General features: G+C 43.1%; 1 protein-coding gene across 6 annotated transcripts; it reads right to left on the bottom strand.

The window, feature by feature from the left end:
- Nucleotides 1-46,090: 46,090 nt before the first annotated feature.
- On the bottom strand, nt 46,091-124,106 carry RHOT1 (ras homolog family member T1; the record flags this gene model as incomplete). Of its 6 annotated transcripts, XM_080713601.1 has the most annotated exons (22): nt 46,091-46,208; nt 47,790-47,933; nt 64,777-64,899; nt 66,517-66,612; nt 68,014-68,216; nt 69,391-69,510; nt 72,022-72,105; nt 73,950-74,080; nt 75,263-75,363; nt 76,566-76,711; nt 77,360-77,444; nt 82,030-82,150; nt 83,710-83,818; nt 84,337-84,435; nt 92,115-92,216; nt 93,012-93,120; nt 96,100-96,152; nt 96,592-96,645; nt 97,160-97,203; nt 100,680-100,761; nt 104,955-105,013; nt 124,031-124,106. In XM_080713601.1, the coding sequence occupies 22 exons, from the start codon at nt 124,104-124,106 to the stop codon at nt 46,091-46,093; spliced, it is 2,259 nt and encodes a 752-aa protein (XP_080569727.1). The 6 variants fall into 6 exon arrangements, with proteins under 6 accessions (XP_080569727.1, XP_080569729.1, XP_080569728.1 ...); XM_080713603.1 differs by lacking the exon at nt 47,790-47,933; XM_080713602.1 differs by lacking the exon at nt 66,517-66,612.
- Between the last annotated feature and the right edge of the window lie 20,073 nt (nt 124,107-144,179).

Raw genomic sequence — 144,179 nt, 5'->3', positions numbered from 1 at the left:
GTTTGAGGCCAGCTTGGGCAATACAGCAAGACTCTATTTGAAAACAAAACAAAACTAAAAACTAAAAGAGCCTCCAAGTGTGCTTCTACGAACAGATCAGAGGGAGGCTGATCTGAGTACAGACAGGAAGGGGCCGCGCAGGCAGCGGCAGGGAGGCTCCTTAGGTGCCCAGAGGTGTTCTTGCCCCCTCTGCCCCTGGGGACAGTTGCCCCACCTTGGCAGAGGTATTTCCAAGTCTTCTAGAAAAAAATTCTGGCCTCTCCGTGGAACTATTTCTTCTCCCTGCTAGAAGGGAAATAGCCATCTAGACTTAGAGACTATTAGAGTGAGTCCTGATGCCCAAGACCTCTGTGACCCGAGGCCAATCTCTCACCTGTTGTCCTCAGCCCCAGGACTGCCTGAGATCCGACCCACTCCTCGCAGGCAGTGGCACAGGGCACCTGGGGCCCAAGGCCTAGAAACCCTTAAGCTTTTGTCCTGCCCCAACCCAAGACAGCCCAAGGACTGACATGTTCTGTGCCATGACAGGACAGAGGAGGGAAGAGGCGTGGTGTCTACTCACTCTCACCCAACAGATGCCATGGGCAGGCACTCATGGGCGCCAGGGTGTGCTGCACCCAGGCCAGCCTACGAGAGCTCTTGGGGTCTCAGGAGAGATGACGGAAGGCCAGGCGATTGGCATTTATATCCTGCTCTTCATTTTGTCAGCAGTGGCGCACACCCCGACCACGTGTGTGTGTGTTACTAGGGATTAAACCAAGGGGCATTCTCTCTCCAAGCTACACCTCCAGTCCTTTTTTTTTTTTTTTTTTTAATTTTGAAACAGCGTCTCGTGAGGTTGATGAGAGTCCTACTAATTGCTGAGTTTGTCCTTGAATATACGATCCTCCTGTCTCAGCCTCCCAAGTACAGAATTACAGGTGTGTGCCACCACATCCAGCTCACCTGTGCCCTCTAATGTATGTATGTATGTATGTGTGTATGTATGTATTTACTTACTTACTTACGGTACTGGGGTTGGAACCCGGGGGCATTCTACCTTTGAGCTACACCCCCAGCCCTATTTTTGTATTCTTTATTTTATTTTATTTTATTTGCAGGTCTGGGGGTGGAACCCAGGAGCATTCTACCTCTGAGCTACACCCCCTGACCTATTTTTTAATCTTTATTTTGAAACCGGGTCTCACTAAGTTGCAAATGACCTCACTAAGTAGCTGAGGCTGTCCTTGAACCATGCTCCTCCTGTCTCAGTCTCCTGAATGCTGGGATTACAAGCGTGCGCCACCATGCCTGGTTTTTTATTCTTTATTTTGAAACAGGTTCTTACTGAGTTGCAGAGGGCCTCACTAAGTAGCTGAGGCTGTCTGCAAACCGCGATCCTCTGGTCTCAGCCTCCCAATTGCTGGGATTACAAGCATTTTTCACCATACCCTACTTGTGCCCTCTTTTAAAGTCCCCAATAAGTGGTGCACGGTTGTAATCCCAGCACTTGGGAGGCTGAGACAGGAGGATCACACAGGTTCGAAGCCAGCCTCAGCTACTGAGTGAGGCTCTCAGCAACTTAGTGAGACCCTGTTTCAAAATAAAGTATAAAGCTGGGTGTGGTAGTGCACACTTGTAATCCCCGCGCTGGGGAGGCTGAGACAGGAGGATCACACAGGTTCGAAGCCAGCCTCAGCTACTGAGTGAGGCTCTCAGCAACTTAGTGAGACTCTGTTTCCAAATAAAATATAAAAAAAATAGGTCTGGGAGTATAGCCCAGAGGTTGAAAACCTGTGGGTTCTACCGCTAGTACCACAAAAAAAAAAAAAAAAAAAGAAGTATAAAATAGGTCTGGGGGAAAAAAAAAAAAGCCCCTGGGTTCTACCCCCAGTACCACAAAAATAAAATAAAATAAAATTAAATTAAATTAAAAAGTTCCCAACTAATGCATGCCACTACGCCAGGCTGGCCCATTGCTTTGAGCCTGTTTGAGGCAGTAAGACATGGTGGGAGCAGGCAGCAGAGCAAAACTGCCTTACCTCATGGCCAGGAAACAAAAGAGAGGAAGGGGAAGAGACCAGGGCCCCTCAGTCCTTCCTAGGGAACACTCCCAGTGAGCCAACAGCCTCTTAAAAGTCCTACACCCTCCCACCAGCACTACCCTGAAAACAGAGCTATCTATTTATTTTTTGTGGTACTGGGGGTGGAACAGAGGGGCTTTTCTACCTCCAGGCTGTACTCCCAAACCTATTTTATATTTTATTTTTATATTTTATCCCAAGCACTGGGATTACAAATGTATGCCACTACGCCCGGCTGAAACAGAGCTTTTTATACACGGGCTTTTGGGGACATTCAACGCCCAAACTATAGGGAAAAGAAGGTCAGACTCCAAGGGGTCACACTCCAGAGAGGCAGTAGCAGGTCTCAAAAGATGGGGCCAAGCCGGGCATGGTGGCACACGCTTGAAATCCCAGTACTTAGGAGTCAGACAGGAAGATCACAGGTTCAAGAACAGCCTCCACAAGTAGTGAGACTCTCATCAACTTAGTGAGATCCTGTTTCAAACTAAACATAAAATAGAGCTGAGGTGTATGTAGCTCAGAGGTAGCATGCCCCGGGCTCAATCCTCAGTAACACACACACAACACACACACACACACACACACACACACACACACACAAATATATATATGGGGCAAGCCAGGTATGGTGTCACACGTCTCTAATCCTGGTACTTAGGAGGATGAGACAGGAGGATCACAGGTTTGAGGCCAGCCTCAGCAATTTAGCAAGACACCCAGCAACCTAATGAGACCCTGTTTCAAAAGCAAAAACAAAAATTTTTAAAGGGGTTGAAGATGTAACTCAAAGGTAAAATGTTCCTGGGTTCAATCCTCAGTACGAAAGAAAGAAAGAAAGAAAGAAAGAAAGAAAGAAAGAAAGAAAGAAAGAAAGAAAGAAAGGGAGAGAAAGAAAGGGAGAGAGAATGAGAGAGAGAGAATGAGAGAGAGAGAGGAGAGAGAGAGAGAGAGAGAGAGAGAGAGAGAGAGAGGATGAGAATCGATGGCGCGGCTGCAGGTAGGGAGCCTGGCAGGCTTTCTGAGCAGAGGGAACCGCTCTGGCAGAGGCGCAGATGGAAAGGCTTTGACGGTGTCAGGAACACCAAGGGGCTGCGTGGGGACGGCTGGAGGAAGTCCTTGGTGTAGTCTGAGGACACTGGAGGAGCGTGCTGGCTCCTCACCGGAGCGGCATTTTAGGAAGATTAAGTCGGCAGCCATGCCGCTGACATACCGCGAGCATCCCTTATTTGCAGCCCCTGGCTGAGGCGCTGAGACTACGAAGGGGAAAAGACCCAAGCCCTGGCCTCCTGGGAGAAAATTAGATAATCTAATTATAGCCCAGTGGGCTAACGGGGAGAGGGCAGAGGGAAGGGAGGCCATAGGGGCCATCTGGCAAGTGCACCCCGAGGCAGGGCCCATCTCATGCTCTGAACCTGGGAACCAGAACAAGGGAGCGGCCATGGTGATGCCAGGAGGAGCCTGGAGGAGAGGGAAGAGGGGCCGGGAGCCGGCGGGTTTGTTTGTGGATACCTTAAGCCACTGAGAAGCCAGGGAAGAAACACCGAAGGGCAGTGGCTATTGCTCAGAGCTAATGGCTGCACCAGAAGCAGGGTGGGCAAACGGTGGCTGCTCGTCAGGACCTCCTCCACTCTTCTTCCTCAGCCAGGCCCGCACCCTCCAAGGCTCCTTCTCTCTCCAAAGCAAACCTACGCTCACCCTCTCCCACCTGTAGCTCCAGGCTTCTGAGGATCCAGCGACGCGGCCCCAGCTGCTGCCGCGAGCCAGCCCGCAATGAAGACATAAGTTATTTTTGACTGAGATCCAAGCCCCGGCCCTGAATTCTTTTGTCTTCCAGGAATCCCCCAGTCATGTTTGAAGTCTGCAAGTCCAAACAGCGGACGGACGGACGCAGCTCGGGGAGGAGACCGCCACTTGGAAGCCAGCCTCCCTCTGTCCCGGCTCCGGCCTCCTTCTTTATTGCCTGCTGCCTGCGAGATCAAACGAAACAAGCTCGCTAAACGGGCCTTATTCTTCCCGTTCCTTTCGTCTCTTCCCTTCACTCCAGGGCCCCGAATGTTCTGAGTAACTTCAATCGTTCTGAAAGATGTCTAGGTTCACAGACACCAAACCCTTTCAAAGAGAGGCGTGGGCACCAGAAAGCTAAGCTAAGAGCACAGAGGAAACTTGCCCAGGCCCAGGGTTTGGCCAACCCCACATTCAGGAAACTTCGCACGGCTTTGCCGGCTCTCGCCTTCCTTCTCTGCCCTCTTCTCAGGGTTTGGCTGGTCCCCGGGGTCCCCTTTTCAGATTCTCTTTGGGTCTGCAGCACTGCCATGTGACCTTCAGTTTTTCTGCCTTTTTTTTTTTTTTTTTTTTTTGGTACTAGGAATTGAACCCAGGGGAATTCTGCCTCCAAGCTATACCCCTAGCCCCCCCCCCCCTTTTTTTTTTTGGATACTGGGGATGGGACCCAGGGGCATTCTACCTTCAAGCTACACTCCCAGTCCCATTTTTTATTCTTTCTTTCTTTATTTATTTATTTATTTTTGTGGGTCTGGGAGTGGAACCCAAGGGGATTCGACCTCCGAGCTATACCTTCTGCCCTATTTTTTATTCTTTATTTTGAAACCGGGTCTCACTGAGTTGCAGAGGCCCTCACTAAGTAGCTGAGGCTGTCCGCGAACCGCGATCCTCCGGTCTCAGCCTCCCAAATGCTGGGATTACAAGCGTGCGGTGCGCCACCAAGCCCGGCTTTTATTCCTTATTTTGAAACAGGGTCTTGCTAAGTTGCTGAGGGTCTTACTATGTCGCTGAGGCTGGCCTCGAACCTGTGATCCTCCTGTCTCAGCCTCCCAAGTACTGGGGTTACAGGCTCAAGACACCATGCCCAGCTCTGGCCTTTAGTTTTGCTATAGGTCGTTCCTGTCTGCTCCAGCAAACATCCAGCATGATCATAACGCATCTCTCTGGTGAATCCTCTCTCCCACCAGGCCTTTCCTCAATTCTCCGCCCCAGATGGACCCCTCCTTCCATGGAACCATTTTTTTCTTTTGACTTTGCATTATATTATCTGAGTTTAACCTCCCTGATACTAAAATATACATCTTTGAAGGGGAGGATTATGGCTCATTCAATTTCACATCCATCGCAAAACAACACTGCACACCAGAGAAGCCAAACAAAATGTCTATTAAATGAAAAATAGAGCATGCCTCTCTGGATATGACACAAAGTCTAATTACATAGTTATTACTCTCAGCCCACAACAAAAGGTAAGTCTGAAGTTATGGAGAAAAGATTGTTCTGCATAAAATCACTACGGTCCTCTTGTGCGCCTGCTGCCTTCATTTCTGAACGCTTCCACATTTGTTGTCCTCAGATCCTCAGAAAGGCCCACAGGAAGCCGGGCGTGGTGGCCACGCTTGTAATCCCGCATTCGGGAGGCTGAGACCGGAGGAGCGCGGTTCGCGGACAGCCTCAGCTACTTAGTGAGGCCCTCTGCAACTCAGTGAGACTTGGTTTCAAAATAAAGAATAAAAAATAGGGCAGGGGGTGTAGCTCAGAGGTCAAATACCCCTGGGTTCCATCCCCAGACCCGCAAAAAAAAAAAAAAAGGGCCCACAGGATGGACACAACTGCCTCTATTTTACACATGGGGACACCAAAACTCTGTGCCCACAGGAGGTGTGAACTCCCATTCCTGTTTGTTTTGGGGTTTTTTTGGTAGTACTAGGGATTGATCCCAGGGGCATTCTACCGCTGAGCTACTCTCCCAGCCCTTTTTTATTTTATATTTTAAAACAGAGTCTCAGGAATTTGCTGAGGGCCTCACTGAATTGCTGAGGCTGGCCTCGAACCTGTAGTCATCCTGTCTCAGCCTCCCCAGTACTAGGATTACAAGCGTGTGACACCACACCCAGCCTCAGCCTTTCAATTATCTAGAACTACAGGTGTGTGCCACTATACCCAGCTTTTTTCTTTCTCTTAAGTGACGTATGCAAGCCGGGCATGGTGGCATGTGCCTATAATCCTAGTATTTGGGAGGCTGAAACAGGAGGATAGCAGGTTTGATGCCAGCCCCATGCAACTTAGTGAGACCCTGTTTCAAATTAAGAAAGTAAAATTGGGCTGGGGATGTAGCTCAGAGGTAGAACACCCCTGGGCTAAATAACAACAACAACAACAACAATAATAATAATAATAACAATAATAATAGTGATGTGATGGCACACACTTGTAATCTCAGTATTTGGTAGGCTGAGACAGGAGGATCACAGGTTCAAGGACAGCCTCAACAATGTACCAATACTCTTAGCAACCTAGTGAGACCTTTCAAACTAAAAAATAAAATAGGGCTGGGGATATGGCTCAGAGGTAGAACTCCTCTGGGTTCAATCTCCAGTACCACACACACACACACACACACACACACGTGATGTATGCAGTGACCCCAGAAGAAGGAATGGCATTTAATTAATTAATTAATTTATTTATTTATTTATTTATGTTTGCAGTACTGGAGATAGAACCCAGGGGCATTCTACCTCCAAGCTACACCCCCAGACCTATTTTTTATTTTTTATTTTTTTTTTTGAAACAGGGCTTTACTGAATTGTGGAGGGCCTCACTAAGTGGTAGCTGAGGCTGGCAGCGAACTGGGATCCTCCCGTCTCAGCCTCCCAAATGCTGGGATTACAAGTGTGCGCCACCGCGCCTGGCAGATGGCTTGCTTTTATTCACCACAGCACAGAGCCGGGCGCTAGCATGTCCAACAGGCTCTGTGGAGGTAAAGAAGCAGGCTGGAGGGAGCGATGAGGGGCAACCTGTGGCAAATCTTTATATTAATGATCTGTGAGTGGGGCAATAGGGATTGAACGCAGAGAAGCTGTACCACTAAGCTACATCCCAAGCTGTTTGTTTGTTTGTTTGTTTGTTTGTTTGTTTGTTTGATGGGGGTCATGCTAAGTTGCTCAGGCTGGCCTTGAACTTGCAATCCTCCTGCTCTAGCTTCCTGAGTATTTGAGATTACAGTTGTGAACCACCACACACAGCTAATCTTTACATTGGAATATACAATCTAAGCCAGGCGCGGTGGTGCACACTTGGAGTCCCAGTACTTGGGAGGCTGCGACAGGAAGATCACAGGTTCACAAACAGCCTTAGCTACTTAGTGAGGTCCTCCACAACTTAGACTCTTTTTCAAAATAATAAAATAGGGCCGGAAGTATAACTCGAAGGTAGAATATCCCTGAGTTCAATCCCCAGTACCACAAAAAAGAAGAAAGAAAAAAAGAAAGAAGGAAGGAAGGAAAGAAAGAAAGAATAAAAAATAGGGCTGGGGTGTAGCTCAGAGATAGAATGCCCCTAGGTTCAATCAATAGTACCAGGGGGGGAAAGAGAGAGAGAGAGAGAGAGAGAGAGAGAGAGAGAGAGAGAGAGAGAGAGAGAAAGAGAAATATACAATCTAAGCCAGGCATGGTGGCACGTGTCTGTAATCTCAGCAGTTGGGAGGGTGAAACAGGAATATTGCAAATTTGAGGACAGCCTCAGTAACTTAGAGAGACCCTCAGAAGTTTAGCAAGACCTTGTTTCAAAATTTAAAAAATCAAATAGAACTGGGAATATAGCTCAGAGGTAGAATGCCCCTGGGTTCAATCCCCAGTACCTAAATAAGTAAGTAAGTAAGTAAATAAATGTGCTGTCTACAAGGGAAAGGACTTGGCTTTGCGTCTTCACAGTACTATCCTTCACTCCTAAAACACTTCCTGGCCCATAAAAACTCCCCTCACAATATTTGTTCAACAAGCAAGCTGTCCTATTAACACTTCTCCTCGCCTAGCGAAGGCCTCCTGGGGCTCAGAGTCCCTGAGAAGTTTCCCCAGGGTCTGGCCTCATAGAAATCCCCTGGCCTCTTTTGGGAGTGAATGTCAGCTCAAGCGGGCGCCTGCTCTGTCCAGGGCTATGGGGAAAATGGCTTGGGGTCGGGCAGGCAGGCTTTCTGGCCTTGCAGAATCAGCAGCAGGACATCTGGAGCACCCCAGGGACAAGACATCTTGGAGCACCATGTTCAGCCTTAGCAAGAGGCGACCAGCGCCGGGGAAAGGGCCCTGGACAGAAAAGCTGCAGCAGCGAAGCAGCAGCCGCCACTGCCCGGGAGTGCTGCACAGAGGAGTGAGACGGTGGGCATGTTTCTCCCTCTCTCAGCCACGCAGCCCAGCGAGGCCGTGGGAGAACTTCTCCGAGCACATTGTAAATACCATCTGTCACACTGCCTGCCCAGACGCGCGGCCTTCCTCCGGGAAGGGAGGAATTCATTATTATCTATGCAGAACGCACCCTGCTTAAGTGTCGTGCCACCAGGAGAAGGCAAGAAGGGCCCGGAGGAGCCGACACTCCAGGGACCTGCACTCGGATAGCAGCTAGTGGCGGCTTAATAGGGTGCGAGGTAACTCCTATTCTCCCAAGCAGACCTATGGCCAAGAGCACGGCTTAGAAATTAGGAGGCCATGAGCTGGGCTTGGTGGCCGCACGCTTGTAATCCCAGCGCTTGGGAGGCTGAGACAGGAGGATCGCGCAGGTTCAAAGCCAGCCTCAGCTACTTAGTGAGGTTCTCAGCAACTTAGTGAGACCCTGTTACCAAATAAAATATTAAATAGGTCTGGAAGTATAGCCCAGAGGTAGAAAAGCCCCTGGGTTCCAACCCCAGTATCACAAAAAAAAAAAAAAAAGAGACCTGTGTTTCTCAGCAGCTTGCTGTGTGACCCTGGGCAGTCACCTTACTCCCTCAGGTTTCTATTTTCTCTCTCTCTCTCTCTTTGGTGTTAGAGATTGAATCCAGGGGCATTCTACCTCTGAGCTATACCTCCAACCCTTTTTTATTTTTTATTTTATTTTGAAACAGTCTCACCCATTTTCTGAGTCTTGCAATGTTGCCAACGTTGGCCTTGAGCCTGCGATCCTCCTGTCTCAGACTCCCAAGTACTGGAATTCCAGGTGTGCATTATTACCACGCCCAACTTATTTTCTTGTCTGTAAATGTGGGGGTTGAAATAAGATGCATACCCCCAGCTCTGAAACTCGCTCGCCGTCCCTCTGACCCTCATCCCTCTGGTGCTGGCCCAGAAGCCTGTTCCCTCCCCATCCACCCCGCTGCCCTGGCAGGACAGGGTGACACAGCTCAGGACGTGGTGCTTCTGTCCCTAGCAGAGGGCAAGGGGCCAGTAGACCCGAGGTCCAGCCCAAGCTCCATCATTATAGCCTTGTGCCCATGGGGAAGGCATGGCTTCCTAACCTGTTTAAGGGGAAGGCATAGTCTCCTAATCTATTTTGTCTCTTATTAAACAAGTAAGGAGGGTTCTGTAGAAAAATCCATCTCTAAACCCCATAATCTGCAAATTTCTCTTCCAAAACACTGCTGATCAACGTGTGTGTGTGTGTGTGTGTGTGTTTCTGGAGATTGAACCCAGGGGCAGTCTACCTCTGATCTACACCCCTAGGCCTATTTATTTATTTATTTATTTTGGTTTGAATCAGGGTCTCAGTAGGTTGATGAGTCTCTCACATGACTGAGGCTGCCCTCAAACTTGCGATCCTCCTGTCTCAGCCTTCCAAGTACTGGGATTACAGGTGTGTGCTACCAAGCCCTGCTCACTGAATAACATCGTTACAGATGGAGGCTCCGGGACACAGAGATTGTGAATCATAGCTCTGCCTCAGGGAGCTCAAAGTCTAGTGAAAAGATGTGCTGGGGAGCTGGGCGTGGTGGCGCACACTTGTAATCCCAGCATTCGGGAGGCTGAGACAGGCGGGTCATGGTTCGCAGGCAGCCTCAGCTACTACTTAGTGAGGCCCTTTGCAACTCAGTGAGACCCTATTCAAAATAAAGAATAAAAAAAGGGCTGGGGGTGTATCTCAGAGGTAGAATGCCCCTGGGTTCCATCCCCCTACCAAAAAAAAAAAAAAAAAAGGATGTGCTGGGATCATTGCAGGTACAGGGTAGAGATGGAGACAAAGTTCATGGCAGCAGAAAAGGGGTCCAAGGAGGTGCAGCTGGAGCTGAATCTTAAAAGATCCACTTATCTTTTACATAGATAAAACGTTTGCCAAGTGGATGAGGCTTGGTGTATTCAAAACAGAAAGAACTTGATGTACTAAGGCAGGAAAGGATGACTGTGGAGGAGCCGCCTGCTCGTCGTTAGAGTGCCAGTGACATTCTGGGAGTCCTTGTGTTGACTGCCTCCTCTCCTTTATACCCCCTTGGAACAAATCCAGTACTTGCTGGGCTGCGGGTGAGGGGGATTATGGCTGATGTCTCAGTGCGGCCTCTTTGTCCACAAAGCGCACCCTTGGGTGAGTGACTCCCAGAACGAGCCTCTCTTTCTATCTCCTGCCTCGATCTGTTCTGAATTAGAAGCAGTGGGACAGGCTGGCCCCAAGGTGACTTGCCATTCTCCAGCCTTGCAAGTCATCACCCGCATCAGAGGAGGGACGTGGCTCTGTGCAAAATGGGACCCAGAGGCTGCCTTGGACAGTTCTGGTTTGCTCGGCATCCTCCCCTGTGCAGCCGAAGCACTGATCTGTCTACAGCTGTGGCAGCCTGTTGTGGCTCCTCGGGGAGCTGTCCAAGTCCTCTGCAGAGACAGAGTTGTTAACCTGTCCCTTCTCCGTGAAGGACGTCCTTCGGCAGAAATGTGCTTTCCCCCGCTTCTCCACCTGCGGCTCTGGTCCGCAGCTCTTATGCCGGGCTCTGCAGACCTTCAAATACACCAGAACAGCAGAGAGGGGAGACGTGCACCCACAGCATGTGAGTTGTGAGCGCCCATGGGCGGGGAGCCGCAGGTTAGCCTGGCTTGGGAAAGCTGGGGAAGCCCCCTAAGCGAGCTGCGGGCTTGGCTTGTGCTGCGAAAATTCATCTCCAAGAAGAAAGGGGGCCTCGAGTTCGGGAAATACCAGAAACACTGAAGGGACGGGCACGTTTGCCAGATGGTTCCCGGGGCACAATTGTGTTTGCAGAGGGACGGTCTGCAGGGGGAGGTCCTTTCATCCGGGAGCAAAGGCGCTGGCTGGAGGCTCATTCATTATCCTGGGCTCATTTAGGAGGAGGCTTGTGGCTCTGAGCACACCCACGCCTGTCCTCCAGGCTCCCAGAACCTTGCTGCTGCTGAGATTGCCCGGAGCTGAAGAGGCAGCGGGATGGAGCCTCTCCACACTCCGGGCGCTGCTTCCGCAGGCACCGGCCACCTGTATCTTCTTTCCCAACTTAAACCAGCCAGCCCCGTCCTCTCCACCGCCAGCTGTCACTCTCTCCTTTGTGTAACGAGATTTAGCAAATCACGCTGTGTTGGCTCCGATGCTACGGATTCAGTTGCGCACCCAGGGTGACCGGAAGCAGTGGGGATGAGGCTGGGGATGGGTTGGTGGGTCTGAAATAATTGGAGAGGCATTGAAATTGACATGGTGCATCCGCCCAGAAATGACAGGCACTTACTGCCTTTGTCCTCATTGAACTACAGAGGTTGGGCCACAGGGATCATGTGTGAGTTTGGCTGCCTGTTCCAGGTGGAATGGTGGCCACCGCCTGAATCGTCCCAGTGTCCCCCAAAGCCTTTTTCCATGAGGGAGGTGGGGTGAGGGCGAGCAGCGTCACCATAAGCGGAGCCCAGCGATGCCCTGTTACTCTGGGCCGGGCTACCTCTGCAGCAGAGGAGCCATGTAGTGTCAGTTTACTGTCACTCTTGCTTATCGTGACCTCATTCGGGCCAGGTGTGGGTAACACTTCTCTTTCTCTAATGTTCTAGTCCTGAGCCATCTGTGCGGCAGCAAAGGGTGAGTGGAAACCACGCACGTGATTTCATTCAGGTTCCCACTTACACCTGGCCGGACAACCTCCAGCAGGGTAGTTAACCTCCGTGAGCCTGTTTCCTGGCATATGATTTTATTATTGCAGTGCTGGGGGTCAAACCCAAGGCCATGCACAAGCTAGGCAAGCATACGCCCACTGAGCTGAACCCCAACTCCATGTTTCCTAGGTATTTATTTTTGTGGTATTAAGGATTGAACCCAGAGGCATTCTACCTCCCAGCTACACTGCCCTTTTTATTTTTTGTTTAGAAAGAGTCTTAGGTTGCTGAGAGCCTTGCTACTTGCTGAGGCTGTCCTTGAACCCTATTTTTCTCCAGTCTCAGTCTCCCAAGTACTGGGATTATAGGTGTGCGCCACCAGGCCTGGACTTTCCTAGGGTTTCAATGTAGCCAGTATTACCCATCCTGCTAAGATGCAGGTAAGAAGGATGGGACAGTACCTGGCCTAGAGTAGCTCTCAATAAGCACCAGCCTCCCTTCCTCTCCCCCCCTGGATACTGGATACATGGTGGTGAATAAATGAATACATTATTTCTGAGATGAACACATTTTGGCATCTTTCTTGGATACATTTGCATTTCAAAAAGACCATATATGGCAGTTAAAAAAATACCAACCCAACCAGGTAACCAAATTTGCAGTTCATAGCAGGAGGCAGCCACCCTGTGAAGGACTAAAATAGTTTCCAGCAGATGACATACCTCTGTGTGGGTTTATTTTTTATTTTTTATTTATTTATTTTTTGCAGTGCTGGGAGTCAAACCCAAGCCCGCGTGCATGCCGAGCAGGCCTAGGCCTGCTACCACTGAGATGCATCCCCAGCCCTGCTGTTTATGTTAAAGAGAAACACAAAGAAATGGTCTTGGATAAACAATGTCCCAAAGCCTGTGCTTGCACTCTTTTATCTCTCTCCTTCACAGAAGCACACCATTGGTGCCTATTAAATGCACACCCAAAGCTTTGTCACCTGAGGAGCCCAGGAGTAGCCAGTGGTGGCGTCAAGCCGCATGAAGTCCTGGAGCCACAGTGCCCTCTCGTGGGGAAGAACAGTCACAGCACCCCAGAGTCAAGACGTGGCCCCACTGTGCCCAGGGCTGGGAGGTTTCCTAACATTAACTAAAACCCTTCCCAGGAAGTGCTTTATTGCATGTATCACTCAGAGACGGCCCTTACAGTCACATCTGTCCCTTAAAATTCATTAGGTATCACAGGCTTGCAGCCAGCCTCAGCAGTTCAGTGAGGCCCTCAAACATAGTGAGACCCTGTTTCAAAATAAAAAATAAAATAAATCAGCCGGGCGTGGTGGCACACGCTTGTAATCCCGGTACTTGGGAGGCTGAGACAGGAAGATCACAGGTTTTTGGCCAGCCTCAGCTACTTAGAGAGGCCCTCTGCAACTTAGACCCTGTTTCAACGTAAAGAATAAAAACAAAACAAAACAAAAAACAGGGCTGGGGGTGTAGCTTGGAGGTAGAAGGGCCCTGAGTTAAACCCCCAGTACTGCAAAACAAACAAACAAACAAACAAAAAAACAAATAAATAAATAAAATAGAACTGGGAGTATAGCTCAGAGGTAGAATGCCCTGGGTTCAATCCCTGGTACCACTGGGGGGAAAAAAAAGGGAAAAAAATTCTACTTAAAGTTTCTCCCTGGGAGTGCCCATAGAAGGCTCCTTTATTTATTTTTGTGATCCTGGGAATTGAACGCAGGGCTGTTCTACCTTTAAACTACACCTGCAGCCAGGTGTGGTAGTGCATGCTTGTAATCCCAGCCTTTGGGAGGCTGAGACAGGAGGATCCGGGTTCCCAAACAGCCTCTGCTACCACTTAATGAGGCCCTTTGCAACTCAGTGAGACCCTGTTTCAAAGTAAAGACTAAAACAGGGCTGAGGATGTAGCTCGGAGGTAGAATGCTTCTGTTTCCATCCCCACTACCAAAAAAAAAAAAAAAAAGGAAGAAAGAAAAAGAAAAAAACTACACTGCAGCCTGCAGCCCTAGTTTGTTTGTTTTTGACACTGGAGATTGAACTCAGGGATATTCTACCTCCAAGCTACATGCCTAGCTCTTTTTTATTTTATATTTTGAAATAGTCTCAGTAGGTTGCTAAGGACCTCACTTAATTGCTGTGGCTAGCCTCAAGCCTGCAATTCTCCTGTCTCACCCTCCAAGTATTGGGATTACAGGCATGCATCACCAGGTCCAGCTTGGATGGCTCCTTTAAAAGCCTTCTGCTCCTTCTGAGGTTAAACTAGATATCTGACAGTGTCTGTAGGATCGGGTGTTGCAGATAGCTTTCATCTGGCACACCTGAGGAGTGTAGTCAGATCAGGTGAACTGCTCTACTTTACAAGTGCACCATTCGAAAGAATTCATGGGCCTGTGTGTGTGTTGCTAGGGATTGAACCCAGGGGCATTCTACCTCCGAGTTACACCCTTATCCCTATTTTTATGTTTTTAAACAAGGTCTCTCAATGTTGATGACACTCTCACTACTTGTTGAGGCTGTCCTCAAACCTGCAATCCTGTCTCAGCCTCTCAAGCACTAGGATTACAAGCCTGTGCCACCATACCCAGATTTATGTTCTTTTATTTACTCCTGGGTAATAGGGTGGGAGGAGACCTGATAGGTTGGGTCCCTCCCTTCTCTCATGGGACCCCGCAGCGGGGACAGGAAGTGGAACCCCGGAAGCAAGAGCAGAGATGCTGTGAGACTCTGAACGTCGCGAGACTCTGGACATCTGGGACGGACTCCAGATGCTGGGAGACTCCAGATGTCCTAAGAGGTCTGGCCGCAAGCCCCACCCCAGGACCCAGCTACATAAATACACTCTCTTCCTCTTTGCACTGTGACTGCTGACCGTGACTGTACTGTTTGGTCATCGGTCCCTTCCCTCACGGCCGGCAGACTTCGCCTGAAGGTGCCAGTGTTAATTAAAGAGGCCTTTACTAACTTGGCTGGTTCTTGCCTCCTGTGCAACCCCCAACTCAATTTCAATGTTACATCTGGTGCTGAAACCCTCTGAATCCAACAGGACTTTTTTTTTTCTTTTTTTTTTTTTGCCCCTCCCTGAGCCCCTGTGACTCCCCTCAGGAGCCCTCTTCTTTACTCACAGGAACCTGGACTCTCTTACTCTTAATTGGACTGACCGCTTCTGCTTTCAAACAGGGTAAGTTCCTTCCCTTCCTCTGGTCGGCAGGTCCCGGCTTCTTGCCTTTTGGCTTCTTGCCTTCCGCTTCTCTGTTATCGAAACGCGCGGCTGTGTCAGAGTTGCCTTTGGACGACCAGGTCGTTCTCTGGTCTTGAAAAGGGAGAAGAAACATTTCTCTTATCCATGACCCCCATTCCCAGAGGTTGATCAGGATAATCAGGGATGCCTGTTTCCTGTTCTTCCTTCTCACCTGCAAACCAGATATGGGAAGCCAGAATTCCAAAATAATAGGTCACTGTGGCCCAAAAACAGAACTCTGGATTTTAATACCCTTACCAAGATCAGCAACTTTTGTAAGCAGTCTGGTAAGTGGTCAGAAGTCTTTTATGTCCAGGCCTTCTTTTCCCTGTGGTCCCGCCCCTCTGACCGCTCTCCTTCATCAGCTGCCATTTTGTGACGGCGCGGTTGCGACCTGGTAATGTTACTAGGTCGCCATCTTGGTCACCTCATTGTGGCGGCGTGTGGTTGCCAGCTTGTGACCTTGCTGGGTTACAGGCACTGCTTTCTGAGGACCCTGTACCCCAGGGTCTTTCCTCACCGTTCCGACCACCAACCTACCCTAGGATAGCCTCTCACTCTAACCCACCCCTTCCCCCAGCTCCATCCTCCCTTAAGGGACAAACTCTGACCTCCCCCTTGTCTTCCCCCATATGTTACCATGCCTGCTCCAAGGACACCCCACTCTCTCTTGGCCCCGCTCTGTGAGGTGGCCGGTGCAGAAGGTGTAGTCTGCGTCCATGTCCCTTTCTCCCTCCTTGACCTTACTCAAATTGAAAGAAAACTGGGTTCTTTTTCTGCCAACCCATCTGGTTTTATTAAAGAATTCTAATACCTTGTGCAAGTGTACAATCTCACGTGGCGGGATCTTCATGTTATTTTAACCTCTGTCTTAACTCTGGATGAATGGGATCATATTATAAAGGCTGCCCGAGAACGGGCCGACCAGGCTCATTTAACCAACCCAGCGCTCCCTATGGGAACAGCTACAGTACCTTCTAAAGATCCCCACTGGGAGTATCAGCCAGCCCCACTGGGGTGAGGGATTAAAAATAAGAGACCATATGATACTATGCCTTCTTGATGGCATGTGGGCTGCTTCCTATAAAACAGTTAATTACGATAAACTTAAGGAAATTACCCAAGGTCCAGATGAAAACCCAGCCATTTTTCTTAATCAACTTAAAGAGGCTTTTACCCTCTATGCCCACTTAGATCTATCTACTGAGGCAGGATATGTGGTGTTGGCAACCTATTCATTGTTCAATCGGCCACTGATATTCGAAAAATTAAAAAAGGCTGAGGATGGCCCTCAGACTCCTATCCAAGATTTGGTGAACATGGCATTTAAAGTCTATAATTACTAAGAGGAACAGGCTGAAATGGAGTGTACACTCCAACTTCGCCAAAAAGCAGATCCCTGGTAGCTGCCCTGCGGCCTGTGGTGGCGGCTTAGCCCTCTGGAGTGCAACCTAGAGGTGGAGAACAGCAATGACAACTACCTCCAAGACCCGGCTTCAAGTGTGGCAAGGGCCACACCCACCAACCAGAGCATGCCTGGTGTGCAGCCAGGAGGGTCACTGGAATAGTGTCCTTGGAAAAGCAGTGAGCCCCAGGTGGCTCAACACAGGGGGACCACCCTTCCAGACCAGGCCCGCCACTGGCCCTACTTGGCCTGGCCGAAGACTGACAGCTTCCAGAGTCCTTAACTACAATCACCCTTGCCAAGCCCAGGGTAATTTCAAAGTAGTACATAAGCTAGTCATGCCCTCTCACAAAACGCTAAAATATTTTCTTAGCATAGTTGACACCCTAACAGGTTGGGTAGAGGCTTTCCCCTCAAAGGACGAGACAGCCAGCATGGCGGCCAATGCTCTATGCTCGGACGTCATCCCTCAGTTTGGATTCCCTAATTCCTTACAGTCTGATAATGGACCAGCTTTTATTTCTAAGGTCACTCAACAGGTGGCACAAGCCGTTGGCATTTTTGGACACTCCACATGCCACATCGACTGCAGTCATCAGGAAAGGTAGAAAAATTGAATGGGATCCTTAAAATCCATCTAACAAAACTCTGGAGCTGCAGGTGTCATGGCCTGAACTCCTACCACTGGCTCTTGCTTGCATACAGGCCACCTCTTGAAGCCCCACCTTCATGAGCCCCTTTGAATTGCTGTATGGTCACCCTTTTTTGCTTAATCACGCTCTCCCTTCAGATCCCCCTCTTGTGAATTCCTATCTCCCTTACTTGTCTTTTCTCAGGCATCTCCTTAGGGAACATGCTGACCGATATCTTCCCCAACCTGGGACTAAAGAAGCAGCTTCACACCCAGCAGCCAAGGCCCTTAAACTGGAGACCAAGTCCTCCTCAAGTCACTTCAACCAAAAAATCTCCAACCACAGTGGACTGGGCCCTTTACAGTGATCCTCACCACACCTACTGCAGCCAGACTGTTGAAGGACCCCAACTGGCATCACCTTACTCAGCTAAAAAGGGTTCCATTACAGCAGCCCCGTGACAAATTCTCCTGTACAAAGCCGGGGCCCACTAGGCTCCATTTTTCTTGGCATAATTCTCTTTAATGCTTTTATGTTAGCAGGCCCACTTGTTTATGTCTGGAAATTACCGTGCAAGCGACCTATTTGCCTCCCCTCCATAAACATCGGACCAATCACAAGGTGGGATCAGGACAGTGCTCTCCCTCTCTGGATGCCAGACAGCCATAAGTATTAAACTCTCTAAAATCTATCACTGATGCTCCTGACCCAATAGCATACTTTCCATTTAACCAGACTGACCCATATTGCCTCTTCAAGTGGCCCTTGAATTTATATTCTGACCAGGTTAAGCAGGAATCTAAAAACACAATATTGACAGTCTATCTCATATCTGGAAGGGTTCAAAGGCCAGTAGCTGCTGGGCTCCTCCCCCTCCTGGGACCCATTTTCATGGTTTGCCTTTTCATGATTTGCCTTTTCTTTATTATTATTATTATTATTATTATTTTTTTTGGTGGTACTGGGGTTCCTGGAAGCCCTTCTACCTCCAGGCTACACTCCCAGACCTATTTTAACATTTTTATTTGGAAACAGGGTCTCCTAAGCCAGCGCGCGCGCCTGGCTTCGAACCTGCACAATCCTCTTGTCTCTGCCTCCCAAGCGCGGGGATTACAAGCGTGCGCCACCACGCCCGGCTTGCCTTTTCTTTTAATAGTCCCTTGTCTGCTAAAGTCAAACGTGCATTACCTAGCTGTCCAGTGTAACTTCCAATCAACTCCCACTACAGCAATACTCCCACCTGCCCACTTCCAAATGACCCTACCTCTCCTGACCAAGGGGCTCCCTACGATGCCCCCTGACAGCAGGAAATAGTTACTGACTTGGTCACTGCCCAATATCACCAAAAGGCCAGGATGATAGGTCAGGTCCCTCCCTTCCCCCACGGGACCCTGCAGCAGGAACAGGAGGCGAAACCCCGGAAGTCAGAGCAGAGATTCTGCGAGACTGGATGGTGTGAGACTCAGGACATCTTCAGATGCCATGAGACTCCGGATGTCGTGAGAGGACTGGCCACTAGCCCCACCCCAAGACCCAGCTACATAAATACCCTCACTTCCTCTTTGCGGCATGACTGCTGACCGCGTGACTCTGCTGGCCGTGACTCTACTGTTCAGGCATCGGTCCCTTCCCCCATGGTTGGCAGACCTCGCCCAAAGGTGCCAGTTTTAATTAAAGAGGCCTTTAATAACTCGGCTGGTTCTTTCCTCCTTTGTGACTCCCAACTCAATTTCAATGTTACAAGACCCAGGACTAGTGGACAGTCTTTCAAGGGACTGCCTTGACAAATGCTCTCACTGTGCTCGCTGTGAGCGCCAAGCAACCTGCACAACCCTCTCTCCACAGCAGTAATTTCTGACCTGCAACATCCCAACAAGACAAGCTGGCCACTGGAGCCCCAGCCAGCGCAGAGGTGGATTGAGCTCCTCTCAATTCTTTGTAGCCCTCTGCCACTGGCTTACGTAAACACAGCTGTATCAGCAGCCCGCCAGCTGCCAACTCTTCTAGAAGATATTCTGTACTTTTCCTATCCTGGCTAAAAATAAGTCCCAGGCTCTCCTGGGCATCTGCAGGTGGTGTGCTCACTCTGCCATGCTGGGGCTTTCTCAGGATGCTATAATTCAGAGATGGGAAATTGCTTATAACCAAGTTCAAGCAGAAGTGCAGCTCCTTCCCTAGGGAAATGGTCACATGAAAAACCAAAGCCAAAAGGGGCCTTCTGCCTCGGTAGGCCTTTGCTAACTGGCATTAAAAAAAAAAAATAGGGCTGGAGGTGTAAGCTCAGAGGCAGAATGCCCCTGGGTTCCATCCCCAGTACCGCAAAAAAAAAAAAAAAAAAAAAAAAAAAGGGAGCCTGGTGTGCTGGCGCACGCTTGTAATCCCAGCATTTGGGGAGGCTGAGATGGGTGGGTTACAGTCAGACCAGCTTGGTGGCGCACGCTTGTAATCCCCGCACTTGGGAAGCGGAGACAGGAGGATTGCACAGGTTCGAAGCCAGCCACGCTGGCTTAAGAGACTCTGTTTCCAAATAAAAAAAATATAAAAATAGAGCCGGGCGTGGTGGCGCACGCTTGTAATCCCCGCATTTGGGAGGCTGAGACCGGAGGATCGTGGTTCACGGCCAGCCTCAGCTACTTAGTGAGGCCCTCTGCAACTCAGTGAGACCCTGTTTCAAAATAAAGAATAAAAAATAGGGCCGGGGCCGGGCGTGGTGGCGCATGCTTGTAATCCCCACACTTGGGAGGCAGAGACAGGAGGATCGCACAGGTTCTAAGCCAGCCGCGCACGCTGGCTTAGGAGACCCTGTTTCCAAATAAAAATGTAAAAAATAGGTCTGGGAGTGTAGCCCGGAGGTAGAAGGGCTTCCAGGAACCCCAGTACCACCAAAAAAAAAAAAAAAATAGGGCCGGGGGTGTCCTTCAGAGGTAGAATGCCCCTGAGTCCATCCCCCAATCCGCAAAGAAAAAGAAAAAATAGAGTAAACAAACTACAGAGACAGCTTATCAATAAAATTGTGAAAATTAGAAAAATTGAGATGTACTTTTAACATTTAAGTTAAAATGTTTAGTAGCCATTGGACATAAAAATCAGATGCCTGTAATCCCAGAGCTTGGAAGGCTGAGACAGGAGGGTCACAAGTTCACAGCAGCTTCAGCTACTCAGGGAGGCCCTCCATAACTTAGACCTTGTTTCAAAATTAAAAAATAAAAAATAGGGCAGGGGTTATAGCTCGGAGGTCAAATGCCCCTGGGTTTCATTAACACACACACACACACACACACACACACACACACACACACACACGGAACTTTGTAACAAATTCAATAACAAGTAAATGTATGAATAAAAAATTAAAAACAGGCTAGAAATATAGCTCAGAAGTAGACTGCCCCTGGGTTCAATTTTCAATACCCAAAGCAAAACAAAACAAAACATTAGGATAGAGATCATAATTAGGCTCTCAATTTGGAAGTCTTCAACATATAGTTGCTGTTTAAATTTAAGAGAGCAAAGAAACCCCAAGTCATAAAATACAGAAAAGGGGGTCAAACACTCAACCCAGGCCCTCCAGGATCTGATAGAGGGGAACCCAGCAACGGAGACTTGAAAAGAGCCACCAGCGAGGCAGAAAAGCACCCAGCAGGTTGTGGAGCCCAGGGGAGAGTTCCAGTTTGGAAGTAAAGGTGAGCGGGGCGTGGTGGCGCAGGCCTGGGATAGCAGCTGTCCTGGGAGAGGCATGAGGATCCTAAGTTTGAGGCCAGCCTGGGAACCTAGGGTGACTTTGTTTCCAAATAAAAATTTTAAAGGGTTAGGTGAACCAGTACTTGGGAGACTGAGACAAGAAGATCTCAAGTGAGACTCTGAAGCAACCTAGTGAGACTCTGTTTCAAAATAAAAGAAAAAGAATAAAAGAAAATGGGCTAGAGTGTATACCTTAGAGGTAGAATGCCCATGGGTTCAATTCCCAATAACACACACACACACACACACACACACACACACTGAACTGCTTTACTTATTTATTTATTTATTTATTTATTTTTGTGGTACTGGGGGTGGAACCCAGAGGCTTTCTACCTCAGGGCTATACTCCCAGACCTATTTTCTATTTTATTTGGAAACAGGGTCTCACTAAGTTGCTGAGAGCCTCACTAAGTAGCTGAGGCTGGCTCCGAACCTGTGCGATCCTCCTGTCTCAGCCTCCCAAGCGTGGGGATTACAAGCATGCGCCACCACGCCCCTCTCAAATACTTTACTTCTAAGGTCAGGAACAAAACAAACATTAACTAGCCAGGCAAGGTAGTGCACCCTTGTAATCCCAGCATTTGGGAGGCTGAGACTGAAGGATTACGGTTCATGGACAGCCTCAACTACTTAGTGAGACCCTTTGCAACTCAGTGAGACCCTGTTTCAAAATAGAGAATAAAAAATAAATAAAAAATAGCCGGGCGTGGTGGCGCACGCTTGTAATCCCAGCAATCGGGAGGCTGAGACTGGAGGATCGCGGTTCACGGACAGCCTCAGCTACTTAGTGAGGCCCTCTGCAACTCAATGAGACCCAGTTTCAAAATAAAGAATAAAAAATAGGGCAGGGGCTGTAGCTCGGAGGTCGAATGTCCCTGGGTTCCATCCCCAGACCCGCAAAAATAAATAAATAAATAAAAATAAAAAATAAAAAGTAGGGCTGGAGGTGTCACTCGGAGGTAGAATGCCTCTGGGTTCCAATATTACCTGACAACATTGTCATTTCTATTCAATAAGTTCATATTCAATATTCTGAGCAGGAAAATTAAGGAAGAAAAATAAATGGCATCCAGGTTGGAAAGGAAGAAGAAAGAAGGAAAAAAAGAAAAAACCTCAAAAATGGGAGAAAATATTTGCAAAACATGTATCTGGGGCCTCCTGCCAGCAGCCATGTAATGAGCTCGCTCAGACAGAGCTCCTCCAGCCTGTGAGGCCTTCAGACAACCAACCCCACACCCAGAGTCAGAGCCATCCCCTGCCGCCGCACACCGCTCCTGGATTTCCACCCACAGAAACGTCAAGATAACAAATGCTTATGATTTTATGCTGCCAAGTGTTGGGGTAATTTGTTAGAACACAAAACACAACATGCAATTGATAACTAATACAAAATTCTTGGAGGGTTCTTTTTGGTAATGAGATATTCTACCTCCGAGTTATACCCACAGCCCTATATTATCTACTTATTTTTTTGTTTGTTTATTTTTATGGTACTGGGGATGGCACATTGTACATCTGAGCTACACCTCCAGCCCTGTTTTATTCTTTTATTTTGAAACAGGGTCTCACTGAGTTACGGAGGGCCTCATTCAGTTGCTGAGGCTGGCGGTAAACCCCTGATCCTCCTGTCTCTGCTGCCCCCGCCCCCCGCCAAGAAATAGGATTACAAACATGCGCCACCACGCACTGATCTAAATTTTTAATTTTGAAACAGGTTCTCCCTAAATTGCTGAGGGTTTTGACAAGTTGCTGAGACGGCCTCCAACCTTTGATACCCCTGTTCCAGCCTCCAGAGTACTGGGATTACAGATAGCACCACCACAGCCAGCTACTAGCACACATGCTGAAGAATGCGTCCCATCTTCTCAGTCCTTCCATTGCAATGTGAAAGGCCTTTTGCTAGCCAGAAAGTGTGGCATGAACATAAAATACAATGCTTTCTTGGCTCATTTCCTCTCCCCACCTCCTCTCTGATGGTGATCAGCACACCTGGATTTGTTCAAACCTGAGGCTTGGCAGTAAGATAGTACGTCCTGCTGGTTTTTTGTTTTTTTAGTACTGAGGATGGAACCCAGGGGCATTCTACCTCCAAGCTACACTCCCAGCCCTATTTTTTATTCTTTTGTTTGAAACAGAGTCTCGGTAAGTTGCAAAGGGCCTCACTAAGTAGCTGAGGCTGTCTGTGAACCACATCCTCCTGTCTCAGCCTTCGGAATGCTGGGATTACAAGAGTGTGCCACCACGATCAGCTCCTTTTTACTCTGTGTGTGTGTGTGTGTGTGTGTGTGTGTGTGTGTGAGAGAGAGAGAGAGAGAGAGAGAGAGAGAGAGAGAGAGAGAGAGAGAGAGATTGAGAGATTGTGGATTAAACTCAGGAGCATTCTATCTCTGAGCTACACTCCCAGCCCAATTTTATATTTGAAACAGAGTCTCACTGAGTTGCAGAGGGCCTCACTAAATAGTTTAGGCTGGCCTCAAACTCAGCCTTCCAGTTACTAGGATTACAAGTGAGTGCCACCATGCCTGGCACACTTTTATTATGAAACAAGGTTTTAAATTGCTGAGGGATCTTCTCATCTCAGCCTCCTGAGTACTGAGATTACAGGTATGCACCACTGCGCCCACCGGCTTGCCTGTGGGCCCTGAACCAAGTCTGTGTGGCCCGTCTCCTGGGTTCTGTCTTGATTTCCCCTGTGGAAGTGACATTTCCATCAATGCTTCCAGCTTCGGTTCTCTGGGTCAGTGACCCGGCAAGTGATGTTAGGTTTTTGAAATGTTTCCACTTTGTTCTGGAAGTGTAGACAGGAAGCAAACCCCACTCTCTGGGTTTCTCCTGTCTGTGTTCCTGGTCTGGGCAGGCCTCCCTACAGTGTGGAGAGGACCTGTCAACTGCACTCAAACATGAAGATTAAAAAAAAAAAAAAAAAAGGCAGCTCATCTTTTCCCTGGAGTGGGAAGGCGACTCAGAGCATTCAGATATTTTGAGATGAAACTGTTACCATGGGAATGTTTCCATATCTCTCCCTTAATAATGATCGGTGGAAACAATGAACAATACAGCTCTCAGAATTCTAGGAAGAAAAAAAGAAAAAGAAAAAAACAGGGGAAGGTGCCAACTGGAAGAAGAGGTCACAAAGATGGGACTGTGTGGTCCACTCAAGGCCCCGCCCTGGCCGCGTCCTGGAGGATGTGCGGTTCTGAGGTCAGCAGCTCCCTCCAAAGGTCGGGGTCCCCAGAGAGGATGGAGGCCTGTGACCCAGAGGTGGGGCGGGGGTGGGGGAGAGATTCTGCAACACTATTGGTATGGGAGATAACTTGGTCTCCCCTTCCTGGGCTTTCTGTAGGAGTGGGTATTGGGGAAGGAAATTGGGAGATCTAACAAATCCACATGTTTCTAAATACTTTTCCGCCTTTTTTTTTTTTAATTTGGTGGTACTAGGGATTCAGCTTATAGGCATTCAACCTCTGAGCTAAACCCTCAGTCCTACTTTTTTTTTTTTTTTTTTTTTTTTTTTTGCAGGTCTGGGGATGGAACCCAGGGGCATTCGACCTCTGAGCTACACCCCCTGCCCTATTTTTTATTCTTTATTTTGAAACCAGGTCTCACTGAGTTGCAGAGGGCCTCGCTAAGTAGCTGAGGCTGTCCGCGAGCCACGATCCTCCGGTCTCAGCCTCACGAATGCTGGGATCACAAGCGTGCGCCACCACACCCGGCTTCAGTCCTACTTTTTATTTTGAAACGGGGTCTTGCTAAATTTCTGAGGGCCCAGACCCCCAAGTACTGGGATTACAGTCCTGAGACGCCCCAGCTGGCACTTGTCTATCTTTGTCCTGGGAAGAGTTCAAGCTGAGAGTCCTCCATCCCCAGGGCCTCAGACTGTGCCTGAGAGTAGAAGTGCACTGGTGCATATTCTCATGTTGCAACCCCAGAATGTCCTGTGCATACTGCCCTTGACAAAGGCTCCTAACCGAAAGGGACCATCCCCTCCACGCACTGCCCCCTTCCATGGAACTACTAGCTGAGCTGTTTTTTCCAGATTTTCAGAAATCAAAGGAAGAAGAGCGTGGTGTAATGCCAGTACTTGGGAGGCTGAGACAGGAGGATTGCAGGTTCAAAGTAAGCCAGCAATTTAGTGAGATCCTCCGTAACTTAGTGAGAACCTGTTTCAAAAAAAAAAGGCTGGGGGTGTAGCTCAGAGGTAGAATGCCCGTGGGTTCAATCCATGGTATACACACACACACACACACACTCAAAAATAGCTGGACACAATAGCACACACCTGTAATCCCAGTACTTGGGAGGCTGAGACAGGAAGATCGCAAATTCAAAGCCAGCCTTAGCAATTCAGTGAGGCTCTTAGCAACTCAGAAAGACCTTGTTTCCAAATAAAACACAGAAAAGGGATAGGTGTGTAGCTTGGAGGTAGAATGCCCTGGATCTAATCCCTAGCACCACAGAAACAAACAAAAAATTAATTAATTAATTAATTAAAAATAGGGCTGAGGGAGCCAGGCGTGATGGTGCATGCTTGTAATCCCCACGCTTGGGAGGTGGAGACAGGAGGACCGAGGAGGTTCGAAGCCAGCCTCGCTGGCTTAAGAGACCCTGTTTCCAAATTAAAAAAAATAATAATATATATATAGTAGGTCTGGGAGTGTAGCCCGGAGGTAGAAGGGTTTTCAGGAACCCCAGTACCACCAAAAAAAAAAAAAAAAATAGGGTTGAGGGTTAAGTTAATAGGTAGAATGCCCCTGGGTTCATTTCTCAGTACTAAAGAAAAAACAGTGAAAGAACGGTTGACTCATTTTTGAGCCAAAAAACTCCATCTTCAGTGATAGGAATTTTATCCTCATCTTCTAAATTCCATGCCCTCTTTCAGAGGGATTCATTTTCTTTTTGCTGTTCTTTTCTTTTCTATTCTTTTTTCTTATTGTGGTGCCGGCGATTGAACCCAGGGGCATTCTACCTCTGTGTTACACTCCCAGTCATATTTTAGTTTGTTTTTCTTTCTTTCTTTTTTGTTTGTGGTACTGGGGATTGAACCCAGGGGCCTTCTCCCTCTGAGCTACACACCCAGCCCTATTTTATATTGTTTAGTTTGAAACAGGGTCTAAGTAGCTGAGGCTGGCCATGAACCTGTGATCCTCCCATTTTAGCCTCCCAAATATTGGGATTACAAGCATCACACCCGGCTCATATTTTATTTTATTTATTTATTTATTTATTTATTTATTTTTGGTGGTACTGGGGTTCCTGGAAGCCCTTCTACCTCCGGGCTACACTCCCAGACCTATTTTTTTACATTTTTATTTGGAAACAGGGTCTCCAAAGACAACGCACGCGGCTGGCTTCCAACCTGCGTGATCCTCCTGTCTCCGCCTCCCAAGCGCGGGGATTACAAGCATGCGCCACCACGCCCGGCATATTTTATTTTTTAGTTTTGAAAAAGGGTCTAAGTTGCTGAGGCTGTCCTCAAACCTGTGATCCTCCTGTCTCAGCCTCCCAAGTACTGGGATTATAGACTGTGCCACTATGCCCAGCTTGTTTCTATATTTAAAGCTGGGAAACCCTAATGGAGCCATTCTATCTACAAAATAAATGGAAATCCAATCCTGCAACCTGGAAATGTAAGACTTGTATTGTTGAGTGGGTTGATATGCCAGTGGATTCTTCCTTATTGTGAGCACCTCTTACATGTCACACAAAGTAGAAATGGACCCTACCCCGCGAGAGCCTTGCACACAGCAAACTGGCCTAAGGTGAGACTGTTCACCTACCGAAGGCCTTGCCCCTGGCCTAGGCTTGCTTGGAATGTCAGAATTCGGAATCTGGGATTTGTTTTTTTTTCTGTTGTTCTTGAAATCAAGAAGGTAAGCAGCCTTTAAGCAGTTCCTTGGGGGCAGCAGATCTATAGATCCTATGGAAGTGCAGCTTAAGGAGCAGAGGCCCTGCTGGGGTGCAGGGTCAGGAGACTCAGGAGGGCCTTCCTTCTCTGAACAAATGCCTAACGAAGCAGCCCACATAGTTGGTCCTGGCTGTCACACATTCCTGAACGCCATGTTGTCTGTGCAAACACTTATGCTCCACCAAGAGGAACCAGTTTATTTATTTATTTTATTTATTTATTTTTTTTGGTGGTACTGGGGTTCCTGGAAGCCCTTCTTCCTCCGGGCTACACTCCCAGACCTATTTTTACATTTTCATTTTTGGAAACAGGGTGTCCTAAGCCAGCGCGAGCGGCTGGCTTCGAACCTGCGCGATCCTCCTGTCTCCGCCTCCCAAGCATGGGGATTACAAGCGTGCGCCACCATGCCTGGATCTCTCCCTCCCTCCCTCTCTCTCTCTCTCTCTCTCTCTCTCTCTCTCTCTCTCTCTCTCTCTCTCTCTTTGGTGGTACTGGGGTTCCTGGAAGCCCTTCTACCTCCGGGCTACACTCCCAGACCTATTTTATATTTCTGAAACAGGGTCTTCGAACCTGCGCGATCCTCCTGTCTCTGCCTCCCAAGCGCGGGGATTACAAGCGTGCGCCACCATGCCCGGCTTGAGGAACCAGTTTAAAAACTGATCTAGCAAGCCAGTCGCGGTGGCACCCACTTGTAATCCCAGCGTTAGGGAAGCTGCGATGGGAGGATCGTGGTTAAAGGACAGCCTCAGCTACTTAGTGAGACCCTTTGCAACTCAGTGAGACCCTGTTTCAAAATAAAGAATCAAAAAAAGGGCTAGGGGCTGTGGTTCAGAGGTAGAATGCCCCTGGGTTCCACCCCCAGTACCAAAAACAAAAACAAAAACAAAACCAAACAAACTGATCTAGCATAAATATTGGCTGGGCAGAGGAACTACAACAGAGCTCTAAAGCCAGGGGGCTCTGTTGGCCCAGAGGAACCAGAGAGGAGATACCCAAGGCAAGGTTCCACGGTGGACTTCCCTGTCCCCTGGCTTTGAGATGGAGCCCCATGATCCTGGCCACATAGGGAAGACTCTCTTCAAGTGACAGGCATCTTTTCATCATCATCATCATCATTATTATTATTATTATTATTATTATTATTATTATTATTATTTTACTGAGTTGAACCCAGTACCTCCAAGCTATATCCTCAGCCCTATTTTATTTTTCCTTTTGAAACAGAGTGTCACTAAGTTGTTGAAGCTGGTCTCAAACCTGTGATCCTCCTGTCTCAGCCTCTCAAATTCTGGTATTACAGGCGTGTGTCACCATGCCTGGCTCTTGCTTTTTTTTTTTTTTTTTTCGATACTGGGGGTGGAACTCAGGGGGGTCCTACCTCCTACCAACTCCCCTAGCCCTATTTTTGTTCTTTATTTTGTTTTTATTCTTTCTTCCTTTCTTTCTTATTTTTTCTTTTTTTTTGCAATACTGAGGATTGACCCAAGGGCATTCTACCTCTGAGCTATACCCCCTGCCCTAATTTTTATTCTTTGTTTTGAAACAGAGTCTCATTAAGTTGCAGAGGGCCTCACTAAGTAGCTGAGGCTGGCCGTGAACCCAGATCCTCCTATCTCAGCCTCCCATTTGCTGAGAAAAAGGCATGTGGGATCACGCCTTTTTCTGACGACTTCTTCTTCTTCTTCTTCTTCTTCTTCTTCTTCTTCTTCCTCTTCCTCTTCCTCTTCCTCTTCTTCTTCTTGCAGGGCTGGGGATGGAACCCAAGGGCATTTGACCTCTGAGCTACACCTCTTGACCTATTTTTTATATTTATTTATTTATTTATTTATTTATTTATTTATTTATTTATTTATTTATTTATTTATTGGTGGTACTGGAGTTCCTGGAAGCCCTTTTACCTCCGGGCTACACTCCCAGACCTATTTTATACTTTTTATTTGGAAACAGGGTCTCTTAAGCCAGCGTGACTGGCTTCGAACCTGCGTGATCCTCCTGTCTCTGCCTCCCAAGCGTGGGGATTACAAGCGTGTGCCACCACGCCCAGCTTATTCTTTATTTTGAAACAGGGTCTCACTGAGTTGCAAAGGGCCTCACTAAGTAGCTGAGGCTGTCCACAAACCCGGATCCTCCTGTCTCAGCCTCCCAAATGCTGGATTACAAGCGTGTGCCACCATACCCAGCTGCTTCTTAATTCTTTACCACTGACTGCTAGCCAATCAAGGTTTCTTCATTTGGTCATGGAAGGTTATTTATTTATTTATTTATTTAGTGGTACTAGGCATGAAAACAGTAGCTTTCTACCTCTGGGCTATACTCCCAGACCTATTTTATATTTTATTTGGAAACAGTCTCACTAAGTTGCTAAGAGCTTCACTAAGTACCTGAGGCTGGATTTGAACCTGTGCGATCCTCCTGTATCAGCCTCCCAAATACTGGGATTACAAGCGTGCGCCACCACACCCGGCTATGGAAGGTTATTTTGGACACACACTACCTCTCATTCCCAAAATGTGAATCCTAAACTGTGGCAGAACCCACGATGGCAAGGTGAGACGATGTGCATCCACACGGCAGAGTGAGGGCCTGTACGGGTTTCCGTTGCCGCTTACCTGTAGCAGGTGAGTGTAGTGTCCATGCTGGAAGAGATAGACGCCTATTCTCTTCCAAGAGCATGAGCACACAAGTGCTTTTCAAATTCAGCTACTACTTTGACAGATCTTTACAGAAGTCATGTGTCTCAAGTTTTACATACCAAACTGAAGGAAATTCTTTCAGTGAGGTGATCACTAATCTTCAGCCTCAGAAGTCTGGGGAACACAGGCCCTGGGACTCCTTCAGCCCCAGCGTGCCGCCCTGAATGCACGAACTGTTCTGGGTGCAAGTTGAACACCTCCAAGTAGCGTTGGGAGTTTTATTTTATTATTATTATTATTCTGTAGAACTGGGGATTGAACCTAGCAGCATTCTACCTCTGAGTTCCAACCTTATCTCTTTTTATTTTTTGTTTTGAAACAAGGTCTCACGAGCTGGCCATAGTGGTACGTGCTTGTAATCCCAGTACTTGGGAGGCTGAGATCACAGGTTCTGAGCTAACCTCGGCAATTTAGCAAGGCACTCAGCAACCTAGTGAGATCCTGTTTCTAAATAAGAAATAAAATCAGAGCTAGGCTTGGGGGCGCACGGTTGTAATTCAGCATTTGGGAGGCTGAGACCGGAGGATCCCAGTTTGCAGACAGCCTCAGGTATGTAGTGAGGCCCTCTGTAATTTAGTGAGACCCTGTTTCAAAATAAAGAATAAAAAATAGGGCAGGGGGTGTATCTCGGAGGTAGAATGCCCTTGGGTTCCATCCCCAGACCCACAAAAAAAAGGGGGGCCAAAAGTGGAACTCAGAGATAGAATGCCCCTGGAGTACTGCAAAATAAATAAATAAATAAATAAATAAATAAATAAATAAATAAGGCTGGGGATGTAGCTCGAAGGTAGAATGCTCCTGGGTTCAATTCCTAGTACTGCAAGAAAAATAAAAAGTAGAAGGAGGCAGGTATGGTGGTGCATGCCTATAATCTTAATACTTGGGAGGCTGAGATAGGAGGATCACAAGTTCAAGCCCAGCTTGGGCAAGATAGCAAGACTCTGCCTCAAGATTAAAAGTAAAACAGGATTTAGGGTGTAGCTCATTGTTAAAGCACTCCTGGGTTAAATTCCCAGTACTGCAAAGAAAAAAGACAGGGCTGGAGGTATAGCTTGGTGGTAGAATCCCCTGGTTCAATCCCTAGTACTGCAAAAACAAAACAAACAAAGACCTTAGCAGAAAAAATTCTTTTTTTTTTTTTTTTTTTTTTTTTTTTTTGGTGGTACTGGGGGTGGAACCCAGGGGCTTTCTACCTCTGGGCTATATTCCCAGACCTATTTTATATTTTATTTGGAAACAGGGTCTCACTGAGTTGCCGAGAGCCTCACGAAGTAGCTGAGGCTGGCTTCAAACCCATGTGATCCTCCTGTCTCAGCCTCCCAAGAGCTGGGATTACAAACGTGTGCCACCACGCCCGGCATGACCTCCAAGCTACACCCCCTGCCCAATTTTTTATTCTTTATTTTGAAACAGGGTCTCACTGAGTTGCGGAGGGCCTCACTAAGTAGCTGAGGCTGTCCACGAACCACATTCCTCCGGTCTCAGCCTCCCGAATGCTGGGATTACAAACATGCACCACCACGCCCAGACTCCCAGACCTATTTTATACTTTATTTGGAAACAGGGTCTCACTAAGTTGCTGAGAGCCTCTCTAAGTAGCTGAGGCTGGCTTCGAACCTGTGCGATCCTTCCTTCTCAGACTCCCAAATGCTGGGATTACAAGTGTGCGCCACCACGCCTGGCTATTTTTTATTTTAAGACAGGGTCTCACTAGGTTATTAAGACTGGCCTCTGGTGCCGGTGCCAACGAGGCCGGGATCGGAGCCTGCCATGAGGCATGGCCGGTGCTGGGGCCTCTGAGGCCGGGATAGGAGCCTACCGAGGGGTTAGGCCAGTGCTGGGGCCAGCAGCCGGCATCGGAGCCTTCTGTGAGGCAAGGCCGTTATTGAGGCCTCCGAGGCCAGGATCGGAGCCTGCTGAGGGGTTAGGCCGGTGCTGGGGCCAGTGAGGCCGGGATCGGAGCCTGCCGCAAGAAAGGCCGATGCTGGGGCCTCTGAGGCCAGGATCAGAGCCTGCTGAGGGGTTAGGGCGGTGCCAGGGCCACTGGCCGGCATTGGAGCCTTCCGTGAGGCAAGACCGCTACTGAGGCCTCTGAGGCCTGGATCAGAGCCTGCCGAGGGGTTAGGCCGATGCCATGGCCATTGGCTAACATCGGAGCCTGCCATGAGGCAAGGCCAGTGCTGGGGCCTCCAAGGTTGGGATAGGAGCCAGCTGAGGGGTTAGGCCAGTGTCGGGGCCAGCGAGGCCAGAACCGGGGCCTCCCATGAGGCAAGGCTGGTGGTTGAGCCAGCGAGGTCTGATCAGTCCACCGGGTAGCCAGGCCACAAATGGGCCATCAGGAGTGGGATTGGTATTTGCAACGCGGCATGCACAGAGAAATATCGCAGAAAATTAAAACCAGATGCTTCCCCTAATCAGCAATAACTAGGAGGAAACGGGCAACAGGAAGTGGTCGAGCTATAGAAAGGGCCCTATAGTGAAGCAATTAAGGTGACCAATCAGAGGGTATGGAATAGGGGAGGATGGAGCCTCTTTAAAAAGCAGGAGGTAAATAAACACATGTATCAAAGTTAATCACCAAACAAGCATGGGATCGAGGGAGGGGGAGGGAATGGGATGGGGGCTGGATGAGGGCTAATTGGATGATGTGTGCTTGTATATCCTCTCAAGTCTTATATTCTAATGTGATGTATGATTACAATGGACCAATAAAAATAAATTTAAAAAAAAGACTGGCCTCTATTCAGCCATTAAAAAAAACTCAATTACATCATTTTCAGGGAAATGGATGGAACTGGAGGACATTATGCTAAGTGAGATTAGTCAGTCACAAAAAATAAGAAATCAGATGCTTTCCCTAATATGTGAAAGCTAAAGAGAAATGGGTCATAGGAAGAACTCTAGATGAAAAAGGAAATCCTATAGAGGAGCAAACAAGACAAGCTAAATGAGGGGATGGGAGGGGGGAAGAAGGAAATTCTCTAAAGCACACAATGTACTAAAACATATTGAAGTCAACCACTAAGCCGAGCAAGGGAGGGAGGGACGGGGAGGGAATGGGGTGGGAATTGGGTAGGGGCTAAATGGGTGATGTGTACATGTATGTCCACACAAGTTTTTTACCCCAATATGATGTATGAATACAATGCACCAATAAAAAAAAAAAAAGACTGGCCTGAAACTTGTGACTTCTTGTCTTAGCCTCCCAGGTTCTGGGATTACAGGCCTGTGTCACCATGCCCAACTCCAGCTAATTTTTTATTATGAGATGAGTACTTTTTTTTTTTTTTTTTTTGGTGGTACTGCGGTTCCTGGAAGCCTTTTTACCTCCGGGTTACACTCCCAGACCTATTTTTTATACTTTTTATTTGGAAACAGGGTCTCTTAAGCCAGCGCGGCTGGCTTCGAACCTGCGCGATCCTCCTGTCTCCGCCTCCCAAGCGCGGGGATGACAAATGTGCGCCACCACGCCCGGCTTCATGTCCTTCTTGAAAACAGGCTCAAGGGAGTTCTGCATCACTCCCACCATGTGAGAACACAGTGAGACAGCCTTACCTCTGAGCCAGGGGACTGGCGCCCACAGGTCTGTCAGCACCCCACTCGTACACGTCCCCGACTCCTGAACTGTGAGAGAGAAATTTCTGTTCATAAGCCTCTGAGTTTATGAACTGTTAGAAGCCGGGCGTGTGGCACATCCTTGTAATCCCAGCATTTGGGAGGCTGAGACAGGATGATTGCGGTTCGGGGACAGCCTCAGCTACTTAGTGAGGCCCTTTGCAGCTCAGTGAGACCCTGTTTCAAAATAAAGAATAAAAATAGGACAGGAAGTGTGGCTTAGAGGTAGAATGCCCCTGGGTTCCATCCTCAGTACTGCAAAAAATAAAAATAAATAAATAAAATAGGGTTGGGGTTGTAGCTCAGAGGTAGAATGCCCCTGGCTTTCATTCCAAGTACCGCAAAACAAAACAAAACAAAACAAAACAAAACAAAACAAAAAACGTTAGAATTTCCTTCTTTCACACACAAAGTACTTAAACATATCGAAGTCAACCACTAAGCCGAGCAAGGGAAGGAGGGATGGGGAGGGAATGGGGTGGGAATTAAGTAGGGGCTAACTGGGTGATGTGTACATGTATGTCCACACAAGTTCTTTACCCCAATATGATGTATGAATATAATGCACCAATAAAAAATAAAAAAAAAAGAATTTCCTTCTTTCTCAGCCTCCCAAATGCTGGGATTGCAAACATGCATCACCACACCCGGCTCCTAATTTTTATTATTTTATTTTTTTGGTACTGGGGATGGAACCCAGGTGCATTCTATGTCCGAGCTACACCTCAGCCCTATTTTTTATTCTTCTATTTTGAAATAGGGTCTCACTGAGTTGCAAAGGGCCTCACTCAGTAGCTGAGGCTATCCGTGAACCGTGATCCTCCTGTTTCAGCCTCCCAAATGCTGGGATTACAAGTGTGCACCACCACACGCGGCTCTCTTTTTATTTTATTTTTTGCGGATCTGAGAATGGAACCTAGGGGCATTTGACCTCTGAGCTACACCCCCTGCCCTATTTTTTATTCTTTATTTTGAAACAGGGTCTCACTGAGTTGCAAGGGGGCTCACTAAATAGCTGAGGCTGTCCGCAAACAGCGATCCTCCCATCTCAGACTCCCAAATGCTGGGATTACAAGCATGCACCACCATGCCCGGCTCTTCGTGTATTTATTTTTTACTTATTATTATTATTATTATTATTATTATTATTATTTTTAGGTATTGGGGATGGAATCCAAGGGTATTCTACCTCCGAGCTACACCCCCTGCCCTATTTTTTATTCTTTATTTTTGAAATAGGATCTCACTGAGTTGCAAAGGGCCTAAGCAGCTGAGGCTGGCCGTGAATTCTCTTGTCTCTACCTCCCAAATGCTGGGATTACAAGCATGTGCCACCACACCCAGCTCTCTTTTATTTTGAAACAGGGTCTCACTAGGTTGTGGAGGGCCTCACTAAGCAGCTGAGGCTGGCCTCGAACCTGTGATCCTTCTGTCTCAGCCTCCCAAGTACTGGGTTTACAAGCATGGGCGACCATGCCTATCTACCCCCAGCCCTTGTTAATTTTTTTGATGTTTTGAAACAGGATCTTTTAGGTTGATGAGAGTCTCACTAAATCACCAAGGGTGGTCTTGAATCTGCAATCCTCCTGTCTCAGCCTCCCAAGTACTGGAATTACAGGGGTGCACCACCACACCCAGCCATTTTAACTCTTTTGTTTTGAAACAGGGTCTCACTGCATTGCTGTCTTGCTACATTGTTCAGGCAAGTCTGGAACCTGCAATTCTCCCCTCTCAGTCTTCCAAGTACTGGGATTACAACCATGTGCCACCATGCCTGGCTTGATATTTTGCTATGTTGTCATAGCTGTTCATATGACGAAGACAGCTCCAACATTCAAAAGAACAAAAAATTCCTCAGCTCCATGCATCTTGCCCAGATGCCGTGGTTCCGTTCTGCTCCATGGGCTGGGTGGGCTGCTCAGCTCTCCTCGTCTCTTGGGGAAGGAAAAGGTGAGTGGACCTCAGAGAATGTGCATAAAAATAATCTTTTTTTTTTTTTTTTTTTGTAGTACTGGGGATGGAATCCAAGAGCATTTTACCTTCGAGCTACACCCACCCACAGCCTTATATTTTATTTTTTATTTTCTTTCTTTCTTTCTTTTTTTTTTTTTTTTTGTGGTACTGGGGTTCCTGGAAGCCCTTCTACCTCCGGGCTACACTCCCAGACCTATTTTTTATATTTTTGAAACAGGGTCTCTTAAGCCAGCACAGCTAGCTTCGAATCTGAGCGATCCTCCTGTCTCCGCCTCCCAAGCCCGGGGATTACAGGGATGCGCCACCACGCCCGGCCTTATTCTTTATTTTCAAACAGGGCCTCGCTAAGTTGCGGAGGGCCTCACTAAGTAGCTGAGGCTGGCTGTGCACTGCGATTCTCCCATCTCAGCCTCCCAAATGCTGGGATTACAAGCGTGAGCCACCACGCCTGACTTTCTAATCTTCATTGTGCAGAGAAAGGTCAAGCCTTTTACGCAGGACCCTGCAAAGCTGGACTTCAGACTCGGGTCCCTTCTGTCCCCGCCTACAGCCTGATGCTTTCCCAGCCTCGCGGGGAGGTCATTTAGTTCCCAGGCTCCTGGGCAGTGTTTCCACAAGGGCTCAGTGACTCAGGGGCTGCTCCTCAAGTACAGGTGGCATAAATCAAGAAAAGTAAGTTAGACATAAGCACACTGAGAAAGCGCCCTAGGCGTTTTAAGGTGTGTGGCAGGCAAATGCAAAGACCTGCACTCCGTTCGGTGCCAGTAGGGCCTGGCTGGGCAGGATGGAGCCTGGGCAGGCTTCCCCAAGTTTAGCTCCTCACGGACAGGGGAAATGGCAACCTTTTCTTTTTCTTTTTGGTGGAGCTGAGGATTGAACCCAGGGGCATTCTACCTTTAGGATACATTTCCAGTCCTTTTAACATTATTATTTATTTAAATTTTTTCGGAACTGGGAAATAAAACCAAGGGGCATTCTATCTCTAAATGACACTCCCAGCCCTATATGTTATTCTTTATTTTGAAACAGGGTCTCACTAAATTGTGGAGGGCCTCAGTAAGTAGCTGAGGCTGGCCATGAACCTGAGATCCTCCAGCCTCTCAAGTACTGGGATTACAAGTGTGCGCCACCACGCCCAACTGTGACAAAGCTTTATTTTATTATTTATTTATTTATTTATTTTGGTGGTACTGGGGTTCCTGGAAGCCCTTCTACCTCCGGGCTACACTCCCAAACCTATTTTTTATACTTTTTTATTTGGAAACAGGGTCTCTTAAGCCAGCGCGCGCGGCTGGCTTCAAACCTGCGGGATCCTCCTGTCTCCGCCTCCCAAGCACGGGGATTACAAGCGTGCGCCACCACGCCCCGCTATCTTATTTTATTTTATTTTTGCGGTACTAGGGATGGAACCCAGGGGCATTCTACCTCTGAGTTATACCCCCAGCCCTATTTTTTATTGTTTATTTTGAAACAGGGTCTCACTGAGTTGCAAAGGGCCTCACTAAGTAGCTGAAGCTGACTGTGAACCGCGATCCTTCTGTCCCAGCCTCCCAAGTACTGGGATTACAAGCGTGCGCCACCATTAGGGGCTCTAAGGAGTACATTTCAATAGTTCTGTCCCTATTTTCCCCAGTTATCTGTACCTGAAATAAACTTGAGCCCTGCACCCACACCCCACCCTTTCAACAAACACCATCAATTACCTGGTGACAGCTGCCACAGACGAAGCACAATCTCTCAGAGAAACTGAAAGGCTTCCAGAATATTTGCTTTGCCAATTTTAACTCTTTACTCATAAAAATGTCAAAACTCTTCAGTGGAGTTTTTCTTTCTTTTCCTTCAGCCTGGCTTTCTAAACGAATAGACTGCAAATGTGTGAGAGACAGAAAGGCAGCGGGTACAGGCCGACTCCGCGGTGAGTCAGGCACTGCGCCGGCCCCAGCTCAGGTGCAGACTGGGCTCTGGGTTGATCGCGTCCACTTTCTGTGCTCAGTGTACACTACAAAAAGTAAATAAATAAATAAATAAATAAATAAATAAATAAATAAAACATGGAGTTGGAGCAATACATGTTATGTCTATTTTGATTTTAAAATACATAAAAAGCTGGGCATGGTGGCATACGCTTGTCATCCCCGCGCTTGGGAGGTGGAGACAGGAGGATTGAAGCCAGCCGTGCTGGCTTAAGAGACCCTGTTTACAAATAAAAATATAAAATAGGTCTGGGAGTGTAGCCTGGAGGTAAAAGGGGTCCATCCCCAGTACCACTGAAAATAAATAAATAAATAAATAAAGCATGGAGATGGAGCAATACATGTTATGTTTATTTTGATTTTAAAATAGAGAAGAAGCTAGGTGTGGTTGGGCACGCTTTAATCCCAACATTCAGGAGGCAGAGACTGGAGGATCGAGGTTTGAGGACAACCTCAGCTACTACTTAGTGAGGCCTATTGCAATTCAGTGAGACCCTGTTTCAAAATAAAGAATAAGAAATTAGGGCTGGGGTGTAGCTCAGAGGTAGAATTTGAGCCACTATGCCTAGCTCAAATTAAATATTCTGATGGGATTTTTTTTTAACTCTGTGTAATTACACTGTTGAACACACTGAAAACATAGGTAAGTGGCCAAAGGATAGCTCCAAACAAGTGGAATTCAAATTCTTTACCTTCTGAGTGTCAAACTGCCCTTCCAGCTTGGTCAGAATACCACGTTGTGAATAATTCAATTGGAAAAAGTGGGGAAAAAAATCACCCACCTCCTCCATACCTAATCTCAGTTTCCATAAAAACAAACATGACTGCAGTATTTTTATATTTATTCATTTATTTATTTTTTGCGGGTCTGGGGATGAAAGCCAGGGGCATTCTACGTCCGAGCTACACCCCCTTCCCTATTTATTTTTTATTTTTTAACAGGGTCTCATTAAGTTGCGGAGGGCCTCACTAAGTAGCTGAGGCTGTCTGCGAACCATGACCCTCTGGTCTCAGCCTCGAGAATGCTGGGATTACAAGTGTGCGCCACCACGCCCGGCTGGCTACGGTGTTTTTAAACACTTCCTAGTAATTGTATCTCCTCAAATCCCAAGATAATAAGGTGATTTTCTTTTTGTACTGTAGATTTAACCCAGGGGCATTCTATATCCAAGCTACAACCCCAGCCCTTGTATGTATGTATGTAAATACGGAAGTATGTATGTATGTTATCTCTGTGTAGTACTGGGGACTGAACCCAAGGGTGTTCTACCACTATACTCTCAGCCCTATTTAATTAATTAATGAATTTATTTATTTATTTTTGCGATACCAGGGATAGAACCCGGGGGCATTCTACCTCTGAGCTACATGCCCAGCCCAATTTTCTATTCTTTTTATTTTGAAACAGTCTTACTGAGTTGCAAAGGGCCCCACTAAGTAGCTGAGACTGTTCGCGAACCATGACCCTCCTGTCTCAGCCTCCCAAATGCTGGAATTACAAGCTTGCGCCACCGCAACCAGCTAGCCCTATTATATTTTGAAACAGTTGTTGAGGACCTTGCTAAGTTACTGAGACTGTTTTTTTTTTTTTTTTTTTTTTTGGTGGTACTGGGGATGGAATCCAGAGGCTTTTTACCTCCAGGCTATACTCCCAGACCTATTTTTTTATATTTTATTTGGAGACAGGGTCTCACTAAGTTGCTGAGAGCCTCATTCAGTAGCTGAGGCTGGCTTTGAACCCGTGCAATCCTCCTGTCTCAGCCTCCCAAGTGCGGGGATTACAAGTGTGCGCCACCACGCCCGGCCTGAGACTGTTTTTGAACCTGCCATTCTCTTGGCCCAGCCTCAGAAGTACTGGAATTACAGGTGTGAGCCAACATGCCTGCTTTTGTGTGTGTGTGTGTGTGTGTGTGTGTGTGTGTGTGGTACTGAGGATTGAACCCAGGAGCAGTCTACCTACAAGCTACACCACCCAGCCCGTATTTTTATTCTTTATTTTGAAACAGGGTTTCACTAAGTTGTGGAGGGCCTCACCAAGTAGCTGAGGGTGGCCTAGAACCCGAGATCCTCGCCTCAGCCTCCCAAGTACTGGAATTACAAGTGTGTGCAACCATGCCTGGCTTTTACTTTTTATTTTTATTATTTTATTTATTTATTTATATTTTTTATATTTTATTTGGAAACAGGGTCTCACTAAGTTGCTGAGAGCCTCACTAAATAGCTGAGGCTGACTTCGAACCTGCGCAATCCTCCTGTCTCAGCCTCCCAAGCGCTGGGATTACAAGCATGCGCCACCACACCTGGCTACTTTTTATTTTTTAAATTAATTAATTTACTATTACTATTATTATTATTTGCAATACTGGAGATAGGGGCCAGGGGCATTCTACCTCTGAGCTACACCCCCAGCCTATTTTTTAGTCCATCATTTTTGAAACAGGGTGTCACAGAGTTGTGAAGGGCCTTGCTAAGTAGCTGAGGCTGTCCACCAACCATAATCCTCCGGTCACTCTCCCGAATGCTGGGATTACAAGTGTGCACCACCACACCTGGCTTACTTTTTATTTTAAGATAGGGTCTTACTAGGTTGCTGAGGGACTTGCTAAGTTTCTGAGGCTGGTCTTGAATCTGCGATCCTCCTGTCTCAGTCTCCCAAGTACTGGGATTACAGGCATACACTTGGCCTTTTCTTTTTCTTTTTTAAATATATTTTTATTGGTGCATTGTAGTCAAACATCACAATGAAATACAAGACTTGTGAGGATATCCAAGCACACATCATTCAATTAGCCTTTATCCAATCCCCATCCCATTCCCTTTCCCTCTCTCAATCCCATGCTTGATTTAGTGATTAACTTTGATATATTTGTTTACGTACATCATGTGTTTTAAAATGACTCCATCATCCCCAATCCCATCCCCTCTGATTGGTCACCTTAATTGCTCCTCCATAGGGCCCTTTCTTCAACTAGATTTTCTCCTATTACCCATTTCTTCATAGTTTTTGCATATTAGGGAAAGCATCTGATTTTTTTATTTTCTGTGATATTTCTCTGTGTATGCCGCATTGCAAGTTCCAATCCCACTCTTGAAGGCCCCGGCACCGGCCTGGCCACCCGGCACTCTGATCCCGGCCTTGTTGGCCCCAGCACCGGTCTTGCCTCAAGGCAAACTCCTATCCTAGCCTCACTGGCTGCAGCTACGGCCTCACCGCATGGCAGGCACCAATCCCGGCCTTGCTGACCCCAGCACCAGCCTCGCTGCATGGCAGGCTCTGATCCTGGCCTCAGAGGCCCCAGCACCGGCCTCACCCCTCGGCAGGCTCTGATCCCAGCCTCGGAGGCCCCAGCACCGACCCTGCCTCAAGGCAGGCTCTGATCCCGGCTTCCTGGCCCTGGCACTGGCTTCACCTCTCGGCAGGCTCCGATCCCGGCCTCAGAGGCCCCAGCACTGGCCTTGCCTCACAGCAGGCCAACTTTTTCTTTTTTTGAGACAGGGTCTCATGGAGTTGCTCTACTTAAGATTTGGATTTTTTTTTTTTTTTTGCAGGTCTGGGGATGGAACCCAGGGGCATTAGACCTCCGAGCTACACCCCCTGCCCTATTTTTTATTCTTTATTTTGAAACTGGGTCTCACTGAGTTGCAGAGGGCCTCACTAAGTAGCTGAGGTTGTCCTTGAAACATGTTCTTCCTGTCTCAGCCTCCCAAATGCTGGGATTACAAGTGTGTGACACCATGCCCGGCCGGGGTTTGGATTTTTGAGTGCACAAAGATCTGGCAAGCTGGGCGTGGTGGCATATGCTTGTAATCCCTGTGCTTGGGAGGCTGAGACAGGAGGATCACACAGGTTCAAAGCCAGCCTCAGCTACTTAATGAGGCTCTCAGCAACTTAGTGAGACCCTGTTTCCAAATAAAATATAAAACAGGTCTGAGAGTGTAGCCTGGGAGTAGAAAGCCCCTGGGTTCCATCCCAGTACTGAAAAAAAAAAAAAAAAAAAGCCAGAAAATCTGGCAATATTTCCTTGTGTGCACACAGCTTTCAGACCCAGAAAGAATAATGATTTCTCAATTTCACTATTGGGCCTCTTTAGCTGTCTATGCCAAAGGAAATGATGGAATCTACTCAGTGAAATACTACCACTAGAAAATACAGCTAGGAACCAGAATGGTGCTGTGAAGTTAGGTAGTGTTTCCTGATGATATCAAAATCTCACCTTCTAGTAATGTGTTCACACTTTTCACACCAAAAATAACTGGGACAAGTGCTGTGATACGGCTGATGTGTCACAGGAGCAGGGGACCAGTTTCTGAAACTGGGATGCACTAGAGAAGTCTGCAACATGCCACTGTGCTACTCACAAGCCAGAGACTTCTGCAGAGCGGAGGCCAAACAGGTTAATAGACATTTGCCCTCGCTGCCAGGGACTTCTGACAGAGTTAAAAAGGACTGCTGGCCACCTTAGGGGTTTTAAAAAGTGGGTTATTGGACTGTGACTATGGGATCAAGGCATTTGAAAGGTGAGCTTCCTGTGCAGAGCATTCTCATGCTGTGAAAATTAAATTTAGCATCTAGATGTATAGAGTTTTTAAAAAAGTATCTAGCTCCAAATCAGCTTCCCAAGAACACAGACTGTTAAAAATTAAAGTATGAGCCTGAGCCGGGCATGGTGGCGCACGCTTGTAATCCCTGCGCTTGGGAGGTGGAGACAGGAGGATCGTGCAGGTTCGAAGCCAGCCTCAGCTATTTAGTGAGGCTCTCAGCAACTTAGTGAGACCCTGTTTCCAAAAAAAAAAAAAAAAAAGGTCTGGGAGTCTGGCCCGGAGGTAGAAAGCCTCTGGGTTCCACCCCCAGTACCACCAAAAAATAAAAAAATAAATAAAAATTAAAGTATGAGCCGGGCGTGGTGGTGCATGCTTGTAATCCCTGTGCTTGGGAGGTGGAGACAGGAGGATTGTGCAGGCTCGAAGCCAGCTGTGCTGGCTTAAGAGACCCTGTTTCCAAATTAAAAAAGTATAAAAATAGGTCCGGGAGTGTAGGCCAGAGGTAGAAGGGTACAACCTCCAGCTTGGTTTTACTACTCATTTGAGAACAGGGTTCCACTAGGTTGCTGAGAGCCTTGCCAAATTGCTGGCTTTGAACCTGCAATCCTACTCTCTTGGCCTCCCAAGTACTGGGATTACAGGTGTGCACCACCACTTGTGGCTGAAAGTACAGACTTTTCCTCATCATTTTTCTTTGAAAAATTCAAACAACAACCTTTTACATAGCATATGCACTGTATTCAGTATAAGTAAGAGAGATGAATTAATGCATCTAGGAGAAGATGCATAGATTATATGCAAATATTATGGCATTTCTTATGAAGAATTTGAGCATCCAAGAATTTCTGTGTTTGTGCCAGGTCTTGGAACTGAACCTCCAAGGATTCAGATGAACAACTGTATATTTTATTTTTATTCATATATTTATTTTTGTGGTGCTGGGGATTGAACTCATTGGTATTCTACATCTGGGCTAAATCCCAGACCCATTTCATTTTTTATTTGGAAACAGAGTCTAAGTTGTTGACAGCCTCACTAAGTTGCTGTGGCTGGTCTCAAACCTGTGATCCTTTTGTCTCAGCCTTCCAAATGCTGCTGGGATTACAGGTTTGTTCACCATGTGTGACACAGCTGTATAAATATATATAATGTGTGTGTGTGTGGTACTGGGGATGGAACCCAGGGGCATTCTACTTCTGAGCTATACCCCCAGCCTGATTTTTTATTATTTTTATTTTGAAACAGGGTCTCACTAAGTTGTGGAGGGTCTAAGTAGCTGAGGCTGGCCTAACACCTGTGATTCTCCTGTCTCAGCCTCCCAAGTATTGGGATTATAAGTGTGTGCCACCATTCCCAACTCACACCTATATATTTTAAAGACGCCTTTATATTGACTTATACTAGTAACAATTCAGATAAAAGGGACATCAAGGCAAAGTCCAGTTGCATTCCGAAGGCTATTTAAGATTTCTGTTCTACCACGGAGTTAGAGCACTTAACTGACTACCTTCCCTGCCACAATTACTCAGCTGCCTTCCCTCAGGTTAGAAGAATTCTCACCTTATTCAAGACTAGTTTGTCAGTGTAATTTCTTTGGTGTATTCTCCTGACAGGTGATGTGCAGATGTCCATAAATATCCACAGTCCTCCTATGTCTTCTTCTCTTTCCTCTTTTTTTTTTTTTTTTTTGGAGACAGGGCCTTCCTAGGATGCTCAGGGTAGCCTTGAACTTGTGATCCTCCTGCCTCAGCCTCCTGAGTGCTGGGATGATAGGTGTGCACCACTGAGCAGGACAATTCTCTTATAGTTATGTGCTCTCCAGGGCCTCACATCAGAGCGCACTCACATTCAGCCAAATGCTTTTTTGCTCAATGTGAAAGAGAAAGGCATGAATGGCAAAAAGCAAGGCTAAGTTACTACATCATGCCATGGGGCTATCAGCCTTCAAAGTGATGTTTCTCTATACAGCTGCCTTGTTACCCATTAAAGTATCATAGCCAACAGCCTCAAAATTGTCCACCACTGGGCGTGGTGGCGCACACTTGTAATCCCAGGACTTGGGAGGCTGAGACCAGAGGATGCAGTTCGTGGATAGCCTCAGCTACTTAGGCCCTCTGCAACTCAGTGAGACCCGGTTTCAAAATAAAGAATACAAAAGAGGCCAGGGGTGTGGCTTGGAGGTCAAATGCCCCTGGGTTCCATCCCCAGACCCACCAAAAAAAAAAAAAAAAAAAAAAAAAAGGGTGGGGTGGGGTGGGGATGTAGCTCAGAGGTAGAACGCCCCTGGGTTCTATCTCCAGAACCACACACACACACACACACACACACACACACAAAAGCCCATTTAAAAGATAATGGAATTGATATCAAGTGAGAGATTTCCTTTTGATGCTTAATTTCCTACTTTCCTCATTTTTCCCTCCCTCCCTCCCTTCCTTCTTGCCTACTGGGGATGGAACCCAGGGGCGTTCTATCTCCAATATACACACCCAGCTCTATTTTTTTTCTTATTTTGAAACAGGGTCTCACTGAGTTGCAAAAGGCCTCACTAAGTAGCTGAGGCTGTCTGCGAAACCGCAATCCTCCGGTCTCAGCCTCTCAAATGCTGGGATTACAAGTGTGCGCCACCACGCCCGGCTTCATTTTTCTATAGCACTCTTACAAGTCTGCATTCTCTGAACAAATTGCTAAGGCCAGCAGAAGTCTATTGCTATATTTCCCCATATTAGCTAGTCCCCAAAGTGCCCATGAAGTAAAGAAAAATGCCCCTCGTGGAGGCAGCAGTAAGCGCGCCCGCCCGCCTGGACTCACGGGAGAGGAAGACAGCCAGCCGAGCGAGGGGCCGCCAAGGGGCGGCTGCCACATCACCTTCTTGTAAACCAAAGACACTTGGCTTCAGATGAGAAGACTGAGAGAGAAAATCTACATAAATAAATTCACCATTTTTCACCTCTTGGCAAACTACCTTCTTGCCTGTTTCTCACATATATAACAATCAACAATTCATTTAAAATATTATTTTGGCTAAAACCACCAAAAAACTTGGAAGGAGAAAATGAACTGTCGCTGAAAGCTGTGTACCTGACAGATTTATGTGGTACGTGGAGAATTCTCAGAAAATAATAAAAATGCGGAGTCATGGGAGTTTTGCTATGGTTCCTCTTCCTCACGTTTAGAGTGAAATTGGATGTGTGTGTACAAGGAGACGTGGCACGCTCTACTCAAAGGCTCATCGTTAGTAAGGTCTGCTCAAGAAGTGTGACCTTGTGAGAAAATGTCCCTCAGACCAGCAAAGGGGAGAATGAGCCTGTGATCCCTGCAGAGACTACACTGGCTGGGTGCACGCAGGGGAGATAGCTGGCCTTTTCTAAGAATAGATTTCCTCTTGCAATTATAAAGCATGCTTGACTTCTTTCCTAATGACTATTCTCTTTTTACAAAAAAATAATTTTCCAACTAAGAGAGACAGAAACCAGAGAACCTGATTCACATCTGTACAGAAATATTTACTTTGTAAGACAAAAAACTCAAGATCACAGTACACAGCAGTTATTTATTTAAATACTTGAAAAGGTCAATGATGAAAAAAATAGGTTTATCGTGAGAGTTTATATTCATTAGATTTATTTTACCATAAAAAAAAGTGCTGCCTCTAGGTTAAACTGGCCAGATATAGGACACTTCATGACACATGCAGCTACCGTGATGTACTCTAACAGACGCGGCCATTGTGGACTGATTTACTCTGGGAAGAAACTCAACAGTAGTCAGGGTAACTTGTTTATTTAAACTAAAAACATTGATAATATACAAATTGTTTTTCCCATTTGATTGAAAGGGCTATAAAATTTCACATACTGATAAAGGAAGCGGCATAATCACGCGGATGCCGCCCGTGCGGGCGCTTTCGCCTCGCTCCCCCTCCGGGAGCGCACACTCAGCCAGCCCCGCTTCTAACCTGCACGGCGGCTCGGAGGTTGGCCTACGGTAAGCGACCAAAAGAAAATGGAGCTGGCAAGCTGACGGAGAGAAATGGCAAACTGTGCCCCGTGTACTCAGAACCCACAGGATCATTCTGAGCAAATGAAATAAATAAGCGATCCATGAGTAAATACAATCTCTGGGCTGATTTAAATCTAGAGAGTGAGCAGACTGAGCACTGACGATACGTGGAGAAACGGCATTTCTAGACTCAGTTTGGGAGACCATATCTTGCCTGAATATGTACATTATTTACAAAATATTCCCTTTTGGCCTCTGAAATGTAGCCAGTTTGGCTATTAAGCTGTGTTCTTTCCATAGGCTAGCCAATACTGCAGTTATTACTATCATTAAAATACTCTTATGCATGAATTACAAATATTAATAAGGTAACTCTGCAGGTATAAATATCTCAATATTTCTAGCAGAATTTAAAGCATTCAGAATGTACACAAAAGTATCTGTTTTTTGGTAGGGCCAGTATTCCTTTAGATCATCGCTGTTTCAATAATGCTTTGTACATAGCAAACCCCAAAACTGCAAAAACAGTAGCACCAAAACTTGCTCGAAGCCAAAACGTGGAGCTCTTGAGGTCAGCTTGCGTCACATGCCTGCAGTCAGAAAATATAATTAATGTTTAGATTATGATTAGTAGGACAATCTTATACCCGTCATATAGCAATCTACTTTTAGGGAAGTATTAGCACACTTGTCAGGCTAAATGCATACAGTTATCAACGCAGCTATGTTCACATGGCTTAGATAACCATCATCTCACCAAAACGATGGACAGAGACATTAGGGAAGACAAATGTCTTCGCAATTAGTCACTACTTGGGAGTTGACAAGACATCTAAATTTGTTGTTTTTTATTTTTGTTTTATGGTGCTGGGGATCGAACCCAGGGGCATTCTACCTCTGAGCTACACCCACAGCCCTATTTTCAAACATTTTATTTTGAAACAGGGTCTTGCTAAGTTGCAGAGGCTGTCTTCGAACCTGCAATCTCCTGTCTCAGCCAGCCTCCCAAGTACTAGGATTACAAGTGTGCGTTTCCACACCCGACTAACCTACCGCTTTTTAATACCACCATGGTCCTTCAAAATGAGAATTAAGGCCGAATTCTCAGAATTTTGAGGGTCATATTCATGGAATGTAAATAAGGTGCAATCTTCTGTCCCTAGAAATCCAAAACTATATTGTAAGCAGTTAAGTGACAAGTGACAATACTTTTTTTTAAAGCAATGCTTAAAGTCAACTTTGGAAATATTATGCCCCATAAAAAACTTACCCCCCTAAAAAGAAATCCCAATTGGGATGGGGAAGATTTATGTATTAATCTGGTTACTGCTAATTAAAGGGGGGGGAACCCAAACAAACCAAAAACCCTGGTGTTAGTCAGACAGGCAGTGGTGATACCAAATAAAGAACACAATGGAACATGATGGGTTGAAAGGTAATGACATAAAAGAAGCCATATAATGCATGACAAGAACAGGGGCAGCCCGTACCACAGACTGAGTTTGTGGGCATGCTCAGTTAATAACGCTGCTAAGCACCCTCAAGAGTCTCAAGTATGACAGCTTACCATGAAGAGGATAAAGCCTTAAAGCAAAGGTTGAAACGTTTCATTCAACTGCCTCTGAAGTCTTAGTTAAGTGAACACAACTGAGGTGATGTCAAAAACACTTCCAGAATTAAGGGCTGGGAGAAACTGTCTAGTTCATTTTACAAGGCAAACAGATAGAAGGAAAAGTCAGACATCATTAAAAGACCAAGATGCTGACATAGGCAAAAGAGTTAAAAGCCAGGAATTCAAGCAGCACAAAACTACTGTGCCTCAGTAAAGCCACAGGACAATCAGATTAGTTATCTCAAAATGCAGTCTGTACGTCCACAGAAAACAAAGTCTACAGTACAAGCCAGTGCTCCGTGCTGATCAGCGCAGCCAAGAGACACACAGCACTGCCACACCTCACCCTTACCAGGTCCTATTAAAAACTCACTCCTCGCAGAATTATGTTTTTACAAAGCAAAGTGGTAACACAAGTTCATTCTACCTTGCAAGTTAGTTCTTTCAACAGGCAATGCTTTATTTAAAAAAGAAAGTTAGGGAAGAGAATATTTAGGTTTTGGTGTTCTAGCTGGAAAAACTCCAACAAGGCCAACTCATTGGCTGTGGGAAATGTTACCTGGCTTCAAGAAAAAGTGGACCATGAGATGACTCCATGAAGATGGAATCTTCTACTGAGCTGACGGCGTGCACCTGGTGCGTAATACTGCCTTCGTCGTCTGCTAGCAGCATGGCGCCCCACTCAGCTACCCGGGCTCTTAACCTTTTACACACATGCAGTTTGCAGTTCACAAGAGAACTCACGAAAGAAGTGGACTCAAATAACAGCTCTCAATCAACCATCCCACACACGTTAAGTTGCCACCTTATGTGATCCATCTCATGCTTTCTATATTTAAAATAAATAAATATATTCTGTAGCAAATTGCCAAACTTCAAATAAAAAAATCTATGTACTCTTTTAAATATTCACATACCAGACAGGGAAACCTAAAGCCGTTACGTGTATTTTCTAAATATCCCTCAGAGGTCTTGATATATCTGCAACACTAAGAGAAGTCCTTGAAGCCAACACCATAAACAGTACCTGACAACATATGATAACTAATTATTCAAACATGCTTTTACTTTCAGACTATCCAAAACTACAGAAGCACATCTATGAAAAAATTGACTCCAACATCCCAAACGCATAGAGTGCTAAGGAATATGAGAATGACAATCTTTACATCTCAAATAGGTACGTGCAGAATTTTTTCCTCCTTTTGTGGTACAGGGGATTAGACCCAGAGGCATTCTACACCTCCAGGATATAGTCCAGCCCTTTTTATTTTGAAACAGGTTCTAAGTTGCTGAAGGTCTCGCCAAATTACTGAGAAGGGTCTTGAACTTGCAATCCTCCTATCTCAGTCTCCGGTTACTGGGATCACAGGCATGCACCACTACACCCGGCTGATGCGTAGAATTTAAAGTGAGAAGCAGGCTAAAAGTACATTATAGCTTTTGCTTCACGTTTGGTCTGCAAGTACTTATTTCCACTGATGGAACTTTGTGTTTTCAATTTTCATATTTATTCTTTAATTTAGGGGAAGAAAGGGATTAGTATTAAAGCTAGCTGCAATCATATTGTAAGCAGTCAAAATGATTTCTTGTAAATACTCTTCAAATAGGGATATCTGTTTCACCTAACTCCCTTTGTTGTATGTGTGTGTGTGTGTGTGGGGGGGTATTGGGGATTGAACACAGGGGCATTTTACCTCCAAGCTACATGACCGGCCTGAATTTGTATTCTTTATTTTGAAACAGGGTCTCACTATTTGCAGAGGGCCTCACTAAGTAGCTGAGGCTGGCCGCAAATCTGGATCCTCCTGTTTCAGCCTCCCAAGTACTAGGCTTAAGTCTGCACCACAACGGATGGCTTCATTTCCTGTATTTTTAAGAAAGTATTACCATCCATGAAATAATACATTCTGACTAACTTTATTGCTTAGTTTTCTTTTGCAATTCAAGATAGTAATTATTACTTTTCTTAAAGTACAATATAGCCTTCAATAGGCAGAGATAAGTATTTTTACATAGGAAACAGTGAGGATAGGTATTCAAGGTACAGCCAATTTAAAACGTAAGGCAACTATTAACTCAAAAATATTTTATTGGCTTCATCAATATTATAGAAATCAAGCCAGGCGTGGTGGTGCATGCTTGTAATCCCAGCATTTGGGAGGGTGAGACCAGAGGATCACAGTTTGCAGACAGCATCAGCTACTTACTGAGGCCCTTTGCAACTCAGTGAGACCCTATTTCAAAAAAAAAAAAAAAAAAAAAGAATAAGCCAGGCGTGGTGGCGCACACTTGTAATCCCAGCGCTTGGGAGGCTGAGACAGGAGGATCCAGATTTGCGGCCAGCCTCAGCTACTTAGTGAGGCTCTCAGCAACTTAGTGCGTTCCTGTTTCCAAATAAAGTATAAAATAGGTCTTGGAGTATAGCCCAGAGGTAGAAAAGGCCCTGGGCTCCACCCCAGTAATACCCAAAAAAATAAAAAAAATTAAAAATGGGGCTAGGGGGTATAGCTCGGAGGTAGAATGCCCCTGGGTTCCATCCCCAGTACTGCTTACAAAAATTATAAAAATTGTTTAAGATACATTTATTTTATTTTTTGCAGTACTGGGGATGGAACCCAGGGGCATTCTACCTCCAAGCTACACCCCCAGCCCTATTTTTTATTCTTTATTTTGAAACAGGCTCTCATTGATTTGCAAAGGACCTCACTAAATAGCTGAGGTTGGCCATGAATCACGATCCATTTGTCTCAGCCTCACAAATGCTGGGATTATAAGTGTGTGCCACTATGCCTGGCTAAGAAAAGTTATTTATTTATTTATTTATTTATCATTTATTTATTTATTTTTGTGTGTGTGGTACTGGGGGTGGAACCCAGGGGCTTTCTAACTCTGGGCTACATTCCCAGACCTATTTTATACTTTTTTTTTTTGGGGGGGGGTAGGGTTTGGAGATGGAACCCAGGGGCATTTGATCTCCGAGCTAAGCCCCCTGCCCTATTTTTTAAATTCTTTATTTTGAAACCAGGTCTCATTGAGTTGCAGAGGGCCTCACTAAGTAGCTGAGGCTGTCCGTGAACTGCAATCCTCCAGTCTCAGCCTCCTGAATGCTGGGATTACAAGTGTGCGCCATCATGCCCAACTTATACTTTATTTGGAAACAGGGTCTCATTAAGTTGCTGAGAGCCTCACTAAGTAGCTGAGGCTGGCTTTGATCCTGTGCGGTCCTCCTGTCTCAGCCTCCCAAGCGCGGGGATTACAAGCTTGTGCCATCATGCCTGGCTATGAAAAGCTATTTAAAGAACTATTTTATGCCTTCACCACAGCATTTAAAAGCTGTACTACCAGGCTCTACTTATAAAAAAGAAAAAGCATTTGTAATGGCTGACACACCTGTCAACACTGCTTAGCTAACTGATGCCATCTGAATATAGAAGAGTATGATCCTAAGTATCAAAAACTGACTTATGCTTCTCATAGAGTAACAGTTTCATAAAACTGCACTCTAGCTCATCCCCAAACTCAAGCAGAAATAATTCTCTCAATTCAAAAACACCATTTTTTCAAAATGACAAACATCAAATACCATCTTAGAATAAATCATAGTATCTTATTTGCTTAATATTTCTTCCTTTTTAATTTTTTTTTTTCGGGTCTGGGGATGGAACCCAGGGGCATCTGACCTCTGAGCTACACCCCTTGCCCTATTTTTTATTCTTTATTTTGAAAGAGGGTTTGGCTGAGTTGCAAAGGGCCTCACTAAGTAGCTGAGGCTGGCTGTTAACTGCAAACCTCTGGTCTCATACTACTACTACTACTTCTTCCTCTTCCTCCTCTTCCTCCTCCTCCTCCTCCTCCTCCTTCTCCTTCTCCTCCTTCTCCTTCTCCTTCTTCTTTTTTTTTTTTTGCGGATTTGAGAATGAAACCCAGGGGCATTTGTACTCCAAGCTACACCCCAAGCTACACCCCCTGCCCTATTTTTTATTCTTTATTTTGAAACAGGGTCTCACTGAGTTGCAAAGGGCCTCACTAAGTAGCTGAGGCTGTCTGCGAACCGCAATCCTCCGGTCTTAGCCTCCCGAATGCTGGGATTACAAGCGTGCGCCACCATGCCTGGCTAAAATTTACTTCTTTTTGACTACATAGGTAGTACAAAAAACCGAAGTAGAAAGGGGGGAGAAACCAGAGTTCCATCACCTAATGTACTTAAAATTTCAAGTTCTTCCTTTTATACTGTGTGTGTTTATGTGTTACTGGGTATAGAAGCCAGGGAGCATTGTACCTCTGAGCTATACTCCCAGCTCTATTTTTAATTCTTTCTTTTTTTTACTTTATTTTTTATTTTTTTTTGTGGAACTGGGGGTGAAAACCAGGGGCATTCTACCTCTGAGCTATACTTCCAGCCTTATTTTTTATTTTTTATTTTGAAACAGGGTCTCACTGTTTTGCAAAGGCCCTAAGTAGCTGAGGCTGTCTGCAAACCCAGATTTTATTGTCTCAGCCTCCCAAATGCTGGGATTACAAGCATGCACCACCAAGCCTGGCTCCCTTTTAGACTTTTTTTTTTTTTTTTTTTTTTTGGTGGTACTGGAGATGGAGCTCAGGGGCAATCTACCTCTGAGCTATACCCCTAGTCTTATTTTTTATTCTTTATTTTGAAACAGGGTCTCACTAAGTTGCAGAGGGCCTAAGTAGCTGAGGCTGGCCACGAACCCAGATCTTCCTGCCTCGGCCTCCCGAATATTGGGATTAAAAGTGTGTGCCACTACATCTGGCCCGGCTTGTCATAAAACTTATATCAAGGGTATAGAAATGATACTGCAAATCCAGGTGTGTTGACACATGTAATCCCAGTACTTCAGAGGCCGAGACAGGAGGATCATAGGTTTGAAGTCAGCCTCAGCAACTTATTGAGAACCTATTCCCAAATAAAAAATAAAATAGGACTGAGGGTACAACCCGGAGGTAGAAGGCTCCTTGGTTCCATCCCTAGTATTACCAAAAACAAGGAAACAAACAATATTGCAAAGACCTTAAAGTCTACAAAAATTAGAATTCAAAGGAAAAGAAGAACTCAGAAAGTTCCAGATGTCAGGCCAGGCATGGTGGCGCACGCTTGTAATCCCAGTGCTTGGGAGACTGAGACAGGACAATCGCACAGGTTCGCAGCCAACCTCAGCTACTTAGTGAGGCTCTCAGCAACATAGTGAGACCCTGTTTCCAAATAAAGTATAAAATAGGTCTGAGAGTTTAGCCCGGAGGTAGAAAAGCCCCTGGGTTCCATCCCCAGCAGCCCACCCCCCCACAAAAAGTCCCCAATACTGAAAAAAAAAATTTTTTTTTGATGAATAAATATATAGGTGCCAGGTGTGATGGCACACACCTATAACTCCAGTATTTGGGAGGCTGAGACAAGAGGATGAAAGGTTTGCTGCCAGCCTCAGTTACTTAATGAGGCCCTCCACAACTTAGTGAGACCCTGTTTCAAAAATAAAGAATAGCCAGGTGTGGTGGCCCATGCTTGTAATCCCCGTGCTTGGGAGGCTGAGACAGGAGGATCACACAGGTTTAAAGCCAGCCTCGGCTGCTTAGTGAGGCTCTCAGCAACTTAGTGACACCCTGTTTCCAAATAAAATATAAAATAGGCCTGAGAGTATAGCCCAGAGGTAGAAAAGCCCCTGGGTTCCACCCCCAGTACCACCAAAAAAAAAAAAAAAAAAAAATCCAGATGTTAGTTGATCTTATCTTAGACTACAAGCTGTTATGCAGAGGAAAGGAAAAATTCAGTAGAACATATTCAAGAGAAGCAAAGCTTAGAAACTTATTCCGAGTGGATCCACCTAGACCACTTCTACCAGTCCTTCCACACAACTCTCAAAAATAAATATGAATTTATTTTCACTCCTCTCATCTTGTCATTTTATCTTTTACAAATACAACTCAAGGATAAACAAATGTGCTAATGTGAATATTCAGTTTTCTATTTTATAGCTCTATCTATGTATATATCTCAGGTATGAACTTTTTAAATTGTTTTTTGTTATTACAGTACTAGAGATGAAACGCAGGGGCATTTTACCTCTGAAATAAGGGCATCCCTTATTTTGAAACAGGGTCTCACTGAGTTGCAAATGGCCTCACTAAGTAGCTGAGGCTGTCCGTGAACTGCGATCCTCCTGTCTCAGCCTCCCAAATGCTGGGATTATAAGTGTTCGCCAACATGCCTGGCTCAGGCATGAATTTTTATTTTTTTTATTTTGAAGTACTGGGGATGGAATCCAGGGGCATTCTACCTCTGAGCTACACCCCCAGCCCGCCAGCCCTCCCTCCCTATCTATTGTACTAGGGGTGGAGCCCAGGGACTTTTCTACCTCCCAGACCTATTTTATACTTTATTTGGATATAGGGTCTCACTAAGTTTCTGAGATCCTTACTAAGCAGCCGAGGCTGGCTTTGAACCTGTGCGATCCTCCTGTCTCAGCCTCCCAAGCCCTGGGATTACAGGCATGCGCCACCAACCATACATACCCAGCTCCCCGGCCCTATTTTTTATTCTTTATTTTGAAAGGTCTCACTAGTTTCAAAGGACCTCACTAAGTATCTGAGGCTGGCTGAGAACCTGGATCCTCCTGTCTCAGCCTCCCAAGTACTGGGATTACAAGTGTGCATTACTACACCTGGATTCCCAGCTGTATTTTGAACTCAAGGGCTTTCTACCTTGGAGCTATACACCTCAGCACTATTTTATTGTTCTGTTTTTTTTTTATTTTTAATTTTGATACAGGGTCTCACTAGATTGCTAAGGATCACACTAAACTGAGGTTGGCTTGAAACTTATAATGCTGTCTCCACTTCTTTATTTATGTATTTATTTACTTTTTGTGGTAATGGGATTGGATTCAAGGGCATTCTACCACTGAGCTACATACCCAGCCCTATTTTATCTTTATTTTGAAACAGGGTCTCAGTAGATTGATGAGAGTCTCACTACTTGCTGAGACTGTCCTTGAACCTGCAATCCTGTCTCAGCCTCTCAAGTACTGAGATTGCAAACCTGTGCCACTACACCTGGCTCTACTTTTAATTTAATTTAATTTTAAAAGTTTAATTCAATAATTGAACCCAAGGGCATTCTACTTCTGAGCCACACCCCTAGCCCAATTTATTTTTATTTTAAAACAGAGTCTCACCAGGTTGATAAGAGTCTCACTACTTGTAGAGGCTGTCCTCAAACCTGTAATCCAAGGATCTCATTCTCAAATACTGGGATTACAGGCATGTGTCACCACACCCGGTTATTATTATTATTTTTTTTTTTTGAAACAGGGTCTCGCACAGTTGCTGAGGCCCTTGCTAAATTGCCTAGGCTAGCCTAGAACCTGAGGTCCTCCTGTCCCAGCCTCTGAAGTACTGGGATTAAAGGCATGCTGTACCATCCTGCCTAGCTAAATAGTCTACTTTAAAAAAATAAAATATGGGCCACCTTCCTTTTATTCCTCTAATGTGGTAGAAATAGTTTCATTATTTCTAATAATAATGCCATCACTTCTAATTTTATGTCTCTCTCTCTATAATATATATGTATTTTATATTTCTATTTCTGGGTGGTGCTGGGGATAGAACCCCAGAGCTTTGTGTACACTGAGCTACCAACCTGAGCTACCATCCTGACACTGCTAATAATTTTAATGACAAATTAAACTAATATATAAAACTGAACTAATATATGAAACATTTTAATCCGACAATCCCCAAACAGGTTAAGAAACTGATACAGAGTACACAGTAAAGATGAATAGTGACACAAACCATAAGCAAGCTGTTAACTTAGCATGCCTAAACATTATCATACTTTATAAAGGACACAGATATGTACCAATGTCAAGAAATGCTTCACCAAGCAATAGAAAAAATTCAAATTCATAGATGATCATGACACAAGGGAAATGTTCCAATAACTAGTAACCAGTGATACTTTTATTTTTTTGTGGTACTGGGGATTGAAGCCAGTAGCATTCTACCTCTGAGGTACACCAACAGCCTTACTTTTATTTTTGAGACAGTGTCTCACTAGGTTGCAGAGGGCCTAAGTTGCTGAGGCTGGCCTTGAACCTATGAACTTCCTGTCTCAGCCTCCCAAGTGAGATTACAGGTGTGTGCCACCACACTTGACTTTATTTTTAATTTGGAAATAGAGTCTTGTTAAGTTGCTGAGGCTGGCTTCAAACCTGCAATTCTTCTGTTTCAGCCTTCCAAGTACAGCGTTTACAGATCTGTTCTTTAAAATATGAACCAAATGGCAAAAATTTTTAAAGTTATACACAGGAGCAACTTACTTAGCGGGAATATACACACAAAATCTTATATAATTTTAAATTTGACTATGTATACAAATTCAAAGAACAGCCTTGCAGAGATGTGTGTGTGCGCATGCACACAGGAGCAGGGTGTGGATGTGTGTCTATGTGTGTTTGAGATACATAGTGGGGGTTGAATCTAATGGCATTCTAGTTCTGAGCTATACCCCTAGCCCCATTTTACTTTTTATTTTGAAAAAGGGTCCACTAAATTGTTGAGGGCCTCACTAAATTGCTGAGGCTAGCCTGAAATCTGTGATCCTCCTGTCTCAGTTGCCCAAATACTGAGATTATAGGAGTGTGCCACTATGATCAGGTATAAAGAATATATTAAGCACCTATCCTTTTTATAAGGCAATCTTATGAAGAAGAAATTAATCTTGGCCTTATGACAGTAAAATCCTTTACTCATTTTTAATTTTTTTTGCAGTACTAGGGATTGAACCCAGAGGCATTCTACCTCCAAGCTATACCTTCAGTCCTATTTTTTATTCTTTATTTTGAAACAGGGTCTCACTAAGTTATGGAGGGCCTCACTAAGTAGCCAAGGCTGGCCGAGAACCTGTGATCCTCCTGTTTCAGCCTCCCAAGAAAAATTTCTGCGCTTAGGAGGCGGAGACAGGAGGATCGCGCAGGTTTGAAGCTAGCCTCGCTGGCTTAAGAGACCCTGTTTCCAAATAAAAATATAAAATAGGTCTGGGAGTGTAGCCCGGAGGTAGAAGGGTTTCCAGGAATCCCAGTACCACCATGAATGAATGAATGAATCAATGAATGAATGAGGGTTGCTGCCAGGCGTGGTGGCACACCCTTGTAATTCCAGCATTTGGGAGGCTGAGACTGAAGGATCATGGTTCCTGGCCAGCCTTAGCTACTTAGTGAGGTCCTTTGCAAATCAGTAAGATCCAGTTTCAAAATAAAGAATAAAAAATGGGACTGAGAGTATAGCTCGGAGGTAGAATGCCCCTGGTTCTATCTCAAGTACCTCAAAAAGTGGGGGGACTGCTGCCAGGTGTGGTGGTGCATACTTGTAATACAAGTATTTTGGTAGTACATGCTTAGGAGGCTGAGACAGGAGAATCATGGGTTCAAGGATAGCCTCAACAAGTAATGAGATTCTTAACAACCCAGTGAGTCCCAGTTTCAAAAATAAAAATAAAAATAAAGCTGGGCATGGTGTTGCACGCTTGTAATCCCAATATTTGGGAGGCTAAGACAGGAAGACTAAAGGTTCATGGTTAGCCTTGGCTACTTGCTAAGGCCCTCAGCAACTTAGACTTGTTTCAAAATAAAGGATAAAAAATAGCGCTGGGAGTATAGCTTGGTGGTAGAATGCCTCTGGATTCAATCCCCAGTACCACAATAAATAAATAAACAAATAAATAATAAAAAGAGGGCTAGGGGTACAGCTCAGAGGTAGAATGCCCCTGGGCTCAATCCCCAGTACTCCCCACCACCACCACACTGTATATAAAAAAAGGGTTGGCATATAGCTCAGAGGTAGAGTGTCCCTGAGTTTAATCCCCAGTAGCAAAATATAGTAAAAAATACAATGGGTATGATGATTGCCTGTCATACCTTTACATCTCTAAATACTCTGGATGAATTACACACGGGGTTGCCAAAGTACAATGTTGCTACGACACTCAGGAAGTAACATGAATAAATAATTTACATGGCTTGTGCAAATAATAAAATCGAATGAAAAGTATCCTAAAACCAAAATAGGCACCAAAAGAAGTCACAGCAAAATAGTAATTGCAAAATAAACAACTTTAGATTAAATTACAGGTCATGAAAAGTGAGAGGATTACACACAGAAACCTGGCTGGGAGAGAGATTGAGAGTATTAAGAAAAATGACTCAGTGGAAGAGACAAATGAAAACGAGCACCTGAAGAAGGGATGAATTACATCCATAGCAAGCTTCAGTGTTTGCATTCACAAGTCAGAAACACAAATACTTAATATACTAAAAATCCTGGGTAATTCAAACCAACCATCAAGCTCATTCCTATACAACCAATTTACCACTTTCAGATTTTCAAAGTATTTAAAAATTAAGATGGATTCAAAAGGTGTTTCTTTACAGGAGTGTGATTTACAACACTGGAAATGAAAGCATTCCCAAAGACTAAAGTCATCTGACCACATGTTAATCATCCTCCAAAGATATTTAAACTCAAGTCTAGTTACTCATAAATTATCCTAAAAAACACAAACCTATCCAGATTTAAGGAGTGAGACCATAATTACTAAAGAACAAAGTTAAATGTAAGATAGCTGTGTGTGATTTAAAACTGCTTGGATATATTGAAGTCAATTAAACTAAAAACAGAAACTATTCTATTAGTACGTTCTACTTGAAATATGTAGTGTCAGTAAATAAGCTCAAGAATGACTTAATTTTTTTTCTGGTAAAGGGGAAAAAAACTAGTGTCAAAGATTAGCCAATTAAAACTGCTTAAATTCATGATCAGGTTGTAATACTTTCTGTTTTAGCATGATGGGCTAAAGTCACAGAAAATATAACCAAAATGTAAAAAAAAATTTAATAACATAATACTTAAAAAGATACTTAAAGCCAGGTAATTGGGTAATATCTTTTTTTTTTTTTTTTTTTGGCGCGGTACTGGAGATGGAATTCTACCTTTGAGCAACACCCCCAGTCCTATTTTTTATTCTTTTTTTGTGGTACTGAGGATGGAACCCAGGGACTTTTTCTACCTCTTGGCTATATTCCCAGACTTATTTTATAGTTTTTTTTTTTTTTTTGTGTGTGTGTGTGGGTCTGGGGATGGAACCCAGGGGCATTTGACCTCCGAGCCACACCCCCTGCCCTATTTTATATTCTTTATTTTGAAACTGGTCTCACTGAGTTACAAAAGGCCTCACAAAGTAGCTGAGGCTGTCCAAAAACCGTGATCCTCCTGTCTCTGCCTCCCACTCACGGCAGGTTCCTATCCAAAGCAGGTACTTCAATGAAGTATTCTATTTATTTATTGTTTTTTTGGTGGTACTAGGTGTGGAGCCCAGGGTTACACTCCCAGACCTATTTTATTCTTTATTTGGAAACAGGGTCTCACTAAGTTGCTGAGAGCCTCACTAAGTAGCTGAGGCTGGCTTCGAACCTGTGCCACCCTCCTGTCTCAGTCTCCCAAGCGCTGGGATTACAAGCGTGCACCACCATGCCCAGCAATGAAGTATTCTAAATTAAAAAATCAAGGTGTGGCCGGGCATGGTGGTGCACGCTTGTAATCCCCGCGCTTGGGAGGCAGAGAAAGGAGGGTCGCGCAGGTTCGAAGCCAGCCGCGCGCGCTGGTTTAGGAGACCCTGTTTCCAAAATGAAAATGTAAAAAATAGGTCTGGGAGTGTAGCCCGGAGGTAGAAGGGCTTCCAGGAACCCCAGTACCACCAAAAAAAAAAAAAAAAAAAAAAAAAAAAAAAAAAAAAAAAAAAAAAAATCAAGGTGTGTGTGCGTGAGGGTGATGGTAAGAAAGAAAGAAAGAAAAAGAGTGCGGCTCCAGACAGGTTACTATAGGTAGTAATTCTACTTCAATGATGAAAATTTTTACAAATACACTAAAGCAATGTGCTCATTTGAGACTATCATGTATGTACCAATATTTGTCTGCTAATTTAATTCTTTGCAAATACTTAATGGAGATTTTTGCTTAAATAAAAACAACAGCACAGCCGGGTGTGGTGGTACACGCTTGTAATCCCAGCATTTGAGAGGCTGAGACTGGAGGATCGCAGTTCGCAGGCAGCCTCAGCTACTTAGTGAGACCCTCTGCAACTCAGTGAGATCCTGTTTTAAAATAAAGAATAAAAAGTAGGGCTGAGGCTGTAGCTCAGAGGTAGAATGCCCCTGGGTTCCATCCCCAGTACCCCCCCCCAAAAAAAAACCGACAACACTTTTAGAATCTTCCATATTAAGTTCTAAATCTAATACCAAGCACAGAAGTTCTAATTTCTAAAAACAAAGACTCAAGCCGGGCGTGGTGGCACACATTTGTAATCCCAGCATTTGGGAGGCTGAGATCAGAGGATTGCGGTTCAGAGACAGCCTCAGCTACTTAGTGAGACCCGTTTTCAAAATAAAGAATAAAAAAAAAAAAATAGGGCAGGGGTGTAGTTTGGAGGTTGAATGCCTCTGGGTTCCATCCCCAGACCCACAAAAAAACCAAAACAAAACAAAAAACAAAGACTCAAGACTTAGTGTTACGTAGAAAGATACTCTCCTGGACTGTTGTATAGTGAAAAATCCTTCAATATCTTTTAATTAATTAATCAATCAATCATTTTTCTGCTTATTCAACATTAAAATATGTCTAGCATGGCAAACCAATAGTGACCAAACACTAAAAGCTAAAACCTGAGAGGAAACAGGGAAAGGAGCTCTATTTTTATCTATCACCCCAAAACTTTTCATTCATTTATTTACTTATTTAATTTTTTCCCCAGGAACTGGGGGATGAACCCAGGGGCATTCTACCTCTGAGCTATACCCTCAGCCCTATTTTTTATTCTTTATATTTTTATTCTTTATATTTTGAAACAAGGTCTCATTAAGTTGTAGAGGGGCTCACTAAGTAGCTGAGGCTGGATATGATCCTGTGATCCTCTTATCTCAGTCTCTCAAGAAACAGAGAATTTTTCCCCCAATGTATTCTTCTTTTTTTTTTTTTTGCCATGCCTTAATCCTAAGGCTATAAATTGGTGGCCTGTAAATATGGTTTGTTCTGATTATTAGCACTTTTTTATTTTTTATTTCTTTTCAGTACTGGGGATGGAACCCAGAGGCATTCTACCCGAGCTATACATCCAGTCCTATTTTTTATTCTTTATTTTGAAACAGGGTCTCACTAAGTTGTGAAGGGCCTCACTAAGCAGCTGAGGCTGGCTCTGAACCTGCGATTGTCCTGTCTCGGCCTCCCAAGTACTGAATTACAAGCATGTGCCACCACACCCGGCTCTCATAAAAATCTGATTCTAATCTTTTATAGAATCAAAAAACCTAGGAATGCTGGGCTTGTACAACAAAAAAGTATAGCTGAAAATGTGGTTGCTTTCTTCAGGCAGGGCCTGTCCTAGTGCCGCCTCTCCATGTTTCTCACACACAGCCACCTCTGTTCTATATTATCTGTCCAGATCCTCTGGGGAATGAGTTTGGCCCCTACCCACCTACCTTTCTTATCTGTATCTTTTTATAAACTTGAAGAAACTTCAGTATCAAACCTCTAAAATTCCACTGTACTTCTATCAAATAAATGTCTCAAGTGCTAGTGGAGACAAGGAATGAGTTCTTTGAAAAGTACATTGGTTTCCTTACTTTTTTTTTTTTTTTTTTTTTTGCTGTACTGGGATTGAACCCAGGGGCTGAGCTATACTGCCAGCCTATTTTTTATTCTTTATTTTGAAACAGGGCCTCACTAAGTTGTAGAGGGCCTCTACAAGTTGCTGAGGCTGGCCATGAACCTATGATCCTTCTGTTTCAGCCTCCCAAGTACTAGGATTATAAGCATGTGCCACCACGTCCGGCCCTACTTATCTTTTTCATTCTTTTTATTTTTGACTATCAAATGTCAGTGATGTATGCCAATACTACTATTGAATTACTTCTAGTTTATAAATAGATATGACAAAATATTCTGGTGTGTGTGTGTGTGCGCGCGCGTGCGCGCTACGTGGGTGGAACCCAGGGGCTTTTCTACCTCTGGGCTACACTCCCAGCCCTATTTTATAATTTATTTGGAAATAGAGTCTCACTAAGTTGCTGAGAGCCTCACTAAGTAGCTGAGGCTGGCTTTGAACCTGTGCCATACTCCTGTCTCAGCCTCCCAAGTGTGGGGATTACAAGTGTGTGCCACCACGCCCGGCTTCTGATTTCCTTTTAGGATCATTATACAGAGTGATTTACTATGAGCAAGCACATTAATTTAGGGCACATCTTAACAGATCGCATTTAGAAGCTGATTAAACCAACTTGGAGGAAAAAAACTGCCACCAAAATTTAGGCAATGAATCAATCTGCTATCATGAGCAAACTGAGAGCTTCTAGAAAAGCAGTGTGGTGGCGCATGCTTGTAATCTCAATACTTGGGAGCCCAAGACAGGAGGATCACAGATTCTCAGACAGTCTCAGCTACTTAGTGAGACCTTGTTTCAAAAATAAAGAATATAAAATCGGGATGGGGGTGTAGCTTGGAGGTAGAATGTACCTGAGTTCCATCCCCAGTACCGGAAGAAAAAAAAAAAAAAGAGCTTCTAGAATAGATAATAAAATAGATAGTTTGTGATCAACAATTACTGGGAGCCAAGAAGGGCCACCAAGATAAGACATAAAAAAAACCTCACTTCCTAGTTAGAAAGAATTACATCAGTAGGTCAGAGGAATGTGGTAAAAAATTATACAATGATTTCACAAAAACCCTTCCTGAAATCTCTTGGTAAAACAAGATAAAATGTATGCTGGATAATAATGTATTTTTAACTGATGGAAAAATCTTTCCCCTAAAAATTGTGGACCCATCATTGGCAGAGTTCTCTATGGGGTACTATAGGATTTGCCCTCTTTACTTTTCTCTTTCTCTCTGTCCAACCTCTGTGTACTCAACATTATTTTTAATCAGTAACTTGAAAGATAAGACATATCTACTGAATTAGCAAATAACAAAATACTGAGAGATATATAAAATGGGACAAATGGTAGAAATAATGTTTGAAATGACCGAGCTAGAACAGATGGATCAAAAAGAAGAATATGACACTTAATAGAGATACATATGTATCTGCATTTAGACTCAAAGAGTCAGCTAAAACTGTCAAATATATGATTCGAGAAGGGAATGGAGAAGTGCCTTAATAGGACTTCATATGAAATAAAGTTCTGATTTCAATGAACCCCAAGATAATATACATCAACCATAGGAGAGACTGCTGGAAAATTTATTCAGGCACTAGATAGGTGCTGTCCTAAGTGTGGAACATGACTGCCCACCATTCGGGACTAGCTGGACCATAGCGGAACAGTTATCCACTCTCAATGGTACCTCGTAAGAGGCACTCTAAAAACTTAGGAGAGGTTTTCAGATGAGGGCAACCAGGAACGATGAGGCCACTAAACCATCTGATTTAAGAAAAGGCTGAAAGAAATGGGGATGTTCTACCTGGAGAAGAGAAAATTAGGGAAGACATGATGGCCGTCTTCATATGTCTGAAGGATTGCTATGTTGAAGAGGGAGTAGAATAGTCGTGTGTTGTTCTAAAGAACAGAACTAAAACTAAAGGAGAGAAAGTTATAGGGAAGACATTTAGTTTAAAAAATAAAAGCAAAAGTAAAAACCCTCTCCAAAGAAGAAAGCCAGCAGCAAATAAACAGTACTCTTTCAGGAGAGCGTACAGGAAGGCATTCTAACAGGAGGCTAGGCCAGATGAATTCTGGGATCTCTTCCAGTGCTAAGATTCCCAACATGGGAGCTCCTGAATATTGTTCGGTTTGAACTAGCCTTGCTTGTTCTCAGTCAGTAATCATGAGGGAATGTCCTTACTCCGTTCTAAGGCGCCACTCCAAAGACAAAGGAAGAACCTTGCCACCAAATGCGTGTGGAAATCCCTTCAAAGCAGTTCCCTGACATGGCTGCATTGTTATTCCAGAGCTGTTAGTACTCAAAACACTGAGACTCTTAGAATACCTTCAAAATCAGCTTCTGACTCAAGAAACAATCTCTATGTTTCATAGACACAACTACCACATTGCTGGTGGAAACCAACCATGACCATCTGATATAACTGGGTCTAGTTGTTAGCAGGCATGTAATGGTGGACCAAATAACTATCCTAAATCTGTTATTTATCTCAATCATCCATCTTAGCTCCCAATGATATTTAAGTGATTTTGAAGGCCTAATTCATCCTTAGTTACATATAAATTTAACATCAGATGCAAATCAATACTACACAGGCTTCTTCAATGCTCATAATATAATGCTGGTTTGAACAAAGGCAGCATGATCTGAATAAGATTATAACTTTCCAAGTTCATTGCTTCGAGAGAATGCACACATCCTTTTGTTCTTTCTTTTTAAAAAGGGTATCACTTTATAGAAACATGTCATGTTTGGGCTCAATAAGACCACCTAAAAAAACAGTACTACTGTTCTAAAGGACAGAACTACTTTTCTAAAGGACAGTACTACTGCTTTTTTTTTTCTTTTCCATATTCCTTTGAGTTCTTAATGTTTGGTTATTATCCTCATTTCTAAAAACTATGTTCTTTCAAAAAAACTGAAGTATTTTTTAAAAAGTTAAATTTTAATTATAAATGCTTTCAAGAATAAAGACTTTTTTCAAATCCAAAGCATTTTTTTGTTTATTTGTTTTTGTTTTTTGGCGGTACTGGGGATTGAACCCAAGAGCATTCTACATCGGAGCTAAACCCCAGCCCTGTTTTTTAAATTTTTAAATTTTATTTTATTTTTTGCAGTACTGGGGATGAAACCCAGGGGCATTCTAAATTCAAGCACACTAGCCTTATTTTTTAGTCTTTCTATTTTTGAAACAGGGTCTCACTGAGTTGTGAAGGGCCTCACTAAGTAGCTGAGGCTGTCCACAAACTGTGATCCTCTGATCTCCACCTCCCAAACGCTTGAATTACAAGTGTGCACCACCAAGTCCGGCTCTATTCTTTATTTTGAAACAGGGGCTCACTAAGTTGCAGAGAGCCTCACTAAGTGGCTGAGGCTGGCCCTGAACTTGCGATCTTCCCGTCGCAGTCTCCTAAGTACTGGGATCCAAAGCACTTTTCACATTAATATAGTTTTAATAAGATATATTATTTGAATGGAAGTTGAGTAGAGCATAACACCTTTTATTTGTGATGAATCTGTCTTTTCCTTACTACAAAAGTCTTAATGTATATCTATAATTTATAGCCAAAATATGTTATCTCCCTAAACATAACTAAAAAAGCCCAAATCTTATAGTCTTTGAAATATACCTAATAACTTAAAAACATTATTAAGGATGCTTCCAAAACTAAACATTGTCATCACAATGAGAATTTTAGTGGAAGTTAGTTGGGCAACAGTTGGCTTATTGTGTTTGTAGAGAGTATCTGTATAAAAAATAGTTATCCACTTCTTTTGTATTCTAACAGAATGCCTGGTACCCAGTAAATAAAGTTAAGAACCTGTTAAGAACTGCAGTGAAGATTTTGTTCTTTACAGATTGCAGCAAGTCTGAGTTGAGGAAGTTCTGACAGATGCAAAATGTACACCTGTTGCAGGTGCACATACAGCGTAACCGGGCATGGCTGCGAAAACACACAGAAGGACAGGGTTGAGTTCTTACTTACAAATATGGCACAAGTTGGGGTGCCAACTTAAAAAAAAGATTTAGACATAAGCAACACTCTTTGTAGGAAGAAAAAGGATAGTGTGGGCCATGCTAAAGTTGTGCAGAATTCCACATTCACCAAAAACAGAATAAGTAGTAATAGTTTCCTCCTCCCTCCCTATAGGAAATCTCGGGAAATTTGGCTAAAACTTTTGCTTTTTTTGGAGGGGGGATGGAATTATTATTATAGGAGTTTTAGTGGAATAAGTATGCACAGCAATAGATGGCACCCTCATCTAAATTAATAAAACTAAAAATTGAGTAAGCCATAGCACCCACCAAAAGGACAAGGTTTGCTAGCATTTAAGTAAGCATTCCCTCCTCCTCCTCCCTCAGCACACACTCATGTCTGAAAACCAGGAAGGAGAAGAGTGGCAAATATACAAGAGTCAAAAGATGAGTCTATTCAACTCTGAGGTGATATGAACATCATCTTTAATTCATCAAGCACCCTGGCTCCCAAAGGAAATCAAAGTGCTTCATAAATTTCCACACCAACAAAATATAGGGTTGATTTCATCTGCTACCAAAACACAGTAGCTAAGTATGATCGTATGAAACTCTGGGTAGGGATGTTAAAATCAACAATGGTTCCAATTAAAATTAGATATGAAATTTCAGGAGGCTTTCTGACTCCTTTCTGGTTGAGTGGAGTTGCACTCGTTGGAGCAGGCACAAGGGGCAACCCAATTCACCTAGGCCCTGTCTACCAGAGCAGGGGGTCTCCAATGACTGTTCAGTGGCCAGAGCCACTCAGACATACAAAGCCAGCACACCACCCATGAAGAGGCACTGGAGCAGAGCCCACTCAGAAGAGCACCATCTGATGAGTCAATGCCATCACTTCCTATTACACCTGGTCAATTTTAGAGGCTTCTCAGTCAAAGGACTGGCCCAATCTGACTCGGCTTAGCTTGTGAGAGCTGGTGAGACCACAGCACACCGTAGCATGGTTGTGGAGATTAGCAGCATCCCAATAATGCCTAATTCCCAACATGAAGAAAAACAAGAATTAATTTTGAGAATTAATGCTCAAGACATTCCTTTTTAAAGCCTGACTTATAATGAGGAACAAATCACTGCTACTAAGTCACTGTCAGCTGTCATACTGGAATCTGTTACTTTATAAATTGAACCCGACTCTTCAACATACACAAGGCTCCACCCACCAAAAAGGAGAGATGCAAAGTATGCTTAGCAACAGTGAGATGCTTCATGAGAAGTCGTTTGGGGTTAACTATATAAACAAATGTCCAAGTATGTACATTTATCATATATACACACACACAAGAATTAGAGTAAACTTTTAAAGATGGGGATCTAAAAGCACAGTTGCAGTTAACTATAAGATTTTTAAAAGTACAATTACATAGTAAAGAAGACACCAGAATATACAGTTAGACAGTAAGACTGACCAAGCAGTGCGTTTCTAGATAATTACTAAATGTTAATTACAGCGAGAAAGGAGATTTGTTCATCCTATAAGAATATGTCAACAAAATCCCACAGAAGTCATAAAGAAAAAGTAACTTACAAAGCAGTTTTTAGAAAGACCCAGATTTTTCTCAAATTCTCTATTCTATCAGTGTTGCCCATGTCTCGGGAGAGTCTGTGTCTGTAATGATCCTCTCTGTAGATAACATACACGAGAGTTTTAAAGCAAAGGTAAAACATGAATAAGGTTTTGCTTATCTTATATTAATAGGAACGACTTTTCTTCCAATACAAAATGAAGGTTTGTTGCATTTTTAAGTATTTATTAATGGAATACCAGTAAAATTAACTCTTTATTTTAAAAAATCTGTAAAAATCAACACCTTTCTGGTAAACCTCAGTCCTTGTTTATAGCAATGCTTGACTATTACTCTATTTTTATTTTTTTTTAGGGTACTGAGGGTGGAACCCAGGGGCATTCTACCTCCGAGCCACACTCCCAGCTCTATTTTTTATTCTTTATTTTGAAACAGGGTCTCACTGAGTTGCAAAGGGCCTCACTATGTAGCTGAGGCTGGCTGTAAACACTGATCCTCCTGTCTCAGCCTCCCTAATGCTGGGATTACAAGCGTGCACCACCACGCCTGGCTATTACTCTATTTTATACTGTAGTTTTCATAAGAAAAATAATTTAGAGACTAACGTAACAAAAAATAGAATAAGCTATAAAGTCCTGAGAAACGCACTGCCTGAAAATCTATTTTGTTACAAAAAAAAATTACACAAACACTATTTCAGGAGAATGCCATTAGAAATCATGCAATTGTAAGGCAGTTAGTGAACTATGAAGATAATCACAGTTATGTGTTTGTACCTATATGTATGGATATATAATAAATGTACATGAGATTTGTGGCTCATAACAATTAATGCAAAACATTTACACAGTGGAAATTCCAACTGCAACTACTTTTTATAGCACTTTTAAAATATACTGTATCCTGAGCTCAAAGACAAAACAGTAAGTTTAACATAAATAGACAAAATATGTATATATATTTTTTGTGTGGTACTAAGGATTGAACCCAGTGAGACAGGGTCTCACTAAGTTACCATGCCCTGTCATCAACCTGCTATCCTCTTGTCTCAGACTCCCAAGTACTGGGATTATAGACATGTGCCACCACACCCGATAGGCAACATGTTTTAGAATCCTTCTCATACCCCAGGTCGATTAATCAACAGATAAATATAAATTTTGTGTATGGAAATGCCTTACAAGTACAAGAGGCAGCATGAGGTCAACATCATTTTACTGCAGTAAGACTATTTCTTTACACTGGGTGGGAGAAAGGCTGTACTGTCCTGTTAAGAGGGTTACAGCCTCCTAAAAAATAGCCAATGTCAGAAGCCCCGTTTACATTATTTTGTTATGGCACCCAAACCAAACTCACATTTGCTCAAATTTGTACCTTCTCATTGTCTCTTTCTGTTGCTAAACAATTTCTATGTGACAAGGATCCCCCGTTATGGTGAGTAATGTCATGCAATGTTATGAACCATGCAACATGAACATGAAGATGGAGCAAGTACTTACGGGTACATGGCCATTGTTGTCAATTTAACAAAGATATCCTTACTGGGTGCATCGGCGGTATTGCAAGTGAAGGCCTGAGGTGGAGGCATTTTGTGTTTCCTGCAGAAATCAGTAGGTGAAATACTATATTCTTGTTTAACTTCATGGAGGTCTGATTTTGCAGCTACAATTAAACAGGGTATTCTGCTGTCCATAAAGTGTTGCTATGGGGAAAAAAAAATTGAAATCAAAATCTGATGCTTAGTTTAGACCTTTTTTTTTTTTTGCAGTACTAGGGATGAAACCCAACCCAGGGGCATTCTACCTCCAAGCTACACCCCCAGCCCTAGTTTTTTTATTCTTTATTTTGAAAGAGTCTCACTGAGTTGCAAAGGGCCTCACTAAGTAGCTGAGGCTGTCCATGAACCACGATCCTCCCATCTCAGCCTCCCAAATGCTGTGATTACAAGCGTGCGCCACCACGCCCGGTTAGTTTAGACTTACTATTAAATGTGAACTAAAGATTTTCTCTGGATAGGCAAAGCAACAACAGCGTCAAAGAAAGAGAATGAACCAAGAGGCAAAGTTTGGTAGTGGTCTATGTCAGTCTGAAATGACAGGACTGACAGGGAGAGACCTCTCCCAAATTATTTAGATTCATTTTAATTTAAAATACATGTACTTTCTAAATTTAAAAGACACAACAAACATTCTGAAGTAAAACAAAAATCACTTAACTTCTATACTAAAAAAGACTATTTCATTCAGCGAGCAATGCATTTATGTACATGTTTCAGTTATGCTGGGCCTAACTATTTAACAATGTAATATTCTATCCTGTTTTTCAGACTCAAAACTTTTGTTTTTTAATGGCTGCTTAATATTCTTCTAGTTTATTTTATCTTAACTTGAAAAACCACCTTCCCCGTGTTAGACATCTGGGTTATTTCCGGATTTTCGACATTAAAAACAGTAAGTGCATTTGTACATTTCAGCTCTTTCCTCCTAGTGAATTGGTGATGATCTCAAAGTGACTGATATGCTTTCTAAGCCTCTAGTTCATCCTCTTGCTCTGGCTTTTACTCTTGGGGTAATTAGCAAAATATAATCCATATACATTCCTAACAGCCAAGAGGACCTATGATAATGTAAAAGTTCTTAACCAGAAATGCAGATCAGTAACACGTGAAAAAAAAAGTTTAAATACATATATATGTCTTGGGCTCTACCACTGCAAAACGAAACTAGAATATTTAGTGACAGGGCAAGGATGTATGTATTTTTTTAAAACTCCACAAATGGCTTTGTTGCATTTTTCTAGTTAGGAAACATCATACTGAAATTCTACTAAAATCCCATATAAAGTTATACTCGTCACAGTCTGTAAGAGCAACAAACCTTAAAAATTCTGGCACAGTATTCAAAGGATTTGGGATTCGTGACATCATATACCAGGCACACAACATCACAAATGATCTCAGCCTCCGTCAGAAATTCAGATTCTGAGATATCATGCAACTTGTGAAAAAGAAAAAAAGAAAAGAAAAAACATAAGTATCATAGCATAGATAGATAGATAAGACAGTTTTTGTGTGTGTGTGTTTGTGTGTGTGTGTGTGTGGTACTAGGGTTGGAACCCAGGGGCATTATCTCCGAGCTACATCCCCAGCCCTATTTTTTTTTTTTTAATTCTTTATTTTGAAACAAAGTCTCACTGAGTTGCAAAGGGCATTACTAAGTAGTAGCTGAGGCTGTCCTCCAACCACGATCCTCTTGTCTCAGCCTCTCAAATGCTGGAATTACAAGAGTGTGCCACCACGCCCGACTCCTAAGTATCATAATATTGACGTATAAAGCCATAATGTATTACAATTTACTCAATTGGACTTCCTAATAAAAAGGCACTAGTTAAGCACAAATTTTCAGACCATTTTACTTAGAGATAAATAAGTATGTGCTAATTTTGAGAATTAAAATCAGCATAGGCCAGCCATTGTGACACAGGCCTATAATCCAGCTACTTTGGAGGCAGAGGCAGAAGGATCACAAGTTAAAGGCCAGTCCAGGCAACTTCTCATGACCCTGTGTAAAAAAGAAAACATTTTTAGCCGGGCATGGCGGCACATGCTTGTTATCCTAGTACTTAGGAGGCTAAGACAGGAGGATAGCAGCTTCAAGGGCAACCTCAGCAAGTAGTGAGACTCTCATCAACTTAGCCAGACCCTATTTCAAGATAAAAATTTAAAAAATTGGGCTGGGGGTGTAGCTTGAAGGCAGAATGCCCCTAGGCTAAATAGTATCATACACACACAAACTAAATAAATAAGTAAAAATTTTTAAAGGTCTGGGGGATATAGCTCAGTGGTAGAGCATTTCCCTAGCATATGTTAGGCTTAGTAGTACAAAAAAAAAAAAAAAAAAAAGGGTGACTCACCATACTCCAAATAAAACAATTCTAACATGCACAGTCACAGACATAAAAGATATGACTTGCAAAAATAGTTTAAGAATAAGAAAATAGGAAGACTGGGTCAACAGTTTACTGACTCTCCAGCACATAATCTATATATTTAGAACTATAGTATATATGATATCTATATATGTAGAACTATAATCATAGGAGATAAACAAGATCTAACAAGAAACTGGCAAACCTTTATCAAAATAATAATGTGTGTGTAATATTCAATGCAATCATCTGCTAAAATAAACTATTTCTAAAAGGAAATGGAAATAGAATTAATTTTTCTAGTACTCATTATTTGTTAGGGGGTTCTCATTTAGGCCCAAAGACAATAAGCCATTTGCTTAAGGTCACACAATTAATCAATGGTGGACCAAGGCTGAAACTGAAATGACTGAATCCAATAATGACATATAACCTTTTATTTATTTATTTATTTATTTATTTATTTATTTATTTATTTATTTATTGTGGCGCTGGGGATTAAACCCAGGGGCATCCTATCTCTGAACTATACCTCCAGCCCTATTTTATTTATTTATTTATTTATTTTTTGTGGGGCTGGTGATTGAACCCAAGGGCATTCTACCTCCAAGCTACACCCCCAGCCTGATTTTTTATTCCTTATTTGGAAAGAGGGTCTCATTAAGTTGTGGAGGGCCTCACTAAGTAGCCGAAGCTGGCTGTGAACCAGTGATCCTCCTGTCTCAGCCTCTCAAGTACTGGATTACAAGCATGTGCCACCATGCCTCTCAAGTTCTAGGATTATAGGTTTGCCCCACCACTCCCAGTTCGCTTTACTTTCCTTCTTTTAATTTTTTAAAAATTTTGCAGTACCAGGGATTTGAATCCAGGGGCATTCTATCTCCAAGTTATACTCCCAACCCTATTTTTTATGCTTATATTTTTAAAACAGAGTCTCACTAAGTTGTAGAGAGCCTCACTAAGTAGCTGAGGCTGGCCGCAAACCTGGGATCCTCCTGCCTCAGCCTCCAGGTACTAGGATTACAAGTGTGTGCTACCATGCCCAGCTTTGTTTTACTTTCTTATTGTGGTATGACTAGCATACAATTTTATGTATAAATAGATTAGTTTTTACTTATAACTATGCTCATGTAATCATCACACAGATAGAAATTAATATTACAATGAATAAACAAACCAGGCAGAAAAAAAATCACATATAAATTCAATGGAGATATAGCTATTAAGGCAAAGCCATTTTGTTTCAGTTATGGGCCTCACAAGTTCTTGAGGCTGGCCATGATCTGGCAATCCTCCTTTTTCAGCCTCCCAAGTACTGAGATTAGCCTTTTTTTTTTTTTGGTACTGGGGATGGAACCCAGGGGCTTTCTACCTCCCAGCTCCACTCCCAGACCTATTTTGTATTTTATTTGGAAACAGGGTCTCACTGAGTTGCTGAAGCTAGCTTCAAACCTGTGTGATCTTCCTGTTTCAGACTCCCAAGTACTGGGATTACAAGCATGCGCCACCACACCTGGCCAGTCTCAGTCATTTTTAAATGTACCTCATAATTAAAATCTTTATGTAACAGAATATCTTACCAACAAGTATTTCTCTTGTCCATATACATAAACAGTGTTAATCGCATAGTAGGATTTATGATCATCACGAATTTTCTTCTGCCTCTGAAAATAGAATAAAAACTCTCAATATTTACAGTAAGAAATTACAGTAACTAGTTTTCATCAACACACAGACACACAGCTGTGTGTATGTTTGAGTGTGTTATAAATAAAGAGCATTCTCCTCTATATTACATATAATTTATCAGTAAAAAGAATATTGATTTTATGTTTTTTAGTTCTTAGGGTCTAAGAGAAAAGATGTATTTGTTTTGCATAAAGTAAAAGCAGGAGCTTAAGAAAAGTAAACTATTATTACTGAAAATAGATTACAGAGCCACCTACTGGCAATTCTTATTACACCATAATTTGATCTGACATAAGACTCATATGGAAATATGTCAGACTTCTTACTTAAAGAAGTATTTGTCAGAACTAGGTATCAGTTTTAATCTGAAAGATTTACTATGCATTTATTTCCTGCTAAGAACTGTCTGAGGTGCTTACAAATGTGCAATTATCGAATCCCATCTAAACACTGGTTTTAAAAAAAGAACAAATCAGAACCAGGTGCAGTAGTGCAAATCTGTTATCCTAGCTACCCCAAAGACTGAGGCAAGAGAATTGAAAGGAAAGCTGAGACAGGAGGAATGCGGGGTTTACTGCCAGCCTCAGCAACTTAGCAAGGCCCTCGCAACTTTGGAAGACCACTATAAAATAAAAAATAAAACAAGCTGGACATGGTGGTGCATGCTTGTAATCACAGCATTCGGGAGGCTGAGACAGGAGGATCCAGGTTCATAGTCAGCTACTTAGTGAGGCCCTTTGCAACTCAGTGAGACCCTGTTTCAAAATAAAGAATAAAAAATAGGGCTGGGGGTATAGCTCGGAGGTAGAATGTCCCTGGGTTCCATCTCCAGTGCTGCAATAAACAAACAAACAAACAAACAAACAAACAAACAATGAGGTTGAGGTATAGCTTAGAGGTAGAATGCTCCTGGGTTCAGTCTCCAGTACCACCAAGAAAAAAAAAAAAGAAGAAGAAAAAAGAAGAGATTGTAAATTCAAGAGGCCCCGTCTCAAATAAAAGAGAGGGGGAGGTGGGCAAGTTGGATGTGGTAGCACATGCCTGTAATTCCAGTATCTGTGAGGCTGAGACAGTTAGATCACAGGTTTCAAACCAACCTCAGCAACTATGTGAGACTGAGCCTCTCAGCAATCTAGCAAGAGATGAGGCTAGACAACTTAGCAAGGTCCTGTTTCAAACAATAAAAAGAGCTGAGGGTGTGTCTTGGAGGAAAAACACCCCTGGGTTCAGTCTCCAGTACCACACACACAAAAAAGGGTTGTGAGTGTACATCAGAGGTAGAGTGCCCCTGAGCCCAACTTCCAGAACAGAAAAAAAAAAAAAAAAAAAAAAAGGGCAAGTGATAGCTCTCCCAGTGAAATAACATAAAAATAATTCAACATCAACCGTGGTGGCTCAAGCTTATAATCCCAGCATTTGGGAGATTGAGACAGGAGGATTGTGGTTCGCGGACAGCCTCAGCTACTTAGTGAGGCCCTTTGCAACTCAGTGAGACCCTGTTTCAAAATAAAGAATAAAAATTAGGGCTGGGGGTGTAGCTCATTAGTAGAATGCCCCTGGGTTTCATCCCCAGTACCGAAAAGAAAAGAAAAAACCAGGATTATTGTTATATTTTAGATTATACTTTATTAATATATTTAGGTCAATGAGTTCTAGTAACCATCTAAAAAGGTGAATGGGTATAAAAACTACATAAACTCACGACTATAACAATTTATTGATATGTATCTATCACTCTGAATATCATTATGACATATAATTACAATGCACCAATAAAAATAACTTATTGGATATATTTCTAGATTCTGAGAATGCTCACCATTAAGTTTCTTCCAAGAAGAGCCTGAAGAACTCCACTTTTTCCACAGTTTTTCATTCCAATTACATTACATCTGAATACATTTCTTTGAGTCTGTTTTTTCTGCAGGTCTATCTTTTTGTCTCTTGTTACTTAAAAAAAAAAGGAAAAGAAAAAAACACTAAATATGTACCATTTGGACTCACTAAAATTTCATTCCACTTCTGCAAATTGAGGCATGGCAATTTGTAATTTTCATGCCATATGTAATTTAGAGATAGACATACTCCATAATAGTCAAGCTGTATTTGAAAAAAAGTACTGAATATAATGCAGAAGGGTGCTAATTAGTGGGAAAAAATGTATTTCTGAAAGTTCACTGTAAAGTGAATCTCTAGTAATACAATATTTATGTTGTCATAAAATAGTATGTTTTTACTATGAAAATATTCTAAAACTGAATAAAAATTTCGACTAATATACCTACCATTATATCATACCTTATTTTTGCTGTGGTGAATTATTTTCAGAAGGACTTGGGGTATAGCTCAATGGTAGACTGCTTACCTAGCATATGCAAGGCCTTGGGTGTGATTCTCAGTGACCCTACCACTCAAAACATACTGTTATATCAACTTATATACTAAAAGATGCTATTTCAAACCTGTACACTCTTGGAGCTGGACCTATCAAGGGGAAAGAGATTTCCATTCTGGGGTTATTTGGACTTTCAGGTGTCGATCTGTCCAAGAGGCATGTCAGAAAACACTATGGTATTATATGTACAATAGGGCATCTCGTATTGAGGTACAGTTGGTAAAGCTTGAGAAAGCTGTACCCAAGGGTGCAACCAGAGAGCACACCATGTGTTTTCCCTCATTCTCATCAATGGAGTGCCCCCAAGGAGTAGACTAGAAGCAAAAGCTCGACTTCTTTTTCGTAGAAATAATAAAGTCAAGCATCTCAACTCAAAGAAAGTACTAAATCATGAGAAAAACAGGGTGTAGACCTGGGAAACTAAGATAAGTTTATTTTTACTCTTTATAACATTTGAAATCAATATCTTAAAACACCTTCCTGGAGCTGGGCATGGTGGCGCACACTTGTAATCCCAGTACTCGGGAGGCTAAGCAGGAGGACCACAGGTTTGCAGCCAGCCTCAGCTACTTTAGTGAGGCCTTCAGCAACTTAGTGAGACCTTATTTCAAATTAAAGAATACAAAATAGGGAAGGGGCTGTAGCTTAGAGGTAGCATGCCCCTGGGTTCCATCCCAGTACTGAAAAAAAAAAAAAAAAAAAAAAACCCATGAACAGAATAGTATCTAGATGCTTACTTGTAATGGCTGAAGCTTGAGACTCTTGTTCAGTCAATATGGAATAGCCCAGGTAACCCAAATACTCTAGGCACCGCTGTACATCTAGATAGGTTGTGAGCCTAAGAAAGAAAGAGTTTACAAAGTGAAAACCTAAACATTTGAAAAAAAAAAAGAAAATTCTAATAGTTCAAAATGGTATCTGCCAGATCCAGAAAATGTGTCAGATTACTTTAACTTCCTATGTGCTCAACTATGATGCTGTGTGTGTGTGTGTGTGGGGGGGGGGGGTTGGAGACTAAACCTAGAGGCATTCTACCTCTGAGCTACATACCTAGCCCTTTAAAATTTTTTGTTTTGAAACAGGGTCTCTCTAGGTTGCTGAGAGTCTTGCTAAATTGCAAAGGCTGGTCTTGAATCTTTCTTATGCATTTGAAGAAAGATCTTAATGTTTTAAAAGTTAGTCTCACCAGGCGTGGTGGTGCATGCTTGTAATCCCTGTGCTTGAGAGGCGGAGACAGGAGGATCGTGCTGGCTTAAGAGACCCTGTTTCCAATTAAAAATATAAAATAGGTCTGGGAGTGTAGCCCGGAGGTAGAAAGGTTTCCAGGAACCCCAGTACCACCAAAAAAAAAAAAAAAAAAAAAAGTTGGTCTCACTATGCCAAAATAATTATGTCAGCATGCAAGACCAGAGGGGTTCCTTGATACCTTAGACACAATCAGACTGTAACTAGTTTGTAGACAAATCTTCATATTAAGTCTTATTAAACAGTAAGCCAGATGTGGTGGAACACAATGGTAATCTCAGTGCTTTGGAGGCTGAGACCTGAGGCAAGTAATGAAATTCTCAATAACCTAGCAAGACCCTGTTTCAAAAAAAAAAAAAAAAGTGTGGGGGGTACTGGGGGTGTAGCTTAGAGATAGAATGCCCCTAGGTTCAAACCCCAGCTCCACAAAAAATAAACAGTAACAACAAATAATGCAATGTCTTCTTTAAAATACGCTTCTCCTCATCGGCTGAATGAGTAAGAATTGTTCAGTAGCAATGGCATTTCCAATTCTCTTGGTCAAAAGAAGTGCTAAAATTTAGTTCAGTTTTGATGTAAGACTTATTACTGTTTCCCGACATCATCCAAAAGAAAACAATCCCTCCTGATAAATCTGTGAACATTTACAGAGATGCCCAGCAGCACTATAATCCTGTGTAGAGGCAGTTATGAGCCAAACATTTCCTAAGATCTGACAAGCTTACAGAATGTTGTATACACCATAATTTTAAACTAGCCATGACTCTAGAGGAAAAAGGTGAGCTCTATACTCACGTCCACTGGGAAAGGAATCCTTGGTAGGTTATCCAGCCTCTTTCATTTGTACAAACTGTGTTATTCACATCTGGCCCCCAAGGTATGTAAGGAAAAACTTTAAATAAGTCTTTAAGCTCGTCAGGTGACAAAGCACAGTCTCTGTCCTGGTGATAAACAAGGAAGTACACATAATATTTAAATATATAAGAACAACTCGCAAACACAAAAGCCTAATCTAGTAAAACTATGAATTAACAAATGATAAAAATATTAATTTTACCAAAAAAATTCCTCACATGTATATAATTAAACCTATGATATCAGAAATTAGACATTTTCATTTTGAAAAAACAAAACAATAAAAGCTGGGCAGGGTGGTACATGCTTATAATCCTAGAACTTGGGAGGCTGAGATAGGAAGATCAAACATTCAACACAGCCTTGGCAAGTAGTGAGACTCTCATCAACCTAGGAGACCCTGTCTCAAAATTAAAATACGGCTGGGGTGGGAGAGCAGAGAGGCAGAATTTCCAGGTTCAACCCCCAGTACCACAAATGAATGAATGAATGAATGAGACGGCTAGGGTTAGTGCAGAGGTAGAATGCCCCTGGGTTCAATCCCCAGTACCATAAATAAATGAAAATAAGTAGGTAAGTAAGTAATAGCAAATATTTTTGCTAGTTTAACTTAGAGAGTTTGAACAATTTTTGTTCAATAACATAAGCAACTCATTGCTAAGGAAACAAAAAAAAAATCACTCAGAAAAATATATTTTACCATATGTAATAGAAAACTGGAGCTAAAAGCTTACCAAATCATGTTTGTCAAAGGTGCTTTGGAGAAACAAATATGCATGATGGTTTAATTCAGTAGTACAATCAGGAGGTATTTTTAGCCTGTTTATGAAAAAATTAAGAGCATAATAAATTATTCAAATATTAAAATTTAAGAAATGAATACAAAAGGGCAACAAGTCTTTTTGTAGAATGACATCATTTACACAGATCACCTTCACTGGAAACATGTGGGCTTTCCCAGAGGAGGTCTCTGGGATGTCTAAGGCACTACTCAAAAGTGTCATAATATGCTTATTCCAAAGTGACATACACATATTTTTCCTAAATATTAGAAGACAGGTTGAAATAAAAATCTTGTAAATAATACTGATCAAACTGTAATAAGTTTGTTCTTCCAATAAACAAATCATCATAATTAGGGCTTTATAATGCTAACATTGTAATAAGTTGAAAATGATGAGAAGTTATTTCCACATGGTTTGGTTATGTGTGTGCGTGCGCGCACATGCTTGTATGTTTTTTGTTCTTGGGCAGAACACCCAGAGATGTTCTCTACCTTTGAGCTACACCCTCAGCCCATTTTATTTTTTATTTTGAAACAGGATTGTGCTAGGTTGCTGAAAGTCTCACTAAGTTGCTGAGGCTATTCTTATACTGTGATCCTCCTGTCTCAGCCTCCCAAGTACTGGGAACACAGGCATGCCACCAAAACTGATCTGTTTTGATCTTTTTGAAATTTAGATTTAAATTTAGATCAATAAACATTAATCAAAAACACCAAACAGGGCATGGTGGTGCACACTTGTAATTGCAGTACTTGGGAGACTGAGATAGGAGATATCATGGGTTTGCAGCCAGCCTTGGCTACTTAGTGAGGAGGCCCTCCACAACTTCATGAGACCCTGTTTCAAAATAAAGAATAAAAAATAGGGCTGGGGGCGGGGCCGGGCATGGTGGCACACGCTTGTAATCCCAGCATTTGGGAGGCAGAGACCAGAAGATTGCAGTTCGCAGACAGCCTCAGCTACTTATTGAGGCCCTTTGCAACTCAGTGAGACCCTGTTTCAAAAAATATAAAGACTACAAAATAGGACTGGGGGTGTAGCTCAGAGGTAGAATGCCCCTGGGTTCCATCCCCAGTACCGCAAAAAAAAAAAAAAAAAAAAAAAAAAAAAAAAAAAAAAAAAAACGGGCTGGGTTGTAGCTCAGAGGTAGAACGCCCCAGGTTTGATTCCCAGTACCAGGGAGTAGGGGAGACCCACCAAACTAAGTATTAGGGAGACAAAAATAAAAATAAATAGGTTCACAACTTTTTAAAAATTATCTTTAATTGATATATAATACTTTTACTTTTTCTTGGTGGTGGTCCTGGGGAAAGGCATTCTACCTCCAAGTTTAACCCCAGCCCAATTTTATTTCTTATTCAGAAACAAGCACTCACAGCCAGGTGTGGTGGCACATGCTTGTAATCCCAGTACTTGGGAGGCTGAGACAGGAGGATCGTGGGTTCACAGCCAGCCTCAGCTACTTAGGTCCTCTGCAACTTAGTGAGACCTTGTCTCAAAATAAAGAATATCCAAAGATGGCACTGAAAGCAAAGACGGAAGCTCTGCTAGGATTACAGGCATGTGCCACCACAACCAGCTTGGCTTTCTACCTCTAAGGAACCACATTCAGGTGGGAGGTGGATGACAACAGACTCAGACAAGGGCTAAGTACAGAAGTTACAGATGAGGGAGGAACCCCTAGAAAGGCATCAGCACTGTGGAGAGTCACTTCAACTGAATCTTGAAGGAAGAGGTATTAACTTGGTTGGGGGAAGAAAAGGAAAATAGCATGGACAAAAGCCTGAAGTAGAAAACAACATATGTTCAGTGGACATATGTTTGAGCCGGGCGTGGTGGAGCACACTTGTAATCCCAGCATTCGGGAGGCTGAGACAGGAGGAGCGCGGTTCGCGGACAGCCTCAGTTACTTAGTGAGGCCCTCTGCAACTCAGTGAGACCCTGTTTCAAAATAGAGAACAAAAAAATAGGACAGAGCAGCCTAGAGGTTGAATGCCCCTGGGTACCACCCCCAGACCCACAAAAAAAAAAAAAGTTTGGCATTTATTTTCAGAATGAAGGCAGCAGGAAAGCATGAACAGAGCCAATCATGAATGACCTCAATTACCATTAAGAAACCAAGGCTTTATCCCGAATCTCGAAGAGAAGTGGCATGGCCAAATGTGTTTGTATGTATATATGTATGTATGTATGTATGTATGTATGTATGTAATAATCTAGCAGCAAAGTGAAGAACACAGCAGAGAGTTTAATAAAGGAGATTCAAGTGTTAGCTCTATGGGGCTATTTGCATAAAGTTAAAAGTTGAAGAGTATAAAGAAACAGAGAGGGACAATTAGCATAAGACACGACAAACCAAAAGATGGAGTGTCCTGTCTTACCAAACAGGTAATAAGCAACCTCCTGTACAATCTATCTTCCCATATAAACAACACAGAAAATGGCATGAAAGAGTCCCAGGACTAACAGATTCATTTAATACATATTTATTAGAAATATCTGGGAAATTAATCCAGGCATGGTGGCGCACACTTTTAATCCCAGCATTTGGGAGGCTGAAACAGGAGGATCATGATTCATGGACAGCCTCTGCTACTTAGTGAGGCCCTCCGCAACTCAGTGAGACCCTGTTTCAAAATAAAGAACAAAAAATAGGGCTGGCAGTGTAGCTCTGAGGTAGAATGCCCCTGGGGTCCATCTCCAGTACTAAAAAAACAAAACAAACAAAAAAAAAAAAAAAAAGAAAAAGAAAAGAAAAGAAAAGAAAATCTGGGAAATTAACTAAAGTCAAGATTTAGGAACTCAGACAAGTGATGTTTTAATGTAGAGCTAATTTAACGAACCAGGGATTTAATCAGAAAGAACTCTGCTTTCTTAATGATACGGGAGTCTTTTGAACCATCATTAGATAGTACAGAAAGATACAAGGGCAACATGCCACTGAAAAGGGAAGAAGGCCAAAGACCCCCAAGCCAGATCCTGGGAAGTCACAATCTCAGAGAAGCCCGAGTACACAGAATAAGAGGTATCCCATGATAAGGCAGGCTCTGGGGGTCCATTTTTAAACAAACAGAATTTGAATAGCATTATCAAAGGAAAATAATCAGAGTCAGAACAATTAATTAGGAAAAATACTTATTATCAAAGGAAAATAATCAGAGTCAGAACAATTAATTAGGAAAAATACTTATTTTATCTTGAGGTAATAACAGGATATAAAACTAAAGCGGGAGGAGAATTAAAGAAAGAAAAAAAATGCTAACCAAGATATTTCTGATTTTTTTATTTCACTACTGGTAATTGAACCAGGGGCATTCTACCTCTGAGTTATACCCCCAGCCCTATTTTTTATTCTTTATTTTGAAACTGAGTCTCACTGAGTTGCAAAGGGCCTCACTAAGTAGCTGAGGCTGGCATCAAACCACGATTCTCCTGACTCAGCGTCCCAAATGCTGGGATTACTAGTGTGTGCCACCACGCCTGGCTCCTATTTTATCTTGACACAGGGTCTTGTTAGGTGGCTAAGAGTCTCACTAAGTTGCAGAAGCTGGCCTCAAGCCTGCAATCTTCCTCTCTCAGCCTCCCAACTACAGGGATTATAGGCTGTCACCATGCCCAGCTAAGAAAAGAGAATTCAATATATATATATATTTGAATATATCATACATTTATATATATACACATATATATTTGAATATATCATACATTTATATATTATTCAATTCCATTTATGTATATTATATGAATATAATATATATGTTTTGTGGTCCTAGGAATTAAACCTAGGGGCTTTTTTTTTTTTTTTGCAGTACTGGGGATGGAACCCAGGGACACTCCCATTTTATTTTATTTTATTTTTTATTTTGAAACAGCATCTCACTGAGTTGCTAAGGGCCTCATTAAGTAGCTGAGGCTGTCCCTGAACCAGGATCCTCAAGTCTCAGCCTCCCAAATGCTGGGATTACAAGTGTGTGCCACCATGCCCGGCTTATTTCTGATATTTTGTCTCCAAAACCAGTCTATCTAGCATCTTTTCCTTCTTCCTCAGTAACATGAGTAAAAAAAGTTATATTCTCTGAGAAGAAGAGAAAAAGTTTGGCTCCCAACTGTGGAGGATTATCTTGTGAGGGGACACGTAGCAATATCTAGGGACAGTTTGGGTTGTTACAGCTGGAGGAGGAAGTGCCGCTAGCATCTAAGGGTGTGCCACATCCCTACAATGCACGAACAGGCTCCATGACAAAGAAAAATCTAGCGCCGTGGTGGCGCACGCTTGTAATCCCCGCGCTTGGGAGGCGGAGACAGGAGGATCGCGCAGGTTTGAAGCCAGCCCCGTGCGCTGGCTTGAGAGACCCTGTTTCCAAATAAAAATATAAAATAGGTCTGGGAGTGTAGCCCGGAGGTAGAAGGGCTTCCAGGAACCCCAGTACCACACACACACACAAAAAAAGAAAAATCTAGTCCAAAACGTCAATAATGCCAAAGCTGAGAAACTGTGACAAGCCACTGCCTGTAATTCTAAATTATTTCTGAAGAGCTTGAAGCCTACCTATCTATGTACCAAATAAAACTTAAAAATGCTAAGCAAGTGAAATGAATTAGAAAATCAAAGTACATACAGGGGGAATAAATATTCGGGTGTCAAATCCAGATCGTCATCATAGCCAAATCGTCGCAGCACAGTCCACGTAGTTTCGTGTCTCCCTCTCTGGATAAAAAGTGTGTGTAAAAAGAGAAAACCTGAAATAAAGTAAATTAATACATACAGATGATGTGAACAAGGGTACTGAGTCACATGGAAAAAAGCATATAACACATGATAATGATGAGATTTATGAACAGATATATACTAGCTTCCATAGTGAAGCTAAAAAAAAAAAATTCTCGAGTGTCTCAATGAAACAGTCATTTCAGAGTCCAGTGACATAAGTACCCAGCTCGGCAAGAAAGAGCACTGGCTGCAAGGGCCAAAATTACATCCCAAGGAACACAGATGTCACAACCTACCACAATAAAAGTACATGAATTTTTTTTTTTTTTTTTTTTTTTGGTGGGTCTGGGGATGGAATCCAGACATTTGATCTCTGAGCTATACCCCCCCTACCCTTTTTTTTTTTTTTTTTTTTGGTGGTACTGGGGGTGGAACCCAGGGGCTTTCTACCTCCGGGCTATACTCTCAGACCTATTTTTTAATATTTTATTTGAAAACAGGGTCTCACTAAGTTGCTGAGAGCCTCACTAAGTAGCTGAGGCTGGCTTAGAACCTGTGCGATCCTCCTGTCTCAGCCTCCCAAGCACGGGGATTACAAGCATGTGCCACCATGCCCAGCTCCTGCCCTATTATTTATTTGTTATTTTGAAACAGGGTCTCACTAAGTTGTGAAGGGTCTCACTAAGTAGCTGAGGCTGTCCACAAACTGCGATCCTCAGGTCTCAGCCTCCCGAATGCTGGGATCACAAGCGTGCTCCACCATACCCGGCTCATGAAAATGTTTTCTAGATCATTGAGATTATTTTCATAATAGAATTTATGTGTGTGTGTGGTACTGGGGATGGAACCCAGGGGCATTCTACCTCCAAGCCACACCCTCTGCCCTATTTTTTAGTCTTTATTTTTAAACAGAGTCTCAATTTATAGTGACAATAGAATGATAATCATCCCTATTGACTATCTTTTATTTATTTTATTTTATTTTTTTGGTGGTACTGGAGATGGAACGCAGGGACTTTCTATTTCTGGGCTATACTCCCAGACCTATTTTATACTTTATTTGGAAACAGGGTCTCACTAAGTTGCTGAGAGCCTCACTAAGTAACTGAGGCTGGCTTTGAACCTGTGTGATCCTCCTGACTCAGCCTCCCAAGTGCTGGGATTACAAGCGTGTGCCACCATGCCCAGCTTGGCCTATCTTTTAACTCTTAAATATCCAAGTCAGGTTTTAGCCATATCCTTAAAGTAAAATTAATGCTATAAAGACTTTCACCTTCTGCCAAATTTTAAAAATGTTACATTCAAAAGGGCAAAAAAAAAGCCGGGCGTGGTGGCACACACTTGTAATTCCAGCATTTGGGAGGTTGCAACAGGAGGATCACGGTTCCTGGACAGCCCCAGCTACTTAGTGAGGCCTTCCACAACTCAGTGAGACCCTGTTTCAAAGTAAAGAATAAAAAATTGGGCAGGGGGTGTAGCTCGGAGGTCAAACATCTCTGGGTTCCATCCCCAGACCTGCAAAAGCAAACAAAACAAAACAAAAACAAAAACAAACCCACAAAAGGGCAGAAAAAAACCATTCACCCACCCTTTAGTGTCAATCCACTATCAGCCACACCGTCACTTATGTGTTTTCTGACTACATTCTTGACATCTTCCAGAGCTTGAGGAGCTAGCGGAGTATTGAAACAAATTCTCTAGCAAAAAACAAACAAAGATAAGTTTAAAAATACACCAGCATCAAAACCACAAGTATAAAACAATAATCTATAAAGCAACATTAAATCAAAGAGTTGCAATCAAAAGAAACAAATTCTAAATTAGGATAGTCTCTACTCTGTATTATTTATGTGAAGCATATCATATTAAAAGAAAAGAAACTTCCATACTCCCCTCAGCCCATTTCAAAAACACAAGGCTCATTGTGTAGCTTTGTTATACAAAACCAAGAAAGCAAAATGATTCAGGGTTCAAACTTCAAGCCCTTCTTAATACACCCATTGTATACCATGAAATGCAACTATCAGAGTCCCCTCAAATCTTAGGCATAAGGGAGTTCTTTATATCCTAAGTAAGGGCTTAAGTAGCTTGATGTGATAGTTTTACATAAGAGACAAAAGCAATCAACAAAATTTAATCAATCTAATAATTTTTATAAATTTATCAACAAAGAGAGACAAAGATATCCAAATAACCTGAATTTAAAGACAGTTACCTGAAAGAAGTTGAGTTCGGCATCATTGAGAGTGCCATCATTATCTTGATCAGATATTTTAAATATACGAGTAAGGGCTTTAATACAGGCTGGTTTCATCTGTATATCAGTGAAAAAATAAAAGCTTGTTTTAACTAAAGTAGGATTTAAAAATATGATTTTCATAAGCAATGGTGGGAATAACACTGATGTTTTCAAATAACATCAAATACAACCAACACAACAAATGAACGAAAGCAAAGCCATTTACTTTAATGCTTGGCAACATTTACTTGAATTAATATTTATCTATTTATTTATTTATTTATTTATTTATTTATTTATTTATTTATTGTGGTACTAGGGGTGGAACCCAGGGTCTTTTCTACCTCCTGGCTTATACTCCCAGACCTATTACACACACACATACATACATACACACACACACACACACACACACACACACACACACACACATTGCAGGTCTGGGGATGGAACCCAGGAGCATTCCACCTCTGAGCTATACCCCTGCCCTATTTTTTTTTTTTTTTAATTCTTTATTTGGAAACAGGGTCTCACTGAGTTGCAGAGGGCCTCACTAAGTAGCTGAGGCTGTCTGTGAACCGTGATCCTCCTGAACGCTGGGATTACAAGCGTGCACCACCACGCCCGGCTTATATTTTTTATTTGGAAACAGGGTCTCACTGAGTTGATGAGAGCCCAAGTAGCTGAGCCCTTCGTACCTATGCGATTCTCCTGTCTCAGCCTCCCAAGCGCTGGGATTATAAGCGTGCGCCACCACACTCGGCTACTTGGACATATATATATATATATGGTGGTACTGGGGTTCCTGGAAGCCCTTCTACCTCCGGGCTACACTCCCAGACCTATTTTATATTTTTTTTTAAATTTGGAAACAGGGTCTCTTAAGCCAGCGAGGCTGGCTCCGAACCAGCGCGATCCTCCTGCTCCGCCTCCCAAGCGTGGAGATTACAAGCATGTGCCACCACGCCCAGCTTGGACTAATATTTAGAATAGTCACACTTCCCATTTATGGACACAAATTCTCTGATCATGGGCAAAGGAGAAATTCATCACTAGGATACATTCATTCTTTGAGTCATATAAAGAAAAACTATTAATCAATTAATTAACTTAAGACTTATTTTATATTTTATTTGAAAAGAGGTCTCAGTAAACTGATGAGAGCCTAAGTTGCTAAGGCTGGCTTTAAACCTATGATCCTCCTGTCTCAGCCTAAGTACTAGGATTACAAGCATGCATCACCACACTCAGCTTAATTAATTAATTTTTTGTATTACTGGGAATTGAACCTAAGGGCATTGTACCTCTGAGCTATACCCCCAGCCCTAATTTCTATTCTTTATTTTGAAACAGAGTCACATTAAGTTGTGGAGGGCCTCACTAAGTAGCTGAGGCTGGCCCCCAACCTGAAATCTTCCTGTCTCAGCCACCACACCTGACTTAAAAGAACTATTTATAATTTATTTCCTCTCTCATTATAAAAAGAACTTGAAATTTGATGTTTTGATCTGTCCCTTGTATGTGTTAGAATTGGTTATAAAATGAGCTTATTTACAAACAGATAGCAAAATACCACTGGTTAAAGTAAGCCAGGCGTGGTGGTGCACGCTTGTAATCCCAGAATTTGGGAAGCTGAGATAAGAGGATTGCTGTTCGCGGCCAGCCTCAGCTACTTAGTGAGGCCCTCTGCAACTCAGTGAGACCCTGTTTCAAAATAAAGAATAAAAAATAGTGATGGGGGTGTAGCTCAGAGGTAGAATGCCCCAAAATTGCAAAAAAAAAAAAAAAAAAAAGTATAAAAACTTAACTCGCATATCAAATAAGATTTATCTACATTTTGGCTGGGCATGGTGGTATATGCCTGTAATTCCAGTACTTGGGAGGCTGAGAAAGGATCACAGGTTTGAGGACAACCTCAGCAAGTAGTGAGACTCTCATCAACCTGGGGAGACCCTGTTACCAAATAAAAATGAAGCCAGGCATGGTGGTACAAGCCTAAAATTCCAGTACTTGGAAGGCTGAGACAGGAGAATTGCAGGTTCACAGCCAGCCTCAGCTACTTACTGAAGATGTGTACAACTTGGTGAGACCCTGTTTCAAAGTAAATATAAAAAATAGGGCTATGGGTATAGCTGGAGGTAGAATGCCCTTGGGTTCAATTCCCAGTATCACAAAAAATAAAAATTAAAAATAAAGCCGGGTGTGGTGGCGCACGCTTGTAATCCCAGTATTCGTGAGGCTGAGATCGGAGGATTGTGGTTCGCCAGACAGCCTCCACTACTTAGTGAGGCCCTCTGCAACTTAGTGAAACCCAGCTTCAAAATAAAGAATAAAAAATAGGGCAAGGGGTGTAGCTAGGAGGTCAAATGCCCCTGGGTTCCATCCCCAGACCCACAAAAAAAAATACATACATACATACATACATACATACATACATACATACATATTAAAAAATAACACTAAGAAGTGACTAATATTAAAAAGCAATAATGCAGCCAGGTGTGGTGGCGCAGGCTTGTAATCCCATCATCTGGGAGGCTGAGACAGGAATATAAGCGGTTCATGACAGCCTCAGCTAACTACTTAGTGAGGCCGTTTGCAACTCAGTGAGTCCCCGTTTCAAAATAAAGAATAAAAAATAGGGCTAGAAGTATAGCTTGGAGGTAGAATGCCCCTAGGTTCTGCCTTCAGTACCTAAATAAAATTTAAAAAAATATTTAAAGCTGAGCGCAGTGGCACACAATTGTAATCCCAGTACTTGGGAGGCTGAGACAGGTTCAAAGCAAGCCTCACCAACTTATTGAGTCCATTTGCAATTTAGAGAGACCCTGTTTCAAAATTTAAAAATATGTATATATAAACAGGGCTAAGAAAGGGTGTAACTCAGAATAGAATGCCCCTAGGTTCATTCCCAGGGAGGAAAAAAAAGAATTAAATATTATACAACAATAAAGCTGTATTTGTGTGTGGGGGTACTGTGGATTGAACTCAAGGACATTCTATCTCAGAGCTATACTTCCAGCCCTAATTTATTTTTCAGTTTTATTTATTTATTTATTTATTTATTTATTTTATTTTGATGGTACTGGGGTTCCTGGAAGCCCATCTACCTAAGGGCTACACTCCCAGACCTATTTTTATATTTTTATTTGGAAACAGGGTCTCTTAAACCAGCGAGGCTGGCTTCGAACCTGTGCGATTCTCCTGTCTCCGCCTCCCAACCCGCGCCACCACGCCCGGCAATATTTTTTAGTTTTATACAGGGCCTCATTAAATAGCTGAAGCTGTCCTTGAACTTGTAATCCTATCTTAGTCTCCCAAGTACTGGGATTACAAGGGCACACTAGCACACCTGGCTTATAAAATTTTTTACGGCAAAAAAAAAAAAAAAGCCAGGCATGGTGGTACCCACTTGTAATTCCAGCATTTGGGAGCCTGAGACAGGAGGATCAGGGTTTGTAGACAGCCTCAGCTACTTAGTGAGGCCCTTTGCAACTCAGTAAAACCTTGTTTCAAAATAAAGAATAAAAAAAAATAGGGCTGGGGGTATAGCTTGGAGGTAGAATGCCCTGAGTTCCATCCCCAGTACTAAATAAATAAATAAATAAATAAATAAATAAATGATTCTGATAAAAGCTTAGGCCTTGTATAAATGTATAAAACAAGATTTAGGCTAAAAGTGGAAAATGTTACCTATTAGGCAGATGCACCCAGGAAATGAGTAACAGATGGTGACAGGTGCTTTACACTTGTGGGACTAGAGGAATAGCCAGGGGATTAGCAGATTAGCAGAACTAATAATAGGCCAGCAAACAAAGTAGCAATTAAGGCCTTGGAGGTAAATCCCTATAGTATAAACGTATTTTCCAACTTCCTTGATCATAAATTATAGCACCTGGCTGAATCAAAATGGAATTGTTTGCAACTAGTGAATATTATAATGAAGCAAGTATGGGAAATACTGGATTAAGGAATCTAGAAAAAAAATCCCAATTATGGAACAATCAATCAGAAATGAAGAAGAGTACACCACAGTCAAATTATGAGATAACTCAGGTTAATTGGCTTTACCAGGGCTCAGCATTTCCTCTATAAAGGATGACAAAGCAAACACTGTAGGCTTTGAGGTCAATAGTCAAAATCAAGGATATCATGTAGGTTCTTACACAGCAAAGAGAAACCAAATTTCCACAAAGGTTTTACTGACCAAAAAATGTAGGATCTATGTAGGTCTACTAATGGTAATAGAATTCTTTTAGAGGGATATTTTGCTAAACTGGGAAATCAATGTTCCCTGCAGGAACAACCAATATGTTCATGTGTTAATGCTGATCTGTAATGAGTTGTTTTGTTTTTTTTTTTTTTTTTTTTTTTTGGTGGTACTGGGGTTCCTGGAAGTTCTTCTACCTCCAGGCAACACTCCCAGACCTATTTTTATATTTTTATTTGGAAACAGGGTCTCTTACACCAGCGCAGCTGGCTTCGAACCTGCGCGATCCTCCTGTCTCCATCTCCCAAGCGCGGGGATTACAAGCGTGTGCCACCACACCCGGCAAAAAGTTCCAATTTAAAAATGAACAAAGAAGCTGAGTGTAGTAGCACACACATGCCTATAATCCTAGCATCCGGGAGACTGAGGATGAGGATTACAAATTTTGTTACTTTTTTTTGATATTGAGGATTGAAGCTCCAACCTACACCCCCAGGCCTATTATATATTTTTTTGAAATAGGGTCTCACTAAGTTGATGAGAGTCTCACGACTTGCTGAGGTTGTCCTTAAATCTGAGATCATCCTCTCAGGCTCTCAAATCCTGGGATTACAAGTGTGCACCACCTCACCTAGCTAAGGATTGCAGGCTTGAGGCTAGCAGTGCAAGGTAACTTAGCAAGTCCCTGTTTCAAAATAAAAATAAAATCAGGCTGGGTTGTAGCTCAGAGGTAGAAGACCCTTGGGTTCAATCTTCAGCACTGAAAAAAAAAAAAAAAAAAGGCAAAGAAACAAAGCAGAGTCTAATGCCAGCCTTAGCAACTTGGTGAAAAACAGCAATTCAGCTAGACCCCATTTCAAAATATAAAAATAAATAGAGTGCTGGGGTATAGCTTGAAGGTAAAATGCCCCTGGGTTCTAGCCTCAATTCAGGGTGGGGAAAATGGCCAAAAGACTTGAACAGACATTTCTGCAAAGATACACAAATGGCCAATACGCATATGAGATTAAAAGAAAAAGTTCAACATTATTATCCATCCAGATAATACAAATCATAATCACAGTGACTTGCTGGGCATGGTGGCGCATGCTTGTAATCCCAGCATTCGGGAGGCTGAGACAGGAAGATAATGGTTCGTGGCCAGCCTCAGCTACTTAGTGAGGCCCTCTGCAACTCAGTTACACCTTATTTCAAAATAAAGAATAAAAAAGAAAAAATAGGGCTGGGGATGTAGCTTGGGTAGAATGTCTCAAGGTTCCCATCCTCAGTATTGAAAAAAAAATCACATTAAGATATCAATTAGAATGGCCATAATAAACAAACAAAAACAAGTAAAATAAATGATGGCAAAGATGTAGAGAAACCAGAACCATCATACATTGCTGGTGAAATACAAAATGGTCTAGTCACTATGGAAAACAGTTTACTGAGCTGGGCGTGGTGGTGCACCTTTGTAATCCTAGTACTTGGGAGGCTGACAGGAGGATCTCAGGTTCACTGACAGCCTCAGCTATTTAGTGAGGCCCTCTGCAATTAGTGGGACCCTGTTTCCAAATAAAGAATAGTTTGGAGGTAGAATGCCCTTGGGTTCCACCCTCAGTACCATCAAAAAAAAAAAAAAAAAAGTTTACTGATTCCTCAATAAGTTAAACATATAATTGCTATGTGATTCAGCAATTCCATTCCTATAGACTCAAAAGAACTGGAAACAGGAGTTCCACCAAAAATTTGTATGTGAACATTCACAGCAGTATGTTCGTAATATCCCAAAAAAGCAGAAATTGCTTACATGTTCATCAAAAAATAAGGGGATAAAAAGCTTTGTATATCCATGCAATGAGGTATTATTTGACCATAAACAGAAATGAAATAGCTGGGCATGGTGATGCACACTTGTCATCCCAGCATTTGGGAGGCTGAGACAGGAGGATCATGGTTCGTGGACAGCGTCAGCTACTACCTAGTGAGGCCCTTTGCAACTCAGTGAACTCCTGTTTAAAAATAAAGAATAAAAAATAAAAAATAGGGCTAGGGTGTAGCTCAGAGTTAGAATGCCCCTGGTACAAAAAACAAAAACAAAAAAACTAGCTGAGCATAATAGCACACCTGTAATGCCAGTATTTAGAAAGGTTGAGACAAGAGGATCACAGGTTTGAGGCAGCCTCAGCAACTTAGTGAGGCCCTGTTTCTAAATAAAAATTAAAATAATAAAATAGAGCTGGGGCACAGTTTGGAGGAACAATCTCCCCAGATTCTATCCTTAGCACCATACACACAAAAAGATGTAATCAGTTTTTTAGAGTTTATGGCAACAAACTGTTAAGTTTTAAATATTCAAATAAGGAGCCGGGTGTGGTGGCACACCCTTGTATCCCAGCATTTGGGAGGCTGAGACTGGAGGATCACAGTTCACGGGCAGCCTCAGCTCCTTAGTGAAGCCCTCCACAACTAAGTGAGACCCTGTTTCAAAAATAAAGAATAAAGCCGGGCGTGGTGGCGCACGCTTGTAATCCCCGTGCTTGGGAGGCAGAGACAGGAGGATCGCGCAGGTTTGAAACCACCTGCGCTGGTTTAAGAGACCCTGTTTCCAAATAAAAATATAAAAAATAGGTCTGGGAGTGTAGCCTGGAGGTAGAAGGGCTTCCAAGAACCCCAATACAACCAAAATAATAATAATAATAATAATAATAATAATAATAATAATAATAATAATAATAATAATAGAAAGAAAGAAAGAAAGAAAGAAAGAAAGAAAGAAAGAAAGAAAGAAAGAGCGAGCGAGCGAGCGAGCGAGCTGGGCATGGTGGTGCACACTTGTAATCCCTGCGCTTGGGAGGCTAAGACAAGAGGATTGCACAGGTTCAAAGCCAGCCTCAACTACTGAGTGAGGCTCTCAGCAACTCAGTGAGACCCTGTTTCAAAAGTAAAGTATAAAATAAGTCTGGGAGAATAGCCTGGAGGTAGAAAGCCCTTGGGTTCTACCCTCAATACCACACACACAAAAAAAGCATGCACCACCACGACCACCTAAGTTCATAGCAAAGTAAGTAGACCATTAGCTAAATATTTAGAATATTGTTGTTATTGTTGCCACTTCCTAAAATAATTAACCTGGAAATATTTAACCTGAAAAACATTCTAAATATTTAATGAGAATGTCATTGAAGACAAGTACTTATGTCAGGTGTGGTGACACACACCTGTAATCCCTGTACTTAGGAGGCTGAGACAGGAAGATCCCAGGTTAGAGGACAACCTCAGCAAGTAGTGAGACTCGAATCAACCTGTGAAACCCTGTTTCCAAATAAGAAGTAAAATAGGGCTGGGGGTGTAACTCGAAGATAGAATCCCTCTGGGTTCAATCCCCAGTACCACACACACACACAAAAAGACAAGTACTTAAAAAGTGTAAAAAGCTAGTAAGAAATAAGTTTCCATTTAAGCAGTTAAATCTTTGTAAAAACATCTGAGAGTTTCTATAAACCCTGACCATACTAGAGCTTCTCCTCTACACTGTAGCCCCTAGAAAGAGACTGGGGGTTACCTCCTTTTCCTCTGGGCAGTACAGGGGCCCTGTAGGATGAAGAACAGCTTTCTGGGCATAATAAAAGAGCTCTGATATGTTCTTCAGGTTCTTTGCTGAACACTGAAAAAGAAAAAATTTAAAGTTTATAGTCTGAAATCAATTATGAGAACAAAAAAAAATATTTTTAAACTATCAAGATGTTGAGACAGGAGGATCACAGGGTCACAGCCAGCCTCAGCAACTTAATGAGATCCTCTGCAAATTCATGAGACTGTATTTCGAAATAAAAAATACAGTAGGCCTAGGGGTGTAGCTGAGAGGTAGAGTGCCCCTGGATTCCATCTCTTGTACCACCAAAAAAAAAAAAAAAAAAAAAAAAAAAATCAAGATATGGTAACAGAGCCAAGCATGGTGGTGCTCACTTGTAATTCTAGTATTTGGGAGGCTGAGACAGGAGGATCGCAGGTTCATAGCCAGCCTCAGCTACTCAGTGAGGCCCTCAGCAACTTAGTGAGACCCTGTTTCAAAATAAAGAATAAAAAATAGGGCTGGGGCTGTAGCTTGGAGGTAGAAGGTCTCTGGGTTCAATCCCCAGTTCTGCGCAAAAAAATAAAATAAAATAAAATAAAAAATAATAAAAAATAAAAACAAATATATATATAACAATATTTTTTGAAGAAATTGAAAAAATGCATTTCCTTTTTGGATATCACAATAGGAAAGTCTACAAAGAACTTACAGGTCAGCTGGCTGCGAACCTGCGATTCTCCTGGACTGGAATTACAAGTGCATGCCACCATACCCAGCATGAACAGAAAATTTATCCCATCACACATTATCTCCCTTCCTGTTCAGAACTTAAATTTAGTGAGAATTCACCAAAAATAAATTTCCAAATCAAATGATATGGCTCACCTCTACACAGGTTTCTATTTCTGTATACTGGTTCATAATAGGAAGGATGGTCTCCATACTACTATATTCCACCAGATCAGATTTGTTGCCAACCAGTATCAAAGGTAACCTGAAATAAAGAGGGCATATTATAATGAAGAAAGCAAAAGGCATTAGATCTATAGATTTTTTTCTTTTTTTCTCATTTTGTATATTACTGTGGTACCAGGAACTTTTATTTAGAAACAGGGTCTCATGAAGTTGTTGAGAGTCTAACTATATCACTGAGGTTGACTATGAACCTGTGATCCTCCTGTCTCAGCTTCCTAAGTACTGAGATTACTGGTATGTGCCACCATGCCCAGCTAGGTATCCTAACTTATTCTAATTAAAGAGCTTTTACTCAATCTCCCCAACATAATCATTCATTCATTCAACACACATTACTGAACATCTATTATGAGGCATATACTCTTATTTATTTATATATTTATTTATTTACTTATTGCAGTACTGGGAACCCAGTACTGCAATAAGTAAATAAATAAATATTCTACCTCCAAGCTATACCTCTAGCCCTATTTTTTTTTTCTTTATTTTGAGAAAGAGTCTCACTGAGTTGCAGAGGGCCTCACAAAGTAGCTGAGGCTGGCTGCAAACCTGCAATCCTCCTGTCCCAACCATGCAAGTACTGGGATCACAAGCGTGCGCCACCATGCTCAGCATATGAGGCATACACTCTTCTAAGTATTAAGGACAAAAGATAGAAAAAGTCTCTCCCCATTCTAAAATTGAAAACCAAAAAAATGAATAATAAATGAATTCACCATTTCCAATTCAGTATTATGAGGAACTGAGACTGTCCGCAAACCATGATCCTCCTGTCTCAGCCTCCCAAATGCTGAATTACAAGTGTGCACCGCCATGCCAGACTTTTGAAAATATTTTGAATATTTAATAGAAATGTCATTGAAGATAATTACTTAGAATATATTAACTTTTTTCCCCCTCTTTTGTGGTACTAGAGATTGAACCCAGGGGCATTCTACCTCCAAGGTATACCCGAGCCCTATTTTTCACTTATTTATTTTATTTACTTAATTTATTGTGATTCTGGGGATTCAACTCAAAGATGGGTAGATGTCCTATGACAGAAAAGATTGAGGGTTTTGTTTTGCTTCTTGGTGTTGGGGTAATCAGGGAATTAAAGATTCTGTCTGAGACAAGTAAAATCTAAGAGGCCTAAGAAATCTAAATGGGTTATAAAAGAGGCCCAGCCTAGTGGACAACTGCTGCTTGTGAACCCTACAGGTATCTTGGAGGGAGAGCAAATCACCTTGCTGAAAAGGCAGACTACAGCGGAAACACTGCAAAGTTCAGTTTACCTCTGTGGTGTGACCATTACACTTGAAAGGACTGACCCATCATACCTCCCAACACAGATTCCCAATGGAGGCAAAAGGACTTCTCAAAACCCTGGTTTATAACAAAAACTATGTATCAGAATAATTTATGAAGCTTAAAAAATACATCTGCCCAAGCTCCATTCCAAAATTACCGATTCTAAAGTTCAGGGGTGGGATGATAGCATATACATTTCTTTGAAAGTACCTCAGGTGACACTGATAGCATCCCTGATTAAGAGCTGGTATCATGGCCCAAGATAGTCCTAAGGAAAAGGAGATGTGTAACAAATACACACTGAAGATGTGAGGTAAAGGGAAGAAGTTACTGAAAAGGGTACAGTCCATATAGCACCCTTCCCACAACCAGGAAAGTAATACGCTCATGTAATTCAGACTAAAAACTAAAAGGGAATGATCCATGGCCCAGCCATGACTGTGAGCCATACTCACACCTGAGAATGCTAGCTAGATTAGATCTTTCGGTGCCAGGATTTATGGACGGCACTTAAAAGGCCACTCAACTGCCCATACTATTTTTTTTTTTTTTTTTTTTTGTGGTACTGGGGTTCCTGGAAGCCCTTCTACCTCGGGGCTACACTCCCAGACCTATTTTTACATTTTCATTTTGGAAACAGGGTCTCCTAAGCCAGCGCACGGCTGGCTTCGAACCTGCGCGATCCTCCTGTCTCCGCCTCCCAAGCACGGGGATTACAAGCGTGCGCCACCACGCCCGGCTGCCCATACTATTTTAAGAAGCCATGATAGCCAGGCGTGGTGGTGTGCACTTGTAATCCCTGTGCTTGGGAGGCTGAGACAGGAGGATCGCACAGGTTCAAAGCCAGCCTCAGCTACTTAGTGAGGCTCTCAGCAATTTAGTAATCCCAGCATTCGGAAGGCCGAGACAGGAGAATCATGGTTCGTAGGGGCACCTCAGCTACTTAGTGAGGCCCTTTGCAACTCAGTGAGACCCTGTTCCAAAATAATGAATTAAAAACAGGGCTAGGGGTATAGCTCGGAGGTAGAATGCCCCTGGGTTCCATCCTCAGTACCAGAAAAAAAAAAAAAAAAAAAAAAGTGCTATAGCTCCTAAGTGGCCAAACCAGAACTGAAGACAGTTCATTTCCCAGCAAGCCCTATGCTGACAGCATCACACTCTGTATAGTCAATGACAATCACTCACACTGCAAAGTCAGCAAATACCTCATCAAAGGGGTCTCACGAGAGGGGGGCTAGGGATGTAGTTCAATGGCAGAGCACTTGTTGCACATGTGCAAGGCCCTGGGTTTAAATGCCCAGCAGCACCTCCACCCCCCCCAAAAAAAGAAAGAAAAAGGGCATGGCACACACCCACAATGCTGATGGAAAATATACTCTAAAACAGACTGTGAAGCAGCAGTATGAGAAACAAAAATGTAAGATTACCCAAGTATTTAATCTGACTATAACTGAGGATCATTATAGTATCCAGTTCTGATTCTTACTCTGCTCACAAATGTATCTGCTATTTCAAATGATTCCTCCCAAAAAAAGGTGTGTGGGGATACAGGGATGGGGGACACAGAGATAAACTAATAGATAAAGCAAATGTGCAGCATTAACCACTGGCAGTTCTGTGTGACGGGCTTACAGATGTTTATTACTTCTAGCACCTTTTTTGTATGAGTAAAATTTTTCAACAGAAACTTTTGAGAAAAAAAGTATACCTGCTATCTTTGTCAGTTCTTTCATTTATGAGAGGAATCCATCGACTTGTTACCTAAAATGAAAATTAAGACGAGCTAAACCATGATATACAACTTCTGAAAAACATTCTGTTCTCAGATCTTTAAAATGCTACATTGAAGATCAACCCCCCCCCCCCAGACAAAAGATGGAAGTTTATTTAGGAAAAGTGGAGGATACACGTTCAAGGGAGAATGCAGGCCATCTCAAGAGGGAGAGAACCAGTGGGGTCTTTACAGTCCTTCTTTTATAGGGGTGGGTAGGGGTGCATGGCAGGGATAGGTTGCATGGTCCCCCTTTTTCCTGAATCCTCCGGTTCCTGCCATTTCATTGGTTGGTGATGGTGATGCCTGCACTTGACCCATAGACTTTTCTTGGAGAGACCTTTGTTGGCAAAGCAGAGATCAACTTAACTTCAATAGTATCCCATTGATATTTAACCAAATATAGTGAAAAAAGTCAAACATTCATACCTTATCAATAGAATGTTTATTGTTAACAGCATAAACTATGCAGATGACATTAGCCTAGAAGAAAAAATAACAAATCAATAGCAGTTTTAAATAAAAATATAAGGAGTAGCATTTAATTACCAACTAGTTAATATATTTGGATCAAAGGAAGAAAAATTAATTTAGGGGGAAAAAGAGCATGCCTCTATGAGGAAAATACTCCTGAGGACCTACAGAAAAAATATATACTCAAGCCAGGCATGATGGCATACACCTGTAATCCCAGTACTTGGAAGGCTAAAACAGGGGATCTTGGGATTAAGGCCAGTCTCAGCAGTTTAGCAAGACCCTTAGTAAATTAACAAAACCTTGTTTCAAAAAAATAAAACATAAAAAGTGTTGGGAGTATGGCCAGGGGTAGAATACCCTTAGGTTCAATCCCCAACACCACAAAAATAAAAACTAAACTAAAAATCAACAATAACAATACTTTAAAGTTCTTAGCATGTGAGAAAATGAAAAAAAGTAAACTTACAAGATCACCAGTTTTTCTACAAAAACAACCATCAACTAATGTTTTCACACTTACCTGTGATATTTCTTGATGAAGCTGCTCATCACTCTGTTCTGCTTCTACAAATAACAAAAAGCCTATGTTTAATGTTCTGCCGGGCGTGGGGGCGCACACTCGTGATCCCCGCGCTTGGGAGGCAGAGACAGAAGGATCCTGCAGGTTCGAAGCCAGCCGCCTGGTTTAAGAGACCCTGTTTCCAAATAAAAAAGTATGAAATAGGTCTGGGAATGTAGCCCAGAGGTATAAGGGTTTCCAGGAACCCTAGTACCACCAAAAAATAAATAAATAAATAAATAAAACTTAAACACTTTCATAAAAATTAGTAGTCAACCTAGAATCTGTGCAACACCAACCTAATCCCCCTCAAAACAACACGGAGTACCAGGATAGGGGGCAAAGACAAGTGTAAATGAGGGGAAGACAAAGTTACACTAAGACAAGGAGGCTGGCTAGCAATGAAAGACAAGTCTACAAGCAGGCAGAAGGAGATTCATCAAAGACACTGTGATGAATCTAGGCCAGCAACTGAGCCACAGCTGAAAACAGACAGGCAAAAGAAGTCAGCAGCCCAAGAGAGAAACCCAGTACCTTAGAGCCAGACGCTCAGACAAAGAGTCTGTACACAGGGTCCAAAAGGCCAGGTGAGAATCTGGCCAATACAAGCTAAAGAGCTAGATAGCAGGTAAGAGTAGCTATCACCAGGGCCCAGAAGCAAAAGCACAGCATGACAATGAAGAATCACAGGACATATTTCTAGCTAAAACTGCTCTCAGTGGGTGGAGGTGCCTACAACGTGCAGATGCAGAGTGCGTATGCTAGCCAGGGCGAGGAAGCAAAGAAACAAAGAGCAAAACAATGACTGTCTATTAATTCAGATCCCATTAGGTTACACGCCTCTCCCAAAGTGCCTGTTATTTCTCAAAGATAAAATGGGATCATATAAGCGTCCAATGGTATTTTATTCTAGGCTAAATAACTGGCTTTATTTATCTTTAACAATTTTCCATATTTTGAGTAATTAGTAGGTTAAGGCTTCAAGTGTGTGTGTGTGTGTGTGTGTGTGTGTGTGCGCGCGCGTGTGTTTTACTGGAGATTGAATCTAAGATCCACAGATGTTCAACATTTGAGCTACAACGCCAACCCTTTTTTTTTTTTTTTGGTGGTACCGGGGTTCCTGGAAACCCTTCTACCTCTGGGCTACACTCCCAGACCTATTTTATATTTTTATTTGGAAACAGGGTCTCAAACCAGCAAGGCTGGCTTCGAACCAGCGCAATCCTCCTGTCTCCGCCTCCCAAGCGAGGGGATTACAAGCGTGCGCCACCACGCCCGGCCAACCCCAACCCTTTTTTACCTTAAAACAGGGTATCACTGGGTTGCTGAGAAATCTAGCTACCTTACTGAGGCTGTCCTTCAACCTGCAATCCTTCAATCTCAGCCTCTTAGGTACTGGGATTACAGGCATGTGCCAGCAACCCCAGCAAGGAGTCAATCCTGATACTCGGGTGAAATTAATTATATAAGATTTGAAAAAGAATAATTCTGTAAATAAAGCTAGTTTTTTTGTTTTTTGTTTGTTTTGTTTTGGTGGTACTAGGGGTAGAACCCAGAGGCTTTCTACCTCCGGGCTATACTCCCAGACCTATTTATACTTTATTTGGAAAGAGGGTCTCACTAAGTTGCTGAGAGCCTCACTAGGTAGCTGAGGCTGGCTTCAAACCTGTGCGATCCTCCTGTCTCAGCCTCCCAAGTGCAGGGATTACAAGTGTGCGCCACCATGCCCGGCTAATAAAGGTAGTTTTGAGACTGAAACAGAAAACAGTCACTTTACCTCAGCTTCTAGTATAGTGCTGCCCAACAGATAAACAATGCAAGCCACACTATGTAACTGATTTTTTTTTTTCCCCCAGTACTGGGGATGGAACCCAGGGGCTTTCTACCTCCAGGCTATACTCCCAGACCTATTTTATATTTTATTTGGAAACAGGGTCTCACTAAGTTGCTGAGAGCCTCACTAAGTACCTGAGGCTGGCTTTGAACCTGTGCGATCCTCCTGTCTCAGCCTCCCAAGCACTGGGATTACAAGTATGCACCACCACACCCAACTTTTTTTAACTTTTATTTTTAAAACAGACACTTAATGGATGAAAGTCTACTTGCAATGCTGTCCTCAAACCTACGATCCTTCTTTCTCAACCTCCCAAGTACTGGGATTACAAGAGTGGACCACCACACCTGGCTATAACTGTTAATATTCTAGTAGGTTTTCTTTTCTTTTTCTTTCTTTTTTTTCTTTTTTCTTTTTTTTGTATGTGTGGGAGGGGTACTGGGAATTGAACCCAGGAACATTCTACTTCTGAGCTACACCCCATGCCCTATTTTATTTTTTATTTTGAGACAGATCTCACTATGTTGCTGACAGTCTGGCTACATTGCTGACGCTGTCCTCAAACCTGCAATCCTCCTGTGTCAGCCCCCCAAGTACTGGGACTACAGGGATTGCCACCATGTCTGGCTTTATTGGTAACATTATTTTTTATTTAACCCAGAATATTAAAACCAATTAAAATCTCGACTTTAGAGTGGGGTGTGATGGTGCATGCTTATAATCCCAGCATCAGAGAGGCTGAGACAGGAGAATCATGGTTCACGGACAGCCTCAGCTATTTAGTGAAGTTCTTTGCAACTCAATGAGACCCTTTTTCAAAATAAGGGGAAAGAGGGGTTTCAAAAATAAAGAATAAAAGATAGGACTGGAGGGGGTAGCTCAGAGGTAGAAAGCCCCTGGGTTCCATCCCCAGTACTGCAATAAATAAATAAATAAATAAATAAATAAATAAATAAATAATAAAGCTAGGTGTGGTGGCGCATGCTTGTAATCCCAGCATTTGGGAGGCTGAGACAAGAGGAACACGGTTCGCGGACAGCTTCAGCTACTTAGCAAGGCCCTCTGCATTTTAGTGAGACCCGGTTTCAAAATAAAGAATAAAAAATAGGGCAGGGGTTTGGCTCGGAGGTCAAATGCCCCTGGGTTCCATCCCCAGACCCGCAAAAATAAATAAATAAATAAATAAACAAACATTACATTTTTTTGTTTATTGCAGGTATTTTGTTATAACTATGGAAAGCTGACTGACACGGCTGACCAGTTAAAAAACAAATTCAGAATTCAACGAAGTCTTAAATGGGAAACTCTTTCTAAATCATAGTAACATGCCTGATAACAAAATTGACCCAGAATTTCTTTCCGAAAACATGCCAACTTGAGGAAGGTAATGACTTATCTAATACTTGCTGTTTACCTTTCGTTCTTTCTATTATTATGGAAGCCAACTTAGTATTTGGGGATCGTGTACTAACAGATGGAGAGTTTGGGTAAAGTTTAGCTGACACAGAGGTATAAATGAATTAAGAATAAAAAAAGATTATATAGGGTAACAGGGAAAAAATCATCTGAATATTTTCAAAATTCAGTAAGGATCTGTTTTCGAAACTATTAACTCTCTCGCTTCATCAACAAGAGGACAATCATTACCTGAGTAGTCTACGATGTGTGTTGGAACCCTCTCAGGAGTGACATCAGCTGGAATGGTGATTTCTTCTGCCCGAGGAGGAACCTTTGTTTACAAAAAAAATACAAAAAGGAAAAATTGGGGATGCTATTAAACTTGTTAGTTGACTGTGTAAACTTATGTTAGTCACTTCTGCCCATACCTAGCTTCACAGATATTTATTTTACTTTTTATTTATTTATTCTTTATGGTACTGGGGATTTAACCCAGGTGCATTCTACCTCTGAGCTTACAGGCATGCATCACCACACCTGGCTAATAAAAACATTTTTAACAAATTAATAACTAAAAGCTAATAAAATTTTCTTCTTTTTTAAAAAAAGGCGTTTCTAACTGTGTAGGCAGAGAGCTTTTTTTTTTTTTTTTGCTATACTGGGGATTGGACCCAGGGGCATTCTACCTCTGAGCTACACCCCAGCCCTATTTTTTATTCTTTATTTTGGAACAGTGTCTCACTGAGTTGCAAAGGGCCTCAGTAGCTGAGGCTGTCCTCAAACCGCAATCCTCCTGCCTCAGCCTCCCAAATGCTGGGATTACAAGTATGTGCCACCACACCCGGCAGCAGAGAGCATATTAAGGACATTTCAGATCTGACATAAACTAAAATAATTCTTAAATTAATTTAGTCTTTTAGACACACAAATACTCTATTTGTGTGTGTGTGTGTGTGTGTGTGTGTGTGTGTGTGTCGAACTGGGGATTGAACTCAGAGGCATTCTACCTCCAAGCTAACCCCCCAGGCCCAATCTTATTTCTTATTTAGAAACAGGGTCTTACCAAGTAGCAGAGGGCCTAAGTTGTCAAGGCTGACTTTGAACCTGTGATCCTCCTGTCTCAGCCTCCCAAGTACTGGGATTACAAGACTATGCCACCACACCTGGCTCAAACACTCAATTTTTAAAATGTGTTGTTTTTATTCTTTGTGTGTGTGTGGAGGTACTGGAGATTGAACCCAGGGGAAATCTCCTACCAAGTTACACGCCCAGCACTTTTTATTTTTTTAAAAAAACAGGGTCTTGCTAGGTTGATGAGTCTCACTACTTGTTCAGGCTGTCCTTGAATCTGTAATCCTCCAGTCTCAGCCTCCCAAAGACTGACCACCATGCCCAGCTCTTTTTATTCTATTTTGTAGCTGTGGCTGTCCGGAAACCATGATCCTCCAGTCTCACCCTCCTGAATACTGGGATTACAAGCATGCACCACCACGCCCGGCTAAAAACAAAATTATGAAAACATACTTCTGCCAGGCACAGTGGTACACACAGGTAATCATAGTACTTGGAAGCCTGAGATAGAAGTTTGAGGCCACCCAAGGCAACTTGGCAAAACGGGTGGGAGCTGGGAACACAGCTCAGAGGTAGAACCCACCCCAAGTAAAACAAACAAAGAAAAAAATCTGTGTATGCATATTTATATGCATAACTTCTCAAATAAAATAATTACTTAAGTATCTTAATGAAGGGGTTAATAAAAACCAAAGTAACTATGAATGGTCATACAGTTGTTGTGAATGTTAAAAACAGGAACATATGAGGGTGCAGCTCAGTGGTGAGGTGCTCAGCATGCATCATACCCTGGGCTCAACCCCCAGCACCACCCCAAAACCAAGACAAAAAACCCTACTACACAATACATCGAATTCCTGTCCAAACAATAAAATTACTCAGTTATTCCTATCTAGTAAAGTAGCTGGGTGTGGTGATGCACACTTCTAATTTCAACATTTGAAAGGCTGAGACCAGAGGATCACAGTTTGTGGACAGCCTGAGCTACTTAGTGAGGCCCTTTGCGACTCAGTGAGACCCTGTTTCAAAATAAAGAATTAAAAATAGGACTGGAGGTGTTGCTTGGAGGTAAAATGCCCCTGGGTTTCATCCCCAGTACCGCCAAAAAAAAAACAAAAAATTATAGAGCCAAGAGTGGTGGTGAATGTCTGTAACCCCAGTACTGAGGAAGCTGAGACAGAAAGGTCATAGGTTTAAGGCCAACCTCAGCAATGTAGCAATGCCCTCAGCAGCTTAGTGAGACCCTTTTTCAAATAGGGATGTGGTTGTAATTTAGAGAATGCACCTGGGTTCAATCCCCTCTATTACACATAAACACAAAAAGAGAGCAAATAAAAGGTAAAAATGCAAACTGTGATACTAATAATACTTACTATGTAAGAAAAAGGAGAAATCATTTTTATCCCATTCAATATCCCATTGCACTGATCCCATAACAATAAGGACTTAGCCAGTAGCCCTTCACACTAGAACTTCCAAAATAAAAATAAATGTATTGCCAGTCATAATAAAACCACTTGATTTTTGGTGGCACTTCATTATTATTAAGTTCATTTTATTTGAGACCCACAATTCCCTGAGGTAGGAAGAGATAATTATTGCATTTGTAAAGCAAGGCAAGTAGATAAATTCAAGGTGTTCAAATATGTGTGTCAGAATTCTAGTGGTTTAGACTGATGTGGTGACACACACTTGTAATCCCAGTATTTGGGAGATTGAAACAGGAAGATCACAGGTTCACAGCCAGCCTCAGCTACTTAGGCCCTCCACAATTGAGTGTTTCAAAATAAGGAATAAAAAATAGGGCTGGGGGTGTAGCTTGGAGGAGAATGTCCCGGGGTTCAATCCCCAGCACAACAATTAAATTAAAAAAAAAAAAAAAAAAGAATTCTAGCGGTTCTAGCCAAGCATAGTGGCATATGCCTGTAATCCCAGTTCTTAGGAGTCTGAGACATGAGAATCACAGGTTCGAGGCTATCCTCAGAAATTTAGCAAGACCCACACAATGAGACCCTGTTTCAAAATAAAAAAAGGGCTAGAGGTGTAGCTTGAAGGTAGAATGCCCCTGGGTTCAATCCTTAGTACCACTACACTCTCCCCCAAAAAAATTCTAGTGGTTCTGGAAAAAAAAAAAAAAAAGAAAGAAAAAAAAAGAAAAAAAAAAACTCAAAGACTGGGCAGTACCAGGTAGAAAGCAGGCAGGGATCTAGACCTTTCACCCTAATTTCAATTCATGGAACACTCATCACCTCTTTTATATTCTGGGCTTATGAGTAACATTTTATTTTTAAGAATGGGTTCACACAGGCCAGGCATGGTGGCGTATGCCTATAATCCCAGCACTTAGGAGGCTGAAACGAGAGGACTGCAGGTTTGCAGCCAGCCTCTGCAAATTGGTAAGGTCCTCTGCAACTTAGTAGGACCCTGTTTCAAAATAAAATATAAAAATTAGGGCTGAGGTGCCGGGTGTGGTGGCGCAAGCTTGTAATCCCCGAGCTTGGGAGGAGTAGACAGGATGATCACGCAGGTTTGGAGCCAGCCGCGCTGGCTTGAGAGACCCTGTTTCCAAATAAAAATATAAAATAGGCCTGAGAGTGTAGCCCGGAGGTAGAAAGGCTTCCAGGAACCCCAGTACCACCAAAAAATAAACAAATAAAAATAGGGCTGAGGGTATAGCTCAGGGTACATGGGTTCATTCCTCAGTACAAAAATAAAAGTTACAGAGATTACAATGATATTTTCCAGTTCCCATTTTAGAGATGAGACAACTAAGAAACAATAAATGTCCTAGTCAAGGTCAAAGGCAGGAAACAGAAAAGACTTAGGTGATTTTAGATCTAGTTAGTTCTTTCTCAAGGACTTTTCTATGAATCGTGGGGGGGAGTACTGGGAATTGACATTCTATTTTCCAAGCTACACCCCCAGGCGTTTTTATTTTTTATTCTGAAATAAGGTCTTGATAGGCTGCTGAGAGTCTTACTACTTGCTGAGGCTGTCCTTGAACCTGCAATACTCCTATCTCAGCCTCCCAAATACTGGGATTAGGCACACACCACCACACCAGCTTTAATATTATTATTTATTTATTTATTTATTTATTTATTTATTTATTTATTTATTTTGGTGGTACTGGGGTTCCTGGAAACCCTTCTACCTCTGGGCTACACTCCCAGACCTATTTTATATTTTTATTTGGAAACAGGGTCTCTTAAGCCAGCAATGCTGGTTTCGAACCAGTGCGATCCTCCTGTCTCTATCTCCCAAGCACGGAGATTACATGACTGTAATCTCCACCATGGCCAGCACCACACTATCTTTAATATGAGCCTTCTGAAAAGTCAGAACTGTTGAAAAGAAAACACATTTTTTAAAAAAGGTAGAGATTTATTTCATTTTAATTTACTTTTGATAAATTTTTAAAATTCAAAATATGGAAAAAATTAAAATGTTTACCTCTTCTGGAAATTCTTCACTGACCAGAGACATAATCAGTGATGTCTTACCAACTCTAGCTGTAAAAAGAAAAATTTTTATTTTAATAAAGTATTTAGGTTCTATATAAGCTCAAATTAAGCAATTATATAGGAAAGGGAAGTTTGTTACTTTGTAGCTAAGTCAAAAGCATCCAAATTTAGTATAATATTTAATACTGTATGTGTACACATACATATATCATACATATACACAGATTATATACACACACACACACACACACACACATATATATATATAAAGAGAGATGGGAGCAGGGCAGGGTGGTGTACATCTGTAATTACAAGAGGACCACAGATTCAAGGCCAGCCTCAGCAACTTAACAAGACCCTCAGCAAATTAAGAAGACTGCTTCAAAATAAAAGGCAGAATATCACTGGGTCCAATCCTAGTACCAAAAAAAAAGAGAGGAAGGGAGGGAGGGAGAAATGGAGGTAATGAAAGAGGTACCTTCGAGCTACACCCTCACCATATTTATTTATTCTTTATTTTGAAACAGGGTCTCACTGAGTAGATGAGGCTGTCTGGGAACCGCAATCCTCCTGCCTCAGCCTCCCAAATGCTGAGATGACAAGTGTGTGCCACAACAGCCAGCTTCCAGCTTAAAATCTTAATCTTCATTCTGAAACCTAACTTCTAATCCCATACCTTTCCTGATCACATAATTACTGTTAGAAATTCAACTGCTTATCGTCTAAATTTTGTGAATCTGGAGGAAAACGACCTCCCTGTTAATCCCTGCCGTAACAGCAAATTATAGTTTTCAGAGTTAAAGTCCAAACATGAAAGAATGGGAATTCTTAGAGCTGAGAACAAGCACAGTCCCTTCCTAACGGCTAAAAGAAAAGGCTAGCTCAAAACCAGTCTTTGGGAAGACGAGTGGCCAGCACACAGCTCATAGCCACACGGGGGTGTGCTGTGAACAACTGCGCATGGTGAAGGTGAAGGAACAGAGGGGACTTCAGTGTCTCCTGGCTCTGACCTCTATGAACCTTGTCAATGACTTGTGTGAGAGGCTTGGACCACTCTCCACATGGCTGACACCAAGGTGCATTCCACCGAGTCCCAACCATGCCACTGAGTACAGGCCATCACAGAATCGCAGAACCTAATCAACAATGCCAGCTAAGAGCTCTCTCCAAAACTGGGACTCAGGCATACAGACTTGATTTGACAAGATCTCACTAAAAGATCAGCTGAACACCTGAGAGAATAGTTCATCTTCTGATGACCGAGCCAGTATTCTCTCTCTTTCTTCTGTCATGCTTTCAAAACTATTGCTAATACAAGCTAATGATATAGAAAAGAGATGGTGACTCCCTGACATTAATATGCGGCATATACACAAAGACTGTGTAGGTCAATGAAAATATTACTGATCCACTGATGACCAACCCAGCAGCTCCAAATAATACAGAAAAACAAAGATTCGTGTTTCCCCATGTTAACATTTAATCTGTGTGTGTGTGTGTGTGTGTGTGTGTGTGTGTGTGTGTGTGTGTGTTACTGGGGATTAAACCCACAGGCATTCTTCCTCCAAGCTATACCACGATCCTGATTTTTTTCTTCTTATTTGGAAACAAGGTCAAACCCCAAACCTTGTTGACTCTGGGTGAAGGACAGTCAGCTGAGTCAGAGACACTAATCTAGGGGAAGGCCTTAATGGCTCCCAACACAACACCATGCCTGGCTGGCTATATTTTACCATATTTGTAACATCATTTTCTGTCTTCTGTCTGTCTGTATGTATGTATGTATGCGTGCGCGCGCGCGCACACACACACACACACACACACACACACACACCTAAAATTAAAAACAAGTATATATAAAGTCAGGCGTGGTGGTACATTGTCGTAATCCTAGTACTTGGGAAGCTGAGAAAGGAGGGTGACAGGTTCACAGCCAGACTCAGCTACTTAGTGAGGCTCTCTGTACCTTAGTGAGACCATGTTTCAAAAAATAAAGAATAAAAAAATAGAGCTGGAGGTATAGCTTGGAGGTAGAATGCCCCTGGGTCAATCTCCAATACTAGCCAGGTGTGGTGGCACATGCTTGTAATCCCAGCATTTGGGAGGCTGAGATAGGAGGATTGGGGTTTGCAGCCAGCATCAGCTACTTAATGAATTGTTAGAGGCCCTTTTAAACTAATTGAGACACTGTTTCAAAATAAAGTATAAAACATAGGACTGGGCATGTAGCTTGGAGGTAGAATGCCCCTGGGTTCCAAACCCAGTACCACACACACACACAAAAAGTCCCCAAGCCAGGTGTGGTGGTGCACACTGTAATCCCAGTGCTTGGGACGCTGAGACAGGAGGATCGCACAGGTTCAAAGCCAGCCTCAGGTACTTAGTGAGGCTCTCAGCAACTTAGTGCGTTCCTGTTTCCAAATAAAATATAAAATAGGTCTGGGAGTATAGCCCGAAGGTAGAAAAGCCCCTGGGTTCCACCCCCAGTACCACACACACACACACAAAAAGTCCCCGATACTGAAAAAAAAATTTTTTTTTTAATGAATAAATATATAGGTGCCAGGTGTGATGGCGCACGCCCATAACTCCAGTATTTGGGAGGCTGAGACAGGAGAATGAAAGGTTTGCTGCCAGCCTCAGCTACTTAATGAGGTCCTCCACAACTTAGTGAGACCCTGTTTCAAAAATAAAGACTAGCCAGGTGTGGTGGTGCATGCTTGTACGCTTGTAATCCCAGCGCTTGGGAGGCTGAGTCAGGCAGAAGGCAGATGTTATCAATTTGTCCCATGACTGGGAATGTTCCCTGGGATCACCTGGATACAGTGGTGTTTACCAGGTTTTTCCACAGTTATTATTTTTCCTTTTGTAATTAATAACTCTCTTCTGAGGAAAGACCTTGATACTGTGCAGACATGTTGTTTCTCATCAAACTTTGGTCTACTAGCTTTAGCATCTGCTGGTGGTTCTTGCCTGAAACAAATACTGTTGTAGTGGCTGCTAGATAGTAATTTCCTGTTTCTATCATATCTCTACGCTACTTTGCATTCTACCATCAGAAAACACTTTCCCTTCTGATTCATCTCTATCTATACATAGGTAGAGGCTCATGTATTTCTATTCTGTGGGTTATAATTCATAAATTTTGTTATTTGAAGGCTTATATTGTTCCAGTGTATATGTGGGGGAAGAACCCAGAGGCATTATACCTCTGAACTACACATCCAGCCCTTTTTAAAATTTTTGAAACAGGGTCTTTCTTGCTGAGAGTCTCATTAAATTGCTAAGGCTGTCCTCAAACTTGCAATCCTCCTGTCTAGCCTCTGAAATCCTGGAATTAAAAGTGACACCACCACCCCGACTCATATAAAAGTCATTTAAAAAAAAGTGCAATGGAAGCTGAGCGTGGTGGCACACGCTTGTAATCCTAGTACTTGGGAGGCTGAGACAGGAGGATCACACAGGTTCAAAGCCAGCCTCAGCTACTTAGTGAGGCCCTCCACAATTTAGTAAGACCCTGTTTCAAAATAAAGAATAAGAGCCGGGCGTGTTGGCACACGCTTGTAATCCCAGCATTTGGGAGGCTGAGACCTGAGGATAACGGTTCGCAGACAGCCTTCGAAACTCAGTGAGACCCTGTTTTCAAAATAAAGAATAAAAATTGGGCAGGGGGTGTAGCTCGGAGGTCAAATGCCTCTGGGTTCCATCCCCAGAACCGCAAAAAAAAAAAAAAGAAAGAAAGAATGAAAGAAAGAAAAGTAGAGCTACAGCTGGGTATGGTAGTGCACCCTTGTAATCCCCACGCTTGGGAGGCTGAGACAAGAGGATCGCACAGGTTCGATGCCAGTCTCATCTTAGTGAGGCTCTCAGCAACTTAGTGAAACCCTGTTTCCAAATAAAATATAAAACAGGTCTGGGAGTGTAGCCTGGAAGTAGAAAGCCCCTGGGTTCCATCCCCAGTATCACAACAACAACAACAAAAGAAACAGGGCTGAGGGTATAGGCTGAGGGTATAGCTCGGAGGTAGAATTCCTCTGGGTTTAACCCCCAGTTCTGGGGGTTAAAAAAAAAGTCAATAAAGTGCTCTAGAATTTCTAGAACTTGCCAACTTGTTTGCAACATTTCATGGTCCTTTGTCCTTAAATAATTCCCTTCATTGTGCCCTGCTTATGGTCCCAGCAACCCCAAATGTTCAGATAGCCCAAAGTAATATTTCTTTCAACATCCATAATATCTATCCTAATTTCCTATGATTGTGCACAATGGAAACAAGAGTTACCCTAAGATAAACCAGTAACATCCTCTGATTCCAGCATCAGGAAACTAGAATTTAAACCTCCTTGGGGATCAGGTACTAGGGACTGAACTCAGAGGGCATTCTACCTCTGAGCTATATCCCCAGCCCTATTTTTATTATTTATTTATTTATTGTACTAGGGATGGAACCCAGGGGCATTCTATCTCCGAATTACACCCCAGAGCTTTTTTTTTTATTCTTTATTTTGAAACAGGGTCTCACTGAGTTGCAAAGGGCTTCACTAAGTAGCTGAGGCTGGCCACGAACCTGTGATCCTGCTGTCTCAGCCTCCCAAATGCTGGGATTTCAAGCGTGTGCCACCACGCCCGGCTTTATTTTTTACTTTTTAACAGTATCTCACTCACTTGCTGAGGCTGTCTCTGAACCTACAATCCTGTCTCAGCCTCCCCAAGTGCTGGGATTACAGGCATGAGCCAACATGCCCAGCTGAACCTCTTACTTTTTACTCTTGGCAACTGATGCTGCAGAACAAGAATACAAGTGGGAGAGAGAAGGGATAATATGTAAATTGAGATGAATAAAACGGAGCAGAGCTCTGTGGATCACCAGACAGAAGAATACCTCTCTGTTGTGTAGTCCACCAGGTCTAGCAAGCCCTGAACTTTAGAACGAGTTTTTGTTTTTTGTTTTTTTTTTTAAAACAGGCATTCGACCTCTGAGCTATACTTGCCCTATTTTTTATTCTTTATTTTGAAACAGGGTCTCACTGAGTTGCAGAGGGCCTCCCTAAGTAGCTGAGGCTGTCCTCGAACTGCCAACCTCCGGTCTCAGCCTCCCAAATGCTGGGATTATAAGTGTGTGCCACCACACACAGCTTGCCCTGTACTTTATAAAATTTATTTTAGTAGTAATATAATTCTCAAGTACTCAAAACAATGACCTATTTATTTATTGTGATGCTGGAAATTGAACCCAGGGGCATTCCACCTCCCAGCTATACCACCAGCCCTTTCTATATTTTTCATTTTGAAACAGGGTCTTGTTAAATTGCTGAATCTTGTGATATTGCTGAGGCTGTCCTTGAACTTGCAACCTTCCTGTCTCTGCCTCTGAAATATTTGGATTACAGATGTTCACCACCATGAGTGGCTATCATTTATTTATTATTTGTGTGTGTGGTAATGGGAATTGAATCCAGAGGCATTCTACCTCTGAGCTACACCCCCAGCCCTATCTGATATCTATCTTGAAACAGGGTCTCACTAAGTAGCTGAGGCTGTCCTCAAACCTGTGATCTTCCTGCCTCAGCTTCCCAAGTACTGAGATTACATGAGTGCACCACCACACCCGGCTCAGGCTTTTGTTTCGTTTTTCTTTCTCTTTTTCTTGATACTAGGGATTGAATCCAGGGGCACACTAACACTGAGCTACACCCCCAGCTCTTTTTTATGTTATGTTGAGACAGGCTCTCAGTGAGTTGCTGAGATCTTATGATCTTCCTTTCTCAGTCTCCCAAATGGCTGGGATTATTGGCATATCACTACACCTGGCTCCATGCTACCTTTGTGTTTTTGCTTTTGTTTCTGCAGCAGTGGGAAGTGCACCTAGGAGCATTCTACCTCTGAGCTATACACCCAGGCCTATTTTTTATTCTTTCTTTCTTTCTTTCTTTCTTTCTTTCTTTCTTTCTTTTCAGTACTGGGGATGGAACCCACAGGCATTATACCTCCAAGCTACACCCCTAACCCTATTTTTTAGTCTTTTTATTTTTGAAACAGGATCTCACTGAGTTGCAAAGGGCCTCGCTATGTAGCCAAGGCTATCAGAGAACCACGATCCTCCAGTCTCAGCCTCCCGAATGCTGTGATTACAAGCAAATGCTGGGATTACAAGCCTGCGCCACCATGCTCGGCTATTATTCTTTATTTTGAAACAGGTTCTCACTATGTTGCAGAGGGCCTCACTAAGTAGCTGAGGCTGACTGCAAGCCTGCAATCCTTCCTGTGTCAGCCTCCCAAGTACTGGGATTACAAGCATGCGCCAACATGCCCAGCCCCTAGCCCAATTTCTTATTTTGAAAAATGATATAACTGAATTGCCGAGGCTGGCTTTGAACCAGCAATCCTCCTGCCTTAGCCTCCCACATACTGAGATTACAAACCTGTGCCATTACTCCTGGCTCCATGTTTTCGTTAAAGCTCCCTCCTTAGCTGGCCATAGTAGTGCACGCCTGTAATCCCGGTACTTGGGAGGCTAGGCAACTTAGTGGCCTGTTTCAAAATTTAAAAATTGGGCTGAGAGTATATCTCAAAGTAGAATGCCCCTGGCCGGGCGTGATGGCGCATGCTTATAATCCCAGCATTTGGGAGTCTGAGAACAGAGGATCGCAGTTAGTGGACAGCCTCAGCTACATAGTGAGGCCCTCTGCAACTCAGTGAGAACCTGTTTCAAAATAAAAAGAATAAAAAATTGGGCAGTGGGTGTAGTTTGAAGGTCAAATGCCTCTGGGTTCCATCCCCAGCTCTGCAAAAAAAAAAAAAAAAAAAAAAGTAGAATGCCCCTGGGTTCAATTCCCGGTACCAAACACAAAATAAAATAAAATCCCCTCCTCACCATGACCCTTAAAACATACCCATTCTTCTTCATATCTCTCCTTAAAACTCATTAGAACATTTTTCCTGGTTACAGTCCTGCTTTTCCCACAGTCCCCTATGTCTCCAGTGATATTTTGAGAACAGAAAGATCAACATTATTAGGAAATTCAGATTTCTTCACAGCTCAGCTCATTAGTCTGAAGGGCAATTCTGATGCCTGAGCCGCAGCAGGCCCCTGTCAAAGTACAGACCTGCCACCAGGTCTGTTCCTTCAGGGCAGACCTCAGAGACAGGACCGGAAACACCCAGGCAGAAGAGCAGGCACTGTCCAGACAGCAACAATCAAACAACTTGACTTATGCAAGAAGAGGCAAACATTCGAGACAGGTACCAAAGACTGAGGATATTCAGTGTGAATTATTGGCTACTACCAATAATTGTTTGTTCTTTGAATTATCTTTTAAAGTGTGATATATTTTTATTTACTTATTCATATCTTGCCTCACCTGGAAAAGAATGTGAGGCAATTTAGTACTTACTATAACATAAAAATCCAACAAGTTTGTGAAGTAATTGTATAATAAAAGACCTCTGGAAAATCAAAGAACATTAATCTTCAGCTAGGCATGGTGGTGCATATTTGTAAACCTCAGCACTTGGGAGTCTGAGGCAGGAGTATGCGGTAAGGTTTTCAGCAACTTAAAGACCCTACTTCCAAATAAAAATAAAATAGGTCTGGGGGTGTAGCCCAGAGATAGAATGCCCCAGGGTTCCATCTCCAGTGCCACACACACACACACACACACACACACACACACACACACACACACACTAAATCTTCCACACAAAATCCAAGAGTAATTTTCTTCTTTTATAAAAACTTGAAATTAAGCCAAGTGTGATAGCTCACGCTTGTAATCCCAGCAATTGGGAAACTGAGACAGGAGGATCGCGGTTCACAGGCAACATCAGCTACTTAGTGAGGCCCTCTGCAACTCAGTGAGACCCTGGTTCAAAATAAAGAATAAAAAATAGTATAGCTTGGAGGTAGAATGTCCCTGGGTTCCATCCCCAGTACCACAAAAAACAAAAACAAAAACAAAATAAAGAATTAAAAAAAGGCTGGGGCTATATGTCCGAGGTAGAATGTTCCTAGGTTCAATCTCCAATACCGCAAAATAAATAGCAACAAGAAAGATGGGATACAATGACACAAGGAAAAAAATTAGCACATTTCATCAATATCATTTTCCTTTTGGAAGAACAATGAAATTATAGCTACTTGAATGAAGGATTATACAGTTGTGATTTAGTTAAGAAATGCTTTGGTGATGGTAAGCTAGGGCTTTTTGCTTCCCTTAAGTCCACCTAAATACCCTGAGTTAGCCTATCAAAGAAATGATGAAGAAGTTTAGAATTAAAATAGGCTATTTTTTGGCAGGAGTGCTCATAATCCCAGCATTTGGGAAGCTGAGACAAGAGGATCCTGGTTCGTGGAGAGCCTCAGCTACTTAATGAGGTTGCAACTCAGTGAGAGCCTGTTTTCAAAATAAAGAATAAAAAAAAAAAATAGGGCTGGGGGTGCAGCTTGGAGGTAAGAATGCCCCTGGGTTCTATCCCCAGTACCGCAAAAAAAGAAAGAATTAAAATAGTTAAAATAGCTTTTAAGTTAATCTTAATTGAGAAATGTTTTATAATAAAAATATTTTAAGATATTAAACTTTAAAAAACCATTTAAATCAACTATAATCAAAAAGTCCCTTTCTAGGGGATAGATATAAATATAAAGACTGCATATTTAATCTGGGCACACTGGTGCATACCTGTAGTACTTGAAAGATGGAGGCAAGAGGATACCAAGTTTGAGGCCAAGCTGGGCAACCAAGTAAGACCCTATCTCAAAATAAAATAGAAGCTAAGTACGATGGGCACAGCAAATAGTGAGGTTCTCATCAACCCATCAAGACTCCTCATTTTTATCTGTTTCTTTATTAAGAACCCTTGTTGGCCCTTCCTACGTGACCATATTAGAATACACGGTGGGGGTGACTACAGCGTTATATTTTTAAGTAGTTATCTTTAGCAATTAGAAAAATAACTATTATTCCAAAAGAAGATTTCATTGATCATATGCAGATGTGTGGCCTTCAGGACAAAGGCCGTCCCACAACTCTAACTGACCCCTCTCCTTCAAGCCAGATCATCACTAGTGCCCAGCTGGTGACAGAGAGGCAAAAAAGATATTGGAGAGTAGGTTTTCGTTTTGTGTGTGTGTTTGTGTGTATGATCCTGGGGATAAAACCCAGGGGCCTTCTACATCCAGGCTACACCCCCAGACCTATTTTATATTTTATTTGGAAACAAGGTCTCACTAAGTTGCTGAGAGCCTCACCAAGTAGCTGAGGCTGGCTTCGCACCTACGCAATCCTCCTGTCTTAAGTCTCCCACGGGTTTTTTTGTTTTGTTTTTTTAAGGTACTGGGGATTTAACTCAGGGGCATTCTACCTCTGATCTACACCCCAAGCCCTATTTTATTTTTTATTTTGAAACAGGGTCTCATTAAGTTGCAAAGGGATTTACTAAGCAGCTGAGGCTGGCCATGAATCGGAGATCCTCCTGTCTCAGCCTCCCAAGTACTGGGATTAAAACCTGCAACCAACACACTCAGCTAAGATAGGTTTTAATTCATATGTGAGGCCAGGTGCTATAGTGTATGCCTATAATCCCAGTGACGCAAGAGGCAGGAAAATCACAAGTTCAAGGCTAACCTGGGCAACTTAGTGAGACCCTGTCTCACAATTAAAAAAATGAAAGAGCTGGTGATGTATTTCAGGGGCAAGGTACCCTGGAGTTCAATCCTCAGTACCACAAAAACAAAATAAAATTCCTATGTGAGGATGATGTAGAAAAGATTCTCTCTATGAAGAGAACACACTTTGCAGAATGAACTCTGTGTTCATAAATCCTCAACCATAGACTATCACCCAGGTATGCTGGATGTAAACACAGTATAATTGAAACTAGAACATTTTAATCTTTAAATATCCTTGAACAAGACCAAAATGGAAAACAATTTGACTTTAAAATTATCTTAGAAGTCAGGAATGGTAGAGCATGTTTGTTATCCCAATACTTGGGAGACTGAGACAGGAGATCTCCAGTTTGAGAACAACCTCAGCAACTTATCGAGGCCCTCAGCAACCTAGACTCTATTTCCAAATAAAAAATAAAATAGTGCTGGAATAGCAGGGTATGGTGGCGTACACTTTTAATCCCAGCATTTGGGAGGCTGAGACAGGAGGATCACAGTTTGCAGCCAGCCTCAGCTACTGAGTGAGGCCCTTTGCAACTCAGTGAGACCCTGTTTCAAAATAAAGAATTTTTAAAAAGAAGTAGAATGCCTCTAGGTTTCATCCCCAGTACCACCAAAAAAAAAAAAAAAAAAAAAAAAAAAGTGCTGGAGTGTAGCTTGGAGGTAGAATGTCTTTTGTTTTTTTTCCTAAAAAAAATTTCAAGCTTAAACCTGAAGTCTCTTAGACTCATACCTAGTTTATACTGGAAGAACCATTCCCTAACCAGTTCAATCCTTTAAAATGGTCTTTGATGTTTCAAGGAAAAACTTATCTCTTGATAAGGACTATTTCTGGCAGCCAAGACATGAAACAGATGGCATGATCATCCTAACTCACTAGTACTGCCAGAACACAGGACTCTCCCAGACAGAAACAAAGCTAAGGATCTGGGAAATAGCTCAGTAGTAAAGCACTTGCCTAGCCTAGCATGCTTAAAGCATAGGGTTCAAACCCCAGCACCACATAAACAACAAAACTAAGGACAAAGAACAAGAGAATGGGTGACTACCAATAGGCACAGAAGTTTAAGCCAGGTATGGTGACGCACACATGTAATCCCAGTACTGAGAGGTTGAGACAGGAGGATGGCAGGTTTCCAGCCAGCCTCAACTATTTAGTGAGGCCCTCCACAACTTAGCAAGACCCTGTTTCAGAAAAAAAAAAAAAAAAAAAAAGGGGGCTGGGGGTGTAGCTTGGGGGCAGAACAGCCCTGGGTTCAATCCCCAATACCACACACACACAAAAAAAAAATCATAGAAGTCTATCAAGAAAAAAGAATGAGCCTGGCATGTTGATGCATGCCTTGAAATCCCGTATTTGGGAAGTTGAGACAAAAAGACAACCTGATATTGAGGGCAACCTCAACAACTTAGTGAGGCCTTCAACTTAGTGAGACCCTGTTTCAAAACAAAAAACATGCCGGGTGTGGTGGCGCACGCTTGTAATCCCAGCGCTTGGGAGGCTGAGACAGGAGGTTCACACAGGTTCAAAGTAAGCCTACTTAGTGAGGCTCTCAGCAACTTAGTGAGATCCTGTTTCCAAATAAAGTGTAAAATAGGTCTGGGAGTATAGTCTGGAGGTAGAAAAGCCCCCAGGTTCCACTCCCAGTGCCATCAATAAATAAATAAATAAATAAATAAATAAATAAATAAATAAAGGGCTAGGGTGGCCAGGTATGATGCTGCAAGCCTATAATCCCAGAACTTGAGAGAATAAGACAGGAGGACTACAGGTTCAAAGCAAGCCTCAGCAACTTAAGACTATCAGCAACCTAGCAAAGCTCTGTTTTAAAATAAAACAGGGCTGCTGGGCATGGTGGCGCACACTTGTAATCCCCAGGCTTGGGAGGCAGAGACAGGAGGATCGCGCAGGTTCGAAGCCAGCCGCATGCGCTGGCTTAAGAAACCCTGTTTCCAAACAAAAAAGTAAAAAACTAGGTCTGGGAGTGTAGCCCGGAGGTAGAAGGGTTTCCAAGAACCCCAGTACCACCAAAATAAATAAATTAATTAATTAATTAATTTAAAAAAAAACAGGGCTAGGCCGGGCATGGTGGCCCACGCTTGTAATCCCAGCATTCACTTGTAATCCCAGCATTGGGGAAGCTGAGACAGGAGGTAGAGAGGCTGAGACAGGAGGATCCCAGTTCAGGGACAGCCTCAGCCACTTAGTGAGGCCCTTTTTGCAACCCTATTTCAAAATAAAGAATAAAAAATCAGGCCAGAAGCCAGGTATGGTGGCGCACACTTGTTATACCAGCATTTGGGAGGGGGAGGCAGAGGATCGTGGCTCAGGGACAGCCTCAGCTACTTAGGCCCTTTGCAACTCAGTGTCTAAAAAGTGTCTAAAAAGTAACTAAAAAGACTATTTTTTAGTCTAAAAAAACTAAAACATAGGGCTGGGGGTGTAGCTCAGAAGTACAATGCCTCTGGGTTCCATCCCCAATACCACACACACACACAAAAAAAAAAAAAGACTAAAAAATAATAGGACTGGGAGTCCCATTCTATTTTGGAAAAGAGGGAAGATCTAAACAAACTGAACCAGAATGCACTCATCCATTTTATGCCAGGTCTGTTCTAGCGGTTGTAGATATAGCAATAGAAAAAAATTCTCTGCCTTCATGTAACTTCCTTTCTAGGCAAAGACAGGAAAACAAATGAACAAGTATGTCTAGTCAGGGCATTCTGATAGATAGTGCAATGAAGCCGAACAGTATGAGAGTAGAGCATGGACAAGATGTGGAAGGCCTTGTAGGTCTACATGAAAAAGTTTGGGCCGAGCCAGGCGTGGTGGCGCACACAGTGCTTGGGAGGCGGAGACAGGAGGATCGCACAGGTTCGAAGCCAGCCTCAGCTACGTAGGCTCTCAGCAACTTAGTGAGACCCTGTTTCCAAATAAAGTATAAAACAGGTCTGGCTGTATAGCCCAGAGGTAGAAAGCCTTTAGGTTCTACCCCCAGTACCACCAAAAAAATGGGCCAGGTGTGGTGGTGCACACTTGTAATCTCAGTACTTTGAAGGCTGAGACAAGAGGATCCAGGTTGTAGCCAGCCTTAGCTACTTTGTGAGGACTTCTGCAACTTGGTGAGATCTCGTTTCAAAATAAAGGATAAAAAATCTAGCTGGGGGTTAGCTAAAGGCAGAATTCCCTTGGATTCAATACCCAACATCACAAAATAAAAAAGTTTGGACTTAACCAGGTGTGGTGATACACACTTGTAATCCGGTTCTTGGGAGACGGAGACAGTACAATCTCAAGGCCAGCTTCAGCAACGCAGTGAGACTGTTTCAAAGTAAAAAGTAAAAGGACTGAGGATTTAGCTTGGAGGTAAAAGGCCCCTAGGTTCAATCTGCAGTACCAAGATAATAATAATAATAATTAATAATAATAATAGTGTGAACTTTATTCTAAGTGAAAGCAAGAATCATCAGATAATTTTTTAAATGGATAACAAGATCTGAGATAATTTTTGAAAATAACTCTGCCTGCTTCATGGAAATGAACAAACATAGGAAGTAGACCAGTTAAAAGGATATTATAAAATTCTAGACTACAACCAACTAAAGCTCAAACCAGTTAAACAGAAGCTGGAATGATAATCAGTTAAGAAAAACTAGATAAGAGCTACAAAATTCATTTGAAAAAAGGATAACAGCCAGCATATGCATGCAATCCTAGCATTTGGGAGGCTAAGAGAGGAGGATCAAGGTTTGTGGCCAGACTTAGCTACTTAGTGAAGCCTTTGCAACTCAGTGAAACCCTGTTTCAAAATAAAGAATAAAAAATAGGTCTGGGGGGTGTAGCTCAGAGGTAGAATGCCCCTGGTTCCATCCCCAATACCACACACACACACACACACACACACACACACACACACACACACACACAAAAGATAATAGTTTCATTTTCTTAATGACTTTGACCAGTAGAAAATGAATATATCTCATCTTTGTCCTATCTTTTGTTTTTGTGGCATTGGGGATACGACCCTGGGGCAGTCAACCTCTGAGCTATAAACCCAGCTCAGTTTTATTTTATTTTTATTTATTTTTATTTGTGGGTCTGAGGATGGAACTCAGGGACATTCAACCTCCGAGCTACACTCCCTGCTCTATTTTTTATTCTTTACTTTGAAACAGGGTCTCACTAAGTAGTGGAGGGCCTCACTAAGTAGCTGAGGCTGTCCGTGAACCCCGATGCTCTTGTCTCAGCCTCCCGAAATCTGGGATTAGAATCGTGTGCCACCATGCCCAGCTCTTCTCTTTTATTCTGAAACACGGTCTTGCTAAATTGCTGAGGCTGGTCTCAAACCTACAATCCTGTTTCAGCTTTTCAAGTACAGGGGTTACAAGCGTGAATCAACACACTCAATTCAACTTAAAGTAAGACTCCATTAAAACTAAATCTACTAATGTAGCCATGTGATTTAGATAAGAAGGGTTTGCTAATCCTACTATAACAAGGACATTTCTTAAGCACAGTAAAACAAAATCTAGTGAGCCTGGAGTGGTGATGCAGGCTTGTAATCCCAATACTTAGGCTGAGACAGGAGAATCACGGGTTTGGGGCAAACTTCAGCTACTTAGTGAGGCCCTCTACAACTCAGTAAGGGCCTGTTTCAAAATAAAAAATATAATAGGGCTGGGGGTATAACTCGGAGGTAGAATGCCCAGGGTTCAATCCCTGGTACAGCAAAAATAAATACATAAAAAACCTTAATCCCAGCATTTAGGAGACTGAGACAGGAGGATCACACGGGTTCAAAGTCAGCTTCGGCTACTTAGTGAGGCTTTCAGCAACTTAGTGAGACCCTGTTTCCAAATAAAGTATAAAATAGGTCTGGGAGATTATGTAATCCGGAGGTAGAAAAGTCCCTAGGTTCCACCCCCAGTACCACACACACAAAAAAAATTTAAGTCTAGTTAAATATAAATTCCAGCCAACAAATTTGATCATGAAAAATTACGACCTGAAAAACTAAGTTTCGTTCAAGTGCATTTTTATTTTAAGAATATTTATTAACTTTTGATTTGGTCTGAACTACATTTGACATATTTAATAATTAAGCTAAGATACAGATGATGTTTAAAACATTTGGTCTTTCTCTTCAAACACATTTCTTAAAATGTACAGACCACCTACTTTCTTTTATCTAAGCACTAAATAAGCATTAAGCAACTTGTTAGCATTAAAGCCTGGATGGCTCAGAAGTGGGTCAAGAGAAGATCCACTTCACTTCAACACTACACAACATGGTTTAGCCAACAGAATGTTGGAACCATTCAAAACCATTTCAGGGCTTCAGTGAATGAAGCTGCTCCTGTATGGTTCAGGGACAGACACTGACAGCAAAGAAAAAAGCAATAAAGTAGCTTCACATTCAAGGCCAGCCAGAAACAGTGAGACCTGCAACTTAGACCATGCTTCAAAATCTGGGAGATGAAGCTCAGAGGCAGAAGGCCCCGGGATTCAATCCCCAGTAACACAAACACACAGTAAACCCTCAAACATTTCCCCCTAAAACATCGCCTTTAAATTGAGCCTAGTGCAGTGGCACACATCTATAATCCCAGTACTTGGGTGGCTTAAACAGGATGATCACAGGTTTGAGGCTATTCTCGGGAATTTAGTGAGATACTGTCTCAAAATAAAACATAAAATAGTGTAGGGGTATAACAGGGTAGAATGCTCCTGGTTCAATCCCCAGTGCCACAATAAAATAATAAAATAAAATAACAGAAAATGTATATCACCAATAAGTGTAGTTCTACTTCTAAAACTTTATTTCATTTCATTTTTATTTTTCTAAGCTACACTCCCCAGCCTTTTTTTTTTTTTTTAGTTTTTTAGTTTTTTATTTGGAAACAAGGTCTCACCAAGTTGCTGAAAGTCCCAGTTTCTGAGGCTGGCTTCAAACCTGTGATCCTCTTGTCCCAGTCTCCCAAGTACTAGGATTACCCAGGGGCATTCAACCTCCGAGCTACACCCCCTGCCCTATTTTTTATTCTTTATTTTGAAACAGTCTCACGAAGTTGCAGTGGGCCTCACTTAGTAGCTTAGGCCATCTGCAAACTGCGATATCCTGGTCTCAGCCTCCCGAATGCTGGGATTACAAGCGTGTGCCACCACACCTGGCTTATTTTTTTTTATTCTTTATTTTGAAACAAGGTCTAAGTTGCAGACAGCCTCACTAAGTAGCTGAGGCTGTCCAAGAACCTTGATGCTCGCTCCTGTTTCAACCTCCCAAGTACCGGGATGACAAGCATGCACCAGCACACCGGCTCACCTGGCTTACTTCTAATATTTTAAAATATGAAAGTACGTATGTGTATGTGCACACATGCACACACACACACACACTCACTTATGTTTGTGGCAAAGGCCTAAAGTTTTTGGTACCAACCTTTCAGGAAAAGTGTCTTCCTCAAAATTTAAACTTTCTCCCTGTAATCAGAAAACTCTTGCATATACTTTACTGACTCTTATTCACTTTCATTTCTACAAAAAAAGACTTGTAATTTTTAACAAGTTTTGAATTATTTTATGTATTCCTAGGTAAGCAAGCGTTGTTGTTTTAAGTGTCCTAAGGCTGACAATATATCTTACACATTTGTAACATTTCTACTTTTTACAATAAATCTTACATATGTATAGCATTTCTATTTTACACAATAGAAAATGGAATTGCTTTCTATATTCAAAACTAAACCCAAAGCCAGGCGCGATGGCGCATGCTTGTAATCCCAGCACTTGGGAGGCTGACAGAGGAGGGTTGCTCAGGTTCGAAACCAGCCTCAGCTACTTAGTGAGGCTCTCAGCAATTTAGTGAGACACTGTTTCCAAATAAAATATAAAATAGGTCTGGGAGTGTATCCTGGCGGGGTAGAAAGACCCTGGGTTCCATCTCCAGTACCACAAAAAAAAAAAAAAAAAAAAAACTAAACCCAAAACATGGTGTTTTTATTTGTTTGTGGTGCTTGAGGCAGAACCCAGTGCCTTTCAAATCCTAGGCAAGCAGTCTACCACTGAGCTATATCCCCAGGGCAGAATCTTTGTTTTTGTATAAAAATTATCATACTATACTTATTTTATGATCAGTTGAGGAGCAATTTTTTAAGCATGTCATCTATTCACTTTCTCTAATCTTGCTCCAAATGCATCAGCATAAATCACGTTAAATAACACCTTCCTCGCCAGACACCTGCGCATGCTTGTAATCACGCTTGTAATCCCAGCATTTGGGAGGCTGAGACTAGAGGATCACAGTTCGTGGGCAGCCTCAGCTTCTACTTAGTGAGCCCTTTGCAACTCAGTGAGACCCTGTTTCAAAATAAAGAATAAAAAAATAGGGCTGGGGGTATATCTTGGAGGTAGAAGGCCCCTGGGTTCCATCCCCAGTATCAATACTGAAACAAACAACAACAACAAAAAAAAACACCTTCCTGAACTTTGTCAAGGAAGTCCACAAAAATACAGATTAAGATAATTAAGATATAGTTATAGAGCCTAAAACTCCTCTAACTGCAAACCAAAAAGTAAGCTAAATTGGCTAATCGTACTTCCAAATTCTGACTTTAAAGGAAAATTTCTCTAAACCGCAAACAATTAGATAATCCAATGAACATCAAAGAACACTACAGGATCTGGGCATGGTGGTATACACCTGCAATCCCAGTACTTGGAAGGCTGAGAAAGAAGGATCACCACAGGTTTCAGGACAGCCTCAGCAACATAGTAAAGTTCTCAGCAACCTAGCAAGACCCTGTTTCAAAATAAGAAGGGGTGGGGGTGTGTAGCTCAGAGACAGAATACCCCTGGTTCAATCCCAGAAACATAAAAAAAAAAAAAAACTAAAGATGAGAGTAAAAATGTAATAACTTTCTTTCTTGGGAGTACATTACAGTGACCTGTAGGGACATTCCAAATTGGACTATTGTTTAGAATAAAATGTTTTAAATCAGCAATGGTAGAGCATTAAGTAATGTAAATGTACTTTAAGAGAAAATGAGCTGGGTGTGTTGGCACAGGCTTGTAATCCCAGCATTTGGGAAGCTGAGACAGGAGGATCGGGTTCATGGACAGCCTCAGCTACCTAACCCTTTGCAACTCAGTGAGACCCTGTTTCAAAATAAAGAATATGAAAATAGGGCTGGGGACATCACTCAAGAGGTAGAATGCCCCTTGGTTCCATCCCCAGTACCACAAAAAAAAAAAAAAGAAGGGAGAGATGACAAAATGAAAGCCGGGCATGGTGACACATACATGTAACCGTAGTACTTAAGGAGGCTGAGAAAGGAGGATCACACAGGTTTGAAGACAGCCTAAGCTACTTAGTGAGGCTTTCAGCAACTTAGTGAGATCCTGCTTCCAAATAAAATATAAAATAGGTCTCGGAGCGTGGCCCAGAGGTAGAAGGCCCCTCAGTTCCATCCCCAGTACCATAAAAAAAAAAAAAAAGGATCCAGTCCTCCCTAGCCTTTCTTTTTATTTTAGTCCCAGCGATTGAGTCATAGAACTTGCACAGTGATATCAATAAGCCCCTGATGTTCTGTCTTCGTGTCAGCTAGCAGAAGCATTTCTCCTTTATTAAATCAGCAAAAGATGAAATTTAAGAACCTCCAGGGAGTCTGGTGAATGTGTTTCTATATGTAGGAATCCCGCGGGCCCGTTGTTATTTACAAATTAGCTACTAAGTAGTTACAGTGATTAACAAGAGGAGCGACTACTAAGCTTTAGGGTAACGACCACTTACTTCATCTCTAAAGGGCCTCCCAAGATAATTTTCACCCATTGAGCACTACTATAACTTAAGCTTCAGAGTAGACTGAGGAGGTATCAAGAGAACCAGAAGTTACTCCAATGCAAAGCACAAACGTCGCTAAAACCTTTTTTCTTTTTTCTTTCTTTTTTTTTTCCTGGTGGTGGGGATGGAACCCAGGGCCTCGCGCCTGCTAGGCTTCACCCCCAGCCCAACACGCTAATCTTACTGTCAAAGCACAGAGGGGGTGAAGACTTGAAGCGCGCGCGCGCACACTCGCACACACTCGCACACACTCAAGCACACACTCCAGAAGCCTGACCTTGCCCACAAGTCGCCTAGTTCTCCAGCCCTCCCCCCAGCATCCCCGGCGCCGGCTCCCGCGATTCCAATTGGTCTGCGCGTCCGTCCTAACATCTGCCGGGCGGTGACCGACAAGGGCTCTCCGCGAGCGGCGGAGGCGGAGGCGGCAGCCCGGAGACCCGGAGGCCGAGGAGAGCGCGCCCCGGGGGCGAGCGGGAGCCCGGGGGGGGGGGGCGCAGGGGAGCGAGGGGCGGGCGGCGGCGAGGGGAGGACGCCGGGAGGCCGGGCGCGCGGACTCACGTTCGCCCACCAGCAGGATCCGCACGTCCTTCTTCATGTCGGCGGCTCGCAGGGGCCGGGCTCGGCCCGCGCGCATGGAGTGGACCCGGTCTCCTGGAGCGCCCGCCCCGCGCAGCCGGCGCGCCTGCCGGCCTCTCCACCCGAGCTGGGCCGCCGGCCCGCCGCGCCGCCCGCTCGGCTCCGCTCCGCGCACCGGAGCCCGCACAGCCCGGCTCCGCCCCGCCGGCTCCGCGGACCGCGGCGGCGGACGCGACGGCGGGCGGCGAGGGACACGCGCCTTAGCAACGCGAGCGCGCTCCCGGCGCCGACAGCGCCCCCGCCGTCAGGTCGGAGGTAGCGCAGGGCGCGGGAGCCCAGCCCACCCTCGTCTGCGCAGAGCCGCCAGCGTTCCTGTTTGGGCCGGGAATTTGAGTGACAGGTTTCCCGTCTAACCCCATTTATTTTACACAACTGAGACTGGAGAAGTTCCTTGCCCGAGGTCACAGAGACAGACTTTGGCAGTGACTCTGAGCAGGGATGTTTCTCGCTGGACTATAAACTCCAGGAGGCAGCGACCTGCCTACCTGGTTTGCAGCTATAGTCCCATTTTGTTGGACATACCCCTCAGAAAGTGCTTGGTTGAACAGGATGACAAGCTCCCGGGATCCGACTCTGTACACTACCCAAAGTCCATCATTCTGTTTTTTGCCTTAGTGCTCATCAAATACAATTAAAGCTGGGCGTGGTGATGCGCGCTTGTAATCCCAGTATTTGGGAGGCTGAGATAGGAGGATTGCGCAGGTTCGAAACCAGCTTGAGCTACTTAGTGAGGTTCTCAGCAATTTAGTAAGGCCCTGTTTCAAAATAAAATATCAAAATAGGTCTGGGAGTGTAGCCTGGAGGTAGAAAGTCCCTGGGTTCCATCCCCAATAACACACACACACACACAAACACACACACACACACACACACACACACACACACACACACAGAATAAAAAATAGAAGTTAGGTGTGGTGGCCCATTCTTGTAATCCCTAATGGCAGTTCTTGGGAGGCTGAGACAGGAGGACTGCAAATTTGTGGCCAGCCTCAACTACTTAGTGAGGCCTCTGCAATTTAGTGAGAAACTGCTTCAAAATAAAGAATAAAATAGGGATGGGGTGTAGCTTAGATGTAGAGTGCCCTGGGTTCAATCTCCAGTACTGCAAAAGAGAGAGAGAAAAACAGAGAGAGGTAGAGAGAGAGAGAGAGACAGAGAGAGAGACAGAGAGAGCTGCTGACCAGTTTATTGGGTTTGAGTCCAGATTCCGTCACCAAATAACCTGTGACTTTTTTTATTTTATTTATTTATTTATTTTTACGTACTGGGAATGGGATCCAGGGGCATTCTATCTGTGAGCTACACCCCCAGCCTTATTTTTTATTCTTTAAGTGTGTGTGTCGGTGTGTGTGGTGCTGGCGATGGAACCCTTCTACCTCTGGGCTACACTCCCAGACCTATTTTATATTTTTATTTGGAAACAGGGTCTCTTAAAGCCAGCGAGGCTGGCTTCGAACCTGCGCGATCCTCTTGTCTCGCCTCCCAAGCGCAGGGATTAACAAGCGTGCACCGGCTTTATTCTTTATTTTGAAACTGAGTCTCACTGAGTTGCAGAGGGCCTCACTAAGTACTTGAACTGAGATCCTCCTGTCTCAGCCTCCCAAATGCTGGGATTACAAGCTTGTGCCACCACGCCTGGCCTCTGAGTAAATTATTTTACTTCTCAGAGCCTGACCCTTCTTCAGTAGCATAGCAATGATAATAATGCAACCTCTTAGAATGGCTGTGAGGAATAAGTAAGCTAATGCATGTCAAGCATTTGGGACACGGTGAGCCTTGGTGTGTGCTCTACTCATCTCAACTGTCTTTATGATCCTAAAATTCCTTTCTTTTTTTTTTTTTTTTTGTTTTTTGGTGATACTGGGGATTAAACCCAGGGGCATTTTCCTCCAAGCTATACCCTCAACCCTATTTTTCATTCTTTATTTTGAAACAGGGTCTCACTAAATTGTGGAGGGCCTCCCTAAGTAGCTGAGACTGGCCGCGAACCTGCAATCCTCCTGACTCAACCTCCCAAGTACTGGATTACAATTGTGCGCCACCACGCCAGACGTTGATTCTAAAATTTCACAGAAAAATTTTAATTGCCGGGGATGGTGCACGCTTGTATAATCCCAGTACTTGGGAGGCTGAGACAGGAGGATCACATAGGTTTGAAGCCAGCCTCAGCTACTTAGTGAGGCTCTCAGCAGCTTAGTGAGACCCTGTTTCAAAATAAAAATGTAAGATAGGTCTGGGGGTATAGCCCAGAGATAGAAAGCCCCTGGGTTCCATTCTCAGTACCACACACACAAAAAAAAGTTGTAATCGACAAGTTTGGGGGCAAATAAGTATGTTTGCAGCAGTATTTCACCATCTCAGTTGTTTGATGTCCCAAAGCATTAAAAACAAAGCCTTTCAAAAAATCACTTAGTATGTGATATAACAAGGAGGGAAATGAAGGGGACACATTCCTTGTTCATTAGGAGATAAGGAAGCCAGACGAGAGAATGGATGAAAGAAGTTGCATGTGACCCTACAGGACTCGGGTCACCTCTGTGCCCCTTTTTCCTCTGTACCAAATGAAGACTATAATCTCTTCCTTTATCCCACAAAATAATGTACAGTTTCTCCTTGATTTATGATGGAGTTACATACAGATAAACCCATTATAAGTAGAAATGATCAGAAGTACAAAATACATTTATCTATCTATCTATCTATCTATCTATCATCTATCTATTTATTGTGGTACTGGGGGTGGAACCCACGGGCTTTTCTACCTCCGGGCCATACTCCCAAACCTATTTTATACTTTATTTGTTTTTTTGTTTTGTTTTGTTGATGGTACTGGGGGTGGAACCCAGCCAGAGGCTTTCTACCTCCGGGCTATACTCCCAGACCTTTTTTATATTTTATTTGGAAACAGGGTCTCACTGAGTTGCTGAAAGCCTCACTAAGTAGCTGAGGCTGGCTTCGAACCTGTGCGATCCTCCTGTCTCAGCCTCCCAAGCGCGGGGATTACAAGCGTGCGCCACCACGCCCAGCATTTATACTTTATTTGGAAACAGGGTCTCACTAAGTAGCTGAGGCTGGCTTCGAACCTGTGCAGTCTTCCTGTCTCAGCCTCCCAAGTGCTGGGATTACAATGTAAACCACCACGCCTGACTACAAAATACATTTAATACACTTCACCTACCCAACACCATACCTTGTAGCACAGCACACCGTGGACTCTAGTTGTTTATCCTCCTAGGCGCTGAGGCTCGCTGTTGTTCCCCAACATTGCCAGAGAATGTTGTACTGTTTAACAATAGCCCAAGAACAACATCAACATTCAAAACTTGCACCGGGCGCGGTGGCGCACGCTCGTAATCCCAGCATTTGGGAGGCTGAGACAGGAGGATCGTGGTTTGTGAACAGCCTCAGCTATTTAGTGAGGCCCCTTGCAACTCCGTGAGACCCTGTTTCAAAGTAAAAAAAAAAAAAAAAAAAAAATAGAGCTGGAGTGTAGAATGCCCCTAGGTTTCATCCCCAGTACTGAAAAAAAAAAAAAAACCAAAAACATTTTTTGGATATACAGATTCTACTGACTACACATCATTTTGGCACCATCATAATAAAATTTTTATTTTATTTTATTTTGTGGTACTGGGGGTGGAACCCAGGGGTTTTCTACCTCTGGGCTATACTCCCAGACCTATTTTATGTTTTATTTGGAAACAGGGTCTCACTAAGTAGCTGAGGCTGGCTTCGAACCTGTGCAATCCTCCTGTTTCAGCCTCCCAAGTACTGGGTAATTCCAGGTGCGTGCCACCATGTCTGGGCATAATAAAAATTTTAAATCAATCTGTGGGCAGTTGAGGACCATCTATATTATATATGAATTATGTACTATATTGTAAAAATTTTTCTTTTGTGTGTGTCTGTGTGTGTGTGTGTGTGTGTGTGTGTGTGTGTGTGTCTGTGAATGATACTGGAGCCTGAATCCAGGGGTTCAATTTATGAGTTATACTCCCAGCCCTTTTTACTTTTTTATAGTTATTTATTTATTTTTCTGGTGCTAATGATTGAATCCAGAGAATGTTACTATATACTATTACTGTTACTATTACTATTACTATACTATACTGTTACTATATACTCCCATCTTTTTTTTTTTTTTTTTTTTTTTTGCAGTGCTGAGGATTGAACCCAGGGGCCTTCTACTCTGAGCTATACCTCCAGCCCTATGTTTTATTCTTTATTTTGAGGGTGTCACTATGTTGCAGAGGGTCTCACTAAGTAGCTGAGGCTGGCCATAAATCTATGGTCCTCCTGTCTCAGCCTCCCAAGCACTGGGATTATAAGTATGGGCCACCGGGCGTGGTGGAGCACGCTTGTAATTCCAGATTTTGGGAGGCTGAGATGGGAGGATCGCAATTCATGGACAGTCTCAGCTAGTGAGATCCACCCTCTGCAATTCAGTGAGATCCAGTTTCAAAATAAAGAATAAAAAATAGGGCAGGGGCTGTAGCTTGGAGGTCGAATGTCCCTGGGTTCCATCCCCAGACCTGCAAATGATGATGATGATGATGATGATGATGATGATGATGATGATGGAGGAGGAGGAGGAGAAGAAGAAGAAGAAGAGGAGGAGGAGGAGGAGGAGGAGGAGGAGGAGGAGGTGGTGGTGGTGGTGGTGGTGGTGGTGGTGGTGGTGGTGGTGGTGGTGTGGGCCACCACGCCAAGCTATCTTTTGTTTTTTGGGTTTTTTTTTTTTTGGCGGGGTGGTACTGGGGATGGAACTAAGGGGCATTCTACCTCTGAGCTACACCCCCAGCACTATTTTTTATTTATTTATTTTTTTTTTGGTGGTGGTACTGGGGTTCCTGGAAACCCTCCTGCCTCCGGGATACACTCCCAGACACCTATTTTTATATTTTTATTTGGAAATAGGGTCTCTTAAGCCAGCGAGGCTGGCTTCGAACCTGCGCGATCCTCCTGTCGCTGCCTCCCAAGCACGGGGATTACAAGCATGCGCCACCATGCCCGGCTATTTTTTATTCTTTATTTTGGAACAGGGTCTCACTGAGTGGCCTCACTAAGTAGTAGCTGAGGCTGTCCACGAACTTGAATCCTCCTCTCTCAGCCTCCCAAATGCTGAGATGACAAGCATGCGCCACAACACCCAGCACTTATCTTTTGTTTTGAAAACAGGGTCTCACTAAGTTGTGGAGGGCCTCACTAAATTGCTGAGCCTGGCTACACACCTGAAATTATAGGCATTCATCATGATATGGTCTTTTATTTTTTATTTTGAAAGAGTATTGCTAAGCTGCTGAGGGTCTCATTATTGCTAAGGCTGGCTGGTATCAAACCTGGGATACTCCTATCTTAAGTCTCCCAAGTACTGAGATTAAAAGCATGCACTACCATGCCAGACTATGTTTGATATTGAAACAGGGTCTCACTAAGTTGCTGATGTTCTTGCTAAATTATTGAGGCTGCCTTCAAAGCTGTGATCCTTCTGTCTCAGCCTCCCAAGTATTGAAAGTAGAAACCCGTACCACTATACCGAATTAAGCTTTTCTAAAAAAGTTATAAAAATATATTACAAATGACAAAGGCCTTTTACAAAAAGGCAAGCTCTTTAGGGCTCTGCTCACTCCAAACAACGCTTTATGTAGGGTCTGGACTCCAGGAGAGATCTATCACCACTGCCAGTCAAAGACAATATTAATTCTGAGGGCTCTTCCAGAACCGGAGAGACCAAGGCCTCATGGTTTTTATTTCTGTTTTCTTTTGTTTTTGCGGCACTGGGGATGGAACCCAGGGGCATTTGACCTCTGAGCTACACCCCCAGTCCTATCCCTGTTTTTTATGCTTTATTTTGAAAACGGGGTCTCACTGAGTTGCAAAGGGCAACAGCCTCACTAAGTAGCTGAGGCTGTCTGCAAACTGAGATCCTCCTGTCCTAGCCTCCCAAATGCTGGGATTACAAGTGAGCGCCACCAGGCCTGGCTTCTCATGGTTTTTATTTTAACAATCCAGACTTGAGGGCTGCAGAAAGGAGAAACACTGAGCGTACTCAGTGGGCAGTGACTATGGTTTCATATAAACCAAGGCTGGCATTAGCTGAAGTGGGGGAGAGGGAGACTTGCCAGACCTTCCCTCCCCTGCAATGGAAGTTTCCTTTTACAATCACCCTCCAAGGCTTGCCAACTCTACTCCTGCCAATCTGGCCCCTTGGCTTGCCTTGAACCTGGTGTCCCTCTTAGGCTATCAACAAATGTCCACTGTGCGTCACTCAGATGTTCTGGAGACAGCATAGGTCAGTGATTGAACAACCAGGGCCCTGAAATCCACCTGCTGGGTCTGAACATCAACTCTGCTAACAATGAGCTTTGCATTATTGGGCAAATTATTTAACCTCTCTGCGTTTCATCTGCCAAATGGAAATAACAGTAGGATATAACTCACATGATTGTTATGAAAATTAAATTCAGCTGGGCATGGAAGTGCACCGCTTGTAATCCCAGTACATAAGAGGCTAAGATAGGAAGGATCCTAGGTTTGTGGCCAGCAGCTATTTGTCGAGGCCCTCCCAATTTAGTAAGACCCTGTTTCAAAATAAAGAATAAAAAAGTGGGCTGAGGAGCCAGGCATGGTGTTGCACGCTTGTAATCCCAGCATTCCGGAGGCTGAGACAGGAGGTCACGGTTCCAGACAGCCTCAGCTACTTAGTGAGGCCCTCTGCAACCCAGTGAGACCTTGTTTCAAAATAAAGAATAAAAAAATCAGTCTGGGGGTGTGGCTCAGAGATAGAATGGCCCTGGGTATTCTCCATACTACAAAAATATTTTTTAATTAAATTAAATAAGTGTGTGTGTGTGTGTGTGTGTGTGTGTGTGTGTGGTGCTGGGGATGAAATCCAGGAGCCTTCTACCTCCAGGCTACACTCCTAGACCTATTTTATACTTTATTTGGAAACAGGGTCTCACTAAGTTGCTGAGAGCCTCACTCAGTAGCTGAGGCTGACTTTGAACCTGTGCGGTCCTCCTGTCTCAGCCTCCCAAGTACTGGGATTACAAGCGTGCACCACCATGCCTGGCTTAAATTAAATGATTTAATAGCTAACTAAGAATAGTGCCTGGGACATGCTCAGTGATACATGAATACTGGATAAAAAGCCAGGTTCGTGATAAGTTGGGTCCCTCCCCTACATGATCTCACAGTGGAAGCCAGAAGCGGAGATATCAGGAGACTCCAGGTACCTTGAGACTCCAGATATCGCGAGACTCAGGATGTCACGAGAGAATCGGCATGCCTATAAAACATCAGTGCCTCCAATCTGCCACGTGACTCAGCCGGCCAATCAGGACTATGCGCAACACTCCAGACTCATGGCCCATCGGTCCCCTCCCCCACGGCTGGCTGACTCTCCAGAGGGTGCAGGGTCCGAATAAAACAGCGGTCTCTGATAACCCGGTTGGTGTTTTTACCTCCCTCCTAAACCCCCTAACTCTATTTTCAACTATTCAGTTTGGTGGTGGCTTATGCCTATAATATCACTATTTGGGAGGATGAGAAAGAAAGGTCACAGATTTGAGGCTAGCCTTAGCAAACATAGCAAAACCCTCAGCAATGTAGGAAGACCCTATTCGCAAATAAAAAGTAAAATGGGCTGGGGGTGTACCTTGGAAGTAGAACGACCCTGCACGCAGGTGTGGTAGCACACTGTAATCATACTACTTGGAAGGCTTATGACAGGAGGATTGCAGTTTCAAAGACAGTCTCAGAAACATAGTGAGATCTTGTTTCAAATAAAAAAAATAAGGAGTAAGGGTAGAACACCCTAGGTTCAATTCATAGTACCACACACACACACACACACACACACACACACACACACACACAAAGCCAGAGAGAAAAGTTGTTGGAGTGAAATTTACTGTTGGAATATTACCGATTTATTCTAGTATATTAAATAGATTGGATTAAGCCAAGAGGAGAGACTGGCATCTGGAAGACTTTGATGGAATTTTCCTCTAGAATCCTAGGGTGGGGCTCTACTTCCAATAAATAGCCAGCATACCTTTACAGTAGAAAGATTGTTGGGTGGACAGAACAAAGTGCTTTTCCAGGAGCTAAGAGGATCAATTTTTCATGCCTGGCAAAGGGAGAACTCACAACTCAGCCTGGCTCTGGGCTGCAGGACAGTGAAACGCCCCAGGCCGTGGGCAAGCCTGCCTGGAGGAAGACAGAATGTGTGCTTATTGGCTGACATCGAGTGGAACAAGGGCTCCATCTTGGATTGGTGAGTTGACAGTCCTGGGCAGGAGGCCAAATCAGACTTGGCATCTGTCCCACTCTTCAGAAACATCCATCTTTGGCCTCTCAAGTTAAACTCAAAGCCCCACCCATCATCTGCCTTTTCATTCCTTCTCTCTCCCATTCCTTCCAGGAAGCCTTTTTCCTTTTCCTCCCAAGTCTGCTCTGCTGGGGCAGAAAAGCCCAATGATTCAAGATCAGCTAAAGTGTGTGTGTGTGTGTGTGTGTGTGTGTGTGTGTGTGTGTGTGTGTGTGTGTTTTACTGGGGACTGAACTCAGGGGCACGCTACCTCTCAGCTACACCCTCAGCCCTATTTACTTACTTTTTTGAAACAGGGTTTCATTAAATTACCATATAATGGCCTGGAACCTGCAATCCTTATGCCTTAGCCTCCCAAATACTGGGTCTACAGATGTGCACCACAGCGCACAGCAAGACCAGCTAATGTTTCATTTTCCTTTTAATGTACCTGTTCTTGGTTCATTGTTCCAGCCTGGCATGTATTTATCTCTGAGTTGGAAGAAAATTTCCAGACAAGAGGCCTCATATGTTAATAAGGTTATATCCAGTTTTCTTTTTAATTTTCTCAAGCTCCCTTCAGATACTCTGAAAAACAAATGCCTTAATTATAAAAGAATGGAAAGCAGGCATTGGTGGGGGCATGCCTGTAATCCCAGTACTTGGGAGGCTGACACCAGAGGACCATAGGTTCAAGGTCAGTCTCAGCCACTTAGTGAGGCCCTCTACAACTTAGTGAGGAGTTGTGTTTCAAAATAAAGAATAAGAAATAGAGGGAAGATGGCGACAGAAAAAGCAGGGCTTACGAGCCCCACTAACAACCAATCTCTATTACCACAAAATCAGCGCCTCTCATAGCCAGAAAACACCATCAGCAGAGAAACAAAAATGCAAATACAAGGGACAGAGAAAAAGAGGGCTGGAAAAATGAGCTACCAGAAAGAAACCAGACTGCAGTGCTGCGGCCGGAACCGCGGCGCGGAGTGGTTCAGACGCCATCTTCCCTTGTAGCACCAGGCCCCAGAGAGGAGGGGAACTCAGAACGGAGCTCAGAGCCAGAGAGGAGATACGCAGGCCTCACGGCCAAGGACACAGCAGCAGCGCCATACTGCCGACGGCAGCAGCGAGCTCACCGGATGGCACCAGACCAATGTACTCAAGAGCCCACCAGGCTCCAGAGAGGAGTGGCGGACAGAGAGCCGAGGTGAGCGGCTGTGGATCAGCCGGGTGGAATTCAGCAGATTTTTCGGCGCAGGGAGTGTCTAAAGCTCCCAGGGGCCGGGCTCAGCACACTCTGCAGGGACTCAGAGTGGAGCTCAAAAACAGAGAAGAAATACGCCAGCCTCACGGCCGAGGGCGTGGCAGTGGTCTCATACTGCCACCGGCGGCAGCAGCAGCGAATTCACCAAGTTCACTACACCTCCATCAGCGCACTCAAAAACAGTGAGTCAAACTGCCTCCCCTAGAGGAGAAATCCCAGTACTGCACTCCCAGGGACTTAATCCAGTAGGGGAGTGGCAGTGGCAGAGATATCACACCATAGTCACAACTCCCCGCAGGAGATCGCCCAACCTGGCACCCCCCCATGGTCTAAAGCAGCCTCGATTGACTCCCTGGGTCTGAGACTTTGCGATACAATCCAGTAAAGGAGTAGTGGTGACTGAGATACCACAGATTCGAGATCCATAGCACCTTAAGTGAAGTCGTAGTGACCCAGGGAAGAACCCAGAGAAGGCAAAAACTTCCGAAATCATGGGAAAGAAGAATAACAATGGAGCAGTGAATGCCCACAACCCCACAACATCAGAACCTGATAACACAGAAATTCAGAGATTTCTAGAAGATCAAATCAGGAATATAACTGTAGAAATAATAGAGGTGTTTCGAAAAGAATTCAGAGAGAGCCAAAAAGAGATAAAGGATTCAATCAATGAAGTAAAGGCCTCAATTCAAAGTATAAACAACCGATTAGGCCACATGGAGAATAGAATCTCGCTCCTAGATGATCACTCCAAAAATGAACGCATAGTTTCTAATTTAGAAAAAAAAAAATCCGACAGCAGGAATCTGATATTGAAGAAATATGGGCCCATTTTAAGAGAACTAACCTAAGAATAATTGGAATAGAGGAGGGAAAAGAAAGTGAAACCAAAGGGATCAACAATCTCTTCAAGGAAGTAATAGCAGAAAATTTTCCAAACATAGAGCAAGAGGTCAATACACAGGTCCAGGAAACTTATAGAACTCCCTTTAGAGAGGATCAGAGAAGAGGATCCCCACACCACATATTTTGACATAATTGTCAAAATGACCAATGTGGAAGCCAAGCAGAGAATCTTAAAGGCAACAAAAACAAAGGGCCAAGTGACATTCAGAGGCAAACCAATTAGAATCACTCCAGACTTCCCAAACCAAGTCATGAGAGCCAGAAGGGCTTGGAGTAACATATTCCAAACTCTGAAAGAAAACAACTTCCAGCCAAAAATTTCCTACCCAACAAAACTTTCTATCAAATTAGATGGGGAAATAAGAAGATTCCATGACAAACAGAAACTGAAGGAATTTATGTCTTCAAAACCAGCACTAGAGAAAATACTCAAAGAGATTAACTACAAAGAAGAAATAGGTAACACACACCAGAACCAGAGAAACAAGATTTTCCATCCAACAGACAACTAAGATTGGTTATCTGTGGAGATTCATTATTTATGGTAGTCTTTTACCTATTTCTAAATTGTATTGTTTGCTTTTATTGTTGCTAATCTTTAGGATTTCTAGTTGGAATATTAATATACCTTCAGATATAGCATTTGGAAATATTTTATCCCATTCTATCAGTAACTTTTAACTCTGTTTACATTGTCTTTGGATATACAATATTTTTTTATTTTTTAGGGAGTTTGTTTACCCTTCTGTTGCCTGTGCCATTGAAATCATATCCAAGAAATCACTGCCAATTTCAATGTTGTGAGGTTTTATGACCCAGATTTTCTTTTAAAAGTTTATAGTCTTAAGATTTATATTTAGGAAGCCGGGCGTGGTGGCGCACGCTTGTAATCCCAGCATTTGGGAGGCTGAGACCGGAGGATCGCAGTTCGCGGACAGCCTTAGCTACCTAGTGAGGCCCTCTGCAACTCAGTGAGACCCTGTTTCAAAATAAAGAATAAAAAATAGGGCAGGGGTGTAGCTCGGAGGTCAAATGCCCCTGGGTTCCATCCTCAAACCCGCAAAAAAAAAAAAAATAAATAAATAAAAAAGATTTATATTTAGGTCTTTTATCTATTTTGAGTTAATATTTGTATATGATGTTAGTAAGGGTCCAATTTTATTCTTTTTCATGTAATTATTATTTTTCAACAATATTTAGTTAAATATTATTTCCTCCACCAAATGTTTGTGGAAACCTTGTCAAAAATAACTTGACAGTATATGGAAGAATTTATCTCTAGGCTTTTATTTAACTCCAATGGTTTATATATCTGCCTTTATAACAGTACTACACTGGTAAGAAAGAAAGCAAAAAGAAATATTGAAATGTTATCTTTAAGTCATCAAAAACTTGGTATCAGACAAATGAAATAATTATTGTAGCTTTATAAGGTTTGAAATCAGAAAATATACATCTCCTAGCTTTGTTCTTTTTGAGATCGTTTTGGGTATCTAGAGTCCATATTCCATATTAGGAAAGATTTTTTTTCTGAAAAATAAATAAATAAATGTATGATAGTGTCACCTAAAAAAAAAAAAAAGAAAAAAATATTCTCTGGTAAGAAAGAAAGCAAAAAGAAATATTGAAATGTTATCTTTAAGTCATCAAAAGCTTGGTATCAGACAAATGAAACTGTTATGTGAGATTATCATCGTTAATATTGGATAAATTGCTATAAAACTAGATGTCAACCACTAAGCCAAGCATGGGAAGGAGGGATGGGGAGGGAACGGGGTGGGGATCAGGTAGGGGCTAACTAGGCGATGTGTTCATGTATGTCTACAAAAGTTTTTTTTTTTATCCCATTATGACGTATGAATACAGTGCACCAATAAAAAAAATTTAAATAAAAAAGAAATAGAACTTGGAGTGCAGCTTGGAGGTAGAATGCCACTAGGTTGAATCCCCAGTACAAAAAAAAAAAAAATTATGGAAATTGAGCATGGTGACACATATTTGTTATCCCCATGGGAAGCAGAGACAGGACCACAGTTTCCCTGCTGGCTAAAGCAATTTAAAGACCCTCTGCTACTTAGTGATTTTCTCAATTTAGTGAAACCTTGTTTCAAAATAAAATAGGGCTGAGGGTGTAGCTTGGAGGCAGAACGTCCCTGGGTTCAATCTCCAGTAGCATACACACACACACACACACACACACACACACACACACACACACAAAAGATAATGGATATTGAAGCCAAAAATGATTGTCAAGCACCTGAAATCCTAGTACTTGGGAGACTGAGACAGGAGGATTTCCGGTTTGAGCCCAGCCTCAAAAATTTAGCAAAACCTTCAGCAACTTAGCAAGGTTCTGTTTCAAAGTAAAAAAGGAATGGGGATATAGCCAGATGGTACAATGCCCCTCATTTCAATACCCAGGACCAAAACCAAACAAAAGAAAAGATGGTGGATATTGAGAAACCTCTCTGACCATCCTCCTCCCAAATAGCCTAAATCCCTTCTGAAGTATATAAAAGCCTGGGCTCTGCAGTCTAACATCTTCCTTAACACCCTGTTAGCTGTGTAAGACTGGGAAGTAACTTAATTTCTCTGGAAAAAAAAAATCTCATCTATACACCAGAGACACCCCATAGTGCTCTTTTGAGAATAAAATAAGCAATGCTGGTAAAACATTTGTCATGTAGCTTAACATGTAATGCAGGCTCACATATCACCCCTAATAGCTGCATTTTAAATTTGGAATTCATTTTCTGTCTTGCATTATCTTGCCAAGGGACAAACTGATCAGATAGCCCACTGTAAACTCTGATTTGTGTTGTGTGTGTGGGGTACTGGGGGTTGAATCCAGGTGTATTCTACCACTGAGCTGTACCCCCAGTCCTATTTTTATTCTTTATTTTGAAACAGGGTGTCACTAAGTTGTGGAGGGCCTCACCAAGTATCTGAGGCTGGCCGTGAGCCTGGCATCCTCCTATGTCAGCCTCCTAAGTACTGGAATTATAATTATGCCCCACCACGGCCAGCCAAACTGAAAACTGTTTACAGTTCAGCCCTTTGCAACTCAGTGAGACCCCGTTACAAAATAAAGAATAAACAGGGCTGGGAGTATAGCTCAAAGGTAGAATGCCCCTGGGTTCTATCCCTAGAACCGCAAAAAAAAAGTATATAAATTTTAATTATTTTGGGGACATTAAAACCTTTGTTGACATATACCAGCTAGTGATTCTCAAAATTTTTAGGGCCCAAGCCTTTTCTGTAAAACAAAAAATTTAATGGAATAGGAAATTGATCATGTCTGGTTACCCCAGCAAAGAAATCACCAGAATTAAATTTTCCTAGACAATAATTCAAAACAAGAAATAAAATGTGTGTGTGTGTGTGTGTGTGTGTGTGTGTGTGTGTGTGTGTTACTGGGGATTTACCCCAGTGTGCATTTAACCTTTGAACTACATCCCCGGCTCTATTTTTTTATTTTTTATTTTTTATTTTTTGTTTTTTTGGTGGTATAGGGGTGGAACCCAGAGGCTTTCTACCTCCGGGCTATACTCCCAGACCTATTTTATACTTTATTTGGAAACAGGGTCTCACTAAGTTGCTGAGGGCCTCACTCAGTAGCTGAGGCTGGCTTTGAACCCTTGAGATCCTCCTGTCTCAGCCTCCCAAGCGCGGGGATTACAAGCGTGCGCCACCACGCCCGGCTCTATTTTTTTTAAAAAAACAAGAGTCTTGCTAAGTTGCTGAAAGCTTCACTAAGTTGCTGAGGCTGGTCACAAATCTCCAATCCTCCTATCAACCTCCCAAGTACTGGGATTATAAGCATGTGCCATCCTATATTCTTTAAGTCTAGATCACAAAGAGTCGGGATTGGTGGTGCACACCAGTAATCCCAGTATTTGGGAGGCTGAGACAGGAGGATCGTGGTTCTCGGCCAGCCTCAGCTACTTAGTGAGGCTTTCCACAATTTAGTGAGACCCTGTTTCAAAATAAAGAATAAAAGAATAGGGCTGGGAGTGTAGCTTAAAGGTAGAATACCCCTGGTTTTAATCCCCAGCACCACCCACACACAAAAAAATCTAGATCATATATATATAATACCTAATGCAATGTAAATAGTTGTTAATACTAGCCAGACGTGGTGGTACATGCCTGTAATCCCATTACTTGGGAGTCTGAAACAAAAGGATCACAGGTTTGAGGCTAGTCTCAGCAAGAAGTAAGACTCTAACCAACCTGGAGAGACCTTGATTCAAAATAAAAATCAAAATAGGGCTGAGAGTGTAGCTCAGAGGTAGAATGTCCCTGGGTTCAATTCCTAGCACCACAAATATAATAGTTGTTATACTGTATTGTTTTGGAAATAATGACAAGAAAAATGACCATACACATTCAAAACAGAAACTTTGGGGAGGGGTGGGTACTGGGGTTTAAACCCAGGAGCATTCTACCTCTGAGCCATACCCATACCCCCAGCCCTATTTTTATTCTTTATTTTGAAACAGAGTCTCACTAAGTTGCAGAGGGCCTAAGAGCTGAGGCTGGCCACAAACCCACGATCCTCCTGTCTCAGCCTCCCGAATGCTGGGATTACAAGCGTGCCCCGCCACGCCTGGCTTTTGGATCTTGTTTTATTTTATTTTATTTTATTGCAGGTCTGGAGATGGAACCCAGAGGCATTTGACCTCCAAGCTATACCCCTTGCCCAATTTTTATTTATTTATTTATTTATTTATTTATTTATTTATTTATTTTTGGTGGTACTGGGGGTGGAACCCAGGGGCTTTCTACCTCCGGGCTATACTCCCAAACCTTTTTTATATTTTATTTGGAAACAGGGTCTCACTAAGTTGCTGAGAGCCTCACTAAGTAGCTGAGGCTGGCTTCGAACCTGTGCAATCCTCCTGTCTCAGCCTCCCAAGCTCAGGGATTACAAGCGTGTACCACCACACCTGGCCTTTTATTCTTTATTTTGAAACCGGGTCTCACTAAGTTGTGGAGGGCCTCACTAAGTAGCTGAGGCTGTCCGCGAACCGTGATTCTCTGGTCTCAGCCTCCCGAATGCTGGGATTATGAGCGTGCCCCGTCATGCCTGGCTTGGATCTTGTTTTGATGGAGGCAAGAATCCCATTTCCAGTGTACTGGAAGGCTATGCTGACAGTAAAAGTGACAGAAACAAGGGAGCTGAAAGCCAACCTCCCATCCGCACCTTGGGGATTCTTGTGCTTTGGCCCCAGCTTGGAGAAATCATGTCACCAGCAACTAAACTCCACTTCACAGACATGCCATTATCAGAACACCCCTGAAGTATGGTGGTCCTGGGGTTCCTGGAAACCCTTCTACCTCTGGGGTACACTCCCAGACCTATTTTTATATTTTTATTTGGAAACATTTTATATTTTTATTTATTTGGCACAGCTGGCTTTGAACCTGCGTGATCTTCCTTTCTCCGCCTCCCAAGCGTTGGGATTACAAGCGTGCGCCACCACGCCCAGCTAGAATCACAACCTCTGAATGCTGAATTGTTTTTTGTTTTGTTTGTTTTTTTGTTTGACAGGACTGAGGATTGAACCCAGGGGCATTCCTCTGAGCTATACCCCCAGGTCCTGGTCTCAGCATGAGTCCTTCTCAGAGGGGAATATGAAAGATAAAGACTCTAAAGATAGAAAACAGGGCCTTGTCCCAGCCCTACCAAGACCAACTAACTTACCCTGGACAAACTGTTAACCTGTCAGGGCCTATGCTTCCTTGTGTGTGAACAGGAAATTAGGCCTATAATGCAGGAGAGTCAGGAGGCTTAGAGCAAATTAGTAAATCAGGTAGAAAGATTCTGCTTGCCTCTCTTTTGAAGGAAATGAATAGAAATTAGGTGTAAATTTCAAAATACTAGAGGCCTAGAAATTGATAATAATATATAGTTCTGGGGCTAGGGATGTAGATCAGTGGTGGAGGGCTTGCCTGACATGCATGAGGCCCTAGTTCCATCCCCAACACCACAGTCAATCAATTAGAAAACTAGCCTGCCAGGAGTGGTGGCGCACACTTGTAATCCCTGCATTTAGGAGGCTGAGACAGGAGGATCACACAGGTTTGAAGCCAGCCTCAGCTACTTAGTGAGGCTCTCAGCAACTTAGTGAGACCCTGCTTCCAAAATAAATATAAAATAGGTCTGGGAGTGTAGTCCGGAGGTAGCCCCTTTTTTCCATCCCCAATACCACAAAAAGAAGAAAGAAGGAAGGAAGGAAGGAAGTCAGTCAGTCAATCAGTCAGTCAGTCAGTCAGTCTAGCCCAGCATGGTGGTGTACACTTGTAATCCCAGTACTTGGGAAGCTGAGATAGGAGGATCACAGGTTTGCGGCTAAACTCAGCTACTTAATGAGGCCCTCTGCAACTTAGTGAAACTGTTTCAAAATAAAGAATAAAAAATAGGACTGGGCATGGTGGCACACACTTTTAATCCCAGCATTTAGGAGGTTGAGACGGGAGGATCAAGGTTCGCAGACAGCCTCAGCTACTACTTAGTAAGGCCCTTCCCAACTCAGTGACACCATGTTTCAAACATAAAAGGACTTAAAAGTAGGGCTGGGGGTGTAGCTCAGAGTTAGAATGCACCTGGGTCTATCCCCAATACTGCAAAAAAAAAAAAAAAAAAAAAAAAAGAACTAGGGGTGTAGCTCAAAGGTATAATGCCCCTGGGCTCCATCCCCAATACTGAAAAGAAAAAAAAAAATCTACAGAAAAAAAGATTTCTTTCTGATGTGTGAATCTTCCTCTTCTCCTTCTCCTCCTCTTCATTCTTCCTCTTCCTCTTCCTCCTCTTCCGCCTCCTCCTCCTCCTCTTCTTCTTCTTCTTCTTCTCCTTTTCCTTCTCCTTCTTCTTCATTTGAGGTACTGAGGATGGAACCCAGGGGAACTCTACCTCAACCCCTGCCCTAATTTTCATTCTTTATTTTGAAACCGGGTCTCACTGAGTTGCAAAGGGCCTCACTAAGTAGCTGAGGCTGTCTGTGAACCGCGATCCTCCTGTCTCAGCCTGCCAAATGCTGGGATTACAAGCATGCGCCACCACACCTGTCTTATTCTTGTTAAAACGATTAGTTGAACTTGAGCCTAAATTCAGTAGAATAAACTGGATCTGACTTCAAAAAAAAAAAATAAAGAATTTAAAAATAGGGCTGGTTTTGTAGCTCAGAGGTAGAATGCCGCTGGGTTCCATCCTCAGTACCTCAAATAAATAAATAATAGATACATAAATAAATAAATAATAGGGATGGGGGTGTAGCTCAGAGGTAGAATGCCCTTTGGTTCAATTCCCAGTACCAAAATAAAATAAAGAAAGGAAAAGAAAAATGCAGTTCTGTCATTGTCATTGTGGCTGTGGTTATCATCTCCGTTGCACTCTCCAATTTCCTCACCTGTTATTTAATTCCTTCAGTAGCTCTATGAGCAAAGGAAGGAAGAGTAAGCGATAATTATCTCATTTTACAGGGGAGAGGGAGGCAAAGAGGTTGCAGGCTGTCTGTGCGCCGAAGCTTTCTGCTCAGTCCAGTCCAAGAGAAGTGAATCTGCACATCTTCAGAACTGATGCAAGGCCAGGCGTGGTGGCTCACGCTTGCAATCCCAGCATTCAGGAGGCTGAGACAGGAGGATCACAGGTCGTGGCCAGCCTCAAGTACTTAGTGAGGCCCTTTGCAACTCAATGAGATCCTGTTTCAAAAGAAAGAATAAAAAATAGGGCTTGGGGTGTACGTGGGGGGTAGAATGCCCCTGGGTTTCATCCTCTGTACCGCCAAAAAAAAAAAAAAAAGATGCTAATTTAGCCTGGGGTCCCTCTATAAATGCTGTTAGGAAAAGAAAAGGAGGGAGACATAGGAAAACATGTAGATTAGGAGATTTAGGACCTGTCAAGTCGTAAAAAGGTATGAGGGTTTCTTTCTGAAATGATGAAAATTTGCTAAAGTTATATTATGGTGCATGCTTCACAACTCTGCAAGTACACTAAAAAATTGAATTGTAAGTTGGACTTGGTGGTGCACACTTGTAATCCCAGCATTCGTGAGGCTGAGACAGGAGGATCATGGTTCACGGGCAGCCTTAGGTACATAGTGAAGCCCCTTTGCAACTCAGTGAGACCCTGTTTCCAAAAAAAATAAAATAAAATAGGGCTGGGGATATAGTTCAGAGGTAGAATGACCCTGTGTTCCATCCCCATTGCCACACACACAAAAAGGGAATTGTATAGTAAAATAGATGATTTTTATATGTGAGTTATATCTCAACAAAGCTGTTTAGAAAAAGCATACCAATTTTTTTTTTTTTTTTTTTTGTGTGTGTGTGTTTGTGTTTGTGTGGTACCAGGGAGTGAATCCAGAGGCATTCTACCTCAGAGCTACATCCTCAGCCCCATTTTATACTTTATTTTGAAACAGGTTCTCAACAAATTGCTGAGGGCCTCATAAGTTGCTGCAGCTGTCTGCAAACCTGCAATCCTCCTGTCTCAGCCTCCCAAGTACTGGGATTACAAGCATGTGCCACCAAGCCTGCTGCATACCAGTTTTTTTTTTTTTTTTTAATGGGCAAATGCTGGGATTACAAGCCTCTGAGCCGGGCATGTTGGTGCAGGCTTGTAATCCCAGCATTTGGGAGGCTGAAACAGGAGGATCTCAGTTCGTGGACAGCCTCAGCTACTTAGTGAGGCCCTCCACAACTCAATGAGACCCTGTCTCAAACTAAAAAATTTAAAAATAGGGCTAGGGGTGTGTAGCTCAGAGGTAGAATGCCCCTGGGTTCCATCCCCAGTACGCAAAATAAATAAATAAATAAATAAAAAATAAAAAAACAGCTGGGGGTGTAGTTTAGAGGCAGAATGTCCCTGGGTTTGATCCCCAATACCACACACACACACACACACACACACACACACACACACACACACACAGAGGAAATCAAGTATGAGATGATACCTGTTCTAGATAAAGTGGAAGGTGGCCCCATGTACACCCCGCCTTCTGGCATTCCTGCCCTTACTTCATCCCTCCCTTAAGGGAGGGTGTGACCCTTGACTTCCTTCTAAGCAACAGAATAAGGCAGAAGCCATGGGATACATGTTTATGCAATTATCATATGAGATTTCATGTCCATCTTGTCATGAGACTTTCTCTCCCTTGTTGCCTTGAGGAAGCAAGCAGTTGTGTTGCAACGAGCCGTGGGTAAGGGACGGACAGTGGCCTCCAGCCAACAGCCAGCAAGAACAGAGGCATCCGTCCAACAACCCACAAGGAGCTGAACGCTGCCAACAGCCCTGAGAGCGTGGGAGCAGGGCTGTCCCCAGCTGAGCCCCGGCTGACACTGAGGTCCCAGCTAACCAGTTGGTTGCAGCTTGGGAAGCTCAGAGGTGGAAGCCTCAGCTAAGCGGTGCCCTGACTCCTGACCCACAGAAACTGTGAGAGAATGAACATGGAGCTGGGTGTGGTGGGGCACGCCTGGAATCCCAGTGCAGGAGAGGCCGAGACTGGAGGATTGTAGCTTCTAGGCCAGCTTCAGCAATTTAGCAAGGCCCTCCACAATTTATTGACCTTGTTACAAAATAA

This window comes from Muscardinus avellanarius (assembly GCF_963383645.1).
Source record: "Muscardinus avellanarius genome assembly, chromosome: 16".
NCBI classification, from domain to species: Eukaryota; Metazoa; Chordata; class Mammalia; order Rodentia; family Gliridae; genus Muscardinus; species Muscardinus avellanarius.
Note: the sequence above shows the minus strand (reverse complement) of the source record. Positions and strands in the feature narration are given on the sequence as shown.